The sequence below is a fragment of the Oryza brachyantha genome, chromosome 11 (genome assembly GCF_000231095.2).
Source record: "Oryza brachyantha chromosome 11, ObraRS2, whole genome shotgun sequence".
In the NCBI taxonomy this organism is placed as follows: Eukaryota; Viridiplantae; Streptophyta; class Magnoliopsida; order Poales; family Poaceae; genus Oryza; species Oryza brachyantha.
In genome coordinates, this window is record NC_023173.2 from 387,445 (window position 1) to 526,156 (window position 138,712).

At 44.2% G+C, this 138,712-nt stretch overlaps 14 protein-coding genes and 1 non-coding gene across 20 annotated transcripts; 7 read left to right on the forward strand and 8 right to left on the reverse strand.

Moving 5' to 3' along the window:
- Window positions 1-38,479: 38,479 nt before the first annotated feature.
- LOC102718028 (putative laccase-17) lies at window positions 38,480-43,733 on the forward strand. The gene is made up of 4 exons (XM_040528966.1): window positions 38,480-38,531; window positions 38,614-38,729; window positions 38,817-39,219; window positions 42,345-43,733. Exons 2-4 carry the CDS (start codon window positions 38,637-38,639, stop codon window positions 43,541-43,543), a joined length of 1,695 nt encoding a protein of 564 aa, XP_040384900.1. The 5' UTR covers window positions 38,480-38,531; window positions 38,614-38,636; the 3' UTR covers window positions 43,544-43,733.
- Window positions 43,734-44,054: 321 nt separating this feature from the next.
- On the reverse strand, window positions 44,055-48,629 carry LOC102718307 (probable receptor-like protein kinase At5g18500). Of its 2 annotated transcripts, XM_040528840.1 has the most exons (10): window positions 48,005-48,625; window positions 47,833-47,928; window positions 46,545-47,224; window positions 46,342-46,446; window positions 46,113-46,235; window positions 45,542-45,712; window positions 45,276-45,405; window positions 44,924-45,133; window positions 44,416-44,584; window positions 44,055-44,312 (listed from the first exon to the last, which is right to left on the reverse strand). In XM_040528840.1, exons 3-9 carry the CDS (start codon window positions 47,204-47,206, stop codon window positions 44,435-44,437), a joined length of 1,551 nt encoding a protein of 516 aa, XP_040384774.1. In that variant the 5' UTR covers window positions 47,207-47,224; window positions 47,833-47,928; window positions 48,005-48,625; the 3' UTR covers window positions 44,055-44,312; window positions 44,416-44,434. The 2 variants fall into 2 exon arrangements, with proteins under 2 accessions (XP_040384774.1, XP_006662656.2); XM_006662593.3 differs by having other exon boundaries at window positions 44,055-44,584; window positions 48,005-48,629.
- An 8,383-nt stretch (window positions 48,630-57,012) lies between these two features.
- LOC102701045 (F-box/LRR-repeat protein 3-like) lies at window positions 57,013-60,959 on the forward strand. Its single transcript, XM_015842704.2, has 7 exons — window positions 57,013-57,704; window positions 58,202-58,330; window positions 58,953-59,057; window positions 59,132-59,655; window positions 59,729-60,023; window positions 60,107-60,355; window positions 60,522-60,959. The coding sequence occupies exons 1-7, from the start codon at window positions 57,045-57,047 to the stop codon at window positions 60,579-60,581; spliced, it is 2,022 nt and encodes a 673-aa protein (XP_015698190.2). The 5' UTR covers window positions 57,013-57,044; the 3' UTR covers window positions 60,582-60,959.
- Window positions 60,960-61,751: 792 nt separating this feature from the next.
- Window positions 61,752-64,544, forward strand: LOC102717585 (probable protein phosphatase 2C 73). The gene is made up of 5 exons (XM_006665014.3): window positions 61,752-62,011; window positions 62,468-62,809; window positions 63,007-63,124; window positions 63,212-63,435; window positions 63,703-64,544. Exons 1-5 carry the CDS (start codon window positions 61,850-61,852, stop codon window positions 64,117-64,119), a joined length of 1,263 nt encoding a protein of 420 aa, XP_006665077.2. The 5' UTR covers window positions 61,752-61,849; the 3' UTR covers window positions 64,120-64,544.
- A 587-nt stretch (window positions 64,545-65,131) lies between these two features.
- On the forward strand, window positions 65,132-68,032 carry LOC107305550 (cation/H(+) antiporter 15-like). The gene has a single exon (XM_015843613.2). It carries the CDS (start codon window positions 65,342-65,344, stop codon window positions 67,754-67,756), a length of 2,415 nt encoding a protein of 804 aa, XP_015699099.2. The 5' UTR covers window positions 65,132-65,341; the 3' UTR covers window positions 67,757-68,032.
- A 1,656-nt stretch (window positions 68,033-69,688) lies between these two features.
- LOC102717123 (probable staphylococcal-like nuclease CAN3) lies at window positions 69,689-74,930 on the forward strand. Of its 2 annotated transcripts, XM_006665013.3 has the most exons (9): window positions 69,690-69,993; window positions 71,664-71,719; window positions 72,582-72,696; window positions 72,896-73,006; window positions 73,126-73,313; window positions 73,748-73,804; window positions 73,885-74,044; window positions 74,143-74,211; window positions 74,457-74,930. In XM_006665013.3, the coding sequence occupies exons 1-9, from the start codon at window positions 69,781-69,783 to the stop codon at window positions 74,574-74,576; spliced, it is 1,089 nt and encodes a 362-aa protein (XP_006665076.3). In that variant the 5' UTR covers window positions 69,690-69,780; the 3' UTR covers window positions 74,577-74,930. The 2 variants fall into 2 exon arrangements, with proteins under 2 accessions (XP_015699050.2, XP_006665076.3); XM_015843564.2 differs by lacking the exon at window positions 73,748-73,804 and having other exon boundaries at window positions 69,689-69,993.
- Window positions 74,931-76,899: 1,969 nt separating this feature from the next.
- Window positions 76,900-78,360, reverse strand: LOC107305524. Its single transcript, XM_040528754.1, has one exon. The coding sequence runs from the start codon at window positions 78,358-78,360 to the stop codon at window positions 76,900-76,902; it is 1,461 nt and encodes a 486-aa protein (XP_040384688.1).
- Window positions 78,361-79,451: 1,091 nt separating this feature from the next.
- LOC102705875 lies at window positions 79,452-81,657 on the reverse strand. The gene is made up of 2 exons (XM_015843573.2): window positions 81,645-81,657; window positions 79,452-81,464 (listed from the first exon to the last, which is right to left on the reverse strand). Exon 2 carries the CDS (start codon window positions 81,433-81,435, stop codon window positions 79,834-79,836), a length of 1,602 nt encoding a protein of 533 aa, XP_015699059.2. The 5' UTR covers window positions 81,436-81,464; window positions 81,645-81,657; the 3' UTR covers window positions 79,452-79,833.
- A 5,245-nt stretch (window positions 81,658-86,902) lies between these two features.
- Window positions 86,903-89,343, forward strand: LOC121055707 (pentatricopeptide repeat-containing protein At3g09040, mitochondrial-like). The gene has a single exon (XM_040528617.1). It carries the CDS (start codon window positions 86,993-86,995, stop codon window positions 89,324-89,326), a length of 2,334 nt encoding a protein of 777 aa, XP_040384551.1. The 5' UTR covers window positions 86,903-86,992; the 3' UTR covers window positions 89,327-89,343.
- A 467-nt stretch (window positions 89,344-89,810) lies between these two features.
- LOC102704482 (double-stranded RNA-binding protein 7-like) lies at window positions 89,811-95,597 on the reverse strand. Of its 2 annotated transcripts, XM_040528619.1 has the most exons (4): window positions 94,928-95,572; window positions 93,160-93,419; window positions 90,776-90,989; window positions 89,811-90,657 (listed from the first exon to the last, which is right to left on the reverse strand). In XM_040528619.1, exons 1-4 carry the CDS (start codon window positions 94,932-94,934, stop codon window positions 89,831-89,833), a joined length of 1,308 nt encoding a protein of 435 aa, XP_040384553.1. In that variant the 5' UTR covers window positions 94,935-95,572; the 3' UTR covers window positions 89,811-89,830. The 2 variants fall into 2 exon arrangements, with proteins under 2 accessions (XP_040384553.1, XP_040384552.1); XM_040528618.1 differs by lacking the exons at window positions 89,811-90,657; window positions 90,776-90,989 and adding an exon at window positions 91,449-92,569 and having other exon boundaries at window positions 94,928-95,597.
- Window positions 95,598-101,172: 5,575 nt separating this feature from the next.
- Window positions 101,173-111,102, reverse strand: LOC102700114 (regulatory-associated protein of TOR 1-like). Of its 2 annotated transcripts, none has more exons than XM_040528645.1 (23): window positions 110,453-111,102; window positions 108,678-108,780; window positions 107,986-108,068; window positions 107,754-107,912; window positions 107,548-107,664; window positions 107,221-107,378; window positions 106,960-107,114; window positions 106,719-106,863; window positions 106,564-106,642; window positions 106,098-106,199; window positions 105,702-105,785; window positions 105,492-105,602; window positions 105,050-105,403; window positions 104,793-104,973; window positions 104,063-104,680; window positions 103,625-103,951; window positions 103,401-103,524; window positions 103,179-103,303; window positions 102,954-103,093; window positions 102,764-102,865; window positions 102,598-102,683; window positions 102,338-102,422; window positions 101,173-102,230 (listed from the first exon to the last, which is right to left on the reverse strand). In XM_040528645.1, the coding sequence occupies exons 1-23, from the start codon at window positions 110,741-110,743 to the stop codon at window positions 101,889-101,891; spliced, it is 4,071 nt and encodes a 1,356-aa protein (XP_040384579.1). In that variant the 5' UTR covers window positions 110,744-111,102; the 3' UTR covers window positions 101,173-101,888. The 2 variants fall into 2 exon arrangements, with proteins under 2 accessions (XP_040384579.1, XP_040384580.1); XM_040528646.1 differs by having other exon boundaries at window positions 103,401-103,521; window positions 110,453-111,100.
- A 5,626-nt stretch (window positions 111,103-116,728) lies between these two features.
- On the reverse strand, window positions 116,729-119,232 carry LOC102710448. Its single transcript, XM_006663088.3, has 7 exons — window positions 119,106-119,232; window positions 118,645-118,837; window positions 118,108-118,236; window positions 117,987-118,036; window positions 117,809-117,906; window positions 117,444-117,731; window positions 116,729-117,362 (listed from the first exon to the last, which is right to left on the reverse strand). The coding sequence occupies exons 1-7, from the start codon at window positions 119,230-119,232 to the stop codon at window positions 116,880-116,882; spliced, it is 1,368 nt and encodes a 455-aa protein (XP_006663151.3). The 3' UTR covers window positions 116,729-116,879.
- A 3,324-nt stretch (window positions 119,233-122,556) lies between these two features.
- Window positions 122,557-127,148, reverse strand: LOC102710741 (RNA-directed DNA methylation 4-like). 2 transcript variants are annotated; one of them, XM_015842340.2, is made up of 10 exons: window positions 126,986-127,148; window positions 126,783-126,872; window positions 126,177-126,286; window positions 125,766-125,837; window positions 125,020-125,061; window positions 123,880-124,028; window positions 123,676-123,794; window positions 123,222-123,303; window positions 123,073-123,143; window positions 122,557-122,984 (listed from the first exon to the last, which is right to left on the reverse strand). In XM_015842340.2, the coding sequence occupies exons 1-10, from the start codon at window positions 127,074-127,076 to the stop codon at window positions 122,830-122,832; spliced, it is 981 nt and encodes a 326-aa protein (XP_015697826.2). In that variant the 5' UTR covers window positions 127,077-127,148; the 3' UTR covers window positions 122,557-122,829. The 2 variants fall into 2 exon arrangements, with proteins under 2 accessions (XP_015697826.2, XP_006663152.2); XM_006663089.3 differs by having other exon boundaries at window positions 126,177-126,271; window positions 126,986-127,147.
- A 71-nt stretch (window positions 127,149-127,219) lies between these two features.
- On the forward strand, window positions 127,220-130,257 carry LOC102718590 (PLASTID TRANSCRIPTIONALLY ACTIVE protein 6, chloroplastic-like). Its single transcript, XM_006662594.3, has 6 exons — window positions 127,220-127,815; window positions 128,033-128,101; window positions 128,191-128,295; window positions 129,001-129,120; window positions 129,637-129,726; window positions 129,804-130,257. The coding sequence occupies exons 1-6, from the start codon at window positions 127,255-127,257 to the stop codon at window positions 129,918-129,920; spliced, it is 1,062 nt and encodes a 353-aa protein (XP_006662657.1). The 5' UTR covers window positions 127,220-127,254; the 3' UTR covers window positions 129,921-130,257.
- Window positions 130,258-136,632: 6,375 nt separating this feature from the next.
- TRNAP-CGG lies at window positions 136,633-136,704 on the reverse strand. Its single transcript has one exon. It is a non-coding gene; the product is annotated as a tRNA-Pro (tRNA).
- Window positions 136,705-138,712: the final 2,008 nt, after the last annotated feature.

Below are 138,712 nucleotides of genomic sequence, written 5' to 3' on the forward strand. Positions count from 1 at the left end.
ATTCTTTTGATTCGAGCCAATCATACCTGATCCATTTATTCTCTTTCAATACGCATTTTAATTTTAAATGCATATGAATTCACACGGTTAATCTTTGTCGACGATTGGTGTCGGCAATGAACTTATAGGGTGGCTACCAGCCTCGGAATTCGATGGTTAATGATGAAAAGGGAGACAATTTACCCAGGATCAGGCTCTCGACGTGACGAGATAATACCTTAATCCTGCTTGGCGATCGTAGCGTAGATGAATCACTGTTGCCCTAAAGGGGGCGCCCCATACCCCTTATATAGTGGAGGAAGGGTTTCGGATATGACAGAGTCCTAATCTAATAATACTAAGATCTATTTCAATTCGGTTACGGCTCGGGTCCGAAGTACACGACATACAATCCGGTACGTACCAAACTCCTAACCGATACCATACAGATATATTCTCCTTCCTATTCGGTACCCCATTGACCGTACGTATTCGTGTAGTCTCCGGATACCCCCGGTATAGGTATCTCACAATCTTGTTTCCAATTTAATCATCTATAGTCATTCACCGACTGTAAACCCATTGACCCTACGTATTCGTGTAGTCTTCGGATACCCCCGGTATAGGTATCCCACAGCAGCCCCTGGAGTCGTCCATAGCAGCGCAAGTCATTTGTGCAGATCGTCGGTCATCAGGCGTATCCCAGTGCTATATGCTTGACAATTACTGCTTTTTAGGGGTTCCTCGAGTGCTTCCCGAGTGATCCTGAGTACTCTATGATGATTGTAGAGACTGTGGATGGCTCCGAATGGAAGAAGACATTAGGTGCATCAAAGATGCACCTAATAGGTGTAGCCCCCGACTCTATGCTTAAATGCGTAACAATTAAACATAGAGTCATCTATGTACTGTACCTAGCAGGTTTTTCCAATTCGAGCTGCACTGTTCCAAGTGCTTCCGGACCCGAGTGGTTTATAAATGATTTTGTGTCGTGTTTCCCCAGACATAAAGCCTTCGGCTATGTTCTGCCCATGGGTTAGGTTGCGCCGACTGGCTCAACCGTTACAGCCGAGTAGTTAGTACCGAGTATATTCGGGTATACTCAAAGTTTAGGCACATGCTAACATGCCCGAGTGCCCGAGTGCCATGGGCAATATGGACCGACGCCTGCCCGAGTGCGGCCATGAGCCCATAACATAGGCGTGCGATCGATTTCTGATTTGAAGGAAATTACGAATTTCATTTCTCCGTCTGGTGCGTCCATAAAACTCGCAATGTTCCATAAAAACAACATGGTATACGTTATGCCAGCGCCAAAAGTTTCGGCCCGCTCTGCCCCTATGGGAACATAACGTTACTTAGCCTGGTAACGGAATTTTTCTAGCCGTTAGGCCCATTAACAGCCCGTTTAAGCCTCCCGTTACCCTGTCTATTCATCTTCTTCTCCACTGCGCTAACAACTGTAGCCCTAATTTGCTCTGGCGATCCCGCGCTCACCAAACCCTAGCCTCCATGCCTAGAGCTCTATCCTCTTCTCTGCTCACTGCACCCACACTTCCCTTCAATCCTTTCGAAGAGCGCCCCCGATGGCTTCCCCGGTGGATTAAGGGAAAATGTTGCCACTACACGCATGGAAATCCTCCATCATCTCCGACCAGAACCTCTCCGACCTCTCCAGAGTTGGCTTGATCCAGAGCAAGGAGGTAGTCGGGTATCGCGGTGCTTACGGTGAGGAATTCCCTATCCCCGACTCGCGGGAAGTAGTTGTATTCGAGCCATTCTTTGAGCGGGGTTTTGGGCTTTCGGTGTCTTCTTTCTTCCAGGGTTTATTGGATTTCTATGCAATTGAACTCCATCACTTGAATCCCAATTCCATCCCTCATATCGCAGTGTTTGTTTACACTTGCAAAACCTTCCTCAGAATCCCCCCTCACTTTAACCTTTTACGCCATCTCTTCGCCGTTAAGCCCCAACCCAACCAGAATCATTCGTCGGTGGTGGGTGGCGCCGGCATTCAACTTCATGAGTGGAGCAAGGAAGCTTGGCTTTCTCTTCCCATGAAGACTTCCCTTAAGGGCTGGCATGCGGCGTGGTTCTATTGCTCCAACCTTGCCGACTCCCTTCCTCCCTTTGTCGGCCACGCCCCAGTAGCCTAGGAGGCTTGGTCGTCACTCCCGGCGACCGAGGAAATGCCGCAGGTAAACTCATTGCTCAACTTGATTGAAAATTTGAAGACTGCCGGCCTATCCGGCGTTTGGGTGATGCGACACTTCATCCGGTCCTGAATCCAGTCCCTGAAGAACCGTCGATTCGCCTTCGATTACACCTGGAGCGATGACCCGACTCAGGAGTCGGCAGAAGTGCTTCGGTGAGTCGCCATCCAGGCTAGAGCTCGGTGGTTGTTCGCTCTGAACACTACCATTCCTGCTATCTTTGTCGGCTTCCCGTCGCCATTCCATGCGTGGAATGCTCCCCCATAGGTGAGTCCTTCGTCTCCTCTAGATGTTTTGCTTCCAGCTTGTTAGATATTTTCTTTGACTTGTCATGATTTGACTTATGTTCCCTCTGCAGGACCGCCACCAATTCCTGTCCTACCTCCCGAGCCAAGCCTCACCCATGCTTAAGAGGGGAGCGGAAGCTTCGGCTGATGAGCCGGCTACCAAGAGACTGGCGTTTGATCCAGACGTGGAGTCCGCTGGGACGCCGGAGGATAAGGACGCTCCGGCCCCGTCTCGCTCTCCAAGCCCAACTCCTTTGAGGCGCCTGAGGAGACCCGTCATTAGGACGGGACCGAGGTAACATAACTCAGCTTTCATGTCATGATCCAATTAGGATTTCTATGCTTGCTGAAATCATATCACTCGACTTCTTCAGGAAATCGAGCAACATTGATCCGGCCGCACCGACAGGCTCTGGGACGTTCAGCCCCCGGGTCCGCCAGCTGCCATTGTTCCAGCTACCCCGAGCTCAACCCCTGCTTTAGTGGCTAACCTTGCCACAGGGCCGACCACCAAAGCAACAAAGGCGATCGTCCCGGCCACCGCCGCAACACCGACTGTGGAGTAGGACATAGCCGTAGTACTCCCATCCACAGGCGCCGTGGAGCCGAGTGCTGGGGTGTCCGTTCCGCCGGTTGTGGCGATGACCTTGGTGGTGCTCCCTCCAAGGGCCCAAGAGAGCCGCACCGAGCGGGTCAAGATTGACCTGTCGGACGACTCCAAGGACATAGCCAAGATTGAGCGATACATCGAGAAGTTAGTCAAGCTCATGAAGGTATGTTCTTTAGCCGCCACCCCATGTGTGTGACCCCGTTAATCTCACGTCGTATCGTTCAGGGGATCGAGGCACGATCCAAGGCGAAGTCAGAAGCGCTTCTCTCACTGGACCCGTAGCTCGGGAAGATGGATGCCCTGCGCCGGGATCACGACGAGATCTTGGAGCATGCCAAAGCTATGGAGAGCCGCTTGCAAGGTGAGATAGCGGACCTCCACGTGCAGCAAGTGTCGAGCACCGCCTGGATCAAAGGTGTGACGTTTTGACTTTGATTATCCCTTTCACTTCCTAATTAATCGTTATCTCCCTTTGCCAGATCAAGATGCTGCCTTGGGGGAGTTGAAGAAGGCGAATACTGGGCTGCAAGCCGAGTGTGCCAAGATGCTGGCGGTGAAGACCGAACTTGAAGCCGAGCACTCCCAGCTGTCGGCCTCGAAGGTTGTGCTGGAAGTCGAATGCGCTCGGCTCAAGAAGGCTAAGGATACCGCCGTCGCCGAGCTTGTGGGTAAGTTCTTCTTTACCCCGTCCTTCGTTCCTCCCTTCCGGACGTTTCCTAACTCGTATGCTACTAGCAGAGGCACAGTCTCGGGCGAAGTCCGTGGTGGAGGCCGCCGAGGCCAGGGCTCAGGAAGCTGAGCTGGCTCGGGACCGACTCGTCACGGTTGCCCTCAACGTGCTCGAGGCGACGGCGCTGCTGGCCCAGGGCTCCTCGTCGATCAGCATAGACGGGGTGGTCCAGCAGCTGGGGAAGATGCCTTCGGCCCAAAGTGCCGAGTTACGGGAGATAGGGAAGCTGGCGTCCAGCCATGCTCTCGTCGTGGTGAAGTCGCTGTACCCTCGGGTGGAGGTTGACGCCGTCTGCGACGGGTTCGCCGCTGACTGCGACGAGGAGACAGTGATAAAGTACGTCAACAAGGCACAGAAGGCCACCGAGTCGGTCGCAGATGACCTTGGCCTGTAAAGAAGTAGGAGAACTGGCAGTAGTTTGCCATATTTAGGCTGAACAATTGTAATGCGATTTTATTTAATCTATTTGCTGTGGTATGTTTCATCGTGACGTGAAGAGTTATCCTCTCGGCATGTGCCTGTCCAAGCAGCCCCCAAGCGGACTTGGCCAGCGCGGAGCTTAGCGTAATATTACTCGGTTCGGTGGAGAGCGAGGTGTAGCCAAGCGAATGTACAACCGCATCTAGACTTTGATTTAACCGATAGTTAAAGAGCTCATTGGCGGCAAATTTTATTAAAAGGCACCCGGAGGTAGAGTACATTGTAGCCCCTGACTGATCTTCTAAGTAGGGACCACTCGGCGAGGGCAGTCGAAGGAAAAAAATTACAAAAAATCGACTATGTGTGGAAGGGACGTAGCTGTTCGATGTTCCAAGAGTTCTCTAGCAGCCTTCCGTCTTCCATCCTTAGTCGGTATGAGCCAGGCCGAGTGACCTCAGCTATGATGTAGGGCCCTTCCCAGATTGGAGAGAGCTTGTGTCGATCCTTAGTGGTATGTACTTTTCGTAGGACAAGGTCGTCGACTAGGAATGCCCGTCCTCGAACGTTCCTGTTGTGGTATCGGTGGAGTCCCTGTAGGTAGCGTGCCGACTAGATGGTCGTGATATCCCTGGTTTCTTCCAGCCTGTTGAGGTCGTCTTCTCTGGTCATGTCTGCCGTGGACTTGAAGTTGTGTATGCGAAAGGATTCGTGGTCGATTTCGGTGGGTAAGATTGTTTCTGCTCCTTACACGAGGAAGAAGGGCGATTGCCCCGTGCCACGACTGACGGATGTGCGGAGCGCCCAGAGTACTGGTGGCAGCTCTTGCACCCATCGTCCGCGTAGAGATGTAGTCGGTTGAAGACTCTGGTTTTGATTCCTTGAAGGATCATGCCGTTAGCTCTCTCGACCTGCCCATTGCTCTTCGGATGTGCTACGGACACATAGCAAATCTTGATCCCACGCTCCTCGCAAAAATCTTGAAAGACTCCAGAGATGAACTGCCTATCGTTGTCTGTAATGATACGGTTTAGATTGCCGAAGCGGTAGATAATGTTCTGTATGAAGTCCCTCGCATGCGCCGAGTCGATTGTGGCGACCGGTTTTGCTTCTATCCACTTGGTGAATTTGTCGATGGCGACGAACAGGTGGGTGAACCCTCCTAGTGCCCGCTTGAAGGGCTCGACAATGTCGAGTTCCTAGACAGCGAACGGCCAGGAGATCGAGATGGTTTACAGTTCCTGTGCCGTCACGTGTGTCTGCCTTGCGAAGAATTGACACCCTTCGTACTTTCTGACCAATTCTTGTGCGCCTGTGATGGCGGTTGGCCAGAAGAACCCTTGCCTATATGCCTTTTCGACTAGCGTCTTGGCTGAGGCGTGGTTGCCGCAGAGGCCTGAGTGGATCGACTGGAGAATTTTTTCGCCCTCGTCAGGGAGCACGCAGCGCATAAGAATGCCCGACGCGCTTCGTCGAAGGAGTTCTCTGTCTGACACGATGTAGTAGTAGCTTCGCCGGCTGACGCACTCGGCTTGTGCTTTATCGGTCAGGAGGACTTCCTCCGTGAGGAACTTGATCAACGGGGTCCTCTAGTTGTCGTTGATGACAGCGACTGTGCGGTCATCAGAGTTTGGCGGTTCGCCATTGTTTCCTTCGTCTTCTGCTTCACTTGGGGTTGGCTTGGGTTTGCCCTTCTTCTCGACTGTTGGCTTTGCGAGGTGTTCGACGAATATGTCGATCGGCACTTGCAGTCGCTTTGAGGCGAGGTTGGCTAATTCGTCGGCGGCTTCGTTGTTGTGCCGTAGAACTTGGACCAACTCAAGTCCTTCGAACTTATTTTCGAGCTTGCGTACCTCCTGTCGGTAGGCTTGCATGTTTTCGTCAGCACAGGTCCACTCGTTCATGACCTGGTTGACTACTAGCTGGGAATCCCCATGAACGAGCAGCCACCTAATCCTGAGGGATATAGCCAACCGCCGCTCATGAAGGAGTGCTTCGTACTCGGCTACGTTATGCGAGGCTAGGAAGTGGATTTGGAGTACGTACTTGAACTTTTCGTCGTTGGACGATATAAGCACCACTCTAGCCCTAGCCCCCGACATGCGTAGGGATCCGTCGAAGTACATTGTCCAATGGGGCAGCTCTTCTGGCGTGGTTTCCAGTTGTACGTCGGTCCACTCGGCCACAAAGTCGGCGAGCGCATGTGACTTTATCACGGTGCGGGGCTTGAAGGTGATGTCGTATGGCATCATCTCCGGTGCCCATTTCGCGATACGGCCTTGCACTTCCTTGTTGTGTATTATATCGCCGTGTGGATAGGATGTGACGACTAAAACCTGGTGGGCTTGGAAGTAATGAATGAGCTTCCTTACTGTGATCAGTACGCCGTAGAGGAGTTTCTAGACTTGGGCGTATTTTAGCCTGGCGCGCTTCTTCTCGACTGTTGGCTTTGCGAGGTGTTCGACGAATATGTCGGTTGGCATCTGCAGTCGTTTTGAGGCGAGGTTGGCTAATTCATCGGCGGCTTCGTTGTTGTGCCGTAGAACTTGCACCAACTCAAGTCCTTCAAACTTATTTTTGAGCTTGCGTACCTCCTATCGATAGGCTTGCATGTTTTCGTCAGCACAGGTCCACTCGTTCATGACCTGGTTGACTACTAGCTGGGAATCCCTATGAACGAGCAGCTACCTAATCCCGAGGGACATAGCCAACCGCAGCCCGTGAAGGAGTGCTTCGTACTCGGCTACATTATGCGAGGCTGGGAAGTGGATTTGCAGTACGTACTTGAACTTTTCGCCGTTGGACGATATAAGCACCACTCCAGCCCCAGCCCCCGACATGCGTAGGGAACCGTCGAAGTACATTGTCAAGTGGGGCAGCTCTTCTAGCGTGGTTTCCAGTTGTACGTCGGTCCACTCGTCCACAAAGTCGGCGAGCGCCTGTGACTTTATCGCGGTGCAGGGCTTGAAGGTGATGTCGTATGACATCATCTCCAGTGCCCACTTCGCGATGCGGCCTTGCACTTCCTTGTTGTGTATTATATCGTTGTGTGGATAGGATGTGACGACTAAAACCTGGTGGGCTTGGAAGTAATGAATGAGCTTTCTTACCGTGATCAGGACGCCATAGAGCAGTTTTCTGAACATGGGCATATTTTAGCTTGGACTCTTCAAGTACTTCAGTAACGAAGTAGACTGGTCGCTGCACCAATTGAGCGTATCCGTCTTCTTCCCGCTCAACCACGAGGATCATGCTGACAACTTGTTCTATGGCCGAGACGTAGAGTAGGAGCGGCTCGCTTGGGCTGGGCGAAGCTAGCACGAGGGGAGAGGTCAAGTGTTTCTTGAAGTCCTCGAAGGCTTCTTGCGCTTCTGGGGTCCATGCGAAGTGGTCGGTCTTCTTCAATAGCTTGAAGTAGGGCATCTCTCGTAGGCCGAGTCGTGAGACGAATCGGCTAAGGGCCGCCATACATCCGGCCAGCTTCTAGACGTGTTGGAGTTTTCTTGCAGGCTTCATGTTGAGTATGGCCTGGACTTTCTCCGGGTTAGGCTCAATGCCTCGTCGGGACACGATGAAACCGAGGAGCATGCTAGAGGGGACGCCAAACACACACTTCTCAGGATTGAGTTTCATCCTGTATCATCGGAGGTTATTGAAGGTTTCCTCTAGATCGTCTAGGTCATCCTTCTTCCTCGACTTAACAACCACGTCGTCAACGTATGCTTCTACGTTTCGCCCGATCTGGTTGTGGAGGCAACCTTGGATCGTTCTCAGATAGGTTGCCCTTGCGTTTTTCAGACCGAACAGCATCGTGATGTAGTAGTACGCCCCGAATGGTGTGATGAAAGCGGTCTTCATCTGATTGGCCTGCCTTAGGCTGATCTAATGGTAGCCTGAGTTGCAATCGAGGAAGCTAAGTAATGCACAGCCAGCCATCGAGTTTACGACTTGGTCGATGCGCGGCAGACCAAACAGATCCTTCAGGCATGCCTTGATAAGGTCCATGTAATCCACACACATTCGCCATTTGTTGTTCTTCTTTTTGACCAAGACGGGGTTGGCCAACCAGTCGGGGTATTTGACTTCTTTGATGAAGCCAGCCGCGAGCAGTTTGGTCAACTCCTCCTTAATCGTGTCTATCCTATCTTGGGCGAAGCGGCGAAGGCACTGCTTAACTGGCCTAGCATCGTCTTTTACATTTAAAGAGTACTCAATCACTTCCCTAAGGACTCCCAGCATGTCAGACAGTTTCCAAGCAAAAATATCTTTATTATTTCAGAGGAAAGTGACGAGTGCGAGTTCCTATTTAGAATCTAACTAAGTTTCTATGAATGTAAATTTAGACGAATTGGTGGGGTCGAGGGCGATCTGCTTCTTCTCATTAGAGGTGATCTTGTCCGTCTTTTTGGACGGCAGATCGTCGTCCCCCGTCTTGTGAGTTGAGGCTTCGCGTATCTGCTCCTGGCCAGCCTGCTCTTCAGCCTGTGTTGCGATTTCGCAGCTTTCCGCCTTGCAGCTAAAGGCATGCTCTATGTCGCTACGTAGGGTGATGACACCATGTGGTTCGGGCATCTTGACCATGAGGTAGGTATAGTGTAGGACCGCCATGAACTTCGCCAGTGCTGGCCTGCCAATGATGGCGTGGTACGCTGTTTCGAAGTTCGCGACTTCAAAGCAGATATTCTCCGTTTGGTAATTATCCTTTGCTCCAAAGGTTACCGAAAGAGTGATTTGCCCGAGTGGTGTTGCCGACAGCCCGGGAATGACCCCGCGGAAGGGCGCATTACTCGAGCGTAGCTCTGACCTCGGGATCTTCATGTCATCGAGCGTCTTGGCAAAGAGGATGTTGAGGTCGCTTCCTCCGTCGATGAGCACGTGCTTCAACTTGACGTTCTTGATGACTAGGGCTAGCACCAGTGGTTACCGCCCCGAGAGAGCCAGTCGGTCAGGGTGATCCGAGCGGTCGAACTTGATCGGAACTTCCGACCATTTTAGGTACTGGGGGACGTCTATCGTTGTGGTGTTTATCTGTCACACCCGGAAATTTGTCCCAAGCCTAAGTTCGTAAAAGAAATCCGTAAATAACCATTGGCTTAATTAACTCAGGAAAAATCCCTCTAAAAGAACTTAATTTAATTAAATCGAGGTTCGCAGATCGATTAACTGGATTTAAACTCAAATTGCAGAAGTATAAAATTTGGCCAAGCAAATTAATTTAAAACTCGACAAAAGTGGGGCTTTCCTTTTTCCCTCCTTTTTCCTTTCTTTTCCCTTCCTTCTCAAATTGGGCCGAAGTCCAATTTTCCTCCTCTCTCTTTTTCTTTTTTTTCCCTCTTCCTTCCCGGGCCGGCCTAGCCGAGCCGGCCTCTTCACGCCGCTTGGCCGGCTTCCTCCTCCCCTCTCCCGCACGCCTTCCCCCTCCGCCTGGGCCGCCGGCCCAGCTCGCGCGCCCGCGCCTGCCCGCGAATTCCACCGCCACCTCCCTCCTCCTTTGCGCCGCTGACAGGCCGTCGACCGCCCCTTCCGCCTATCAGCGACTGCGCCTGCGCCCACGCCGGTCGAGTCCGAGCCCGCGCCGCGCCGCCGCCGACTCCAACTCCTCCGCGGCAACCGCCGCCGCCGAATCTGGCTCGTCGCCGACTCGGTCTACTCCGCAACCGCCGCCTCGCCCTAGCCGACGCCGCCACCCTATAAAACCCCCAGCTCTCCGCCCCGTCGCCACTTTTTGCCTCACCCGTACACCGCCGCTTCCTCGCCGCCGTCGACCGAACTCACCGTTGACCCTGGGACGTCGCCGCCCACCCGCGTCACCACCTCCGCCTTGGCTTCGCCGACTTTCCTCCATCTTCACCACCGCCGGAGGACGTCCGAGTACCCTCGCTGCCTCCTCGCTCTTTTCGCCGTCATGCCCGACTTCGCCGTCTGCGTGTCGCCGATCGCGCTCGGATCGACGCCGCCCTCGCTTCGTCCGCAATCACTCGTTCCTCCTCAACGCCGACTTGCTGTCGCCCTCCGTCGCCGTCGGTGAGCCCTCCCCTCCTCTCTTCCTCTCTTTTTCCGACGTCGCTGGGTCTCCTCACCTCCGCGCCGTTGCCAGGTGTCGTGCGCTGCCGGCGCTCACCGCCGCATCTCCGCCCGACGTCGCCGTCGCCACGCGGTCGCCAAGCCGTCGCTGCCGCGCTCGCCATCGCCTCCACCTCCCGGCGCCATTGCCATCGCCCCGGACCGTGCGATGCCGCCCGTTGCCTTGCGTCGCTCGTCGCCATCGCCGCCGCGCGCGTGTGCGCCTTGAGCGTCGCCATCGCCCCTCCGCCTGCCGTCTTCATCGCCTCGCCGTCGCCTTGGTGGCCCCGCCGCCGCCGGAGCGCCCCCGGGCCTGGCGCGTTGTCGTCGCCTCCTCCCCATGCCGGCGCCGTCCTCCGTTGCCCTCCTCTTGGTGCGGCCGCCATCTCCGTCGTCGCCACCGGTCGCGCCATCGCCGCCGCGCTCGTCGCGTCGTGGCCGTCGCCGAGCCGCGCCATCGCCGCCCGCCACCGCCGCTCGCTCATCGCCGGCGCCGTGGTGTAACGTTGGACAGTGTTATTGTATTTTACAACTGTTATTTACTTATCCTTTAATTGATTCAATTATCTTTATTCATTTTAATCTCTGTTATTTGTTTAACTGCCGCTTTATTGCAACTAACCCTAGACTATCCTTGATGATCCCTATGCATCATTTATTGCCTTCTTTTCCGTGTTACTTGTTGAGTACGGTGGTTTGTACTCAGCCTTGCCCAACTTTTTCCCCCCAGAGCTAGAAGTTGAGTCCGATGGAGGTGTCTCTCAGGAGTGAGATGGTCTGCCGTTGAAGCTTTGCCTGTGGACTGGAGCCGTACCCGCTGGAGCTAGTCTACCTTTTTTTTCGCTGTATTTTCGTTAGAATAAGTGTTATTTTCAGTTGTTTCTAAGAACGATGGTTATGTAATTGACATTGTCTTTTTGTGTACCCTGGCTGGTCCTGCATAGGGATTTAATACACAATTAAGTTCAGAAATTCGTGTGAGGAATTTCTGGGCGTGACAAGTTGGTATCAGAGCCTCCTTTGACCGTAGGATCAGCCCAATGGAAACCATAAGAGCCCTCTGCTTTTCATGTTTGTGCATTGTTTGCGAAAGTCAGAGCGCTTTGAAAATGGGTTAGTGCTTTTCAAAAGCGTGAGTCATTTAAAAAGACAAAACCCCTTTGGTTGAAAAGCGTGAGTAAATCGATTCACGGGTAAAACTTTATTTACTTTGTTTCTTTTATGATTTGTTTATCTTGAAACAAAATTTTGCATCCATTGATTCCAAATCCTTGTGTTCTTTAGATGGCCAACCACCCCTTGTATCATCGTGGACTTGGAATGGCTGGATTCGTGGCAGAGTTGGCAAGAGTCTCATTCACGGCACGATACCCCTATAAGCCAGAGTACACCACAATCCACCCTCTCGAAGGCGAGTTTCCCTATCGAGTCAGATTGGAGCTACACGGAATCCCCGGTTACCTCCCAAACTTGGAAGCAGAAGGAGCCGGAGGCTCGCATGAGCATGCCTGCCAGGAGGCTGCTTACAGTCTGATTACAACGCTCAGGGCCAGGCATGACCTAATGTTTCGGCATTCGGCTTACCGTTATCACCCTGGTCATGGACCCAATTCCATGGTCAATAGGTTTCGGTCAGCCCGGAGTGAGCAAAACCCTACCTTCGGTAGGATGTGCACAGTGCTGCAAGGCCTCGACCAGATGCATCACGACCTCCATGAAGCGTCCAAGGCCTTGAATGACGCCAAGCTCACTCAGATCGTCCGTCTGCAGGATGAGATCGACCGTTTGAAGAAGGAGAACGCCAGGCTCAAAGGACTCCCAGAGCCCGGTGGTGCAAGGCTTTGCACCACGCCAAGGAAGCGAACCCTCGGGCCACCAAGAGTTCAGTCTTACCCCGGTGCCCCGGATGAACCAAGATCACTGATGCAGATGGTACAACCCTCTCCGACCCCCGTTCCCGAGGAAGGTGTCTTCCCTTTCGGCGCTGCAAGAAACCGCAACGGGACCGTCACCGTCTCTAGCAGCAGTGAGTCCGCCTCTGGTGAAGATGAAGACGGTCTCCCCAGCAACTCTAGGAGCCAATCCAAAGACGAGGAAGAAGATCCGTCCCCTGCCGTCGATCGTCGCTCTCCTTCCGTGCCCTAGATGTCACCTTTAGCTTCGTTCTTAGTCGTTGTGTGGTAATTTTGGTGTGTTAGGCTTGCTTCGCTTGGGGGCTAGTGGTGGACCATAGCAGTAGTGAGGTTATGGTTGTACCGCAAGGAGTTGTGTGATTTCTAAGTGTGTTTCTTAAGGAAGACAATTACAGTTCATTAATTAAATAAAGCCCCTGTTTGCTTAGCCGTTTCTTTCTCTTCTTTCTCTTTCTGTTCCCTCCCACCCCTGCAGATGGTGAACACTCGCAACGGCAACCGCGACACCGACCAGTCCAGCTCCGGAGGACCGCCCCCACCGCCTCCACCAGAGAACCCGTCACTCGCCCAGATCCTCACTAGCCAGACACAGATGCTCACCCTCATGATGCAGCAAATGCAACAACAGCAACAGCAACACCAGCAAGTGCTACAACAGCTCTTGAACCAGAATCAGAACAACCAACAACAGCATGGACCACCCCCAGTGCAGTCCAAGCTGCCAGAGTTTCTCCGCGTCCGTCCCCCAACCTTCTCAAGCACTACTAACCCCATGGAGGCAAATGATTGGCTCCATGTGATTGAAAAGAAGCTCAGCCTACTACAGTGCACTGACCAGGAGAAAGTCTCCTTCGCCGCACATCAACTAATGGGTCCCGCCTCTGCTTGGTGGGATAACTTCTTGGTTACCCGCACTGCTACCACGGAAATAACTTGGGCGGAGTTCTGCCTTAACTTCCGTAAGGCCCATATCCCTGATGGGGTAGTCACACAGAAGAAGCGTGAGTTCCGCGCTTTACAGCAAGGTACCAAGACAGTGACGGAGTACCTTCATGAATTTAATCGCCTAGCGCGATATGCCCCCGAGGACGTCCGCACTGACGCCGAAAGGCAAGAGAAATTCCTCGGAGGTTTGGATGATGAGTTGAAGAAGTAGTTGCTTTCGGGCGACTATGCTGACTTTGAGAGGCTCGTTGACAAGGTCATCCGTCAGGAGGATCAGCACCTTCAGATGGATAAGAAAAGGAAGGCCTCCTAGTTCAGGTCCAACCAGCCGCACCCGCAGAAGCCCCGGTTCCACACCGACCCCCATCCTCAGAATCAGCAGCACGGGCAATCGACCTTTATTGTCCGCCAACACCGTCCCTACAACCCCAACAACTTCTACAGTGGTGGCTCGTCCCATCATGCTCCACCTCAGCGTGCTCTTCCAGCACCAGCTCCTCGGCAACAGAATGCACCTCCACCAACAGCTCAGCCTCCTCCAGCCGGGAGGGATGCAGGTGCAAAGCCTGGAGTGTGCTACAACTGTGGCGACCCAGGTCACTTTGCCGATAAGTGCCCAAAGCCAAAGCGTAGAGGGCAGAGGTTCGTGCAAGCTCGCGTGAACCATGTCACCGCAGAAGAAGCACATGCTGCGCCAGAAGTAATACTGGGTACATTTCCTATCAATTCCATACCTGCTACAGTACCTTTTTGATTCTGGTGCTATACACTCTTTATTTCAAGAAAGTTTGTGGAAATGCTTGGGTTAAGAAGGGAAAAGTTAAGAGATCCGATGCGGGTTAGTACTCCGGGGCATAGTATGTTTTCGGACCTTTATAGCCCTAATGTGCCCATAGAAATCCAATGGACATCCTTTCTAGCCAATCTCATCCTTCTCGAATCCAACGACCTAGATGTCATTTTGGGAATGGACTGGCTTACCAAGTATCAAGGAGTGATTGATTGTGCCAAGCGTAGCGTCAACCTAACTAGTAAAGGAGGTGAAGTTGTGACATATCAGTCACCGGAGTCAGTAATAACTAGGACTTGTTTGATTCAGATGGAAGCTGAAGAGCAACCCTCGGAAACAGTCAAAGATCCGAAGTAGTTGGAAGATATACCGGTGGTTTGTGAGTATCTGGAGGTGTTTCCAGATGATCTCACAACGATGCCACCAGAAAGAGAGATCGAGTTCTGTATCAACTTGGTACCAGAAACTGCACCAATCTATAAGAGACCCTATAGGATGGCAGCTAATGAGATGGCAGAAGTGAAGAAGCAAGTGGATGAACAGCTTCAGAAAGGTTACATCCGACCGAGTACCTCGTCTTGGGGTGCCCCGGTTATGTTTGTTGAGAAGAAGGACAAAACTAAGAGAATGTGTGTGGACTATCGTGCTTTGAACGATGTCACCATCAAGAATAAGTATCCTCTGCCAAGGATTTATGATCTGTTTGATCAGTTGAAGGGAGCCAAAGTTTTCTCCAAGATCGATTTGAGATCAGGGTATCACCAATTGAGAATTCAGGAAGAAGATATTCCCAAGACGGCATTCACTACTCGCTACGGCTTGTATGAATGTACGGTAATGTCGTTTGGACTTACTAATGCCCCAGCATTCTTCATGAATCTCATGAATAAGGTGTTCATGGAATACCTGGATAAGTTTGTGGTTGTCTTCATTAATGACATTCTTATCTATTCCAAGTCAGAACAAGAGCACGAGTAACATTTGCGGATCGTGCTAGAGAAGCTAAGAGAACACCAGTTGTATGTCAAGTTCAGCAAGTGTGATTTATGGCTGCATGAAGTGAAGTTCCTTGGTCATGTGATCAATACGCAAGGTGTAGCAGTGGACCCCAGCAATGTGGAGTCAGTAACAAAGTGGACCCCGCCTAAGACGGTTTCCCAAATCAGGAGTTTCTTAGGACTTGCGGGCTATTACCGCCGGTTCATTGAGAATTTCTCAAAGATAGCCAAGCCAATGACGCAATTGTTGAAAAAGGAAGAGAAGTTCAGATGGTCAATTGAGTGCGATAAGAGTTTTGAAGAGCTCAAGCAAAGGTTGGTGTCAACACCTGTGTTGATTTTGCCAGATCAGATGAAAGACTTCCAGGTTTACTGTTGATGCATCCAGATCAGGGCTTGGATGTGTGCTGATGCAAGAAGGAAAGGTGGTTGCTTATGCCTCTCATCAGTTGAAACCACATGAGGGTAACTACCCGACCTATGATTTGGAACTAGCAGCTGTATTGCATGCCCTAAAAATCTGGCGACACTACTTAATTGGTAACAAGTGTGAAATGTATACGGATCATAAGAGTTTAAAGTATATCTTTACACGACCGGATTTGAACCTCCGCCAGCGAAGATGGTTGGAATTGATCAAGGATTATGATTTAAGTATCCATTACCATCCAGGCAAAGCAAATGTAGTTGCAGATGCTTTAAGCCGGAAGAATTACTGCAATGCTGCGGTATCAACGGAAGTTTGTGATCAGATACAGCAGGAGTTTGAACGACTAAATTTGGGTTTAGTCGAAGAAGGTTTTGTGGCAGCCCTAGAAGCGCAGCCCACATTGGTGGATCAAGTTCGCCAATCTCAAGCAAATGATCCATAGATAGCCGAGCTAAAGAAAAATATGCGAGTTGGTAAAGCTCGAGATTTTTCAGAAGATGAACATGGAACAATCTGGATGGGAAACAGGTTGTGCGTACCGGATAACAAGAAGTTAAAAGAGTTGATACTTCAAGAAGCTCATCAAACCCAGTACTCTATTCACCCCGGGAGTACCAAGATGTATCAAGACCTCAAAGAAAAGTTTTGGTGAGTTAGTATGAAGAGGGAAATTGCAGAATATGTCGCCTTGTGCGATGTTTGTCAACGAGTCAAAGCGGAACACCAAAGGCCAGCAGGACTGTTACAACCTCTTCAGATTCCAGAATGGAAATGGGAAGAAATCGGGATGGATTTCATCACTGGTTTACCGAGGACCACTGTCGGTCATGACTCGATTTGGGTAATCGTTGATCGATTGACGAAGGTCGCCCATTTCATACCAGTTCACACCACTTACTCAGGGAAAAGACTAACTGAGATTTACTTGGCTAGGATCATGTGTCTACATGGAGTACCTAAAAAGATTGTTTCTGACCGAGGAAGTCAGTTTACTTCGAAATTTTGGCAGAAGCTGCAGGAAGAATTGGGAACCCAACTGAATTTCAGTACAACTTATCATCCGCAGACCGATGGTCAGACGGAAAGGGCAAACCAGATTCTTGAAGACATGCTCAGAGCTTGCGCTCTCGACTTTGGTGGAACTTGGGATAAGAGTTTGCCATATGCAGAGTTCTCATACAACAACAGTTATCATGTCAGTTTGCTGATGGCACCTTTTGAAGCATTGTATGGGCGAAAGTGTCGTACACCCCTCTTCTGGGGTCAAACCAGAGAACGTCAAGTTTTTGGGACTGAAGCTTTAAGTCAGGCGGAAGAAAAAGTCAGAATAATCCGTGAAAGGTTGAAAACAGCCCAAACCAGACAGAAGAGTTATGCGGATAATCGTCGAAGGGACTTAGCCTTCGAAGCAGGTGACTATGTGTACCTCTGCGTCACACCTTTACGAGGAGTACACCGATTTCAGACCAAAGGAAAGTTGGCACCACGTTTCGTGGGACCATACCGAATAGAGGAACGGAGCACATCGACCTACAAGAGGATTTGACCTACATGGAGAAACCAGCATGGATTCTAGAAACTAGTGAAAGGAAGACCCGGAACCGTGTGATCAGATTCTGCAGAGTTCAGTGGAGTTACCACTCAGAAGAAGAAGCGACATGGGAAAGAGAAGATGAGCTCAAGGCCGCCCATCCGCACCTCTTTGCCAGTACCTCCGAATCTCGGGGTCGAGATTCCGTCTAAGGGGGGTAGGTTTGTCACACCCGGAGTTTTATCCCAAGCCTAAGTACGTAAAAGAAATCCGTAAATAACCATTGGCTTAATTAACTCAGAAAAAATCCCTCTAAAAGAACTTAATTTAATTAAATCGAGGCTCGCAAATCAATTAACTGGATTTAAACTCAAATTGCAGAAGTATAAAATTTGGCCAAGCAAATTAATTTAAAACTCGGCAAAAGTGGGGCTTTCCTTTCTCCCTCCTTTTTCCTTTCTTTTCCCTTCCTTCTCAAATTGGGCCAAAGTCCAATTTTCCTCCTCTCTCTATTTCTTTTTTCCCCTATTCCTTCCCGGGCCGGCCCAGCCGAGCCGGCCCATCTCCCCCTCTAGGCCGGCCCAGCCGAGCCGGCCTCTTCCCGCCGCCTAGCCCGCTTTCTCCTCCCCTCTCCCGCACGCCTTTCCCCCTCCGCCTGGGCCGCCAGGCGCCGGCCCAGCTCGCGCGCCCGCGCACGCCCGCGAAGTCCGCCGCCACCTCCCTCCTCCTTTGCGCCGCTGACAGGCGGGGCCCGCCTGTCAGCGACCGCGCTTGCGCCCTCGCCGGCCGAGTCCGAGCCCGCGCCGCGCCGCCGCCGACTCCAACTCCTCCGCCGCAACCGCCGCCGCCAAATCCGGCTCGTCGCTGACTTGGTCTCCTCCACAACCGCCGCCCCACCCTAGCCAGCACCGCCACCCTATAAAACCCCCAGCTCTCTGCCCCGCCGCCACTTTTTGCCTCACCCGTACACCGCCGCCTCCTCGCTGCCGTCGACCGATCTCGCCGTTGACCGTCGGACATCGCTGCCCACCCGCATCACCACCTCCGCCTCGGCTTCGCCGACTTTCCGCCATCTTCACCACCGCCGGAGGACGTCCGAGTACCCTCGCCACCTCCTCGCTCTTTTCGCCGTCGTGCCCGACTTCGCCGTCTGCGCATCGCCGATCGCGCTCGGATCGACGCCGCCCTCACTTCATCCGCCATCACCCGTTCCTCCTCAACGCCGACTTGCTGCCGCCCTCCGTCGCCGTCGGTGAGCCCTCTCCTCCTCTCTTCCTCTCTTTTTCCGACGTCGCTGGGTCTCCTCGCCGCCGCGCCGTTGCCAGGTGCCGTGCGCTGCCGGCGCTCGCCGCCGCATCTCCGCCCAACGTCGCCGTCGCCACGCGGTCGCCAAGCCGTCGCTGCCGGCACCCGCCATCGCCCCGGACCGTGCGATGCCGCCCGTCGCCATGCGTCGCTCGTCGCCATCGCCGCCGCGCGCGTGCGCGCCTTGAGCGTCGTCGTCGCCCCTCCGCCTGCCATCTTCGTCGCCTCGCCGTCGCCTTGGTGGCCCCGCCGCCGGGCCCGGCGCGTTGTCGCCGCCTCCTCCCCGTGCCGGCGCCGTCTTCCGTTGCCCTCCTCTTGGTGCGGCCGCCATCTCCGTCGTCGCCGCCGGTCGCGCCATCGCCGCCGCGCTCGTCGCGTCGTGGCCATCGCCGAGCCGCGCCGTCGCCGCCCGCCACCGCTGCTCGCTCATCGCCGGCGTCGCCTTCCCCTCTCAGCCGAGCCCACCTCCCCCTCCTCCTCTGCTCTGGGCCACTGACGAGTGGGTCCCACTCATTAGCGGTCGACCGCCCCTTCCCTCCTCTCTCTCCTCCCCAGGCCCCACCTGTCAGCCCCTCGTCCTCCCCTCTCTCTCTCACCGACAGGTGGACCCCACCCGTCAGCGCCACCTCCTCTCTCCTCGCTGACGTCAGCAGCCGCATTAATTGCGCAATAATTGATTTAGGACTTTTCTGTTTAGTTAAAAAACCCAGAAAACTTCTAAAATTCATAAGTAATTCATCTAGTCTCCGTTCAGGTCCATTCAAATTTCGTTAAATTCATAAAATTGTCAAGATTACATTAAAAATACTTTCTTTTACTGTTTTAGTAGAGTTTGTGCATGTTTTATTTATTTTTGTGCTTTGTCGCTTAGATTCGGACCCCGCCGAAGAGCCGGTTTACTTCGAGATTGTCGCCGAAGTTCCCCAGGGCCAGAGCAAGGCAAGTGGCACTCATCTTTGATCATGTTGAACCTGTTATTGCAAATTCCCCGCTTTGTTTATTCAAACATGCATTGTTTTAATTAAAGTATTTGTTGTATTTTATTTTTCGGGTAAACCTTATTATTATGCCGTTGTTTCTCCAACTTTATTCATGATGGACCAGGGGTAACTTGATTAGAGTTAGTCCTAGGTTAATGCTTAGCCGTGCTTCGAACAAGTAGCTCATGGGATCACATTTAATCATGCTTAGTTCTGAATAGCTGCAATAATGATTCATCACCCGGTTCGGGTTAATGTTAACTAAAATATTGATAATGGTGGGCTGTGGGTGCATGGTTTTGAGAGTCGCACCCATGGCAATTAAGGACCGGTTCACGGGAAACCCTGGAAGTAATTTAGTGCTAACCACATGCCAAAATGGGTAAGGTGGGATTTGAAGCATGGCTTTGAACTATTTGACGTACCAAAGCAAGGGTAGGCGTGATGGAGTATGGACGGGCAATCGTGGTGTAACGAAAGCCTCTGCTGCTTTCGGATCTACTAAGGCACAAGAGGGGACTGCCCGACTTGGTGTAAAGGAGGGGGTGAAATCTGAAGTGCGGTGCGATTAAATAGGGAGGGTTATGTGACGGGTCCTATCACGGTCTCCTTTCCGGTATACCATGGTGGTATGTCGGCGCACGTTCAAGTGTAGTGGAGTCGTGTCTTGTGGGTACAGTAGTATACCTCTGATCAGAGTATAATCTATTCGAATAGTCGTGCCCACGGTTACAGGCGAACTCCCAGGTTCACTGTGATTAGTGAACCTTTAATAACTTGAGTAAACTGGTTTTCACTCGGGACTACTGCAACGTGGTGTAACGTTGTGTAGGGGTTGGGCCTGTCGCAACGTGGTGTAACGTTGGACAGTGTTGTGGTATTTTACAACTGTTATTTACTTATCCTTTAATTGATTCAATTATCTTTATTCATTTTAATACTGTTATTTGTTTAACTGCTGCTTTATTGCAACTAACCCTAGCCTGTCCTTGATGATCCCTATGCATCATTTATTGCCCTCTTTTCCGTGTTACTTGTTGAGTACGGTGGTTTGTACTCAGCCTTGCCCAACTTTCCCCCCCCCCCCAGAGCTAGAAGTTGAGTTCGATGGAGGTGTCTCTCAGGAGTGAGCTGGTCTGCTGTTGAAGCTTTGCCTGTGGACTGGAGCTGTACCCGCTGGAGCTAGCCTAACTTTTTTTTCCACTGCATTTTCGTTAGAATAAGTGTTATTTTCAGTTGTTTCTAAGAACGATGGTTATGTAATCGACATTGTCTTTTTGTGTACCCTGGCTGGTCCTAGACAAGGATTTAATACACAATTAAGTTCAGAAATTCGTGTGAGGAATTTCTGGGCGTGACATTATCTCCCTTGATGCGAGATTTTGCTTCTGCTTGGACTCGTATGCGAGCGGGCCACCAAAGATGTGGTTTAGCTCGGCTTGCGAATCCTGGAAGTCGTCGTCTTTATTGTCGGCGGGCTTCGTCTTGCTTGGCCCGACGGCCCCCGACTGGTCTTTGGCTAACTGCTCTGCGTAGTGACACATGACAAAGCAATCTTTGGCCAAGTGGGAGGACTTCAGGTGGTAGGGGCACTTGCTGTTCATGACTTTGTCATAATCAGAAATCTTGGGGCGCTGGATTGGCTGTCGGTCTGCGACGGCGACCAGCTCTCAGGCAACCAATGCATAGACGTCGGGCTATTACTTCGGTGGTCCCGGTCACGCCAGCGGTCCTCCCGGTGGGTGTGGCATTGGTGTTTGAGCTTGTGACGGAGGTTGGCGGAGTCCTCTTGGTTGAGGCACTGTTTCTCAGCCCTGAGCTCTTGGTGTTGCCGATCTAGTCGGCGAATCTCGTTGTCAATGTAGCGATGTCTTTTGACGAAGTCTCTCTTCCTCGCTGAGTTAGGAGAGTGCCGGCGTGCTCTGCTTTCGCTATGCGGCTGGGACCCAGTCGGTTGCCAGGAGACGTTTATCCGAGACCTAGGAGATCTAGACGACTGAGCCTCTGAACGAGCTACTGGGGTACCTGTCGTGCGCTGGAGGGAGTGTTGGATCGCAGCAGTAGTCACCATGGCCTTGAACTTGTTTATGGTTTCTACCACCGGTAGATCTAGTTGTGGGAGCTGTTGGATGATGTCATCGAGTAGATCGGCGGCCGCACGGACGTTTTGCTGGGGCGTCTTGAATAGGTCATGCCCGTCGACTTGGGTTTGGAGCAGATCGCGCTGCATCTTCCGAGATTGGAGTTGCAAGTCGACGTGAGATTGCGTCGCGCGTCGCTCCTGTTCCTCCCGCTCCTGGCGTTCTTTTTCCTCCTCGATTCGGCGCTCTTCTGCTAGTCGGGCCGCCTCCTCCTCTTGCCGATTGATTGCAGAAGAAGGTGACACCGGCTTGCCGGTGGCAAATACCTCTCGCGGTGGCACAAAGCTTTCGGTGCTGCTACGAGTTTCGAAAGCGTCGGCCAAAGGAGTCGGTGCTGCCTTGAGATTTGTCTCGACCTCCATCAAAGTCACGCCTTGGCTTGCCTGCTCATCTGACCCAGGGGAGAGCATCTCGGTGTCGTGTGACCCAGATTGGATCTGGGTCTGACGTGATGCTTCTTGTCGGGCTCGAACCGGCAAACCTCTTCGTCGGAGTCGGAGGACCTCGGTTCGGAATACGACAGCGCGCCGAACTGGTCGGTCTAAAGCCTAATGCCGCCAAACTTGAAGGTCGAGCCCGGTAGGAACTTCCTCTTCATGATGTCCAAGTTGAAGTCCATCGAACTTTGCTAAAAAGAGCTTTAGATCGGAAAAGAAAATATAGCGCACCCTCTACCTGGCGCGCCAACTGTCGATGATTGGTGTCGACAATGAACTTATAGGGTGGCAACCGGACTCGAAATTCGATGGTTAATGATGAAGAGGGAGACGATTTACCTAGGTTCAGGCTCTCGTCGTGGCAAGATAATACCTTAATCCTGCTTGGCGATCGTATTGCGTAGATGAATCACTGTTGCCCTCAAGGGGGCGCCCCATACCCCTTATATAGTGGAGGAAGGGTTTCGGATATGAGAGAGTCCTAATCTAATAAGACTAAGATCTATCCCAATTTGTTACATCTCGGGTCCGAAGTACACCATACAGATATATTCTCCTAACCGACATCATACAGATATATTCTCCTTCCTATTCGGTACCCCATTGACCATATGTATTCGTGTAGTCTCCGGATACCCCCGGTATAGGTATCCCACAATCTTGTTCACCGACTATAAACCCATTTATATTCCTTTATCTACATCAATTTCCATGTCCATGACAATATCTTGGGTTAAACACCAAGTCTTCTCGGTGTTTAACACATGAGATCACCCACTCATTTTATAAGGCCATATATGATCATGCCACAACCATTTCGCATCTTAGTTCTAATTTTTACCGTTATTGCCTTGCCACCCTATAATTCTAGTTTCAACTAGTATCATGTACTATTATAAGCCCTAACCCATTTCTATCTAGACATTCAACCCAAATCTTATTCTATGAAACAACTAAAGCCTATTCAAATCCATCCATCCATCCCTCCATTTGTTTTGTTAACCTTTATACCACCGCTACAAACTGCTATACAACTATGCCATCACCACTCATACATTAACCTAGCCATCGACATCCTCATGAATCTGAGATTATGTTGTTTATCACCAAAATGACCTTGTGTAACTTATCGTCTTCTCTTTCGACACACTACCACATAGCCTCTCCCATATATAGTTTAAACTCTTATTCCTATCCAATGGCTTAGCAAGCCCTAACCTTCAACCAGCCATTGTCTATTTGTATTTCCCTTTTATTCGAATTAACCTTTGCCCCAAGTTATACTCGATCTTGATTTTTGTGGTACATAAATCAATCTCGCATTATGCGAAGCCACATAAAATCATATCGCAATTTCTTGATATCACTTACTTCCGATCTCTATCATACACCACTCTAATTCTATATCATAACCATCTAGCTATACAATCATGATCTTAATCCTAGATCAGGTTAAAAACCTTCCTAATCTCTCCGATCACCTATTCAGTTGTAATCTCTCTTTAGCTAGCTCCAACTTCTGTTGTTATTTTATCGTTTATAGCTTTTGTTTTATGGTTTTGTTTATTGTTTGTTCTTGTGTGCATGCACTAGATCGTAAGTCTAACTGATGAGGACATCACTCCTTCCGATGCACACAATACACCTTCATTGGATATTCAAGGTCCAATCACTAGAGCTCGAGCGCGACAATTACATTTAGAGGTGAGCTCGTTCCTATGTTCTTCTTTCTATGATTTGGAGAATAGATTGCTACCTAATGATTGTATTGTGATTAGGAATCATGGAGAGGATCATGAAGGGCGTCCAAGTCAAGGTGGAGGCCCAATCCAATTCGACTTCGATCACGGTTCGGAGTCCACGACTAGTCTGCACTAAAACAGACGCCCAGGTCGCACACGTGCTCGGATTGGGGTGTTCTTTATATGGATGGAAAGCTAAGAATATAACATTTCCAATGGATCTGGTCCCACGTCAAAATTCATTCCGAGTCAACGGGAATCGACTGAACAAGTTGGCGTCCAGGATCGGTCCCGGTGCTTCATCACCGTCTTTGGGCTTTTTGGCCCATGCATCGTGTCTGAGTCCAATAGGGATGCGTCCACGGGGGTCTTGCACGACTCTAGCCTATATATATCAGTAGTCGTCGCCTAGGTTAGGCTGGGTTTTGCTTAGATTAATCTGTCAAGAACAGTTTCGCCGCTAGATCGGTTTGTAAGACCTCATCTCGTGAGTTTAATCATTCATCTACAATTTTGGTTGCTTTCTTTCTTGTTCTTGTTTGTGTTTTTCGATTCACAAATAGAGAATAGCCTTCTCGGTGAGGCCATCTGTGTTCTGGCACGGTGGTAACCAGAGGAGACGTGGTGCTGCGATTGCGGGGCTCAAGAAGCCGGATCAACGTGTGTCGCGACTCCGCCCAACTCAATTGTTTATCAGAACATTTCGGAAGATCGGGAACCCTAGTCCACATCACTAACATGCTGTCGCAGGAGCTGACGTGGACCCAGACGACTACGTTGAAGCCCCAGAAAACCACATGTCGCATGGCAAGCCATGAAACCATCCTTTGATCATCTTGATAACCTAAGTAGAGAACCACTTAGTTATTTTATGCATTATTTACTTGCAAAGTTATGTTGGCGTATTATTACTTTCAAATAATTATGTTACATTAGTTATTGCTCTGTACTTAATTTACTATTATTGCTGATACCATAAACTACTATATCATGTTCCCTGATAACCCAGGTATAGGTGTTATACTTCATCATATTAATATTGTAGTGCATAATACCACCAAACTTCTATACACATACATCTGTTATGCCCGTCGTCACATGATGACACTATCGGGCTGCATAAAATATTGTTTTGATGTAAATCACCTGCCTTGAGTGATATGGAAGGTAACTCCGGGTGAAGGTCGTATTCTAGATATTATGACATGTATTATTGTGTTTATTATATGCATGTGTTGTGTTAATTTAGTTGCTTCCCTCGATATAAGGATAAACCCTCTTGTGCCATAGAAAGTGATATAGTTTGTGCCCATCCATAGGACCGAGTAATCAGACATAACCTAGTACGTGGTCCCACTATATGAACGACTGTTAGAGGCTCTAGGAGAATATAGGAGTGGACATGTGTAAGAGGCCGCAGGCCAAGTTGACATGATCTCACAACAATGGCACTCGTGAAAGCAATGATCTACTATGCCTTGCTTGTGGCCGAGCGAGTGCCCGACTGCTAGGACGAAGGATATCCCACTGGGTAGTAACTAGTAGTAAGTGGGACTAACGAACGATTCTGTTATCTCGACTCTAATCCAGTCATGATATCGTATGTGTAAAGTTGGGCAGACGCTGCAGAGTCGCATTGTATTTGAATACGCGGTGCTCCCGGTTAAGGAGATGTGTCATCGGGTGATTCCTATTTCTTATGGTATGAGTAGATTTTATAATTAAAATTTGCATTGGAATAAGATGAGAATGATAGTGATTAATATTGGTACATTTTAAACTGTCAATTTAAAGTGTTTACAAATAAATTGTTTATTAAAGTAGGGAAAAACTACTTATGATAGGCTTGTCATCAACCCATCTTGATGAACCATATATCCTTGTACTACTTGCATGTATTTTACTGGTATTCTTGGATCATGGTTTGTTGGGTACATTTGTACTCACCCTTTGCATAAAATGCGGTTCAGAAGAGCAGGTCTTCGTCAAAGTTGTTCGTGTTAGGGTTGCTCCCTTCGCTCAGGCTCGCCTGTGGTGTTGTTGGTCTTCTCCTTGCTGCCTGGTTGGTCTTTCCAAAAAGCTAGGCTGACGTGCCATATTTCTGCTGCTAAGTAAGTATTGTTCGCTGAGCTTGTGCTTTTATACCTTTTCTGTGCGCAACTGAATCCTAGACAGTTGCGCGTGTGAGTTTCCTATTTATTTCAGGTACATCCCTACACCGCGCCTTCACCGCTTGTTGCCATCGCGCCACTCGCCGGGCGCCGCTGCCGCCTCTCCCGACAGGCCGCTGTCCTCCCTTCTTGCGCCGTTGCCCCTAGCGCTGTTTGCCACCGTTCGCCGTCGCTGACACTCACCCGGTCGGCCGTCGTCGTCCACCGCCACCTGGCTTACCGCCGTCTTCCCCCTCCCCTGTTCGGCCGGAGCCGGCCTCCCCCTCTTCTCTGTTTTGGGGCATTGACCAGCAGGGCCCTCAGGTCAGCTGGCCGCCCAGCCCCTCCATTCCCCTCTCTCTTTTCCCCGGGCCCACCTGTCAATCCCCCCTCTCTCTCTCCCTCTCCCACCGACAGGAGGTCTCCACCTGTCAGCCGCCTCCTCTCTCAACGCTGACTTCAGCAGCCTCCTTTATTGTGTAATAAATGCTATTAGGACTTTCTATTTAGTTTAAAAACCAGAAAACTTCTAAAATCCATAACTAATTTATCCTGTCTCCGTTTAAGTCCATTCCAATTTCATTAAATTTATAAAACTGTCAAGAATCCATTAAAAATGCTTTCTTGTGTTGGTTAAGTAGAGTTTGTGCCTATTTTATTTATTTTTGTGCTTTGTCGCTTAGATTCGGAGCCCGTCAACGCGCCGATTTACTTCCAAATCGTCGCTGAAGTACCCTGAGTCAGAAGTCAGAAGGTTGTTCCCAAGGTTGAAGTAAGGTTCAGTCCGACGTCGAGAATGCCAGTGGTGTGGAGCCGTCATCACCAGCTGAAGCTGAAGATTAGATGGTTTAGTTTGTTTCTTTTTCGCTGCATTTCGATAGATAATTGTTTTTATTTGTTTTTAAGTCGTGGAACTGTGTATTAATTTGTCATAGTGTGTACTCGGGCTGATTCCTGGACCGAGATTAATGCATGCTATTTTCAGAAATTTGGTGTAAATTTCTGGGCGTGACAGTAAACTGGCTTTCACTTGGGACTACTGCAACGTGGTGTAATGTTGGACAGTGATGTTGGTACTTTACAAATGTTATTTATTTACTTATTTACGTATTTATTACCTTGTTTAAATCTCTCTTATTTATTTAAATGATGCTTTATTGCAATTAACCCTATCCTTTTCCTTGTGATCCATTGCATCATTTATTACTCCTATTCCATGCTACTTGTTGAGTACGGTGGTTTGTACTCAGCTTTGCGTAATTTCCCCCTTTAGAGTTAGCTGTTGAATCCGATGGAGGTGACTCTCAGGAGTAAGCTGTCTGTCGTCGAAGTGTTGCCTGTGGACTGGAGCCGTGCTACGCTAGAACTAGTCTGTGTTATCTTTCCACTGCATTTTTGTTAGTTTAAATGTTATTTTCAGTTGTTTCTAAGAACGATGGTTATGTAATTAACATTGTCTTTTTATGTACCTTGGCTGGTCCTGGATAGGGAATTTTAATACACAATTAAGTTTATAAATTCGTGTGAGTAATTTCTGGGCGTGACATAAGACTAAGATCTATCGTGATGAGGTTATAACTTGGATCTGGTATGTGTGGCATGCAATCCGACGATTACGGCTGGTAATTGGCCACATCCAAGCTGCTTGGCTGCTAAGGCTGGATGGTAGAACTTGTAAGATGGTTGGGCCGATCGTCCGGAATGGAAGCTAACGGGCAGCAGGCATGGAGTTAGGGCAAAGGCCAGATTTTCCAGAGAACACTTATCGGCCAGGATTTCCTCCAGTCTCAGTATGTTGGGTACCTCATAATCCTTTGAGTCGGGGTATGCAAACTAGGTACAAGCATTAGGTTCTAGTCTGAGATAACACAATTTGAAGATGTGGGCTAGTCGGATAGCCGACATCCGGTGACCCGGGAAAGGAGACAACCTCTCCGTAAGACAGGCATCTCCGGGTCTTGGCTGGCTCTGATTCCAAGAACGACAATGAGGGGAAGCTGCGTTAGTCAAAGGCCGATAACTCCAGGAGCCACAACTGGAGGAATCACCATGGTCCAGCTATATTGGCCAACTGGCTGGCCGATGGGAAGTTTTGAGGAGACTTGGTGTAGCATGTGGTATAATGCCCCAAGCAGGTAATGGCTGAGAGGTATGGGGTCTCCATCAGCTAGGTGTTCTGCTATGTTTTCAAAGTTGGTTGTGGGACCTAAAGTCTGTCCACAGAATACGAACCGCTCCAGCCAGAGATTGAGGAATGCACTGTGCTCCCTGTGGTCGGCCATCCTAGAATCTTTGCGGTGGGAGGCGATGTATCCTGACCAACCTCCCACATTTTTGGTCTGCAGCCGATGCAGGAAGATACCTCTTAGGTTTAAGGGGTTTATAGGGGCCATGATGTTTAAACCCATTAGCATCACTACGTCCATAAAGGTCGGGGTGAGGATCCCGTGGCCAAATATGAAAGCGTTCATGGCATCAGACCAGAAATAAGAGGCGGCTGCTAGGAGTGGCTCATCCTTCTCCATCTCAGAGAGGCTAAGGCCTATACAGTGGCCGATGTCCAGTTCTTCCCACTGGGTACCATAAGTCTTATGAAGACGATTGTACCAACTCCTCCAACCAGTCAAGGAAGTTGGAAAGGACCTAAAGGATTGGGTCCAGTCGGAGGTGGTCAATCGGGCATTTTTAAAGGGTATCCTATTGGCCTCTGAGCAGATTATTTCTATGGGATCGGGGTTTCCCATGGGTCCGAGAAAAAAAAACCTAGGGTTTGGGCTAGGAATCATGATCTGGTTTTTGAGTTGCTGGAAAAGAAAACAATGCAGAAGAGTAAATCAGATATGGGGTCGATTGGTAACCTAGCATATAGGAGCGATGAAGGAAATTCGCTAACAGTAAACCCTAGATTCAGAAAACAGGGTATTCAATGGTGGAAAGCAAGGATGGGGTCAGAATAGGGACTTACCTCAGGAACCTCGTACAGTGTGTCGGGGGATGAACTCGCTGAGGCCATGGTCGCCGGTGGAGGCTTGCAATGGCGGGATGGCGGTGAGCTCGTCTGGCGGCAGCGAGATGCCTGGCGGTCGCGTACAGGAAATTCGAACTTGGCGAATGAAATGGGTATGACGAGTGCAGGAGTAGGGATCGCCGGAGCACGAGGAGGAAGAAAGCAATGGTGAGGAATGGCTAAGTTCGGAAAGGGCGGAAGCTTATAACGCAATTGAGCGAGAAGAGCCGTTAGCACAGTGCGCCACAATAGGGGATCCGTTGGGATTGTACCATTACTACAGCATGAGCCGATGGCGAAAATCAGTTACAAAAGAGGAAATTTCAGAACAAAGAATTATTCCAAAATTGGGGGGCATGTGTTAACGCCAGATTTTGGCAAATCACCGTTATTGATTGAAACACGGTTAAAAGCCGAATCGGATGAGTAGGCTCGAATCGGCTGGAGACGGGAAACTGGATGCGATGTGAGTGCAGCCGATAGAGTCTAAATTGGACAAGGATAAGAGTTCGATTGGACCCAAAGTTTGGAGGAAGATTCGGTGCTTAACTGTGAGTCCGTGTAAATTAATTAAATTTATCCCGAAGGTTGTTTAGGATTCTGTTATTAAATTAGGGTCCGAATAATGTAAAGTTAGGTAGTAGCAGATTCTTATCCGGTTAGTTATTTCCCGGGGCTATGAATATAGGTTCCCGGGGTCCTTCTAAGGGATCCTCAGATCAATCTAACTTCATGCATCGCCTCAAACCTTTGACTTGCTTGAGCTTTCGGCGCGAGGTTTGTCAGCTTCGCAATGTAAGTTCTTGTTCGTCAAAACCCGTCGATCAACTAAGACATGACTGTCTCGGTTAAATCCGATCTTCTGTTTGGTTGATCGGCGGGCTGAGTGTTATTATTACTTTTGATCTACGTTGATTTGAAGTAGTATTAGCACTCATTCAAGTCTCTACGATTTCCTCCTTTTGATCCGATAGCAATATTCTTGTCAGCATGATTCTGTCTTGGTTCTGTCCGATCAATCTGGTTTATTAGATCTGTGTTGTCGAGTTGAATCGGGATTCGTAGAGGCTTATTGCTAGGGTTTTAGCCAGCATTATCTTGAGTAATCTGTCGATTAATTGGTTAAATTTATCGATCTTCATGTTTCTATAGCTATATTATGCTAAACTACATACTGTCTCGGTTAAGTCTGATCTATGTATGTTCGATGTAATCTATCTATAGAAATCTGTTCGATCGACTGAGTATAGTAGATTGGTTGGCGGTTTACGCTGCTTTGCTGTCTTAGTATTCACATGCTATAATATTCATCTGATGATATGCGTGGTTACGCCTAGATCTGTACTGTCTCGATTAGGTTCGATCTTCTAGGTCTAGGATAAGCACGTCTGCTGTTGGTTGATATTGTTTTATGCGAATAATTGGTATAGCATTCTAGTTTATTGTGTAAATTCCATGCTTAGCCTCACATCGGCTAACAATTTAGTGGATGATAAATATTGGGGCGATCCGATCGGCTGGTTAATCTTGAGACTGGTCTCGGTTGGGTCCGATCTTTTAAGATTAATTTGCCGGTTGGCTCGTCTAGTATTTATCCTGCTTCTGACTTAGCCGACTGGGCATATTTATAATTGTATTACGAAATTCCTGTAAAGCCGATCGTCTAGTCTATCGACTAGGGTCCTGGAACGGTATCGGCTATCTGGCCGATAGCGATTTCAGGGTTAACTGTTTTCCATGTTATATCTTGTCAGTTACAGGATCAAACTGACTGGCATGCCCGGTATTTCTAAGAATTAGGTCCTGGACTGGAATGGTCTAAGATTGATTCCCAGGCATTCGTGTGTGACACGTTGATTGTTATTTTCAGCGTCAACAGTTGCTCAAATTCAGTCGATAGCAACGGCTCCTTACGTTCCGGAACAGCTGCACGTAGTCTTGGACCGACTCATCCATCTTTTGTCTCACGGTGGTGAGATCGGTCAGGGTCATCTCTTGTACTCCTGCAAAGAAATACTTGTGGAACTGTTTCTCAAGGTGAGCCCAATTCCTCACCGAATTTGGAGATAGCGACGAGAACCAGGTGAAAGCTGACCCGGAGAGCGATAGTGGGAACAAACGCACTTTGAGCGCGTCTTCAGCCGATGCTTCGCCACACTAGGTCAAGAATCGGCTCACGTGTTCGATGGTTGACCTACCATCTTGGCCGGAGAACATGGAGGAATCCAGTACCCTGTACCGATGTGGTAATGACACTCTTTCAAACCACTTTGGGTATGGGCGTCGATACATCGCAGTTTGTTCTTTCGGCCTTAGGTCGAAGCGCTCCTACATAACTTTTGCTATGCGGTCTGGCCAGTCCTCATTCCTGAATTGCCCCCGGGCGCTGGGTCTGGCTGACGGAACCAGTTGTCATACATCAGCTCCTGCCGATGTGGCCACGCCGGAGGCGGCTGGTTTTGCTGGTCCTCCCTGTGGTATGGGTCGGTGTACCGAGCATACCTAGGCAGCGTTCTCTCTCCTGGTAAGGTTGTCTGGGCCTCTCTGGAAACTCCTCCAGCTGCACACAAGGATGTGGTGGTATCGACTCCTCATCCCTTGGGTCTATTTCAACTCTGTACGGCCGATACCTAGGCCTTTCCCTGTCCGGGAAGTATCTAGGCCCCTTCTGATGTGACTTTCCATTGGCTACCTGCTGAATTAGCCCTGACAGAGTGTTTACCAGCACCCCCGACTGGTTGATTAGTGCATGATGTATTGCCGAATCCACCATGTCCTGTAGATTCGACTGGTTCTCTGGAGGGGGGTTGTTGCCTTTTCCCGGCTCCGAGCAAGGTGCCGGGAGCCGCGCCTTCTGCATCGGGCCACCACAAGTCATGCTGAATGACTCGAGGCACAGCTTCTGGAAATTGTCCACGTGTCGCTGCACCAGGGCTCGCTGTCCTTCGGTGAGGTTCTCCCAAGTAACGGGGAGGATGTTTTCTTCGCTGACTTCCTTCGCAGCCATCACTCCTGTCTTGACTCGGTGAACGTTTGACTAGCTCACAGTTGGCTCGGGTTCTTCTTAGCATTGTCCCACTGGGCGTGCCAAAAATGTGTTGACGCTGAAAATGACAATCAACAGTCACACACGTAGGCTTCGGAATCAATCTAGACCACTCCAGTGCAGAACCTAATTCTTAGAAATGCTGGGCGTGTCAGTCAGTCTGATCCTATAACTGACATGATATAGCATGGAAAACAGTTAACCCTGAAATCGCTATCGGCCGGATAACCGATACCGTCCTAGGACCCTAGCCGTTGATCTAGACGATAGGCTTTACAGGAATTTCATGATAATAGATATAAATATACTCAATCGGCTGAGTCAGAAGCAGGATAAACACCAAGCAGACTAATCAACCGATTAATCTTAACGGACCCAACCAAGACAATCTAAAGATTAATCAGCCGATCGGACCGATTCAGTGCTTATCTCACGTAAAATCGACAGCCAATAGGAGATTAAATATGGAATTTAACATAAACCAAAACGCTAAACAAATTACTAGCATAAAACAATAACAATTAAGTGCACGCATGCCGATACTAAATCTATCGAACCCAATCGAGACAGTACAGATCTAAGCATAATCATACGTGATATCAACCAATCATTACAGCATACGGATAACAGCATAGCAAACCAGCATAATGCCCCAACCAATCCGCTAAACCCAGCCGATCGGACATATCTCTACAAGCATATCACACCAGATATACATAGATCAGACCTAACCGAGACAGTATGCAATCTACTATGATATAATTATAGAAATATGAAGATCGACGAGCTTAATGAACCAACTAGCATATTACTTAAGATAATGCTGGCTAGAACTCCAGCGATAAGCCCTTGTGAGCCCCTAATCTAATCTGATAACATGAACCCGGCCAGTCAGATTGATCGGACCGAACCGAGACAGAATCCAGCTAACAAGAGTTATGCCAGCAAATCAAACAGAAGAGCTTGCAAGGACTTGATCGAGAACTTCAAGCCAAAGCAGATTAAAGCGATAGTAGAACTCAGCACGCCGATCAACCAGGCAGGAGATCGGACTTAACCGAGACAGTCATGTTCCAGTTGATCAAAGGGTTTCAACAAACAAGAACTATACATTGCGAAGCTGACAAACCCCGTGCCGAAAGCTCAAGCAAGTCGAAGATTTTGAGGTGATGCGCCGAATTAGATTGATCTGGAGATAATTTACAAGGACTCCGGGCACTCATATTTATAACCCCGGGTGTCAACTAATTAACCTATCCGGATAAAAATCCGTTCCTAACTAACTTATAGTGTTCGGACTTTAATTAAATATAAAATCCTACACAAACTCTATTAAACATAGATGAAAAACTAATTGCACAGTTAGGAAGAAAATCGTGAGACGGATTTTTTGAATCTAATTAGTCCATAATTAGCCATAAGTGTTACAGTAACCCGCATGTGCTAATGACGGATTAATTAGGCTCAAAAGATTCGTCTCGCGGTTTCCAGATGACCTATGAAATTCGTTTCATTCGTAATCGAAAACTCCATCCGATATCTGGTCAAACGTCCGACGTGACATACAAAAATTTTCTTCTTGCCAACTAAGTAGGGCCTAGTTGATGAATTTTTTGGTTGGGTGTCACATCGGATGTTTGAACGGTGTCGGAAGACTATTTCAGTGACAAATTAAAAACTAATTACATATGGTGTCAGAAAACCACGAGACGAATTTTTAAGACTAATTAATATGTCATTAACACATGTGAGTACTATAGTAGTTATGGCTAATCATGGGCTAAAACTTTAGCATATTTCACATAAATGTTAAGGATACTTAGGTCGTGTTTGGCATTGGAAAATTTGAGGTTAGTTATCTGGCGCGGAAAACATAGTAATAGATTAGTACATGATTAATTAATTATTAATTATTAAAAATTATAAAATAGATTAATATGATTTTTTAAAAACAACTCTCCTATAGAAAATTTTCTCAAAAAATAAACCGTTTAGCAGTTCGGGAAGCGTGCGCGTGAAAAACAAAGTAATATGGGATAAGGTAAGGTAGAGGCAAACACGGCCTTAGAGCAAGTTCAATAGTACAGCCAACTACTAGCTCCAATTCATCTATAGTTAATCTAATAGCCAATTTATATAACAGTTAGCTACAAAACATTAATACATGGTCCCACATGTCATACACACACTGTATCTTAGAGGGTGATATAGCTAGCTACAAATTAGTAGCACATTGCTCTTATCTCTCCTGTCTTATCTCTTTAAAATATGTTTATAGCTGGTTTATAGTCTACTATTGTACATGCTCATACTGTTGTAACGACCTGGATTTTCCTATAATGCGTGTTTAGGATAGAGCATTACATATTCGCAAAAAAGAAAGAATGGAAATTGAAAAAGAGAGATGAACCGATGACAAAATGATAATACGTAAGTAGAACATAGATAGCCACCAAGAATATCCTGTTGCTAGAATAGTAGCTTTGATCTATCTGCTTCTGTAGCAAGGTTATGCAACTGCATCGTCCCTGAAACAGATAAGGTGTGGTCAAACAACTGGTTACAGCAATCTAAAGAAATCTGCATTTAAGAATCTAGTGAACTTAAAGTTGAAGGCAAAAAAGCAATCACATTTGGCCCACGCCCATTTTGGTAGATGTATATTGCTGAACAAGTTTTGAATGCAATCGTAACATGAAAATTCCCTGACAAAAGAAAAACTGTAAAACAAGCTACACGTTAGAGTATGAGACTAGTGCATATCCGATCAAGTGAACAGACAGACAAACACCTTCACTGAAGCCCAAAGGAAAGGAGGGGAGGCACGTGGAGGCGGAGAGACGATCTTGGGCCGTCGTTGGGTTTTCTCGCATGCCATTGCCGGCATTATCCTTCCAGCGTTTCAAGGTACCCTTGTTCTTTCTTCCACAAGCACTACTTCTTAATTGATAGAATATGATAGTTGGGAGACTGTTTGTAAAGGGGATAAAAAGGGCTTACAAGATGATAAGATATTATTATATTAAGCTCTATCTATTTGTTTGTTTAACTAGTAGCATGCTTATCTCCAGCAACACGCAAACATAGAACAAAAGTTTGTTTCTCGGAAACAAAGGAAGGTGCAAAATGTGCAGCAATCAAGCTTTGTGAATGTACTTGCTGGCCTTATTCAGAGAAAGCTGAAAAACTCTGCGCCGGTACCATTTTATCAAAACGCACAGCTTCGGTCGTTAGAGATGTCACAGTCCACTCAAAACAAGTAGTTAATACATGCATATCAATCAATCCGTTGAATTTGAAGGATCGAAACAGAGTTAACCATATATATTAGAGAGGAGGTGAATGGTAGGTAGAACCAAAACCTAAAAATCTTTTAGCGGAAATAAAAGATACCTCTGGTTACACCGCTCCTGAGATTACATCTAGTTATCGCTCCTATGCCACCGATCTTATTACGTGGCTCCTGAGGTTAACTTGATCGCGCCGCTCCTGTGCCGCCGATCAGATCGTCGAGATTAACTTGATCGTGTCGCTCCTATGCCTCCGATCAGATCGTCGAGATCCAGAGAAATACCAGTAGATGAAAGCAGAATATGTAGATTGAATGATCTGAACTTTATTGCTTCAACTAGTATTTACAAAGCGCACCAACAACGCTCCTCTCAAAATTATCGATCTAGAAGCAACAACTATTCTCTAATTTTCTAATTCTAAATCTCACCAAAAAAGCAGTACCTATTTATATCAACAAAATTTTTCTCTGACTAGGAATCAGACTCCTTATCCTAGTAGGACTCATCTCCAAAATTATCTCCAATTAGAATCCAAAACCAAACCTCGACGCTAGAGTAACGCAGTCTGAACCAGTTGCTACAGTACCCATGCCACTGTAGCAATCCGATTCATGTACCACCTTCCTCCTTTTCTTATCCGATTTACTTCGCGATTTTCCGATGCTTACACATGCAACATGTGAAGCCCGTTACGACTCTATCACACGTGGTGTTCCTTCACCATGTGCCATCTCGTATTTAACATCGTCACTCGGCATTCTTGATCGTTCGGACCTCAGCTCCTCCCTGAGCTTAATCACGATCCTACCGTCGTTGACCGATATTGACCTCCGAGAATCGCGACTCTATCGAACCATGTCACATGGCATCCCGACCATTCAGATCTCGGTTCCTCCCTGAACTTAGTCATGGTCCACATCCCGACCATCCAGCCCTCAGTTCCTCCATGAACCTAGTCATAGTCCTCGCCATTGACCACAGTTAACCTCAAGTCACCTGCACACATAGAGATAAACAAACCGTTTACAGGCACAGATATCGCAACCTGACCCACATTAGTCACACACAGTCACACCAACACATAACCATTTTCAAACCAAATTCTATCAATTTACAAGTCAGTTTTTCATCCCAAAACATTGATCATAACTATGATCTTACAGAATTTTCCCTCTGCCGGTAGTTTTCCTTTCGAGAAAATATTAAGATTAGTCTTCTACTGACCTAGTACTTCACAGTTGTATGCTACTACATGTTAAACCTTCTTTACACTGTGCTGTGGCAGGTAAATCCACACCATGTTAATCACTAGTACCAAACAATTTGACATTCTAACTGAACACCTGTTGCAGGCTTGTAGCTGCATATGTCAAGATTGAAACTGTCGCCTCAAGAAAGAAGCATGACCATGCATGTTCGCGTAAAACAACCCACCTGAACACCCTTTCGTTCAGTTAGCTGCCCTTTTGATAGCTCTTGTCGTGACTTTGAGCCCAACTTCTTTACAAAATCAGACAGTAAATTCCTGGAAGAAAAATTATAGTTCTATAAACGTTTGATCTCTGCCTCCACAGCCAAGTTAACTTTGTTAGTGTACATCACATCTAGCTACTAGGTTCCTTGGACCAGATCCATAAGCAACAAAAGGTAGACCATCTAGAGAGATGCCCATTTGGTCTCTAGGAAATGGAATGGTGTGATCAAACATAAATAAACACCATGCAAATATATACAACACAATCCCAACAACTAATACCAGAGCAAATACTAAGCAGTAAAATTACTAACCACAGATTAGTTATGCATATGCTGGACAAGGATGGAAAGCAATGGAATGATTCATGGATTGATTCTATAGTCAAAAAGAAGAAACGAAAGTTGTTAACCAAGCACTTACCATTGTTGACATGGGGGACATAGAGATTTGGAATAGCCCATCCTGTTAACAAAAAAATTATCTTGGACTCAGGAAAATGCAGTATTTTATTCTAAACTAAATGGAAAAAAGTATTTTTCATTACTTGGTTGGATATCCACTCCTTTTTTGCATGTTTGTGAAGTGATATATCTTGTATTAATCCATCTTGTCAATATTTTTTGAATTTTTGTTATGGCTACTGGATGATGTGCAAGAAATGGGTAGATATTTAATAGAGGGATGAAAATCTATCTCCAGCAAATGCTAAATGCGCTTTCCCTTTTTTTTGGCCTGTGGCGACATACGTGGGACAAATGGATCCACTGGAAATGATTCATTAATTCATTCCTCATGGTTCCCCTGAAATGGGAGAAAAGATCAGCACAATTAGAGGTCAGAGTTTCTTGATACAGAAGGCTCACCAAATAAAAGAAATGGCAGGTCATGCACTTTCAGGATGCAATATCTCTCTTATATTTATGCATGGTATAAAAATACTGAGAGATCATACCTTTAAGCACCCTTTTTAAGAATTGAAATTAAGTGCTTAACAAATGGACGTGCTAAATAGTTTGCAACTTTGCATACACTTTTGTTCTCCCTATTTTTTTTGAAAGTCTTAAGATTGTTGCAGTAGATAGTGCTAGGTGAAGTTGTGCGTCTAGATTCACTAATTCTTCAGTAGTTGTAGGACAAGCTAGAACCAACGACATCACAATACCACATTATGAATTAAATTAATACTTGCAGTGCAAAGGAAGGTATTAGGAATGCACACATACGTTGAATTAACACTGCAATCCATCATGCAACACAGTAGGATATGTCTCGTTCGTTTAATTTTAGCACAAGAAGATCTTGAGTCTTGGAGAGCTCTTATGATTGCGTGTAGTACCCCTAGGGGGAAAACTTGTGTTGGACGCATGATCACACAAGTTACCTGAAGCGCAAATATTCCATCACACGATCAGTTGGTAACCAAAAGGGTAGCAAAATGCACTACGTATTAGTCTTGCAGAAAGCTATGGAATGAAATGGGAGGACATATATATTGAATGAGTGTAATTTTCACTGTCACGTACGTTGACAACTAATCCATGGACCATGGAGTGATCGAGGGAGGAGATTGAAATTAAGAGTGCAAACGCAAGTGTGAAATGATGCCAAGTAGATTAACAAGAAAATCAAGTATTCTGGAGGCCTAATCTTTCCAACCATAAAGCATGCAAACGGCCGATGTCTGATACGGTACCATTTAGGTCCATAAACTTAAAAAATGGACGTTTAGGTCTATGAGCTTATTTTAATGTATCATCTAGGTCCATGAACTTATTTTAAATGTACCATCCAGATCCATGAACTCGTTTTAACGTACCATCCAGGTCCATGATTTTAGACATTAAAACGAGTTTATGGACCTAAACGTACACTTTCTAAGTTTATGAACCTAAGTGATACCACGTCACAAGTTTAAGGACCGACCATATACTTTACTTTTTTCATTATATATACTACTATACTGTCATGGATGCTGGTCGGCCAGCCTTCTTCTATATAAAGGGTGAGGTGTACTGCAACAGATATATGCTGCACACAATCAATTCAGGTACGTCTTGCAAGCTTGCATCTAGCTTGATGTTTGGTTGCTGACAAGAAGCATTGTGGTCGATCAATCGATCGAGTTGCAGATAGCTTCAGACTTTGAGGCAGCATGTCAAGGAGTGGGTGTGCATGCTATTGCTGGCTGATCGCGCTGCTCTGCTCCCAGCTGGCTGCTGCCAAGGAGCAATACCATGAGTTTGTGGTGAGTGATATTTATATGCAGTTAGCTCGATCTGTAACTTGATAACTAAAACAATTTGGTTGATATTAATGAATGATGCATGCGTAGATCAGGGAGGCGACGGTGAAGAGGCTGTGCAAGAGGCAGAGCGTGATGACGGTGAACGGGCAGTTCCCGGGGCCGACGCTGGAGATCAGCGAGGGGGACTCGCTCATCATCAACCTCATAAACCGGGGCAGATACAACATGACGCTGCACTGGCATGGCGTGCGGCAGATGAGGACGGGGTGGTCGGACGGGCCGGAGTACGTGACGCAGTGCCCGGTGAGGCCGGGGCAGAGCTACCGGTATCGCTTCACGGTGGCCGGGCAGGAGGGCACCCTGTGGTGGCACGCACACTCCACCTGGCTCCGCGCCACCGTCTATGGCGCTCTCCTCATCCGCCCTCGCGACGGCACCAACTATCCCTTCGACGCCCAGCCTGCAGGGGAGCTCGCCCCCATCCTGCTTGGTAACACTACTATTACTGCATTCTCTGCCTACAATATCTGCTATTACTTTAGTAATTATCAGCTTCTCACAGCTTTACTCGCTCCGTTTCGTAATATTTAGTATTTTTGATTGACAAATAGAGAGAACGTACCCACCATAAATGTACTCTCTTTCAAATCAAATTGTTTGATTATCATCAACAATGTTTACATGCCTATATTTACTAATAAAATGTTTTATTTTTCTCTAGATATTTATGAATCCTAATGAATTTAGAAGAGATTTGCTCGGTTCAACAAAAAGTATCTCGAGGTACCGGTACCTCGAGATACCAAATCATTTTCCACCATTAGATCTAGCTAGAGCTTTACTCCTAGAGATTTGCTCCGGTCCAACAAAAAGTAACTCGAGGTACTAAATCATTTCTCACCATTAGATCTAACTGAATAGGATATACGCGATTAGATCCAACGATTAGAAACGATTTGGTACCGCGACGTACCGGTACCTCGAGATACTTTTTGTTACTTTTTGTTGGACTGTAAAATTGCTCTTATTCCTATCCTTTTTTTGGTACCGCGAGATACCGATACCTCGAGATACCAAATCGTTTTTGATCGTTGGATCTAACAGTGCACATCCTACTCAGCTAGATCCAATAGTGGGAAACGATTTGGTACCTGGTACCTCGAGGTACCAAAGGAAGGATGAGAGTAAAGCTCATCTAGCTAAGTAGGATGTGAACTGTTAGATCGAATGATTAGAAATGATTTGGTACTACCGGTACCTCGAGGTACTTTTTATTGGACTGTAAAATTGATCAATTTAGAAACATATACAAAACATGCATAATTTTACAGTCATTAAGAAAACCACTTGAGATACCAAAACTTTAGTCTAAAATTTTAGCTGTAAATTGATACATTACCAACCGACAAAATTGTACAACCATCATCACCAAAATTTCTCATGACCAATCACTTGCACTCCTCTTACTGGTCAAAAGTATTTTCTCGCCGAAAAACCAGAAGATCTATAGAGCAAAAGAGGCTGCATATATGCTTCTTTAATTTCTTCATGATCAGGAACAGAATGCAGCTAGCTACTGATAGTTATAGTAGATTAATTTATTGGAATTGATCGATCTGAAAGCCACAATTGGTCGGTACCATTGCCATAATGTGGAGCCAAACTGTTATAATATAGCTGCTTTTCACGCATGTTAACGGCCATGATCATTGTCATCAACCACAGCTTTGTAGCCTTAGGTTGGTTGGTACCAACTTACAAGCTGCTTTGCTCAAAGTCAACCACATGCATGCATGAGTCGGGTCAGGGCAGGGCAGGGTTACCAAGCAACTAAGTAACCATCATATCTTTCCAAAGAGACATATATACATGATCCATCGCAAGGAAAAGCTAGCTAACCATGTTTATAGATCAAAAACTTCATCATTGTGCACGCCTCTGAGATCCTCTCCTTCTTTAATCATAACTCTGACGTGTGGGATACCAACACCTAAACAAGCACATGCTACCTATGCAAGATTGTTGTTGAAAGCATGACCATTTCTCACAGCCAGCTGCTCTTGCAAAACATCTTATACTCCTAAATGTATCTGATACTTAAGAACTAAGGCATCATCTTTCTCTTAGAACATCAGTTGAGGTTTGTCTCTAAAGCTTGCTCCCAATGATTAAGAAAGTTTTTTTTGGAATCAACTTGCAATGCAAGGATGCAGTTTTGCATGCTATAGTAATGCATGATTTATTTTCTTTAACAAAAGAAGGGGTTCCCATTCTTGAAAGGGCATTCACAAAAGAAGGTTGCATAAAAATCCATTTTCTTTGCCTAAAAAATCCATTTTCTTTTATTTGGGAATCCCAAGGTATACAATCATTAGGATTTTCTAGAGAGATATGAACATTAACTTGATCATGTGAAAAATGAAGAAATAGTCTAGGTGGCCCCTAAGAGCTCAAAAAGGAAAACATAAACAATGCCAAAGAGAGCAGACAAGAAGGATAGTGTTTGCAACATGTCCCACACGTTTGACGAGGTTTATCTTCGGTCCTTCGAAGCAATTCTCTTCAAAGTATGACTTTTTAGATAACTGAGAAATAAAAATCGCATAATTCGGCGTTTATTCATGCTGTCGTTGGGAGATTGTGGCCGACAAATATAGGCCCTAGTTTTTTCATTTTGCATCTTTAGGTGTTGATAAATGTGGAGCATTGATCTTTTGAATGAATGTTGAAGACATGACATTGCTATGCTGTTTCACTTTGCACAGATGAGTCACTTGAGCCTAAGTTCAGTTTAAGGTTGCTACAATTTTGTCAAGCAAAAATGTTAATTAGAGCTAAATCATATATAGAGATGGCAACGGGGACCCGTGACCTGAGACCCGATGGGTATTTACTCCATTAGGGTACGGGTATGAACTAAATATATCACCCGTGGGTACGTACTCGGGCAAATTTCTTCACCCGATTGGTACGCGGATATGGAAACGTTCTTATGATCCCCATACCCGTTTACCCATGGGTAATAAATACCCGCAAGTTTAAATGCACGTCATAGCCCAATATCAAATTAGTCTAGACCATTAACCAAAACCATAGATATTTAAACCATCCATACCTTTTTCACCACACTATATAAATATGTGATGTCTTAAGTATCTAGTGTCTAGTGTAATATACTATATGGAAAATATGCAATTTAGATTGGTTTAAACTGTTGCGGGTATATGGGTGACCCGACGGGTAAGGTTTACCCAAGCGGGTATGGGTATGCGAAATTTTTCCACCCGTGACGGGTATGGGTATTTTAATGGTACAAAATTTTGCTGGTAGGTATGGGTATGGGGTACCAATACCCGATGGGTATTTACCCATTGCCATCCCTAGTCATATATGCTGTGTAGCCAAGTACAATTCAATTAACGGAAGAACTGTTACTGTATCAGCACGCTAATTATATGTTTGATTATCTTTTATTAATGAAAATCAGCAAAAAAACATACTCGTATTTTGTTGTGCATGCATATCACCATGATATATCGTTAATTACCAATGAGTAGTTAGTGGTTTAGGCAGAAGGAAATGGGCGGGCAGTGAAATGTTTGGAAATGCATGCAGGGGAGTGGTGGGACATGAACCCCGTCGACGTGGTGAGCGCCGCCACACGCACCGGCGCCGCGCCCAACATCTCCGAGGCCCTCACCGTCAACGGCCAGCCCGGCGACCTCTACAACTGCTCCTCCCAGGACACGGCCCTCTTCCCGGTCAAGTCCGGCGAGACCAATCTTGTGCGCTTCATCAACGCCGCGCTCAACACGGAGCTCTTCGTCTCCCTCGCCGGCCACAACATGACCGTCGTCGGCGCCGACGCCTCTTACACCAAGCCGTACACCACCTCGGTCCTCCTGCTCGCCCCCGGCCAGACCACCGATGTGCTCGTCACCTTCGACCAGCCCCCCGGCCGCTACTACCTCGCCGCCCGCGCCTACGCCAGCGCGCAGGGCGTGCCCTTCGACAACACCACCACCACCGCCATCTTCGACTACGGCGCCGGCAATGGCAGCTCCAGCCCCGCAATGCCCACCCTCCCGGCGTACAACGACACCGCCACGGCGACCGCCTTCACGACGAGCCTGCGCGGCCTCCGCAAGGCGGAGCTCCCGTCGCGCGTGGACGAGAGCCTCTTCTTCACCGTCGGCGTGGGCCTCTTCAACTGCTCCAAGGGGCAGCAGTGCGGCGGGCCGAACGGGATGCGGTTCGCGGCGAGCATCAACAACGTCTCCTTCGTGCTCCCCTCCTCCTCCTCCATCCTTCAGGCGCACTACCATGGCGCGGCCAACTGCGTCTTCACCGCCGACTTCCCGGCCAACCCGCCGGTGCAGTTCGACTACACGGCGCAGAACGTGAGCCGCGCGCTGTGGCAGCCGGTGGCGGGCACCAAGGTGTACAGGCTCAAGTACGGGTCGGCCGTGCAGGTGGTGCTCCAGGGCACCAACATCTTCGCCGGCGAGAACCACCCCATCCACCTCCACGGCTACGACTTCTACATCCTCGCGGAGGGGCTCGGCAACTTCGACGCCGGCAGGGACACGGGCAAGTTCAACCTGGAGGACCCGCCGATGAGGAACACGGTGGGCGTGCCGGTGAACGGGTGGGCGGTGATCAGGTTCGTGGCGGACAACCCGGGGGTGTGGCTGATGCACTGCCATCTGGACGTGCACATCACCTGGGGCCTCGCCATGGCCTTCCTCGTCGACGACGGCGTCGGTGAGCTGCAGTCGCTCGAGGCACCTCCACCTGACCTGCCACTCTGCTGACTGCTCGCTGATTAATTATTTATTTGGAGGCATTACTCAATTGCATTTTTCACATTTGATTCTTCATTAAGAAATGGACAACATTCTAGTCAATGTTCAAATTAATGCATGTATAACAACAGCAGTTCGAGGTGTATCAACAAAAGTTGCTACTCGTAATCGGGACTTCTATGTATCAACTATCGATAAATTTTCTCCCAAAAATTTATCAAATGAAAATATAATAGAATTGTGATCGATGTAATTACGATGTAACTTGAATGGAACTACGGTATAGCCAATGTGTGACTTGTAAAAACCCCGTGCTAGCACGCTGCTTATATGAGGCGGAGGTCGTGAGATCGAATCCTGTCACTTGTGTGCACCCAATTGAATTTGCATGTATTATCATTCACATTCGATTCATTAAGAAATGAGCAACACAGATTTATCAAAGAAAAATCCATACCTGCGAAATTCACCTCAATGAATGGTTTATGACTTGATCTCCTGGCTGAAGAGCTGATAAAGAGAACACTCAAATCCATGACTGATAGATTCACTTCATTCATTTGTCATACACAACACAAACTGGGTCTCTATACTCTTGGAGTATACAGAACTATGAAAAATTAATGGTTTCTTCATGCACTTCTCATAAACTCTCCTTTGCATCCGTTAACTGTCTATCACACACAACTATTACTGTACATGTATCACACACCAGGCTCTGTACATGCTTCAAGAAATACAATTTATGTGTAACAGAAATGGCCACCCCCAGCCCTTCCTGGGAACAAAAAATTGATCAAGTAAAAACAAAACAGAAAAGAGAAACAAAACAATTGATCAATCAATTGTGTATTAAGAGCACTGCAGGAAAAACTCCCTACTGTAGTATGCTTTTCACTTTCACTTGGGCGAAAATGCTCGACTCTTATTCTTATACCGAGGTGGCCTCATCTCATTTTCCGGGGCATCACTCTTGCCGCTGCTGTTTTTGCCTCTTAATGGCTCAGTTTCTGAATTATTAGAGGAGAGGTTCTGTCGTTGTCTCCTTTCCTGCAATCAATTGGCATGCGTTAAACACATGTGGCAATGATAAATAAAAGCTAGCATTTCATTATAATAAATATCAACGTCACGTTAAGTCTATGAAATCATAATGCTGATGGGATGGATACATATGATATAATCAGATAAGATTGCTCTCATTGTTCATCTTAACTAATTGTTACTGTGACATGAACAAATCCAACACAGATTGTTCTTATTATTCATATATATATACTTTTTCTATAGGGCCAAATAATGGAAGAGTTTACGCCTACAGATATGCACAAGCCATCTGATATGTCAGTAATCATATGTATGCATGTTTATTTTTGTCACAAATCAAACCTCTTGAGGAATGGGTTCGTTAGAGTCCAACATCCGGACCACCTGGTCCATCCTTGGTCTCTTCTCAGCATTCAAATCAATGCACCTCAGAGCTGTCAAAAGGGCACGTTTGAGCTCCTTCGTTGATGGTCTTCTCTCCAGGTTTGGATCAACAACTTCCTCAGATCGTCTGTTGGCAACCATCATTTTAAGCCAGTCAACTAAGTTTACCTACAGTTGAGCAGAAGTGTGTTACAGCACGAGTCAAATGATAAGTTCACAGTTTCTCAATTACTCCACAAGTGATTGGTTGCATAATTTATGTAATAACTCGCTAACAACTATACAGGAAAAAGATATCAACAAGTATTACCTCATTTGGAGGGCGATCGTAGTCAATTGGATCTCTTCCTGTAATAGCTTCCAGCAGAACAACCCCAAAACTGTAGACATCACTCTTTTCATTCAAAAGTCCACTGTTAGCATACTCAGGTGCAACATAGCTGCAAAAAATAAAACAATTTTAGAGTACCATTAGTGATTAGCACCAACATTTTTTTCCCTGAAATTACAGTGGCCAAGATTTGAATGTAACACAAAGAGAACATGCCTCAATTATATAAATGCATGAAAACTTACCCAAAAGTACCCATAACTCGAGTAGCAATATGACTTTTACCAGCACCTAGCATCTTTGCCAAACCAAAGTCAGATATCTTGGCATTGAACTCATCGTCAATCAATATATTACTAGCCTTGATATCACGATGCACAACTTTTGGTTCAATTGCCTCATGTAAGTAAGCAAGACTGCAAATTTGGCAATTTGTATCAAATTAGTGTTTATCAAGCAGCAACGTGATATAATTCAAACTTGTTTTTTGTTCATGACAGTGTAGACAACGACTACCTGTGACGTGTAATATGCACAGGTTGTCAAGATTGTAATATGCACAACAATTTTTAAAAAAGCAGCTGTCAATGTTGAACTTGTCAGCTGTCAATGTTGAACGTGTGCTTGTGTGAATCAATCAGAAGGGCACATGTTTAGCTCTGGGGCATTTAATGGAATAGATATGCAACCAATCGGTTCACAGTTTGCACCATATAATATCAAAATTACAATGTTGAAGCAGACAAATGATGTAGAAAAGGACACATTTGTATCCACAAGAAGCAATAATTTAGATTCAGTGATAGATTTACTCACGCCTTTGCAGTACCCAAAAGAATTTTCATGCGCGCTAACCAAGTGAGAGAACTATATTGGGACAATTCTCCATGTAACCAACTTTCAAGATTCCCATTGTTAACATACTCGTATACAAGCATCCTGAACAAATCAAGTAATTCAGTTAAGGCGTTCTTGCCCATTCCATGCTAAAAGTATCAGTATAGAACATGTCATATTTTAAGCAGAGTCCTAATAATATCCATACCTTTGAGTGCCTTCAACACAGTACCCCAAAAGGCGAACCAAATTCTTGTGCCGGACATGACCAATTGCTTCAACTTCCACTCTGAATTCTCTCTCAGCTTGTCCTCTGCACAAGATAAGCGGTCATAGCTTAAGTAAAAGGAATTATGGCAAACTAACCCATGGACTGCATCAGTAAAAAAATGTTATAAGAAAAATGCTCACAGGTTGTTAAGGATTTTCTTGACGGCCACTGGCGTGCCATTTGATAACCTGCCACGGTACACAACGCCATATCCACCCTCACCAATTATGTTATCCTTTGAAAAACAGTTTGTTGCAAGTTCCAGATCCCTGAGAGTAAACCAATGGCCCCAGCCAAGGTAAGAGAACTCAGGTAGGCCTGCCAAGGGCACAGAGTCGGCAGGAGCATGCGACGAAGACTGTTCACATGTGGAAACAGATTGAATTCCATCATAGTTATCCTCATAATGTAAAGGAATAGAGAGATTGTTCTCTTCTGTTTGTCTCATCTTGTCCTCCTGAGCCAACTGATCTACATCTTTATCCACTGATTCAACAGGTTCATTCTGAAGGGTGAGTAGAAGCCCATCATGTACAACAAAATCAGTGGGCAAAAATTGGTCATCCACTGCCCTCACTTCCTTGATATCTTTGGATGCAGAAGGTATTTGGCTAATTGGAATTTCCTTAAAGGTCCTGCGTGACCTCTTGATCCAAGTTTGTATGGTGAGGCAGACAATAAGGATGAGAAGAACACCAAGTAGGGATGCTCCTACAGATATCCCAATTACAACCCAAAGTTTGAGGCCAAAAACAACTGTTTTCTCATGAAGGGATTCTGTTAGAGTGGAGTTTGTCGACATCTTCTGATCATCAAGTGCCTAGATGGAGAGAATAAGAACATGTCACTCACATCCCCAAACACAACAAGAGTGCATTTCTGCAGGGACATACGACACATATGATTTTGACAAACCATGACAGTAAGTGGAAACAAATCATCAAAAAGAGTTATCCATCTATAAGCTTGATAAGCAATCAAATATTGACTGTTTAAAACTGGTCATAGTACTGCTACAAAGGCATATAAATTTAACAGACTAATCAGCAACACTACAACTCCTTGAATCGGGATTCAGAAACACTAGTGGTCTTGAGAAAGCTACATAGTAGCAACCAGATAATGACCATGAGTTTAAGACAACACAATGGGATTTGGACAGTATCAATTATCAATGAAGCAGCTCTGACCTGTCAACTACCGTTCCCAATTATTATTGAGAACCGAATAGCTATAGGTTGCCACAAATGAGTTGCATACACGAGCCCTTAGCACAGATGATTACAGGCATTTCAAGATGTGAATTAAATTCCTACTGAATTTATTTTACTAGCAAGGAAAAAATAAATAATAAACTGCTAAATATGTGCTACCACTGCAACAGTTTATGAATGGAAAGATAAAATATTTAGAGAGGCAGACAGTCACCTGGAGTGGATACAATGGTAAGGAACACGAATTTGGTATTCAAGTAGTGAATACAGTGGTGAAAGTAGCAGAGTATCCTGAATCCATAGCAGGAAACTGCAGAAGAGTAGTCGATCAGGGAGGGTGGAATGGAGGAGGGAGAAAGCAAATCGAAGCAAATGTGGACGCATACCTTGGCGAGATCCAGAAGCAGGAAGAAGAGAAAGCTTGCACCTTTCGAGATTGGTTGCTTGGCACGGGGTGATAAGAGAGGCTGCGGCAAGGAGGTGGAGTGGAGGTGGCGGCGGCAGGAGGGGAGGAGTTATCAGCTTGGTAGGTGATGGGAGTGACGGAGAAGAAACCAACCTTATTACGCCTTGCTACTTTTTTTCTGGGATTAGGCTTCCATTTGAATGTATGAAAAAGAAAAGTAAAAAAATGGAAGATTTGAGTTGCTGTGGCTGTGGATTCAATCACAAGGAATCGCGGTCACAGGGTTGGATCGAAAAAATCAACAGCCGACAGCATTTTTTTCAGAACAAAATGCGCCTCCGGTTGAGGCCGGGCGCGGATCACCTGCTCGAGTGCCGACGCCGCTCCTCGGCTGCCCAGCCCAGCCGCCTTCCTCTCCGTCACGCCAACGCCTTCCCCGCTCGTTCCTCCCCGCCTGTGCCCGCGCCGCACCTCCGCCCTGTCCGGCCACCGTCCTCCACGAGCCGCGCCCGCCGGTGCCACCTACTTGCCCGGCCTCGCCTCCCAATGCCGACGCCGCCGGCTTCTCCCTGAGCCGCGGCCGTTTTCCCCCGGCGCGCGCGCGCCTGCTGCCGAAGTTGTGAAGGTGGCAGAGCAAAGAAGAGAAACAGAGAGTGACCGTGAGAGTTACGGGTAAAGAAAAAAAAAGAAGAAGAAATGGGAAGTGGACCCCACCAGGTGGACCCATGTGCCCCCCACCTTTCATTTACAGTCACCCACCAAGAAAGTCTAATATTTCTCCTCCAGTTCTTTATCCGGGCCGAGGCCCATCTAGCATTTTCTTCCCTCCCAAAAAGTCTGGTTTCTTCCTCCATTCTTTGGGCCGATGCCATTAACCACCCTCTACCTACCCCCCACAGTCCATATGGCTTCCCTCTACCCTTCAGGCGGAACTATAATATTTTTTAACAATTCTTTTCTTCCGAAATTCATATCTCCTCAGCCATAAGTTTTGTTTTCATCTGTTCAACTTTCAAATTCCTTCCAAAAGTATTATCTATCCTAGGGCACTATTAGTTAACTATAGTAGTATTTATTTTAGGTCTTGTTGTGTTGTTTCTTATCTGGGATTAGCGATCGCCGTTAGGTTTGTCATTTCGTACTTCGCCATGACTGTCGGTGTTCGGAAACGCTTATCGTCAACCCCGAGACTCGTAATCCTCATCAACCAAAGACCAGGGCAAGCTACCCTTGATCATATTTATCCTACTTTTTTAAATGCTTTTAAAGACCAAATGGATCGTGATGGCCAGTTGTGTGTCCGTGATGGCTGAGTTTTCGAGTTGGCAAACTAAGATGGTCGGACCCGGAGCCAAAATAACTAGTTAACCATGAGACGTGATTAACATTTTATTTTTGATAAAAACGTTGGTTTATGTTTTTTTAAAAGTAAGAAGAAATTAATGAAGAAAGTGTTGTTTATAATCATCTGAAACATATTTTATCTACTGGAGTTGTTGAAAAGCAATTCGTAGATCAATTAATGATGATTTATTAAGAATACTGGTTTATTTTATTAGCTATAACCTAATATTATTAGTCTCGGTTCGGTCCAGCCTACTGAGGTTATTCTTAATAAAATAGATTGGATACTTAACAGGTAGATTACTTGCTAACCGGTTATATCTAGTTAATTTGTTTATATTTATCATCATTATTATCTAGAGTCGATTGTCTATTACTATGTTTGAATCGGCTAATTACCAAATCAACCATCAGCCCAAAGACCGAATGGCTGATTGGATTTAATCTGGTTTATTCATTGTTGATTGCAGGGTTAATTCGACAAGTACGTCTTGAACCCAAAATTTTGGGACTTGCACCGGAATTAAGCAAATCTTTCAGACCCACAGTGTGTGAAGTGCAAATTTTGCTCAACACCCCCATGTGGGAGTTGCGAGCTCTAGCTCTATCATTGTACTCCCTCCGAATTTTTTGTTTGACGCCGTTGATCTTTTTATCTATATTTGATCTTTCGTCTTATTCCAAAATTTATATAATTATTGATTTTTTATTATGATTTGATTTATTACTAAAGTAACTTTAAGTATGATTTATAATTTAGTATATTTGGACAAAATTTTTAAATAAGGCGAAGGGTCAAACATAAATCAAAAAGTCAACGTCGTCAAATAAAAAAACGAAGGGAGTAGCTGAGAGGGAAAGAAAGGAGAAAGGTAGAGGAAGAAGAGATGCAACATGTAGGGATCAAATATTTTTTATATTTTTCTATCCCACTTAAGCAACTCGCCACGTCAAGTGAAAACAGAGTCAATCACCATATTGATGATACTCAGCCAGAACCACCTTATAAACTGCCAGGGAGGATAAGTAAACACATTTTCGTAGTTGAGGGAGCCTCTTTACCCCGTTTGTAGTTAAGGGCAACCACAATATTGCAAAAAGGTAGCATTAAGATCCTTAAGTGCATCATAAGCCTTGTGGAATTGGCCATAAGCTAGGTAATAATAAAAAAAACAACCATAAGCTTAAGGGGCTGTTTGGATCTAAGGACTTTTTTTATAGTCCTATGTCACATCGGATGTTTGGACGTTAATTAGGAGTACTAAATATAGACTGATAACAAAACTAATTAATTGCATAAATAAATACTATTTCATTAGACAAATTTTTTAAGCCTAATTACTCCACGATTAGCAAATATTTACTGTAGCATCATATTCGCTAATCATGGACTAATTAGGCTCAATAAATTGTCTCGCAAAATAGTCCAGAGTGTGGGGTGGGTTTTATTAATAGTCTATATTTAATATCTCTAATTAGTGTCCAAACATTCGATATGACAGGGACTAGAAAAAAGTTAGGGGATCCAAACATGCCCTAAGGTGCAACACAAGAGAATAAAAAAATCAAAAGAATTATTCTCTCTCTTCTCTATTCTCAAATGGCTGATTTTGCTAGTGTGAATGGGCCCATATTTATTCTCCATACAAACTTAAACATTGTGGCAATAGAAATAGTTATAGCCAACTTGTATAGGCCCCACCTTAAGGTTAGATTGTGCTACACATATTGGTGTTGCTCTAAGGTCCGTCTCAATGCATGTTTCATGGGTTGTCATGCACATTAAACAGGGTCTCACATCTGCAAAATTACTGATTTGGCAGAGTCATTAAATAAGGGAGTTTCATGAGATGAGAGAGGAGTTTCATCCCCATAAAACTCATCTGACTCGGTTACCTAGTTTACTGTCTTAGTAACTATGCTATAAAACTATGCATTGAGACTGGGCTAAGAGATAAGATCCTGTAGGTCTCTCTAAATTACTCCCTCCATATTTTTTTATATGATGTCATTGACTTCTAGATCTATGTTTGACTTTTTATCTTATTCAAAAAATTATATAATTATTAATCATTTTGTTATAATATGATTTATTATTATAGAAATTTTAAGTATGCTTTATAATTTTGCATATTTAGATATAAATTTTAAATAAGATGAACGGTCAAACGCAGATTAAAAAGTCAACGGTGTCATATAAAAAATATGCATATAAAAAATATGCAGGGAGTATTTTGTTGTTGTTCTAATCTTTTGATTTAGAAATCCAACGGTGCAACTGATTACTAAAGATAACGAACCTCAGTTTCATCTCGGATGCAAATTTGAAGTGCTGGTTTGCTACTCTCAATGTAATATAATATGTACGGATGACAGCTAAAGTTGATCGGTACTCCTATCGATGTTCAAGTACCAGAGCTTGTAAAAAAAGTCAACTTAACATGTTCAACGCCGTAGTACGTTCGTACGTACGGCATGACTGGATGATAGACCAACAAATGAAAAGTCAAAATACTTATATGATCATTTGCTCACTGTATTACCATTCATCTCATTCAAAAATTTTGGACAAATTTACAAAAATTGAAGTTAGCACTAAAATACATTTGATAATAAATTTAATTAAAAAAAATAGAGTGGTACCTATTCCAACATTATCTATTCAGACACGGAGTCAATATATAATCTAGCTTCCATACTACTCGTTGAATAAGAGAGGGAGAAAGCAATATGTACTCGCCATATTTTTCTCTTTCGACTGAATGTGCTTGTCTTGCATACATCAGCTAATTATAATACTATATATGTATTATGTTTATTTTTCACACTTTTGACTATTTAATTTATTTATAAAACTTATGTAATTATCATTTATTTTATTACGATTAGATTTATTACTAAGTATATTTTAATTATAACTTAAAATTTTATATATTTGTATTATTTTTAATGAGACGAATAGTTAAACATATAACGCAGAATGAATAATATTATCTATTAAAATAGGATAGATGATATATTACTCCCATCAAGGAGTAGCTGGGTTCCGAAATGCGGCAATCGGTTCAAACTCACGACCCATTCGGTGCAGGATGCATCTAATTGTCGATAAGTATATATAAGATGGACCAAATTGTTTAAACTACCAATTAAGCTAAGGTTGCAACTTGCGATGATGGCGTAATCAACGACGTTAATCACGTACGTACTACTACTACCTAGGTTCGTACGGCCCGGACGAGCCTCACTGTCTACCGCTGATTATTGAATTATTAATTACTAAAAGTAAGTCCAGCTAGCTTGCATAAAAAATGACGTTTAAAGCTATCTGGGGAAGGCATTATGTCTGCTCGGAGCTCCACTATCTGTTGGTGGACTGCTAATTGCTATGCACACCTCACCACTAATCGTCATTTGCGACTCTCTCTCTCTCTCTCTCTATCTGGTGTCAACTGGAGACCTGGAGTAGTATAGATTACAGTTAGGTAATATCTGAAAGCAATGTCCCCGTTGGAGTACCCTCAGTCGCACATGGCCTAGAAAATCCGCTGCTGCATGCATTTATGTAAAAAACTTATTAAAAAAATTAGTTACACATAAATTTTTTAAAGTTTTTTATAATTTTTTTAAATAAGACGAATGGTTAAACTTCGGACATAGAAATCAAAAAATAATTTTATTTCAGGATAGAGGCAGTACATTAATATTTCACAAATATACAAGCAAATAAATAAATACTACAATAATATTTTACATATTACTAAAATAGCAAGCAATAAATAATATACAAATCTAAAAAAGACAGTGATTGTATGTGTCGAATTGCAAAGTTTGACAGAGCCACTGCCCATGTTGCTTCGCTGGCCCTGTCGACCGGGGGATGTCGACAGGGTCTCTATCGATGGGTCTCTATCGATGGTTGTTCGACTAGTCTCTATTTTGACGATTTCCAGTTGACGGATTCCACTTTTACGATTTTTCGTTAGAAAAAAATAATATTTCTTCAAAAAAATTCGATGGGGATGGTATCTCCCCAAGTGGAGCAGAGACCACAGTAGCTAGAAATGAAGTGGTGGTGGTACGTGAGCGAGTGCTTATCAGGACAGGTGTGTACTGAGGAGGAGGAGGAGGATCCAGTACCAAACGGAACGGAATCATGTCCTTTCTATAGGTACGGTATGCCACTAAACCTAACTTTATCAGTTTATTTTTATTACATCCCACATGCCTGACCCGCCGGCCGGTTAGACTGTCTTTAATTTTTTTTAGATAATGTAGATTGTGTTTAAATACTTTTGCGACATCTCCTCTCTCGTTTTTAAGTGCTAAACAGTACGATTTTTACAAGAAAATATATAAAAGTTACTTTACAAAATCACGTTAATTCATTTTCCAATATTATTTTGTAGCTGTTTTCTTCAGTTCTATAATTCTTGTTATTTTAAATAATAGTGTGATTAAACTTTTAAAACTTTAACTAGTAATAACTTAAAATATTTAGTTTCAAAATAGTAGGACGGTATGCATATATATATATATATATATATGAGTAATTTAATGCTTTTTTTAAGAAAATCACAGTTACAAATAGATTTACAAAAAAAAGTGTCGAACGAAAAAAACAACCGAGAGGAGTAATACTTATTTAACATGCGCTAGTTCATGCTGCGCTTTTGGAAGGTATGGTTCACTAATCCCTACCCTACTCTCCCTAATCGAACACAACCAATTTCACTTTCTCTAAGCCATGATCTGTCACCACTCACCACGATATTCATAATTTGGTATGGCACGAGATCCAAAGGTTGATCGGATGGCTCCCACGTGATTTCTGGGATCGCAACCCGCGAGGGTCACTCGGAAAATTTTCCCAACCTAAAATCCTAAGCGTGTGGTAGGGACGCGTACGCGTGTGTTGTGGTGTGAGGGTGGTGTGTTCGTGTACGTTTTGAGTTGTACCCTTTCAAAAAAAAATAATTTGGTATGGCACAAATCTACACATTCCATCTTTAAAGCCTTTTTATTACAGCCCTTCAAGTCTTCAACTATGACCTTAAAAGAACATTTCCACGTTGATCTTTTTATTGCTTTAATAACTAATAGCCACTGGTAGTTCACAATGATACTTTCTTATTACTATTTTGATAATCCTACACTACTAATTTACTAACTTTTCTATAGCCTTAGCAGGAACGGAGCGAGTAAAATGGATGGATGGGTTTAGGTATGAGCATACATATCAAAAGGTACAAGTATGGCTTTTCAAGATGCTCGGGCTAGTGGCTACCTGCATGATCGGCTTATTCCTTGTTGTCACATTCATGCTTTCTATCGAAGTGGAGAGACAAATACCTAATATGCTGAGACTCTTTTCACCTCCATGATTAATTGGATACCTGTCTAAAATTATTTTTGAAACAAACTATCTCAACACCTATGACTAGTGATGAAATTCAGACCAACAATTATCTTGACTTTAAGTTGCGTATCACCAAATTCATAAATCACAACCAATTTTGTATTTTACAGTTAATATTTACAAGTTTTTTTTGTCTTTCAATATTCTTTTTGACTGACGAGAGAAGACCATAAATTCTTAAAATTATTTTTCGCAGCTTGGATAGCTAGCCAAGTTAGTCCAACTGTATTAGTCTAAATATGTCCCAAATCACCTTTTTAAAAATGAATTTTTAGACTCCGTATGGGCATGGACGTCATATGAATGTGCATGCGGGAATGAGTATCTATAATGTAAAAAGTGGCACGGAATTAAAATGGAATCAGTTAAAAATAGTCTGAACAAACATCAAATAACACATATATTTATGAATAATAAAATAAATGTAATGCTCCCTCTATTTTTTTTATTTCACGTCATTAACTTTAGGATATATGTTTGATTGTTTATCCTATTTTGAAATTTATATAATTATTTATTATTTTGTTATGATTTGATTTATTACGAAAAAACTTTAAAAAATTATTATTTTATATATTTGCATAAAAGTTTCGAAGAAGACGAATAATCAAATGTTTATCAAAAACCAACAAAGTTAAATTTAAAAACCAGAGAGAGAGAGTATATAAATTAACTAATTAGGCCTAGTTAAATAAGAGGTGTCTGAAGGAGAAAAAAATATAAATGAGATTATTCTTACTTGTGCACCAGTGAAAAATTTGGAGATCCGGTAGGGTGTAAGGAGTACTCCCTCCGCCCAAGATATAAGAATATCTTAGAGTTTAAATCATGCTCAATAATATAAGGATGTCCCAACTAGCTACTCATCTTAACTAATCGCAACTTTTAATTTTCCTAACTACTATTGCATCTCAACCAATGACAGCTCTCTATTTTCTGATTTTCTCATAATTAATCTCTTAAAAAAACAATTTTACCAGTATTTAAGATGCATACATGTAACTATGTAAGTAGAGCAGCCACAAAATAGAGTGAAATCATGAAATGGTGGAGTACCGGAGTATATATGTTATTTTTTTTAATAAAAGATTGTTGAGAGGAGTCCGAATAATGAATGATGTGTCTCCATCTCCACCGAACGGAACCGTCCCCGGGGTGCACGGGACCAGTCAACAACTCAAGCAAAACACCGAGAACTTTTGTTACCATTATTTGTCAATAGAAGCAGGTTGGGGCCCAGGCGTCGGTGAGTGGGGTGAAAAGATGGATGGGTAAGTTTAGCAAGGAGAGGCGTTTCGTACGAGTCCGCACTGGCAAGCTGTACGATCCGTTCCTTGATCATCTCCTCCCCCGCATCACCCCCTCCCCACTTGACTCGTCTCCTCTGACCTGTACTCCCTCCGTACCGTACCTTCCCCTAATCGAAATGACCATTTCAGCCCCACTTGCCCACCTATATTTTTGTCCTTTTTTGTTAAGGGTAGCAGTATATGAATATGATCCATGGAAGATTATTATTTCACTTTATAGAGATGTTTAGTATTTATAGCTGATTAACATTAATAGGGATCTATACCATCTAATTATTGTAAATCTTTAAGTTGTCTGGTACATATTTCATAAATATATGTCCGGAATAATGTTGTTGGTACAACTTTGTGAATAAATCTATAAGATTATCACATGATTTTATTTGTAATATCTATATTTCTCTATTTTGATGTAAATCGTGTGGGAACAATAATTTAGGAGAGAGATGTTTTGCTATGTTGCTCTTTATATAATATGTATTTATTTGTGAAATCCAAGCAAAATTATCTTCATATATAATTATTGTTTGTTTGTTGATAGTATCAATATACGGGACGGATGACGGTTCGAACTGGAGGAATTAATGAGCCGTCTGCACCACGCGCTTCGTCGCCGCCGGCACTCTCCCAGTGCTCGCGCTGCCGACGACCCTGTGCAGGCCATGTGTACCGTAAGAATCCGATAGCATCCCCCATATCTATATATATGTAATTCTGTTGACGTGAAACTTTTTATAATATAATTATGTCAACACTTTTTACAACACCATTTGCTTGTCCCGTACCTCTGACTCTGAGTGAGGAGGAAGGGAGGGGCAAATGCGGTAACTCATCCAGATTCTCCCCCGGGACACTCTCGTTCCTCCTCCGCCTTCCTCTTCTTCCTACAGGCTACAGCGCCCGCCGTTACTAGACTCGCCTTCCCTTTCCTTCCCTTCCCTTGTTGCATGGCCGCCCGCCACGCCAAGCGCCGCCGCCTCAACCTCGCCCTCTCCCCGCCCCCGCCCCTCCACGACCTCGCCGACGAGCTCCTCTTCCTCGTCCTCGACCGCCTCGCTGCCGCCGACCCACGCGCCCTCAAGTCCTTCGCCCTCGTCTCCCGCGCCTGCCACGCCGCCGAGTCGCGCCGCCGCCGCCTCCTCCGCCCCTTCCGCCCCGACCTCCTCCCCTCCGCGCTCGCTCGCTACCCTCATGTCTCCCGCCTCGATCTCTCCCTCTGCCCGCTCGTCCCCGACGCCGCCCTCGCCGCGCTCTCCGCCGCGCCCTCCCTCTCCGCCGTTGACCTCTCCCGCTCCAGGGGCTTCGGCGCCGCAGGCCTAGCCGCGCTCGTCGCCGCATGCCCGAATCTCACGGACCTCGACCTGTCCAATGGCCTCGACCTCGGCGACGCCGCGGCGGCGGAGGTGGCCAAGGCGCGCCGCCTTCATAGGCTCTCGCTCTCGCGATGCAAGCGCCTCACGGACATGGGGCTCGGCTGCATCGCCGTCGGCTGCCCGGACCTGAGGGACCTCTCTCTCAGGTGGTGCATCGGGGTCACACATCTCGGCCTCGACCTCCTCGCCCTCAAGTGCAAGAAGCTCAACGTCCTGGATCTCTCCTACACCATGGTATTCCTTTACTTCTCCATTTCTCCGCTCCATTTTTTTTTCTAGTTTTATTTCTTCCTGTACCTAGACGACAGAGAAACGTCCTCTACTCCCATCTATATATATGTTCTCTTGACTTGAAAGGTCATTTTTTTGTGAAACATTACAGTTTTTTTGGTCTTGGTTGTTGTTACTTTGTGAATCTACGGAGTAGCTGTTTCGTGATCCCTGGAGCTGACATGAATTTTACCTCAAAAATAAATTTGGCATACGACGGTACAAGCGCTTAGGAAATTGGACTGTTCTTGATCTGCAGATGCTCTTATCTGGAACAAAAACGATATTTGCCTCACCTTTTCAACTGTTAGACTCTGTAGTAGTAGTATTAGCTAGTACTCCTGCTTCTAGCTCCAGTTATTTTTTTTAACAGCATTTTTTTGGTTATAGGGTAATTATTTCCCTTAATTTTGCTGACATGCCAACCACACTCGTCCGACTAATAAAAAATGGCCGTGCAGATCGTAAAAAAGTGCTTCCCAGCCATCATGAAGCTACAGAATCTACAAGTGTTACTACTGGTGGGATGTAACGGAATCGATGATGATGCCCTTTCTAGTCTTGATCAACAGTGCAGCAGATCACTACAGGTAATCATCAAGTCTTATCTTTTTCACCGTGAGCGCTTTGTTATATCACCTAAATTTGATTCTAATTACTATCCTTGTTTAATATCTCCTGCTTGAGTATTTTCAGTTAGCTTCTTCAACTATGTAGTGTTATGTGAATGTTGTAGTTTTCTAAGCATGTATGTGTCTAATATATTGTTTTATACATGCCAATACTATAAGGATATTGCTACTGAAACAAGTTGGACTATAGGTTCAGATCCTTTCTCTCTGGCATGGAAAACGTGGTGGCTCATTACTTCATGATCAATTAAATGTTAGCTATAACAAACTTGAAAAATGGATTAATATAATTCTTCACAGCAAATTTCCTATAGAATTTTTTTTCCAAAAAACACACCGTTTAGTAGCTTGGGAAGCGTGCACTCGGAAAACGAGAGAGTTAGTAGCTTGGGAAGCGTGCACTCGGAAAACGAGAGAGTTAGTAGCTTGGGAAGCGTGCACTCGGAAAACGAGGGAGTAGAGATAGAGATGGGAACCATGGTGCCAAACGTATCTGAAATGTGATATCCTTCAATAATCAACAGTAAGAGTATCGGAGGTTCAAGTCACTGAGATTGAAATTATATATGTACTCTTTCAGGTGCTTGATATGTCAAACTCTTGCAATATTACTCATGTTGGTATTATGTCCGTTGTGAAGGCAATGCCAAATCTGTTGGAACTGAATCTATCATACTGCTCTCCTGTAAGTATCCACTGTTTATTTGCATCACCTGGATATTGCTTGAGTGCAGTTTATTCATACTGTTCTTGCGGCAGGTTACTCCTCCTATGTCGAGCAGCTTCAAACTGATCTGTAAATTGCGGACCTTGAAGCTTGATGGTTGCCAATTCATGGCTGATGGACTAAAATTGATTGGCAAATCCTGTATTTATTTGAGGGAGTTAAGTTTGAGCAAATGTTCTGGAGTGACAGATACAGATCTGTCTTTTGTTGTGTCAAGACTGAAAAATTTGCTGAAGCTGGATGTTACTTGTTGTCGCAAAATCACTGATGTTTCATTAGCTGCCATCACAACCTCATGCCCCTCCCTCATCTCTCTGAGAATGGAGTCCTGTAGCCTTCTTTGTAGCGAAGGATTACAACTGATTGGAAAACGATGTACTCACTTGGAGGAGTTGGACCTTACTGATACCGATTTGGATGATGAAGGTTTGAAAGCTCTCTCTCGATGCAGCAAACTTTCAAGCCTAAAAATTGGCATATGCTTGAGGATAACTGATGAGGGCCTTAGCCATATTAGCAAGTCCTGTCCAGATCTCCGAGATATCGATTTGTACAGGTTATTACTTGCACATCGTGTTGTTGTTTCCCTTCCCTTTTGTGCTAGGACTAACTAATAGCTTTTGTTTCAGGTCTGGGGCCATCAGTGATGAAGGGGTTACTTGTATGGCTCAAGGATGCCCAATGTTAGAGTCTATCAATTTGTCCTACTGCACAAAAATAACAGACTGCTCATTGAGATCACTTTCAAAGTGCATAAAGCTGAATACATTGGAGATTCGTGGCTGCCCCATGGTTTCCTCTGCTGGTCTCGCAGAAATAGCGACAGGATGCAGGCTACTTTCCAAGCTTGATATCAAGAAATGCTTTAAGATCAATGACTTGGGAATGATATTCCTTTCCCAATTCTCTCACAACCTCCGGCAGGTATTAGCCCTTTCTGATGTAAATGAAACAATTGCGATACCATGTTTCACAATTGTGTTAATAACGTCTCCTCGTAACCACAGATAAACTTATCGTATTGTTCGGTCACCGACATTGGACTTATCTCCCTTTCAAGCATATTTGGCCTGCAGAACGTGACCATTGTGCATTTATCGGGTGTTACACCAAATGGACTCATAGCTGCTCTTATGGTCTGTGGTTTGAGAAAAGTGAAGCTTCATGAAGCATTCAAAGCCATGGTTCCTCTGCAAATGCTCAAAGTTGTTGAGGCCCGTGGTTGTATTTTCCAGTGGATTAATAAGCCCTACCAGGTATTATACTATATTTCTTTTCTGGTTATACAAAGTAAGAAGCTAGGTTTACTTGTGTAGAAGAATTAAAATACAAAGCGGTTTACTAGTATATTTTGGCCATCTTCATTAGCTAGGATGCTGTTTATTAGAAAGCAGTGTCTGATAACATGCATGGTCTTGGCAGGTTGCGCTAGAACCGTGTGACGTATGGAAGCAGCAATCACAAGATTTGCTTGTACAATGAAATGTTTCAAAGATATAAGTTGTGGAGAACCAGGGCATGTTTTGTGGTTCAATGCAAGGCTACTATCCTGCAATCCTACAGAATGAGCTTCAGAGTTTCTGTGCCATTAGATGATACAGACTGAGTAGCGTATCGAATTACTGACGGTAGCTTGGACAGAAAACTGATGTACATTGTTATTTTGCATTTTTGCTTGTTTGCCGGTGAACAAGAGAGAGGTTATATTTGTGTTGTTGTATAGCACAAGCATGAATGGAAGTGATCATTTTTGGGTCTTGTAGCATATGTGCTATGCCTTGTAGTGCCTTTTTGATACACAAGTTGATTATTGGAACATTGCATTTTCAATATAATTGGTGATATAGCATTTTTCATCTCCTTGGTGGGTCAAAATCTCAAATACTTCCTTGCCTGACTTTACCACTTTATATTGGTTTGCTCTGAAGGTCTGAATGTTAACTAGTAGTTGAGACATGGTAGCGGCCTGGGATGGGTCTTCAGCCATGGTCAGGCAACACTGGTTGTTACTACTCCAGCAGAAAGATGAAGTGATTTATCTTTTGGGCGATGTCGCCGCTGTGACAAACGGCAAGTGTTCCCAAGGACAGAGGAAATACTCCTAGATGAGAGCTGCTCTCAAAGTCATTGAAGAGGGAGGATGGGAGCTAGGGCTATGGAGGCGACTCATCATCAGCTGTGCCTGTGAGCTGAGCTGACAAAATAATTGCAAGTAACCAACGTCCCAATCGAACAGTTGCCATAATGAGCAGCGTCCGTCCCAACCCGTCGTGGCCTGACTTTGCGTTGGCTTCAGTTCAGGGATCCCTCCATCTCCATGCTCTCTCTCTCTCTCTCTCTCCCTCTCCCTCTCTCTCATTGCCCTCCCTCCATCACTGGATGTGCATCTGTGTGATCAGAGTCTACAAACTCGATCTTCAGAGGGAAACTTGGCATCCTATATGAGTTACCTGTACTGTACGACAGGCATGCATGTTACTCCTATCCTATATGAGTTACCTGTACTGTACGACAGGCATGCATGTTACTCCTATCCTATATGAGCCACCACACCAAGAAGATGCAGCGGCATGTCCATCCGTCCCCATTAATGGCGATGGGGTGCCTGATCCCCAACGCACAACATCACCATCAATGATAAAAACAAAGCTACTTCAACCAGCCGCATTAAACTCCCTCTCAGATGCAGCTACTCACCATACTAATCCTAGTCCTAGTCGAGGAAGGAGGAGCTACCTCTCGCACCAGCAATGGGGATCTGCTGTAGCAAGGCCAAGGACGAGCTTGAGGACGAGGGCTTCCCATGGAAGCACGACGCCTTCTTCCACGACCAGCTTTGGACCGCTGGCGTCTCCATGCACACCAAGCAAGGCTGGAAGGGCGCCAACCAGGATGCCATGACTATCTGCCAGGTAAAGTAGCTCTCCACTGCTTGGATTCATCGGAAGAACAACTCCTACTCTGCTTGCATCTTCACTCTCTCTCTCTCAATGCTTCTTCTGCTTAGCTTCTTGTCTGTACAATGTATTTTTCCATTTCTGTACTATAATGTATACGAGCTGTCCATGGAAGGAATACGACTACAAAAAGTTTTCTCATTTTTGTTTTCCACTACAAACTGATTTTTCAGAACATGATATGGGCATCATACACTAGATCCATCTCTGCTTTGCTGAAACTGAAATTTTCCAATACGAACTGTACCTGCATTTCTGTAATAACCTGTATTTAGTTCAGATGTACCTCAATTTCCCTAGCCTAGCACCTCCAATGCAAGTACATTACCCTTTTCTTCTTGATGTGCATCATTCACTTAGGATATAAGATAATCTTCAATCTTGATGTGCTACCTGTGTCAAGTTGCTTAGGACTTTGCTGGGCGAAAGGGCCAGATCTTTTGTGGAGTTTTTGATGGACATGGACCTCTTGGAAGGGAAGTTGCCCGCCATGTCCGCGACACACTTCCAATGAAACTGTCCTCCTCTTTGGCACTGAAAACTGAACAAGATCCCTCCAGCAACATAGATAAGGATTCCCTGGATAAGTCAAATTGCACCTCATTCAGTGATACAAGCGATGAAAAACAATTGTTACACACCTGGAAGAACATATTTGTCAAGACATTTGAGGATGTGGATGAGGATCTGAGGCAACATTCTAGAATTGACTGCATTTGTAGTGGCACAACTGCTGTCACTGTCGTTAGACAGGTACGGACGCAGTTTTTTAGCATTAGGCTTTTTAATGTTCTATAACTACACTGTTCTTGCTAAGCTTCTGAAACCATCAGATGCAGTAAACTAAACTTGTGAATTTTCTGTGTATGTTACTGTTGTGCATTTCATGGCCGAAGACAGAATTCTTAAATAATTCTGTTTAAATTCACAAATACTCTTCTTATTCATAGGGTGATCACCTGATGATTGCAAATTTGGGCGATTCGCGTGCTGTTCTATGCACCCGGGACAGCAAGGACCGCCCAATTCCAGTCCAACTCACCACTGACTTGAAACCAGATCTTCCAAGTAAGCCTCCCTGAATTTTTCTCATATCCAGAAATGTCTGAATTCACACATTCATTTGTCATTTATATGGGCATGTGAATGTTACAGGTGAAGCTGAGAGGATCCTAAATTGCAAAGGCCGGGTTTTCGCAATGGATGACGAGCCGGACGTACCTAGGCTGTGGCTACCAGACCAAGACGCGCCAGGCCTCGCCATGGCAAGGGCCTTTGGTGACTTCTGCTTGAAGAGCCATGGGCTGATTTGTACACCAGAAGTCTATTACAGGAAGCTATCTGACAAAGATGAATTCTTGGTGCTTGCTACTGATGGGGTAAGAAAGATTTTTATCTGACATCATTTCTACCAAAAGTAGCGACCGCCATCAAAATTGTCTTTGATTTAACCTCCAAGCATTCATTCACTGCCATTATCAAGAGTAACAAAACATTCTTTTTCTTGTATCACTAGTACAGCTACTACAAATGAAATGAGCACAAAATTAATAGCACAAAGCTATATGGTTGCAGCCAGAAAAAGCGACTGTTAACTGAAAAACGAATCCTTTTGCCTCAAATCGATCGAATTGTTGTTGGTGCAGATATGGGACGTTCTATCCAACAAGGAGGTGATCAAGATCGTGTCATCGGCCACTGACCATTCCAAGGCGGCCAAGCAGCTCGTGGAGCGGGCGGTGCGCGCGTGGCGGCGCAAGTTCCCGACGTCGATGGTCGACGACTGCGCCGTCGTCTGCCTCTTCCTGAAGCCATCTTCGTCGGAGGAGAGCACGCCGGGGGACGGCAAGCCTCAGGCCGTGTCGTTCACGGGCAGCTTCCGCAAGGTCCTGGGAGGCGGCGCCGGCGGCGAGGCGGATGATGGGACGAACAACGTGTGGAGAGCTCTGGAGGGGGTGGCCAGGGTGAACTCGGTGGTGAGGCTGCCGCGGATGGGCGCCGTGCTGAGCTGGCGGCGGCGGTCGACGTCGCTGGAGGAAGACGACGAGACGAGGATCGATTGATTGGTGACAGTCGCTTTCGTTGCTGGAAATGAAAACGTCATCCAGTTCCAGTGGATTTGGTTGCATGCTTTAAATGGCTAAATTTAGAATGGCGCTTTAGACGTTGATTGACGTATAAATGTATGTCGCATTCAGGTTATTGAATAGTAGTGGTGATTACTGAATAGGGACCGATGCTGCTGCTGCTGCTGCTGGGTTAGTTTCTTGCTTAACATGATTGCATTTGTTCTTGTGTGATTGTGGCATGCATGCAGACCCAAGAATGATTGGCTAGCTGCTTCTGTTTGATGGATGTGGTGGCTTGTTTGGTTTAATTTATTGTGATTCTCCCTTCCTTCCTTAATGGTGTACTCTACCAAGAATTAAATGGATATAAACTGAACTGTTGGTTCATAACGTCATATGATAGCAGATACCCATGAGTTGATGGCCTGAAAAAAAATCATGGATGTGATCAGATATATATTTTCAATTTTTTTTGAGCGCCATATATTTTGTATATTGGAAACTAATCCTATCTTGACCAATCCAAACAGCCCCATAATTTAAGTTTCATTCCATTTTTTCTAAGATAATAGCTTTTTTAACATCCTTGAAAAAATATCTTGAGATACCATATTTTTCAGTGTAAAATTTAGCAACTTAAGAGCTTAAAGATACAATACTATAATATACCTTGAGGTACTAAAATTTTTGGTAATGCAAAGAAGCTCTTTTTAGAATTAGGTTTGATCCCTTTCGATGGAACTGATAGCGTCCAAGTGACGTGCATGCGGCCGGCCCATAATAGTTGGGCTGGAACACAAAGATAGGAGTAGGTTGCATGCGGCCCATATAGCATACGTGAGACCCACAGTTATTGAGCCTACAATTGGGTTGTATGGAATGTCACAAACATGGCGCGCTGAGCGGTGGGCCCAATTGCTCAAACGCGTCTCTTCCTCTTCCACGCGATGCGATGCGATGGCGGTCTTCGTTTCCCGGACAACCAACGAACGAGTTCATACTTCTCTACTTGCCCTCTCATCCGCACAGCTAAATATAGCCATGTCCTCCTCATCGTCTCCATCTCCATGCACCAACATGCATGCACGCCTGCACTGCAATGGCTTCCCTCATGCTGCACCCTGCAATGCTCCTCTGCTAGATTATGGCGCCAACAATTAATGCCACCACCAACAATTAATTAACAAGAATTGAACAGTAGTACCGAGGTTGATCCATGGAGACGGCTGCAAACATGTCGGCGGGGGCGGCGACGGTGAAGCCGCTGGCGGCGGCGTGCTACGACAACAACCTCGTGAACTCGCAGGGCATGTTCCTCGGAGACCAGCCGCTGCGCTTCTCCCTCCCGCTCCTCCTCGTCCAGGTCTCCCTCATCCTCACCCTCTCCGCCGCCGCCCACCACGTCCTCCGCCGCCTCGGCCAGTGCCGCTTCGTCACCCACATGCTCGTCGGCATCTTCCTCGGCCCCTCCGTCCTCGGCCGCAACCCCCAGCTCCGCGGCGCGCTCTTCTCCGAGCGCGGCACCTACATCCTCGAGAGCGTCTCCCTCGTTGCCCTCATCCTCTTCCTCTTCTCCATGGCCGTCAAGACCGATCTCACGCTGCTCCGCCGCCCCACCGCACGCGCACTCGCCGTCGGCCTCGCAGGCTGCCTCGTCCCGCTCGCCGTCACCCTCCCCGTCTTCCACGCGCTCAGCCCCTCCCTCCCCGCTGACCTGCGCGGCTCCTCGCTCCTCACCGAGCTCGCCGTCCGCCTCTCGCTCTCCTCCTTCCCCGTCGTCGCCGATGCGCTCTCGGAGCTCGACCTCCTCAACTCTGAGCTCGGCCGCGTCGCGCTCACCGCCTCGCTCATCACCGACGTCACCTCGTGGTTCCTCCGCGCCTGCTTCGCCGCCGCATTCCTCATCACGGAGGCCAAGTCGCCGGTTTTCACGGCCAAGGTGCTCGCCTCCTTCGCCACCTTCGTCCTCTTCGTCGCCTTCGTCGCGCGCCCCGCCGGCCGCTACATCGCGCAAAAGCGCACGCCGGCGGGCGACCTCCTCTCGGAGGGCTCCTTCGTGGTGGTGGTCATCGCGGCGCTGCTGTCAGCGCTGGTCACCGACGTGATTGGGTTCAAGTTCATGATCGGGCCCATGATGCTCGGCCTGGCGCTCCCCGGCGGCATGCCCATCGGCGCCACCATGACGGAGCGCCTCGACTCCTTCTTCATTGCGCTCTTCCTGCCTGTCTACATGGCGCTGGCCGGGTACCGCACCGACCTGGCGGAGCTGGGCCTGGCCGGCGGCGAACACGAGGAGAAGTTCTGCGCGCTGGAGCTGTTCGTGGCGCTCTGCGTCGCCGGCAAGATGGTGGGGTGCGTCGCCGCGGGGCTCTTCTTCGCCATGCCATTCCGGGAGGCCACGGTGCTGGCGCTGATGCTCAACATCCGCGGCATCGTGGAGGTGGCCGCCATCAATAATTGGGGGGACACCATGAAGGCGACGGCGGAGCACTACTCGACGCTGACTCTGTCCATGGTGGTCATCACGGCGGTGGTGACGCCGCTGATCAAGCTGTTGTACGATCCGTCGGGGAGGTTCGCGCGTGCGAAGCGGCGGACGCTGGAGGGCGCGCCGCCCAACGCGGAGCTGCGCGTGCTGCCCTGCCTCTTCCTCGAGGACCACGCCGCGCCGCTGCTCGACCTCCTCGAGGCGTCGGGGTCCTCGCGCGACGCCCCCATGTCGCTCATCGTGCTCCACCTCACCGAGCTCATCGGCCACGCCGCGTCCGTGCTCAAGCCCCACAAGAAGTCACGGAGCGGCAGCGGCGGCAACCCAACGCCGTCCGACCGCATCGTGAACGCGTTCCGGTACTTCGAGCAGCAGGCGGCGCCCGGGGCGGTGACGGTGAGCCCGTACGTGGCGGCGTCGCCGTACAGCAGCATGCACCACGACGTGTGCCTCCTGGCGCACAGCCGGAAGGCCAACCTCATCCTGCTTCCGTTCCACAAGACGTCGGACGGCGCGCGGAGCACGGCGAACAACGCGATCCGCGCCGTGAACAGGTCGGTGCTGCAGTACGCGCCGTGCTCGGTGGCCATCCTGGTGGACCACGGGCTGGCGGCCGGGTCGGCGTGCGCGACGGCGTCGAACAGCACGCTGCAGAGGGTGGCCATGTACTTCCTGGGCGGGGCGGACGACCGCGAGGCGCTGGCGTACGTGGCGCGGATGGCGGAGGGCGGCGGCGTGGCGGTGACGGTGGTGCGGCTGAAGCTGAGGAACTGGGTGGGGATGGGAGGGCGCGACGAGGTGAGGGACGAGGAGGCGCTGCAGGCGTTCTGGCAGAGGTACAGCAGCAGGGACGGCGGCGAGCGGGTGGCGTACGTGGAGCAGACGGTGGAGGACGGGGAGGGGACGGCGTCGGTGGTGCGCGCCATGAGCGACAAGTTCGACCTGGTGGTGGTGGGGCGGCGAGGCGGAGGGGAGGGCGACGACCTGGAGGGGTCGGCGCTGACGAGCGGGCTGTCGGAGTGGAGCGAGTGCCCGGAGCTGGGCGTGCTGGGCGACATGCTCGCCTCCGCCGAGTTCGCCTCCAAGGTCTCCATCCTCGTCGTCCAGCAGCAGCAGCACGCCGGCACCGCCGTCGATCCCTGACCCTCTCACTCACATACTCTGCTTCACCTGCACTGCATTACTCATCTTCTTTGCTTAGGCTTTGCATCATCTTGCTTAATTTGATACAGGCCAATAGTCTCCATGTCAATCACTTTGACTCCTAATTAGGTATTTGTACAAGTGTAATCACGTAACCTAAAATCAATGTTCGTGTATAGTGAAGTCATGTATCTCTCAACTTCTCGTTTTGAAGGTCAGATTCTTTATAATTTATCTCAAATAAAAAAAAATCCTATACAAAGGGCTTCCTGCTTGGTTGGCACTTGGCATTGCTCACTGCTGTATTAACGTTACAAAACGAAAAAGCCCTTCAGTTTTATACTAAATAAAATCCTAAGTGAAACTACTCTTAACTTTGAATAAATTATATTTAAAAAGTTAACATCTATAATACCAAACAAATAAACTATCACGGTATGTTTCATATGTATTTTAATGAAACTAATTTAATGAAAATGTTAGTGCATTTTCTTGTAAACCTGGTCAAAATTGAAAGAAAATTGATTAGGGACCAACTGACAGCTTACATTTCTTTTTGGGAAGGGGAAATGAGGGAATACAATGGATAATTGCGCTGGACTGCTGGTGCAAAAGAAGATGTTGGAAATGCACTAAGAGCATATACAATAGCAGGCTATAAGCCAGCTATAAACATATTTTAAAGAGATAAAATGGGAGAGAGAAGAGAGGTGGACTACTAATTTATAGCCAGCTGCACATGGACTCAAAAACAAAATATGTGGATGACATGTGGGACCATGTATTGATGTTTTATAGCTAACCATTATATGCATTGACTATTAGATTAACTATAGATGAATTAGAGTTAGTAGTTGACTATACTATTGAAGTTGCTCTAAGCAACTTGTAAACTGCCTAACCCCCAAGTCCTAATAATGATCAGTCCGTGACGTAGGTGCTAGAGACAGAAGATGAGGATACATGACATTTGGAACCATACAATTTGGACCTTAATCATGGGGAAAGGAGGTCCATTACGTTTCATAATAAGAGGCTATAGAGAGTGGGCCATCTGCATCAACGAGCTAAGAGCATGTACGATAATAGACTATAAATATATTTTAAAAAGATAAAAAAAACAGTGAGCTATAGATTTATAACCAGCTGTAGCACAAACTCTAAGATATAACGTGTGTATGACATGTGAGACACAGAGTAGTATATATTTTGTAGGTTGCTATTGCATGAATTAACTATTAGATTAACTATAGATAAATTGAAGCTAGTAGTTGGCTATACGATTAAACTTGCTCTAACAACCTCATCTTTTCACTTCAGCTAAAATTTAATTTTTTTTAATCTTATATTTGGAGTTAATATTAATATTTTATCTTTCCTTAAAAATTTTTATTTCCCTTAAATTTTTTTAATGTTTTTAATATTTTATTTTTCAACATTTGTCATTCAATCGTTAAAAACATGTTTATAAAAGTTATTTATATTATTTTTATTGCAAATATAGTGTTTCACATTTTTCTAAAAAAAACAAACGATAACTATGTGAAAACTGAAGCCTATTTCAGCTGTGGTGGTAGCAATTGAGTTTCTCTGCTCATGCTCATCAGACTTGTAGGGTGATGGAGAAGGTGTATGCATCATGAACATATCCAATGGTGAGCATTTTCATTGAATGTTTGGAGATACCGACAATTGCTAGTATACTATCTAATTAATACTATTAGTATTTGAAAGCTGGCTAAAATTCATCTTTATTGAATCCATGCACATGCTGATAGTTGGTCGAATCCATGCAGACAGATAGGTGGTCAATGAGTCAATCCTATACTATGGATAAGCTATCTGAATCAAAGCCTAGTTCTCCTCCTTTTCTTCCCACTTGTACCAGGTCGGTGGGACCCTCACTACCTTTCTGTTTGCTTGCTTTTTTTCCCCTGTGCCACAGGCTCACAGCTCCAGAGAGTGAAGTGAAGCAGGTGCTATAGCTGCAACTGAGCAAGAAGAAAGCAGCAGCAGCAGCAGCCATGGGAAACATCCTCCGTTGCTTCAAGGGAGAAGACAGCGGCGGCGATCACTACCCCTACTACAAGCCGACCTCCAGGCCCCACTACCCGCCTCCTCCTCCTGCAGCCCCAGCTCGGCCCCAGCAGCCTCTCGGCCCCCATGGCGTCACCCCGTCCACCGTCGGCGTCGCCGCCCTGGCTCACGACCTCCTCAACTTCGAATCCACATCCATGGTAACATATATTTGCATACATGCAGCTAGCGACGACTCTCGCTTAAATTTCCTTTTGGTGTTTAGGATGCAACTGTACTACTGTAGGTCTGTGCATCATGCATTGCCATCCTAATTAGTGGTTATCCAATTACAGTACAAGGTTCCTTTTGTGTCTTCGATGAAAAAAAAATCTGGGTTTGGAATATGAAAACTCATATTTGTACAATTATAGGTGTTGTGTAACTTTTCTCAGCGTTGAACCTTTCTGCAATTGAAAGCTTAATTCTTTCTCAAATAGAAATTACAAGGAGATGGACAGAAATCCCCCCCTGTTGCCTCCAGCAAATTCCCTTTGATCTTGAGTTAACCTGTTTTTCTAAGTCCCCCTGGACCAACAAGTTGTTACTCAAGCTAGAAAAACACTTGCAACATTCTTTCTTTTATTGGATTTGTTCTGTTATATATGATTGGTTCAGTCATTTTTGTAGAGGGTCTAGTGGATTGTAAATCGACCTGATTATGAGCACATTTTTGTCCTTTTGCTCTCTGTTTGTTTTGGCACAATAATGATATTTGTATTGAAAAAAATATGCTGCCTTGCAGCAGTACCATTCTACTCCCTCCGATTTTTAATAGTTGATGCTGTTAACTTTTAGATATATGTTTAACCATTTGTCTTATTCTAAAAATAATCATGTAATTATCATTTATTTTGTTATGATTTTGGTTTAGGCAAAATTTGCTACAGAACATTGAAAAAACGTGTAATTAGCCAGTGGACACCGTAAGATCGTGAATTTGTTGCAGGGCACCACAAAAAAGTGGTAATTAGCTGGTAGACATTTCGGCCATTATTTTATTAATTTCGAAGTAATTTTTTTAAAAAATGACGAGATTGCCCTCAGTGGCTGGGTCGTCACCGCCCTCAACACAGCTGGGTCGCTGCGGTCGCCGCCTACTCAGTCGCCCTGTAGGCTAGGGTGCGGCACCGAGACCAACTAGGTCTAGTTCGACTGGACCCAGTCAGCATAACAGATTGGCCACCAAGGGTAATCTCGTCATTTTTAAAATTTTTGACTTCAAAATTTAAAATAATAGTCGGAGTGTCTACCAGCTAATTACCATATTTTTGTGGTGCCCTGCAGTAAATTCATGATCTTACGGTGTCCACCAGCTAATTACATATTTTTTCGATGCCCTATAGTAAATTTTGCCTTTGGTTTATCATTAAAGATACTATAAACATGACTTAAATGTTTACAAATTTGCACAAAATGTTCAAATAAGACAAATGATCAACATACACCTAAAAGTCAATGATGCTAGTTACTCCCTCCGGTTTTGTTCTTGACGCCGTTGACTTTTTGATTTACGTTTAACCCTTAATCTTGTTCAAAAATTTTGTCCAAATATACAAAATTATAAATCATACTTAAAGTTACTTTAGTAATAAACCAAATTATAATAAAATAGTCAATAATTATATAAATTTTTGAATAAGACGAAGGGTCAAATGTAGATCAAAAAGTCAACAGCTTCAAACAAAAATATCGGATGGAGTATTAAAAACCGGAGGGAATAATAAGCACCTGCAAATATTCTAGTCACACATCATGCCAAGTTCAATCATTCGTTTTATGTTTTTTACACTAACATGTATAAAGTAAGTTTTCCTTGTCCACACTATAGGTTCCTGATGGCCTCAGCCAGCACGTTGCATCATCCAGGAAAGCACAGGTTAAATGGTAGGGCTCGGCTCTAAAAGTCTTTGTAGAGTTAATGTTTTTTAAAGATTTAGTATATTTGGTATACCTACTGATATCACGATTGCTTTGAGTCCTCTAACAGTAAAATTAACTGAATCAAGGTTCATGACTGTAAAATAAATGATTGGGTACTGTTGTACTAGCTTAAGTTGGGGTTGTTCCCAAAATAAATTTATGAATGTAAGGTTAAATGATCTTGATTTGCTATCGTAGGATAGGGTGTTCCATACTTGTTCGTACACAGACAAATCCTTGTTTAAAAATAAACAAGAAAAATTAACATATGCAACCAATTTGATGCCCTAGTAAGGTCTTTTTTTAGAAAGTTAGTAAGGTATATTTCTCCAGGTTACCTTAGGTGTCCAGGCTTGCTTGTAACACAGACAGTAGGATAAGAGTACTCAATGGTTGGAAATTGTAACTCGGAAAAATCTTTACCAAACGAGATGTACAGTTACATATTTTTACATGGCAGTTAAAATTGATTAAGTTACACTCTATTATTGGCTACATTTCTGTGACATTCTTCAGAAGACTGAGGTTAAATTGAAAACCAGCCGTGTTGGGGTTGTGGAAGAGATACAAGCTTCAACCCCCCCCCCCCCCTAAATTGAATTACTAAAATCTGGTTTCAATTTTTTTTACGTTTTTTAGTAGGAGAGTTTCAAGTAGCATATAATTATTTATAATCTACTGGCAGTAATAACCAGTTTGTCACAAGAAAAAGTATTTGGCAAATCTTTAAATTAGCAGCTGGTAAATGATACTAATGCAACTTGAATTTCCAGTAAAAAACTTCCATGGGAAAGTTTTATATGATATTTTAATTGCACAATAATAGGTACAAGAATATGTTGGAGGCGTATAAGAATACAACGCCACCACCAAAAACACCAGTCGATGCTTCTCACCTAATTGCAAGAGCCCTTCATATGATCCAGAGATCTGATTTGGAGGTAACTCTGTATTTCTATTTGTAGATTTTAAACAGTTCAATCTGAGAGGGAACTCACAGCAGTTCATTGTTCAACGGTCATTTTTTACAAACTGATATTATCAGACGAAGAAATTTCTCTGCAATTTGCAATATATTTCTATTGCTTAAATTGGCTACAGATACTCTAATCACCATCTAGAAACTATGTTTCTCCGCAGGGTATTCTTGAATTTTACAACTTTCCAATCCCATCGCTCCCCACATCATCGTCAAACCACCAGCCATCCTCACTACCAGAGGGTGTGCAATTTGTGCTAAATACTTTGCCGGTACAGTGTGATCAACTATTACAACTATTCTGAATAATAGGGGAAGAATTGGACATCACACATTGAATAAAGACTTATATCATCGTTGGCAAATGCTCACATATCACTGATGCTAACAGGTTTATGACAAGTGCATTGGAGATGGTGATGGATTTACTGCATATGTTTCGACAACAGATCCAAGGGAATCTGCAAATGTGCCGCTAGAAGTGCATGAGATGGTGATAGCAAGAACTCAAGCACGCCAATGTAGGGATTACCAGAGTGCTGATGCTCTTCTAAGCAGCCTGGACGAAGCTGGATACAAGTAAGCAATGCTCAGTAGTTAATATCATAAAATCCACATCAATTCAACACGGAATGTTTGTTTGTGTCATATTTTTCTAATTTTCCATACAAGAGTTATTATCATATTGTGTGAACATTGTCTTATCATTGAATAATTAGCAGGAATAGTTAGTATAACAGGCACAGAAAAAAAACACAACTTAAAAATGAAGTCGTTTTCTGATAATTAAAAAAAGAGAGCAATCCTTGACATGTGAAAACACCCTCATTATCCCCAGGCAGATAATTAAGCATTTACACATTTCCCAAACAAAAGTGTGAAGGATTTTTATAGCAACTATTCATGATTAAACACGACAATAATTATATCAGTTTGAATTGGTTTAATTATATGTAGTAGTTTTGTTTGGAGGTCACAGGAAAACATAGCTTAGTAATAACTTTGATGAGCAGGATAATATCTTGTTCAGATGATGAGGTCCTTGCAAGGAAATACAGAATCAGAATGAGGTATCCACATTGCACCTCTATATTGAATAAAAATTTGTTGCACTACTATGAGTGCGTGATCTTTCATATATTAATTAAAGGGGAATCGATGCACCGGAGCTTAAGATGCCATATGGGAAGGAATCATGGAATGCATTGGTAAAACTAATTGGTGGGAAGAGCGTCAAAATTTATGTATATGACCTGGACCAGTTTGGACGCTATGTTGGTGACATATATTGCAATAATGTGTTCATTCAGGTGAAACATAACCTGCTCAGTGTTCAGTAGCTCCACATGTATAATGATTTTACTGCTTCAACTCTGATGATAGAAATTGTGTGCCTTGAGTATTTCAGGAGCAAATGCTGAAGAATGGTCATGCATGGCACTTCAAGACTTACGATAAACGACCAGAGTTTGCAAGAGTAAGAGTTTCTACTATATTCTGTTGTTACTTGTTTCACTCTTTAATTAAACTAGAATACATTTTTTTTGACATGAACTTTGTCGAATCATGCTTCCATAGTTCCTAAAAAAAACAATAGCCTTATATTTATGAACATAGCCTTTTTGTTGTTGAAAAGGATATAAATTCTACGTTGCAGCTTATGTTGTTATATATTGTGGGTAATAAAGAGCTGTTCACATGGCTCCCTGCTATAATGTGCAGTGGGAGAGAGAGGCAAAAAGTGCAAACCGAGGCCTTTGGGCGTCAGGGAATCCTGAGAAGCCATGGGATTGGAGAAGAGACCAACGCAATGCAAGGCAGGAAGCCATTCAGGTGTACTGAAGGTCTACTGAGACTCCAGCTCTCATTTCCCTAGAAATGGCCCCGTGAAAAAAAATCCCTAGAAATGTGCATATATATATATATAGTCCGATAATGTGGTTAATGTTGAGTAGTTTGTTGGCAATATAATGAATGTGTGTCAAAAAAAAGTGTATGTATGGTTTATGTTGCACTTAAGAGATTATCCAGGAGTCAGTTTGTTGTGTGTTAACCTGAGAATGTAGAGATGAAACGTGGTCAGTGGAAGACATTTGCTCAGATATAAGAACAAGGTGTAATCTCTGCCACGGACAGTGCGCAGTAGCAACGAAACTTGCTCATATCCGAGGGTAAGACAACCCGTACAAAAATTTTACCATATGCATTTTGTCTTACCAAATTTCCTATATTAATATGAATTTCAACTAGATAATTATTAATAATAAATCTTACTAATTACAAAGAGTGTATTTATTTTAAATATTATTAAAAATTTTATATCTAAATACATTTTTTTCTCATTTCTCTTATATTGCAAACAATTATCCTTGAAAGTTAAGCAAAGAATGTTAGGTATAACTCTGATTCAGATGTATCTTGCTTATTTTAAAAGTTGATATTCACTGCAGTGAAAATGTGTGATGTTCGATACAGGAATTCTCTCATATCAGTTGTTTTTGAGTTTGCTGTATTTTTTGATCTGTGCTTCAAGGGTTAGGTTTAGATGAAGCTTACATGTCAGATCTGAATTTGGTATTGTGATGCCACCATGTAATCTCTCTAGAGTAAAAGAGTATTTTTCTGCGGCGAAATAACATGTCCGGAACTACCAAGTCAGCTATTTGTAGCTCGTTTTGTGACAAATCCTTGGAACACACTTGTAGTCTAGCGAATTAACCTTCCAGAAAAATAGTTGCTGACGTTGAGGTTGGTTAGGACAATATTCGACTTGGATTAGGAAGCACCTGCTGAGACAATATATGGGATTTTTTATGCTTATAAAATGTTTGGTTAATTAGCGTTGTTTTCTAGTATTCTAGTTATGCAAATGATTAATACTACATTTTGTTAATCTTGTGCATATAAAAAAGAAATGACTTGTCTTTAAATTATTCCTGAATCAAATAGTAACTATGTTTTTTTTGTTTTTACATGATACCGTCACACGATTCTATTGTATGGGGACGAGGATAGTTCCTTGATATCGAGAAAATGGACATTAGGCCATTTTCAAAATATTCTCAAAACATGGTTTCGCTAGAATGCTATCCCGAAACAACGATTCGCTAAAATGCCAATTTAAACCACGCGCACACGGCTATTTTGCCATTTTCTGTCTTTTAGCCATTTTTCATTCCATTTTTAAAAATATAGAGGATGAGCAGACGATTTTGCCCCTTCGGCCCCAACGGAAGGATCACAGGGCCAGCCATGAGTGCGTCCAAGATCGGGCACACGAACTCAGCCGGAGGTGGTTCCTCCTCTACCGCAGGCATAGCCGACCACGCCGGCGAGTGGGGCTTCGGTACCGGTTGAGGCGGTGGGCAAAAGTGTCTCTCCATCCTCTACATTTTCGAAAATAAAATAAAAAATAGCTAAAATGGAGAAAATGGCAAAGTAGCAGTGTGCGGTTTAAATTGGCATTTTAGCGAATCGCTGTTTCAGAATGGCATTATAGTGAAACCGTATTTTGAGAATGGCTTAATGTCCATTTTTTCCTTGATATCATTGTACGTTGTCAAGCCGACACCGCCAGACCCATGCTCGTCGGACCCCGCTACCGCCCAGATCTTGATTTGGAGGGGAGGGAAAAAATAAGGGGAGGATAAAGGAAAAAATGAAAAGGGAGAGGAGGGGGAAGTGGATATTAGTTTTCTGTAGCGGAGGGGTTGGATATAAAAGTTTGGATTTATATGTAAATATATAAAATATAGAGACTGATTTAAAAAATTGAGACTATTCGGTGATGCTTTATACACCGTGAAACAACTACTTTTTGGATAAGTGGTCCAATCGTATATGGAGCACAAGGCTACTCACTTAGGGTACGCTGCATTGCATTGTTCATGCTCTAAGTCTATATGTCTAGGCCCAAACTAAATCCGTGCACGTTTGCTTTGTATCGTAGGGTCCAAAACAAAAGGGAAAGAAAACGCTAAAAGGAGAAGAACAGTTGGGCTGACAGATTTACCGCTCGCTTGACGCGCCAACTAACTCTGTCGTAAAAAAGCCTTTCCGGTCAACGACATGACATGAGGCCGGATGATTCTAAATGTTGAGTAAAGTATGCACTAAACTTATTGGATTAATTCAGTCAAGAATGAGGATGCATGCGCGATGATCTCTAATTCTCTATATCGACGAGGAGCCCACCGCCACAACAATATTCATCGTTTCCCTCAATTCTGATCGGCAGCGGCGGTGCATCAACGGCGACGACGCAGCCTTCTCTCTCCAGAGGTGCCATTGCCGCCGGTTTGGGAGACACCTCCTCCTCCTCCTTGCCGTTGCCGCCTTTCACATCCCTAACGTACAACACATTCTCCTCCACGTCGTACAGGTTCGCCGTCCTCACCTCCTGCGCCAGCGCGCACGGCGCGCAGCACAGCCACTTGCCGTAGTCCGCCGCCGTGGCCCGTCCGCCGCACATGGTCCAGAGGTCGGCCGGCAGCCCGAAGCGCCTCCGCATCTGCGCGCGCCAGAACCCGCCGTACATGAGTCCCAGCACGGAAAGCAACGCGCCCGTGGCGCCGACGACGAACCGCAGCGTGTCGTCGTGGACGTTCAGCGCCGCGACCGCGAACAACAGCACCGGCGCCGCGCAGAGCAGCGCGAACGTGAAGACGTGCACGTACATGTTGCCGAGACCCAGCCGCTCCATGTTCCACCCGAACACGCAGAACGTGCACGACAGCGACAGCGCCGCCACCGTCGGGTCGTCGCCGAGGTCGAACAGCCCGCCGGCCCACTCCGGCTTCGCGACCGCCACCCTGTTGTTGTCACATTGCGCCGTCATGGTCATGTCGTTTGTCTCCTCACCCTGCAGCTCCGCAGCCTCGTCGTCGGTGGTCGCCGGGATCAGCACAATCTTTCGGCCGAGCGGGCCATACGCCATGTACAAGCCGGCGACGATGGGGGCGCCGAGGCCGAGCGCCATGCAGAGATTGACGGCCAAGTCCGGGCGCGTGTCGGTGCGGAAGAACCAGAAGAGCGCGCAGTAGCCGTACTGGGCGAAGCACGTGGCGTGGAGCAGCAGCACGACGAACGCCACGTGGAGGCGCTCGCTCTGCAAGCCGGCGGCGCCATTCTTGCAGTACAGGGACCGGAGCTCGGCGACGTCGGCGGCGCGCCAGCGGAGGAGGAGAGCGAGATGGTGGCAGAGCCTGGGGTGCTGGTAGACGCACATGACGGTGAAGAGCGCGTTGAGCACCTGGTTGGCCACCTCGGTCCAGCGGCGGCGGCGCGAGGCGTCGGGCACGGCGGAGTTGAGCGCGCCGGTCATGAGAAGGAGGACGAAGGCGACGCCGCCGGCGACGAATGCGAGCCAGACGAGCAGAGCCGCGTTCATAGGGTGTCTGGCCCATGCGACGCACTTGGCGCGAAGGGCGCGCAAGTCCACAGAGCGGGCGAACGCCGGTAAGCGGCGGGAAGCTGCAGGTTTTGTGGCGCGGAGGGAGGCGAGCCGGGTGAGGAACCATGGTGGCGCCGCCTTGAAGGGCGCGGCCCGGAGGAAGTCAAGGAGCCTCTCCTTCTTCTTCTTCTCCTTAAGCTGCTCATCACCCTCTTCACGTTCTTGTGATTCCATGTTGAATTTGCAGTTTCTCTTGTGCACTGAAGAGTTGCAGAAAATATGGTACTCTACTGTAATAGCTAGTTGCAGTTGCAGCAGAGGGAGATTGATCGAGTAGCAGAATAAGAACAGTACGTAGCAAGCTCGAAATCAGAATCTTGCAGCTGATCGACAATATATGTGCATATGCAACATATGCATATTTTTTTGCAACAATATGCATATGTTGAGTACTGTATCCATCAGCTCTTGTCAAAATTGGCAGGTCAGCTTGCTGTTAGCTGCTGACTTTCCTGTTTCTTCTGTAGTATGTGCCTACCCGCTGGATTGGACTGACCGAGGTGGATTAGTGATCAGTCAAAACAGTTTAGATTTGGTGCTTTATGTTGATACAGTGGACAAAAAACGACTACAGGATATCGTTTGAAAAAAATTAGTCCAACAGTATGGGCGTCCAGCCGTCCACAATATGTTTTTTCCTCGACCATTTTTCAGGAAACAACAACTAAGCGTTGGCTCGCCATGACTGAATCGAGGGAACTATGGCTGTGTCATGATCGCTAATTCTCACAAGTCGCAACTGAATATAACAGAACAACTGAACAGGTCACCTGTTGGCGTGCTCCCGTTAAAACTCTCACGATGATACGATCCCATCTCTATTGTTCAAAGGGAAATGTGCTATACTAGTGGAGTTCGTCTGTTCCACGTCATCAGTGCAGATTTTTAGTCCATTTGTTTATGAAAGATTTTTTTTTTTGCTTAATCTGCCAGGTCCAAAGAAACAGATACAAACAGTTCTGAACCGTTAAGTAGCCATACATGACAAGATGCCATAGCTAAAAGCGAATCAGTGTACACATGGTCGATAACGATGTTCTGCTATTCATTGTTGGTGCTATACAACATCAGAGGAACAAGTAGGTCATATCTTAGTTCACCAAATTACAATTACACAAGCTACAATGGAGAAACTGAAACTCTGAAACAGGTATGACTAGATTTTGCAAGTGCAGTTGCGGTCGCAAATTTGCAAAGGTCCTCTGCAGAGGCAATTATTGTCTCAAGAAAGAAGCAATGCAATTTGCATATCATATCTCCCTTGTACTTGCAAACTGAAACTTCAGAAGTCATACTGAACATTACAGATGGATTCTAACTGAAACCACAAGATGCTTGTAGCACCATGGCAAGTTAGTTTTGGCTGTTTTGCTCAAACACAAGCTACAGTGAACAAACTGAAACAAGCAGATATAGGGGCATTAGAACTTCACTTCACTTCACTATTTCCATGTTGCAATTGCATCTGGGAAAGTATTACAAGTACACAAATCCTTTGAATCCTGTATACCAGTATGTATCCCTATGTACACCCAAATAATGAGCTTCCTCTCAATCAGAACCGACAAAAAATGGAGAAAGAAGAAGAGGAATTTAGTGATCTATCTATGGCATCTACATCCTTTTGTATGTATTTGCAGTGCTTCTCTAACGAATGAATCCCCTGGTGTAGAGAAGAATGAGCAGGGAAACCAAAGTGACAACATTTATCAGTCTCTTCACCTTGTCCACTGTCCAGCTTCCTTCAGACAAACTGGGCAGCCTATCCTCCTGCTCCGTCACCGCAAGAAGCGAACCCATCATCTCGTCATGAAAGACACTGAATTCGTCAGATTTATCAGCTTCAACGACTTGCTCCACCACAACCTGCACAGCCGGTGGAACCATCTCCTCACGAACAATCACCACATGATCACCTGTTCCGTCTGATGCCGCCATGATCATTGCTTCTGGTTGTGCATGGAATTGAACATGGTGTGACGCCAACAATGGATGCCTCTTCTCCTGTTCAACATCATCAGCAACAACAGGGAGCTTCTTGTAGAAGGTCTCGCCGTCGATGTGGTAGAGGCTCGCCGTGCGCACCTCCTGCGCCAGCGCGCACGGCCAGCAGAATAGCCACCGAGCGTAGTCCGTCACCGACGGCGAGCCGCAGCACGTCCTGCTGGCCGGAAGCCCAAACCTCTCCCTCATCTGGATCCTCCAGTAGCCACGGTAGAGCAGCCCGCACACGCAGAGCAGCGCCCCGGCGCCGCCGACCATGTCGCCAATGACCACGTCGTGGATGTGGAGCGCCGACACGCCGAGCACCCACAGCGGCGCGAAGCATAGCAGCACGAACGTGGCGGTGTGCACGAACATGCTGCCGAAGCCGAGCCGCTCCATGTTCCACCCGAAGACGCAGAAGGTGCACGAGAGGGAGAGACACCCTGCCGTCGCGTCGCCGCCGCAGTCGAACATGCCGCCGGCCCACTCCGGCTCGACCACCGCGTTCCCTGTAGCGGTGAGGTGTTGGGTCACCGAGCCGGCCTCGGGGCACGCGAGGTCGCATAGGTTGTTTTTCCCGAGCGGGCTGCACACGGTGTACACGACGGCGACGACCGGCGCGACGACGCCGAGCGCAAAAAACCCGTTCTCCAGGAGCTCCGGCCGCGTCTTCTTGGTGTATCCCCAGTACAGGCCGCAGAGCACGTACTGGCAGGCGACGGTGAGGTGAAGCAGCGCGACCACGACGGCCATGTGGGCGCGCTCCCGGGGGTGCGGGCCGGCGCCGTCCTTGCAGTAGGCGGCGCGGAGCTCGGAGGCGTCGGCGGGGCGCCAGCGGCAGATCAGGAAGAGGTGGTGGCAGAGGACGGGGTGCTGGTAGAGGCTCATGAGCGTGAAGAGCGCGTTGAGCACCTGGTTGTTGATCTCGATCCAGTGGTTCCTCGACGCCGGCGTGGAGAACGCCCCGTCGAGCAGGCCGAGGAGGAGGAGCACGAGCATGGTGCCGGAGGCGCCGACGCAGAGAAGCCACAGAAGCAGCGCGATGTTCATTGGGTTGGTTATCCACTCCTTGCACGTCGAACGCACAGAGCTCCAGTCGATGGCGATTCCGTAGTCGGCATTGCGGCGCCACAGTTTGAGCTGGCTGAGCCAGTGCGGGGTGTCGGCGAGCGCTGGTGCCAGGGCGTTGTAGTTGCTGAGCATCGGGGCTCCGCCATTTTCTGCGGTTTGTTCATCATCGTCATCACAGGCAACAAGAAGCATTGCAGATTTGCAATGTCCCTCCCCTCCACCTGAATTTCAAGAGAAAAAGAAAGAGGAAAATTTCAGCAAGATTCAACATATATAATGCAAGAATCTGGATATGGGAGGATCTTTTTTTCATAGGAAACGAAAAGAGACGATTTTCTCCATGGGATTGGGATGGCAGGAAAGAAGGGGAGGAGTAGAGAATTCAGAAAGCGAAGGCTTACCAGAAAGAAAGCAGACGAAGGCTTACCAGAAGGTCTGTTTTTCAGTTGAAAAGAGGGATCTTGTAGTTGTTTCTTGTTTGGTCAGTGATGATAGGAAGCAAGCAAAAAAATCAAATCAAAGCTGTATGTGGATCTCCGAAAGGTTTGGGTCTTTTTTTTCCTTTTAACTGGACTTTTGAGTCCGTCATCCTAGAGAAATTTGCTATTTAGACCACGAAACCGAGTGACTTCGCTCAAATACCCACCAAACCAGAGGCTTTTCTAAAATGGCCTCGTATCCGGCTCCTCATCGCTAAAATGACCATCTGGGATTTTTGAAATCACAAAAAAAGAATGTCAACTGGTCAACTAGTTTTTGGACGAAAATACCCCTGTGAGAAAACGATAGAGCCAATGGGCCTCTCCCGTGCGTGCGTGGTCTCCAGCTCCTCCCGTGGCTGGCCTGTGCGAGAGCAGGAGACATAGAGAGAGAGAGGCGGCGGCGGCATGGCCGGTGGCGACGGCGCGCCGCCGGCGACAAGCTCCCCAGCCGGCGACCCTACCTCGGCGACCCGCCCCCGCGCCGCCCCGTCGCCCAGCCCGCCTCCGCGCCTCCTCGTCGCCCACCCCAGCGCCCTGCCGGCCGCCACCGATTTCGGGGCTGGCGGGCCAAAGGTTCTCGCCGGCGGTGACGGCGCGCCGCCGGCAGCGCTCTCCCTGCCATCGTGCTCCCTCCCCTTGACGCCAATCACCGCCGCCCTCGCGTCCTTCTGCGATCGCGAGTCAGATTTGGCCGGGACCTGCCCGGCGGCGCCTGGGTCGGCTGCGCCAGCTCCGGCGATGCCTAGGCCGGCGACGCCATCTCCAGCGGCGCAAGTTGGCCCTCCTCCCGTGACTTCCGATGAGCCCGGTGCAGAACCCCTAAACCCTAGCACTGTCTCCCATCTCCCTCCCGTGCAATGTGGTATTATTATACATGTCTATTTATTCCGATTGATTGCAGAATATTTGATGGTTTTAGTTTAATTTAGCCTAAAATTTTTAAATTGTTTGCAATCGTAGGTGCATTTGTTGGCATGAATGATTATGATGGGGGTTGACGGTATGGGGAATATAACAAGTTCTTGTGATACAGAGTATGGACCTGTTTTTTGTGATTTGTGTGTGTTATGTTTGTGCTCACAAATTAGAGAAAGCTGAAAAGAGATGATGTATATTTTTTGTTGTAGGGTTAGATTGATAGTTGTCCCTTTTGATGGCCAATCACATGGCATAATCGGTGAGGTGGGTGTGCAGCCATCATTGAACTTTATTGATTGGGATGCATTGCAAACTATTGAATCAATTGATGAGGAGGGTAGATTAGAAGTTGCTAGCGATGAGCAAATGTATGCTTTGTTGGGCTTGCAAGGGGAGGATGATGAGAGAACAAAAAATGGAAGGGGGGCTAGTGGAACTCGTACTGCTCATAGGGTTCCCAATATTGATGTTGGGCTTGATGGTGCTGATATTCTTGTGGATGACCACATTCCAAACGAGAGGGTTATTGTCTATAACCTAGATAAACCCGCAATTCAGCTAGGGGCATTGTTCCCCTCCATGGCAGACTTTAGACTTGCCGTACGAACATATGCCATAAATGAGGAATTTGAGTTGTATGTGACAAGGACTAGACCAGACAGATATGATGGGTACTGTCGTGGGGCTAAAGACTGTACCTGGCATGTCCATGCACGGCCAGAATGACGTGGTGGAGATACTATCATTGTAATGATTTCCTCTAAACATTTTTCTTTATTACTTCTTTGCGTCTTAACTATGTGGGTCTCATTGAATGACTTAATTTTGTAGGTTTCTGCATATACCGGTGGTCACACTTGTACCTCTAGTATGAGAAGGAGGACAACAACTCCCAGTGCTAAGTGGGTTACTTCGAAGGCTGTCTCTATCCTCAAGACGACTCCTCATATGGGTGTGAAGGAACTACAACTCAAGTTGCAGGACGATTTCAAGTGTACTATTGGATATGACACGGTTTGGAGGGGAAAGGAAAAAGCAATGGCAGAGTTGTATGGCAGTTGGGAAGAAAGTTTTGGCCTTCTTTACAACTGGAGGGCTCAAGTACTAAAGACGATGCCAAACAGTGTCATTGAAATTGATGTTGTGGTCCAAGATGGTATGCCTTACTTTCGCAGATTCTTTTGTGCACTTGGTCCTTGCATTGAGGGTTTTCTAGAGGGGTGTAGACCATATCTTAGCATAGACTCAACTGCACTTAATGGTAGATGGAATGGTCATTTGGCTGCAGCATGTAGTGTTGATGGTCATAATTGGATGTATCCTGTGGCATATGGTTTCATTGACTCTGAAACAACTGATAATTGGGTGTGGTTCATGACACAACTACATAAGGCCATAGGAGATCTTTCTCTACTTGCTATTTGCACTGATGCTTGCAAAGGTCTAGAATATGCTGTTAAATATGCATTTCCCATGGCTGAACAAAGAGAATGCTTTAGACACCTCATGGAGAACTATGTTAAAAAATATAGTGGTGCAGAACATATGTTTCCTGCTAGAAGGGCCTATAGGAAAGAAGTGTATGAGAAACACATCTCAAAGGTCATATCTGATCCTGATGTGAAGCATTATTTGGACACATATCATAGTCTCAAGTGGATGAGAAGTGGGTTCAATCCAGCCATCAAATATGATTATGTCACTAATAATATAGCTGAGGTGTTTAACAACTGGATTAAGGACATTAAGGACTTGCCTGTTTGTGAGCTTGCTGATCGGTTGAGGGAAATGATAATGGTCTTATGGTACTGGAGGAGAAGGATTGGTGAAAGGCTGCAAGGCAAGATACTACCAGCTGTCCTACATGTCCTAAATGCACAAACTAGGGGACTTGGTCACTTGAGTGTTGTGCATGGCGATCATTACGCCGCACAAGTTGTTGACATTAGTAGCACTAATGCAAGACATGTAGTTAAAGCATATCTTCATGACTGCTCATGTGAAGAGTGGTAACACACAGGTAAACCATGTCAGCATGGTTTGGCTTTGATAACGGCATAACCATTAAGAGATGTGAAGATGGAAGACTTCGTTAATGAGTACTACTCTGTGGAAAGGTTCAAAAATGCTTACAAGAGACTAATACAACCACTTCCTGACAAGTCTCAATGGCCAGAGGTAGATCTATCTCATGAGCTAGGTGCTCCACTTGGCAAAAGAAGTGTTGGCCGCCAAAGGAAAAATAGAATTAAAGGTGGTGGTTCTAAGGGAAAGGGAAAGGGAAAGGAGACTGAGAAAGAAAAGAAAAGAATTAAGGGCCCTACCAAGTGCCCAAAATGTGAACGATTGGGACATAGGCAAAGCAGCTACAAATGTCCATATAATGGAACAAAGAAAAGGTATGTGCTCGAAAATCAGTGTCCACATTGTTTCAATTGCTTTTCGAATTTATTACTTACTTGAATGTTGTATTGCAGGAAGAGGAGACCTAGGAAGAATAGCACTAAAGCTTGGTTCCCTGCAGAAGCTTCAACACCAACAAGTGAAGCTCCATGCGATGATTTTACACAAGAGGGGCCTTCTATGATAACAAGGCAAAAAACTCTAACTTTGTGCTTGCATGGTGATCATTACTAAACATTTAAATTTAAGTCATATGACATATTATCATTGCAGGTCGCTTGCTACACAAGATGAAGGCGGCAGCTCATCACAGCTCAACCATGTCTCTTCGACGGGTACTAAGCAACCAAAAAAAAAGGCCGCCAAAAAAATTACTCCAAAAAGGAAGACAAGCTGAAATGGAATGACTGTCCCTCACGACTTGTTCAATATGTATTTTATTCTGCTTGAACTGTTTGGATCAACTATGTGTATGGATTATGTGTATGGTTGCTACCTGTATTATGCCAATGTGATGTTGAGATTATGTCCTTCGCTGTTGGTATGAACTATTTGGATGAACTAATTAGATGCACCATGCTAGGATTGTTACTTCTATTATGCCTATGTGATATTGGGTTTGTGTCCTTCAATGTTGGGATGAACTATTTGGATGCACCATGCTGAATTTTTATCAATGGATCTATGGTTGTTGGAATGGATAAAAGTATATGGATCCATGTTGCTAAATTTTGAATGAAAACATTCAATATATTAAATTTTGCATATAAGGTGTAACCTTGTTCAATTGTTTTATCAAATTGTTTCTATACCTGTACTGTGCTTTTGGGTGGCTTAAAATGACCATCCGTGTGGGTTACTGGGAACAACACAGTTAAGTCATTCAAAAATTCAGGCTAAATTAAACTAAAATCATTCAATGAGACCCAAAAAATTTACATAGTTACAGGCTGATCACAGTTGATGCTCTTGAGTACATTTTCAAGTTGTGTGGGCAAGCTGTTATTTCTAATTTACAACACAAAGGGTTTCTTGAAGTTGCCCTCCACTTTGTGAAAGATGAGAACACCAGATTCAAGCATGCAACAAATTTCAACAAGCATGTAGCAAATTTCATCAAGCACGCAGCAAGCAGGCGCGTCGGCTTCGGCCGCCGGGGGATGCGCTCCCCGGCCGGCAACCAGGCGTGTCGGCGGGACCAGGCGGCGCCGGAGCTGGCCGACCGTCGGAGGATGCGACTCCGGCCGCCGGGGGATGCGCTGTCGTCGTGGTCGCGGAAGGACGCGAGGGCGGCGGCGATTGGCGGCGAGGGGAGGGAGCACGACGGCGGGGAGGGCGCTGCCGGCGGCGCGCCGTCGCCGCCAGCGAGAACCTTCGGCCCGCCAGCCCCGAAATCGGCGGCGGCCGGTAGGGCGCTGGGGTGGGCGACGAGGGGCCGCGGAGGCGGGCTGGGCGACGGGGGGGGGGGGGGGGGGCGAGGGCAGGTCGCCGATGCAGGGTCGCCGGCCGGGGAGCTTGTCGCCGGCGGCGCGCCGTCGCCGCCGGCCATGCCGCCGCCGCCTCTCTCTCTTTGCGTCTCCTGCTCTCGCACAAGCCAGCCACGGGAGGAGCTGGAGACCACGCACGCACGGGAGAGGCCCACAGGCTCTATCGTTTTTTCACAGGGGTATTTTCGTCCAAAAACTAATTGACCAGTTAATATTCTTTTTTGTGATTTCAAAAACCCAGATGGCCGTTTTAACGATGAGGAGCCGGATACGAGGCCATTTTAGGGAAGCCTCTGGTTTGATGGCCATTTGAGCGAAACCTTTCGTGGCCTAAATAGTAAATTTCTCGTCGTCCTGGGTTTGGCTTGACTTGAGACAGTCAGACCTGGGCGATTGATGTCTTCCAGTTAATTAGGAAGGCAAGCAACACTGGTCCTGTGTTAGTGTTAGCAAGCATGCATGTTTCCTCCGGTCCTCCTCCGCCGCCACCTCCTCCTCCATTCTCCTCGCCACCTCCACCTGTCCATTGCCCGCGCGCTCTCCACAGCCACCAACACTAGGGCGGGATCACATCTCCACGCGCAAGCCATCAAACTACTACCCATGTCCATGTCCGCTACTCACATCTTCACCATGAACCACCTCCTCATCTTCTACTCCCGCCGCGGCCTTCTTCACCCTGCGCTCCAGCTGTTCGACGAAATGCCGCACAGGAACCTCGTTTCCTGGACAGTCATCATCTCTGCCTCCGTGCGCAATGGCGCGCCTCACCTGGGGCTCCGTCTCTTCGTCTCCATGATCAGGAGCGGCCTCTGTCCCAACGAGTTCGCGCTCGCTACCACGCTCACTGCCTATTGTCACTCCATGCCCCATGCCTCCAATAAGCTCCTTTTTGGCCTTTCTCTCCATGGCATTGCCGTCAAAGCTGGCGTGGATGGGAATCCTTTCGTAGGGAGTTCGTTGCTGCTCATGTATGCAAAGCATGGCCATATTGCTGCTGCGGAGCGTGCATTCTTACATATCCAGAACAGAGATTTGACGTGTTGGAATGCCATGCTGGAGGGCTATGTTCTGAATGATTTTGCGCATCATGCCATGAGGACAATGCTTCTGATGCATCATTCTGGGCTCAAAGCTGATCGGTTCACCTATATCTCTGTCATAAAGTCTTGTTCGATCAGCGGAGAGAGGGATTTTGGGCGACAACTTCACGGTCTTGTCATCCACAGCATGTTGAACTCAGATACCTCAGTTATGAATTCGCTTGTTGATATGTATTTCACAGCCGGACAGAAGGAAGTTGCTGTTGCCGTCTTTCATAAGATTCAACAAAAGGACACTGTTTCTTGGAATACAATGATTTCAGGTTTTGCGCATGATGAAGACGAGAAGGCAGCCATTCGTTACTTGATCGATATATCACGATCTGGATGTAAACCAAATCAGGTTACTTACTCTGTCCTGTTGAGGCTGACTGGTGCTAAAGAGAATGTCTCATTGGGCCTTCAGTTATTTGCCCTTGCCTACCGCCATGGCTATACTGACAATGTTCTTGTAGCAAATGCAGCAATCAACATGCTGTCCAGATGTGGATTGCTCAATTGTGCGTATGGCTTCTTTTGTGGTCTCACTTTCAGGAACATTGTGACATGGAACGAGATGATTGCAGGTTATGGTCTTTTCGGTTGCTCTGAAGATGCAATAAGTCTCTTCCGCAGTTTGGTTTGTTTTGGACCAAGACCTGATGAGTTCACCTATTCAGCTGTTTTGTCTTCTTTCCAAGAAGCTCAAGGTGCAAGGGACCATGAGTTAATCCACACACTTATTCTGAAACAAGGTTTTACTTCCTGTCAGTTCGTGTCTACTTCGCTGATCAAGGCATATGCAGCAGCACTTGGGTCAGTTCAGAGTTCACAGAAAATCATCGAAGACGCCGGCAAGATGGATCTAGTGTCATGGGGGGTCATCATCTCTGCATTCCTGAAGCATGGCCTGAACGATGAGGTCCTTTTCTTTTTCAACTTGTTTAGAGGTGACTCCACGAACAAGCCTGATGAGTTCATCCTGGCAACCGTCCTAAATGCCTGTGCAAATGCTGCATTGATCAGGCACTGCAGTTGCATCCATTCTCTTGTTCTCAGAACAGGTCATGCCAAGCACTTTTGTGTCGCCAGTGCTGTTGTTGATGCCTACGCAAAGTGCGGTGAGATTACCTCTGCAGAAAAAGCTTTCAACGCTGTTTCATCAACAAGTGACGATGCCATCCTGTACAACACCATGCTGACAGCTTATGCCAACCATGGTTTGATCCAAGAAGCCCTTAGCCTCTACGAAGGGATGACTAAAGCTCAACTGAATCCAACACCAGCCACATCCGTCGCCATTCTTTCAGCTTGCAGGCATTTGGGGCTAGTCGAGCAGGGGAAGCTTGTGTTCAGCTCAATGTTGTCTGCGCATCCAGCAAGAGCCAACTACGTTTGCCTGGTTGATCTCCTGGCACGAAAGGGTCTCCTCGACGAAGCGAAGAATGTGATCGAGGCAATGCCTTTCCAGCCTTGGCCTGCAGTTTGGAGGTCGCTGGTGAACGGCTGCCGGATACATGGGAACAAACAGCTCGGCGTGGTTGCGGCGGAGAAGATCCTGAGAATGGCGCCGAGCAGCGATGGCGCGTATGTTTCGCTGTCAAACGTGTACGCTGATGATGGAGAATGGCAGTCTGCAGAGGAGACGAGAAGGAAGATGGTCCAGAATCAGGTTCAGAAGGTGCAAGGTTACAGCAGGATTGAGATATAGGAATATCCTACTTGTAAATAGATCTACTACTGTCTTTTGAAAATTAACAGCCACGTTAGACTGGTAGAGGTAACACAAACTTGTGGACTATGGTGTTGTATGAATATGAATTTCTTCCAGAATGTTTGGGGGAAGGCAAGTAATCCTGGAAAGAGGTTTAGACATGCCGTAGTTCAGAATGCTAGTGTTGTCCACACAGGAAACTGATGTATTTTTAGACAACTGGAGACTTTCTTGACATGAGATACTGACATCAATTAGTAACTATAGTGATCAGGAAATACGGATCAGAAACCTCAAATCATTACTTTCCAAAGCAGGCTCTCTAAAGTGATAGGCAAGAAGTTTCATCCATTTATATAATCGAGCATACAATTGCCTACTGTAGCTACCAATGGCAAATATGAATGAACTAACTATTCTCAGCCACATACATCTTCCTATTCTTCAGATGTCTCTATACTGGCAGGCCATTGCATTTTGATTCAGCAACTTATTCTTCGCTCATATTAATTGAGGATCCGAATCCATTCCTGTCATATCTCCAAATACCTTGTTTGTCTCCGGAGAAGCAACATCTGAACTTTGGCTCTTGTGTTCATACAAACATTCACTATCCTCAAATTTAAGCTCCTTTATGCTTGCAGCTTCCCCATTAGGTTGTGCCCTCAGTGTCTCCTTAACGATCCTAGCATCCTCGTCAGGATTTATCATTGCAGTGTCACTATCTGGCTCATGCTTTACACTTCTATCTTGGTTATTATGTTGAGCAATTGCAGCATCTCTGGCTGGCTCCAATTCTACTCTTCCAGCTTTTTTATAAGGTTGCAACATTGTCGAGTCGATGGATGGCTCCAGCTTTACACTTATGGCTTCCTCATTAGGTTGCACCATTGAAGTATCTCTGGAAGAATCCTGTTCTACTCTTCTAGCTTTCTCTTCAGGTTGCAGCATTGCAGCGTCACTGGGTTCCTTACTAGGTTGCACAATTTCAATATCTCTAGGTGGCTCCAGTTCTACTCTTTTAGCGTCCTCATAAGGTTGCAGGAACAGAGTGTCGCTGGATGGCTCCTGTGTTATTACTGTTGCCTGCATTAGGACATCAGGATCATGAGCATCTCCAGCCAATATAGTTTCATCCTTTTCCACATCAACAGCTTGGCCATTCTTCTTCATGAACTTCCTCTTGTTCCATTTCTTCTTGAAACCACCTTTCTTGGCTTTAAGTGGTTTTGGGGTTTCACTTGAGCTTTTCTCTGCCTCCTTACCTTGCCTTTTACCAGGAACTACAACATGTTTTGTATCACCATTTGCACAACTCTCTGATTGACCTGCACCAAGCAATGACCAAGCAATGCTCATTCATAACACCCAAAAGGAACATTTTAAAAAGTGAATAGCCTGGATTGGTTGAGAAAAATGGGTCCTTAGTAAAGAATAGAATGATACCTTGGATTGCAAGAAGAGCAGTTCGGGCAGCTTTTATCTCTGCCTCTTTCTTTGTTCTGGCTGCAGCACCAATATATTGTATTCCACCAATCTCTACAGTGCATATGAAAGGAGCTAAGCCTGAGGCTTGTTTGGTGCAAATATAAGATGGAATAGCATAATTCATCTTCTGGGCATACTCCTGAAGAAGATTCTTGCAGAGCCCAGTTTCTTGCTGGAAACATAGTAAGATGTGTCAAAAACGCACAGAGATCTGGGTAAGAGATTATAAAACTATTCTAAATTTTAGTCAGCTTAATCCTAAGAACTAAAGAACATCCAAATTTTCTAACTTACCAAGTGCACTTTGAGGTTTGGATTGTTTCATGGGCCACAAAACTGGGGCAGTATGAGTTCAAAATCTCTTAAAGGACTAATTTTCGTTATATCCATAAAAACACCTCTGTGGAATCACAAACTTGAGAAGAATACAAAAAAATTGTAACAGGAGACAACAATAAAACCGTCTGCAATCTCTTCTGGCTCACTAGGTCTTAACTATAGCCAACAATCTACAAACCTGAAAGCTCTGAGTATTTCTGGAGTTATCAGGTAACTCATCCCATTTATCCCCAGTTTATAGTCCATAGCTTTGCCACTGTTTTTATAATTCTTATGCTGTTTTTCATATTCCTGAGAACTCAAAACTAATCACAGTATTGAAACGAAAAAAAAGGAACATTCCAACACTTTCTACTAAACATCTATTGCAGCAGCAGGTCCCAATAGCCCTTGCTTGCACAATGCTCCAATCAGCTGCCTCAACACCGGTGCGTCACGCATGAATAGTGGCTCGAACAGCAACTCTTGTGCCTGTGTGGCACCAACACCAGCCCACAGCAAGTCTACAAGCTCTGACAATGCTGCTGGATCCCACCGCAGGCCACGCCTTACCGCCTCCTGCAATACCTCCCTCACCGTGACCATGTCCCTAACAGACATGCATCCGGCGACTACCACACTAAATGTTTTTACATCCGGTGGGCACCCGGCGTGCTCCATGCAGGCCATCATCCTCCGTGCTCCGGCAAGGTCACCTTTCCTGCATAGTGCACTGATGTACACATTGTACGCACCAACATCCGGCACCAGCCCTCTCAGGAGCATCTCATCAAACACCTCCTCCACGGAATGGAACTCTGCGCTCTCGCTGAAAGCTTGCATTATCAACTTGAAGTACGCAAGTGAAGGCGCCACCCCGTCAGAACCCATCTTATTCTTCACGACCTCATATGCCTCCACTATCATTCCCTCTCGCAGAAGAGCGCCAAAGATGCCATGGTAGTCAGATCTGCTTGGGTAAATGCCCCAATGGCACATCTTCTCCAAGAATGCTTCCGCATCCTGAGCAGGAGCGTACTGGCACAGGGAGGAAAGGACAGCACGGCAACTGGCTGGGTCAGGGTCAAGGAGGAGGGAGGGCATGCAGCAAAGGAGGTCGGCAGCGGCAGCGGGACAACGGGCTCTGCAGAGTGTGGAGGTGAGGATGCGGAAGGTAGTGACATCAGGGGAGACTGACGGGGCAGCGAGCAGGACGACTTTGGAAGCAATGCGGAGGAACACCGGGGAAGAACAGATAGCAGCAAGGAGGGAGTTGAGGGCACGGGCAGTGCGGAGGGTGGAGAAGAGGGTGGTCGCGGCAGCAAGACGGCGGTGGCGTGCAAGCATTGCCAGGAGGCGGTGGTGGTCATCTTCTCGGCGCATTTCCCTCAGATTTAGTTGCTGACTTCCTGTGTTGCACAGGCCAGTCTCTTGCTGGAAAACATATTAAGATGTGTCAAGAAAGCACAGAATTCCAGGTAAGAGATTATAACACTATGCTAATTTAGTCAGCCTAATTCCAAGAGACTCGACTAAAAGAGCATCCAAATTATCTAAATCTTGGGCTTGGAAATGATTACGGAACTTATTATGTGTACTTTGATGTATGCATTATTCATGGTTCACAAACCAGAGAAGCGTGAGTTCAGAAGTTCTTTAATGCCTAATTTCCTGCTATAAGATTTATGAGCTTGAAAAGATACCAACAGATCATGATGGTAGATAATAATAATAAGACTCTGGTGACTGACAGCAAAGCTTTCACAATCTCTCTTCTTGCTCTCTAGGACCTAACTGGCTAAGTCGATCCAACCAAACAGAAACTTGAAAGCCCCAAATAGTTCTGGAGTTATCCGGTGACTATCTCATTCTTGAAATTCGCAAGAATTGAGCACTGTATTGAAATAAGAAGACTATTCTAATGTTTTTACTAATCTTGTACTACACTGGCAGGCCCCCCAGGCCCCAGCTAGTCCATTATGTTGAGTTAAACAAAAACACCGATAGATCATAGAGTGACTTACAACTGCTGGAATGTTTGCATTGGTTGGTATGGACTTGACGATTTCCATGAGGGCAACTTCAGCAGCAGACTGTTCGGCAGCCTTTCTGTTGAAGAATCCGGGCAGGGAGTCATACTTGGTGTTGTTAATCACCACTGTGGACTTGAAGATGGGCTCATGGGAAGGTCCCTCCTTGAGAGTATGATACTCTGGAGTCTGGAGACCGGCCTTCTGCGCATATTCTTGCAGACGGCTCTTGAAGACGTAGCAGTTCTCAACCCCTGGGCCAAATCAAGCATACCACAACTCAAAAGCAGCATCATTACAGTGCCAGGAAGAGCTCCCTATCACACAAGTAAGTTTTGGTAACAAATGTATAAATAATAATTTTATCCCAGGTGCATCGTCTATGAGCTATGACCCATGAAAAAAAAAGGGGGGGAGGGGGGGGGGGAATAGTTGAGGAATCAAATCAAACCTGTGGTTAGCACTCCAACAAGAATGAACACTGAAGAGAGGGTGGGGAGGAAAGTAACTTAGGGTCTGTTTGGTTGCATGTATATCCCTAGCCTGGTCCGTAGGTTACATCCAGGTTGCTCTCAGCCTGGCTGGAGTGATCCAAGTTGCTCTGTTTGGTTGTCTGTATGGGTTTATCCTGGATGACCTGGGATAGTGTTTGGTTGGTTATATCTATGAATGTTGTAGCTAAGAGATGGTGTTTGGTTACATGTCTGGATCAGTGCACTTACCTCTTCTTAGAAATGATGAGGTTGCCACGTGATTCACTCCATATTTAAAAAAAAGCGTGATTGTTTGTCAAATATATTATTTTTTAAAACTTTAACATGCATTTCCCATATAATCTTGGGCATATCATATCTAAGTTTTTATGACAGCTAGGCTAAGTCTTTGACATGGGTAGGTCTACCCAGTAATTTTTTCTCTATATATCTTTTCTTTTTTTAGATGAATAGTACATGGTGTTTAGACAATTTGAATATGCACCAGGAGATGAGGGAGCTTCAGAAAGATGCCGTAAACATTAAAAGTATCACATCTGACAATTAGGTGAAATTAGCTAATTGGCAAAGTTCGTGAGGTAATTGCTTAGTTTTAGAGCATTCTAAATATATGGTTTTCTATTGTTAATGCCCAGAATTGTCAATGAGTTTGTACCATGTTTTACTATAGGCTGTGCAGCTGCCTCTTATATGGATGCTGCATGGCTAAATTTGTGAAGTATCTGAAAATTCTTATGGCATCTTCACCTTTTAAGGGAACATACTGCAAATTACAGTTACCCATTACAGCTACAGTTACCCATTACAGCTGATGAAATTGTTGACTTCTCATAAGAAAGCACTTTCTGCTAGCGATGTTGACTTCTGTTTGCCTACTGTACCAATGAACTCCACTGCCACTTTGAGTGCATTAATAGATGCCAGCTACATCAGGCTTGTCGACGACCATGTTGGCTCCCCTCCAGCCAAATCAGAAACTCCCCGGAATAAAAATCTCACCATAACCACTGCTGCACTCTCCTCATCTACTGTTGACACACCAAATTTATTAATTGACTAGCTGAATGTTCATTCATTTGCTAAATATTTAAATGAATTATGCATGTCCCAATGTTATCAGTGAATGTATATATAAAATTTTTGATGCAACATAACTAGTTTTGTGTTCTTACTAGAATACTGGATTTACTGACAATCAGATTCCAACTGCTTTGAATTGCTACTTCTTGAGGTGAGAAACAGGAGCAGATAATATAGTTGGATGATACCTTCCATGTCCAAGCCCCCGTATAAGCAACAAATTAGGTGGGAAACAGTCGCAGCTATGATTGCAATGAAGATCCAGTTGCTGATGCAGCTATGGCGGCGACGGCTGGCCGAGTCACGGGCTGCAGCAGGAGCAGGTCCAAGGAGACGCCGATGGCAACAACTTCGTGAGGAGGTTGGAGGCGAAGGCGGCGGCCGGCCGACTCAGGCGGCAGCAGGGGCAGGATGGATCTAGCGCCGGCGGGAGGAGATTCGAGGCGGAGCTGGCCCAGCCGAGCCACAGGCGAGGGCGGCGGGACGAGCTTGGACGAGGCGGCGGTGGGAGGAGGTTGGTGGCGATGGCGGCTGCCGGCCGACTCACAGGCGGCAGCGGGGGCAGGCTGGATCCGGCGCCGGCGGAAGGATATTCGAGGCGGCGCTGGCCCGGGCGACCCGCAGGCGATGGCGATGGCGACGGCGACGGGACGAGCTTGGCCGAGGCGGCGTGTCCGGAGGAGGTTCGAGGCGACGGCGTCCGGCCGAGCCGTGGTGGAGGATGGCTGAGTCGGCGGCGTCCCGGGCTCCCGGCTGGAAGAGGAAACTGCCGTGGCAGGAGGCGGCGGCGCCCCGGCTAGAGGGTTCGGGTGCTGGGGAAAATGGCGAAATTTAACTATTTACCACCGTTAAAAATACAACCCCTCTAAATGCTATTCTTGTCTTACGTACTAATTGTCATTGGAGGAAACTTCCTTAATAATTTGGCACTATCGCGCACGTGGCATGTCAACTCACATAGCCAGCATGGATGAGGGCAAAAAAAAGTCCGCTTTACCCCCTATGGGCCCCATAAGTCAGAGAGTGCTAGATTAGCATTTGTTTTATCTGATTAATTGCTTAGGATGTGTTTGGTTTTATGAACGAATGGTTTGGGATAGAGTCAACTCATCTATAACCATGTTTGGTTGATGGATGGGTGGGATGGGTTGGACCCAGGAGAGAAATATTCTTCTCAGATCCAGGTCCAACCTATCCCACCAAAACGGTGCGATGGATCCGTCCCAGGATGACCACGACGCACAGAGGGGTGTCTATTTTATTTATTAAATTTATTTAAAATGTATTACTTGTATAAATATACATCTAATTACTTTAGATTATTCATATATTAATCATGGTATTTAATACTTTATTTTGGATATGATTGGTAACCTTTATCCCATCTTATCCCTTCAACCAAACAAAAAATAGGTCCAACTCATCAATCTTATCCCTACGACCAAACAAGAAACATGGTCCAACTCATCCATCCAACCAATCAGGAAAATGAAACCAACCCATCCTATAATCCAGGGATGGATCCAACCCAACCCATCTCGTCCACGAACCAAACGCATCCTTAATTTAGATGCATATCTGTTATGTGATCATTCATGTATCTATTGGCCTGATTGGAGGCTACAATTTCTTTCCTGGTAATCACATATTTAAGTAATGCAATAGTATGGAAAAGCTGCCAAGTTTGCAGCACCAAACAAGATAGTGATTAGATTAGTGTTCATCCTCTGTTCGCGTGAGTTTTTGTGTGTATGTATTGGCCGTGATCCCGCCCGACGTAATATGCGTTATCTCTCCGGCGTAATTCTAACAAGGACGAGGGGCGCAAGCTGCTCAGCTCCAAGCACCTCTTCTTCCACGAGATGTGTGCCTACCACAACTCCGGCACCGTTTCGGCCAACGCTGCGCATGCGCCGCACAACGCCGCCCCCGGCGAGACGACCGCCTGCTTCTACCACCCGCTGCCCGCATCGATGGCCGCTACCTCATCCGCAACCCACCAGGCCACAGCGGTAGCGATGACTCCTTCCCCTGGCATGAAGGACTCATTCGCTCAGCGGAGGATGGCAACGAGACGACGACGTCCTAGTAGCAACGAGGTCAATGACGATGATGTTAGGTAGGCCCAGCGACGAAATCCGTCAGATCTACAGTGGCAACCGCGTGCACCACCACCAGTAGCATCATAACGGCCAGCACAAGCGTCACCATGGCGACGACGTCTCATCGGTGGCCGCGGGGGACGACGAGAATGGCGACAGGAAGCGCGTGAGGGAGTCTTCAGCAGCAGCAGCATGTGACGACGAGGGCCCCTCCACGGTGCAGCAACTCTAGAACGAGCTACCGGTGAACTTGTTATTTCAAACTCTAGACCGCGGCGGCGACGAGAAGAGGGGGAAGCGACGGCCTTCTCAGCGGCGAGGAGAAAGAGAGACGGGGAACTTATGGGGCCCACAAGGGGTAAAACGGACTTTCTATGCCCTTATCCACGCTAGCCATGTGAGTTGGCATGCCACGTGTGCGATAATGGCAAATTGTTAAGAAAGTTTCTCTCCAATGGCAATTACATAAGAGCTAAGATAAGAATGGCATTTGGAGAGGTTGTATTTTTAATAGTGGCAAATAGTTAAATTCCTCGGGAAAAGGGATGAGGAGGCAGGGCACCTCTATGCGCGGGTGCAAGGCTTGCATAAGCGGATGCAGTCGCGATGCATCATTCGGGCCAGGGCGAGGCGAGATGCTCGAACCCACCGTTTCCGCTCAGCCTAGCCACGCGAGGTAATATGCATGAGTCCAGCTTAACCAAACAACTGATTTTCTGTATATCTTATGCGAGCCAGGATGGTATAGGCAACCAAACACACCCTTAGAGCATCCCCAACAGCTCATCCATCTCATCCTTCATCCTAGAAATAAAGGATGAAAAGTAAAAATTGAGCTCCAGCAGAAAATCTATCTCATCATCTATTTTTGGATGTCATCCATATTAGGAGAGAGAAACTCTATATTTAGATGTTCTCTCCAATCATCCAAATAGATATAGAGGATGTCATATATAGATGATCTGCCGGAGTACAAAGGGATATAAAGGATGAAAGTGTTTTAGATGATCATCCAAATGAAGATATGGATGGCCAAATTTAGATGAGTTGTTGAGGATGCTCTTAGGGTCTGTTTGGTTGTCTGTACGTCCGTATCTTTCATCCAGATTGCTCTTAGCCTGGCTAGAGTAATACAATTGGCTCTATTTGGTTGTCTGTATGAATAAGTCTTGGCTGATGTAAGATATTGTTTAGTTGGTCGTATCTCTGAATGTTGTATTCAAAAGATGGTGTTTGGTTGGATGTTTTGGATCCGGGTTGACTAACCTCTTGTCATGAATGGTAAGGTTACCACAATGAAAAATTGTTCAAGTCCTCACTGTTGTGCAGTGAACAAATTGCCAAATCACATGAGTAATACCATGCCGTGCTGGGGGGAGTGATTTGTATGTAGAAGAATCACATGAGCATGCAGCAAAAATTACCATACTATACTGCAATAGCATTCATATGCAAAGCACACGTGTAGAATAGAATAATACCACGGCGTGCGGGGGGAGTGGTCTCGGTTTGCTGCCAATGGGACGAGGTGGCACGGGGTTCTTCCGACGACGGGGGCACATGGTCTTCCATATCCAGGGGTGGCGGCAGCGGGGGCACGGCGATAGGAGGAGGGAGGCAGCAGGGGGAGAAATGAGGCGTCGTGGATGGTGGACGGAGGAGGTCTGTGGAGGCGGCTCTGCGGCGCTAGGTGATGCGTGAGGACGGAGGAGGTGCCGACGGCTGCAGGAGGAAGGAGTCAACGCTGGGTGAGGACGGTGGACGAACCCTAGCTCTCTTGGAGAAAGAGAAATTTATGATTATACCATTGTCAACACTAGGCTTCGCCACTATATCATTACCAATATAGAACACGCCAAAATACCATCGTAATCGCATCGAAATTGCTCTTCTACCATTATGATAGTTCTGGCCTATTAACCTCTCTCCAGCCACAAGTAAAGATATAGTTACCCCTCACACCTTAATTTTCATTGAGGAGTGGTGCATTTAGCATTTTTTTTTCTAACCGGCATGTGGCAATCTGCTGCTATTACAATAATTAAAAAATAACTTTACAATACAGCAAGAACATGGATCATCGAGTTTGATTAACTTTAGCAAGATGCATAATAATAATAATAATAACAACAACAACAACAATAATAATAATAAGATGGATAAGTCTGCCGCCTTCCGGCCACGTCAGAGGGAAGGAGCGATGTGAGAGACAAACATGCAAAGAAAAGAAAGAAATAAAGAAACAAATAGATGGATGGATCGGTGATTGATTGATATCTATTGAATAAAATGTGAATGTGGGTAGTTTGGTCTTTTCACATGGCTAGAGGTGCAAAAGTAACTGGATTAAAAGAAAACAACTTTTTGATGGTAAAAAAGAATATATGATTACAATGGTATTTTGGTGTGTTCTATGTTGCCAATGACATAGTCACGAAGCTTAATGTTGGCAATGGTATAATCTCAAATTTCCCTGGGAGAAACGAGGGACATGGGCGAAATGAGGAGTGGTAAGTCTGGAAAATAAACTCAGGAAAAAAACCTTAAATCCTGGTTTAAAATTTAAATTTTAACTTATGAACATAAGCATAAACGAAAAGGATACAGTGGATTGTTTGGCTTTTTTATGAAATCAAACAATATATTTACAAATAAAAAATAATTTATGAATAAAACATTTATATATATATTCTTTGCGGTCTAATAGTCAATGCTGAAAAATAAACGTAAAAAATCTCAAAATCAATTCTAAATTTAAGGTGAAAATTTATATTTTGACTTGTAAGCATAAACATGGACAAAAAATAGGATGAGATTCTATACTACCCATATGCATAACTCATATTAAATGATCACTTCATTTTGTTTGATAGCTTGAAAGAAATAATTAGTCTTTTGTTTACCTTTGGAATTCTGCCACTTGGAATTTCGTGAAAAAGTTTACCTTTGGAATTATACCACTTAAGAGTTTCATGAAAAATCTAAAACGTTTAGAGAGGTTGAGATTACGAAGGGAAACTACCGCCCCATGAGCATCCCTAATCTCCTTTGCCGACTATTATCAAGAACCTAATATATTTGTGGACAGGAAAACATAAAGGCAAAATTTGCTACAGGACATCGAAAAAACACTTAATTAGCCGGTGGACATCGTAAGATCAGTAATTTGCTGCAGGGCACCATAAAAATATGGTAATTAGCTAGTAGACACTTCGGCCATTATTTTATTTTTTTCTAAGTCAAAAAATTTAAAAATATCGAGATTGCCCTCGATGACCAGGTCGTCGCTGTCCTCGCCGCAGCTAGGTCGCCGCTGCTGCCACCGACTCACTCACCCTGTAGGCTAGGGTTCAGGTGTGGTATAGTGCCTAGACCGACCAGATCTAATTCGACCAAACCCAGTCAACATAACGGGTTGGCCACCGAAGGCAATCTCATCATTTTTAAAATTTTTGACTTAGAAATAAATAAAATAATAACCAAAGTGTCTACCAGCTAATTACCATATTTTTGTAATGCCCTACAGCAAATTCGTGATCTTACGGTGCCCACCGACTAATTACGCGTTTTTTCGATACCCTGTAGCAAATTTTGCCAAACATAAAATATTGATGGTTGCGACTATCAACAGAAAACTACTGATGTTTACATTTGCTCCTACAGTTCTGCGCCTAAACGGATCCCTTATTACAAACCAAACAGGCAAACATACACATCTTACTCACTCGACCAATGCCATGCTCCCAAGTCACAGGTTACACCTTATAGCACAACTGCAAAAAGCATACTACAGTAGCTGAAACTCTCCAATCACCACATTGTAAAGCATCGAACTTTCCTCAGCTAAGGAACCCCCGATTGAATCATTTGTATATTTCGTCACTGCCAATTGACAAACGCTTCCAGCTTCTTTGATGCTCCAGACTAGAACATCACCAGCATTTTCCTGGTCCTTCAACAATTGAACCACCGCGTCCAAATTCCAAAGTTCACAAGTTTGTCTGCCCCCACAAACTTCTGCTACATAATTCACTCCATCATAATAGACAAGAAAGATGCCACGCGTTGATACTTATTCACAGCTTCACTGAACTATTTCCATTGACATCCCAATATCATTACAGTAAAATATTTACAGATCACAAAGCTTCAACCTTCCCAAATCTCATCATTCTACCTTAGCATCTTCTATTGTGTGGATCACAAAGCTTCAACCTTCCCAAATCTCATCATTCTACCTTAGCATCTTCTATTGTGTGGATAACTGGATATGTAGAGCTACCTAATTCTTGGACTGTTCTATGGCGCCAGATAGACCCAAGGGCAACCTCAACATCTTTGAACGCATTGCATCTAAGAAACAAGGCTATCAACTGTACAACTGCAATTCATATATATACAAGAGGATAATGAGGCCCTACCTTGACTGCACTGGACGACTGTCCAATTCTTACAATGCAAGTTTTGAAGAGGGCATTGATTCATCAAGCCATCTAATACTGTGTTAGCTGGACAAATGCATCTATCTATTGAACAACATCTACGAGAAAACATGTGCATGCATTCTCCCTAGGCCCATATAAACAACCGCTCGCCCAGGCAGTCCCCACTAACCTGATTTTATCATATGGAAGCACTTCCAAACCTTTTTACACTTGGGAAAGGAAGCTGACTAAGGAGAACAACAATCCAAATAGGATGGCTATTTACACTTTGGTTAACTTGGTTATGATTATTTGGGAAGCCTCCGAGTGGAATGATGGGGCCAGGACAAGATGTCACTCACAACCTTCTGCAAGGGAGGCTAATGAATCTTGTTTTGTATCTTACAAATAGCAGGTCAGACCAGAGATGTGGATGCCCAAGAAGCAATGCGCACCAGAAGCTGCGACACTTCTATAACACCACCACCACCACCACCACCATGTCACTGACCAGGCTTCATATCATCTTGTACCTTTTAGCTGGACCATGGTGTGGATTCATTGCTTGGCCAAACATGAGGCCTATTGAACACATCATCATTGCATGGAACAACATATAAGTCTCATCTCACTTGGTAATTGTCCTCGGCGTAGATAGAGACAAGAGCATTATCGCCAGCACCGGCAGCAAGGAGTGATTTGTATGGGTGGAAAGAAAGGCAGTTGACACTACCTATTCGCTGACCCATAAAAGATGGCTGGTAGCGAATTATTGTCAGTTGTTCTCCTTCAAGACTAAACACTTTTATCATCTGCTTGGCTGAGCCACTTGCAATAACTGGGGCATGCCTATGAACAGCTAGTGCTGTTAGTGAGCCTCTGTGAGCTTCAATGGTGAGGTAGGGTTCAGATGCCCTTCTAACATCAAGGAACTGAATGTCTCCGGCTTGAGACGCACTTACAATCTGTAATAGCATAAATAGCAACAAGGGAGCTTTGTAAAGCTCAAAAAATCCCAATAAAATTCTAAAATATTCGTTGCTGCATAAAGAACATTGTGATACGGATTTACCTTGTATGGATCAAATCCAGGTTGAAATCCTATACCAACAACTTTTTCTGATCTTGGAGCATGTGGTCTTGCTGTATATACTAGCCTACAGCAATGCAAAAAATTGAACTTAGAAAGTAGCATAAATGTGTGTACAAATAAGCATACATGTGTTGGAGGCGGAGGATGCAACATGAATCAGAATCTCTGCCATGGAACATATGGTTGATATCTCATCAAATGGCATGCCAGCTAAAGGATGCAGACAATTATCTACTTACCTATCAGGTGTTCTCACGTCAAATATCCGGACTGATGCATCAAAAAGACCAGCTGCGAATTGACCACATTGAACCTGAGATGCAGACTGAAAAAAGAAGCTAAAACCATTATTTCGATTTCTTGACTACTCAAGAATAGCACATATGCACAGTAACAAGAACTCACAAGAGCTGAAATGCCGCTATCACAGGTTGACTGAATGGTGTTGACAAGTTGTTCCTTGTCAAGATCCCATACAAGGATAGAAGACATGTCACCAGATGCATACTGTTTTCAGCAAAAGGAGTAAGTTTACGTATTCCAATATGATTAATGAGACATTACAAAACATCGGGAAAAGGCTTTAGAGTATCACCAGATAGCCTGACTGCTGCTGCCAATCAAATACAATACTGCGACCAGCACTTCGAGAGCCTTGAACTGACGAAAAAGCAGTTACAAGTTTTTGCCCACCCTTTTGAGTATAGTTTCTCCATATGCGGACATTTCCATCACCTACAATATGAAAAAATTACATATCAAAATGGCACAAAATGAATGGAAACGGAAAAACATAAAAGATAAGGGATAAGGGATATACTTGAACCAACTAACAGCAAGCTATTATCAAGTTCATTGATCAGCAAAAGTTTCGATAGGCCTCTGTCAGATAACTTGTGGTTTTCAAAAGTATTCACTGGCAGTGCATCGTCATAGTTCCATACTCTGAAATGAGAGACCAAACTTTCACACATCTGCAACACTGCATCTGAAGCACAATTTTTAAAAATTTTATCAAGAGACTCCAGTATAATTTGTTTACCTTATTTGCTCATTTTCATCAGCAGCAACAACAATAGGAGAAAATGGCAACAATAATGATGCTTTTGTACCCAACTCAAACCTCGTATCCCAACTAGCAATTTGGCTGGTCATCTTGCAAGCTGCTAATTCCACCGACACAGAAAAAGAGGACACATAAAATTAATCAAATAAATAAGTAGAGAACTCCAATATAATTCGAAGTAATGGTGTCCGACCACTTACAGGATCTTTGGCATTTAGCAATGCAATCCATAGCAATTCGTTCTCGCTCCTCTCTTCTAGCATTTGCTTCCTCGTTATCATCAGAACCAGTTAGAAGTGGCCTCGAAAAGTGACCACAACTCCATTTGTAAATTGTTGATTGTGGTAGTATATCAAGCCCCATATTACTGGGTGCTGGAGTGGAGCTTAAAATCGGATCAGCTAAGCCATCAGGTGAGTTCAAAAGATGTGGTCTGAACTCCATCGAGCACACTCGGCGCAATCCTGTGAAGTACTCGTGCTGTGGGGGACTAACAGGAGGAGTCCTAAAGGCCATCGAGAAATTTCCTACAAAATTTTGAAAGAGCTGAATTCAATAACCATTTACCACCACACTAGTGCACAGAAAAAAAGTATGCATACTCCAAGCGCGTAGCAAGGATAGAATTGTTAACCTACCAGAGTTCATGTCAAACCAGGAAGAGGAGCGTGCCATTCCAAAGTTTGATGGAGCAGGCGCAGCTGCAGATGTCTCGCCTAAGTGTGCACCTCCAGAGCTAAGTCTACTATTTCTCATGACCACTTGCTCAACACCTATGAGGGACAGTGCCCTTCGTCCAATACTTGCAATTCTTGGATAAGGATCTTTAGCAACATTGCACATAGTTGCTATAAATTGGGAATATATCCCATTATCAACAGGCCTTGACCTTGCGTAGCTGAGACCACCATTACTTGCATTTTCTCTCAGTAATATGCCTGAGTCAGAGTGTTGGGAAGAATCATCTGACTGTGGAGAACCATGCATGATGCTATTCGTCGCAATCGGGCTGCTCGTAGAGATTCTTCCATCACGGCCAGTGGCACTGTTATCACTGCCAATCCTTAAAACGGGACCAATATGTGAGGCAAGACCACTGCTACCTTGTATAAAGCTGCTGGGACTGTAAACATTGCTTGAATTAATATTAGCCAATGATGGTAATGACTTCAGGAGTGAATTGGTTTGAGGCTTCCAGTACTCAGCAGCAACAGATTTGATATGTTTGTTGTGCCCCATTGCAAAGCGAGTAAGCGCTGGAAGACATCAGATCAACTAAAAATCATTGCCACAAAATTAAGAGGAATCTATACACTCAACACTTTACTACACGAGTGTAAGTAAAATGTATTTGCCAAATTCACGTACCTACAGCAACCTCGGATCTAACAAGAGGGCTACCATCTGAAGAGATCTGTAGAAGGCTTCGGACAACATTTATTTCAGCTCTCACCTTTTCATCATCATCAGAATCGTCATCAGCTCCATTCAGTGATGGAGATCCAATATCCACAAGATTTCCAAGTGCAAAAACAGCAGAAGCTCTAACCTAGTAAGATCAAATATTTAACACTTATATTGTGAAGCAAGTATAAGGAAGAATTAGCACAACGTAACAGCCATACTTCGGGTTGAGGCTCTGACAATAAGCATATAACAATTTCTGGTGCATTTGATTGCAGACCAAGTAACTGAGCCTCAGGATAATCTTCCCAAAGTTTGCCAAGGCATAGACAAAGCCATTGCAAAAGCAAAGGCTCTGTCTGTGCATCATTCGGATTTTCAGGTTGCAGATGTCTCAGGCAAACATCTATAAGCCCTGCATTAACACAAGCCTCTTGCCCAACCCTATGCCCATCCACAATAACTGCTAAAACAAAAGCAGCCATTGCACGCTGCTCTGGGTAAGCATCCAAACTGTCAAGAAACCTGATAAAGTATCCATGCCCTCCATCTTTCACCAAGTCAACCTGGCACGACTGTCATTTGAAAAACAGGGCAACTAAGTAAATACCTAAATCTTGAGAAATAAAATGAACCGTGAGAGATTTCAATGTCTAGTGTTACCTTATCGAGAGAGAGAATTTTTGTCCATATGAACACAAGAATTTGGCGCAACTCCATTGCACTTGTCTGAAGCAGTTTCAGTACATAAGGGAAGATACCGACGGACAAAGCCTAAAAATGTTCCCAAATTTGAAGTATGAATAAGATAATATATGATTACAATCTACCCGAAAAAAGGACACGTGGAACGTGGAACAGTCAACTCCATACCAAATCAACTGCCCAAGGTCCCATGTCAAGAAATCTTCCAAGCAGAACAAGTGCTCTAAATCTGTGAGACTGACTAAGCAAAACCTACACAAAACACAAGTGTATTAAAGCAAAGAAAAGTGATTGATAATTAAAGCAAACCCATGTAACATTTCCAGCACAAATACTAAAAGGAGCTACGAGATGAGCAACCATGGATTTTGCAATACCATATTGAAATGTAGGATTACAGAATGGTATAAATAGAACCAAGATGGCATAAGTGTGTCACACAATAAAGCCTCTTGGATGTCCACCCAATTCTTTTTGCCATCATTTAGAGAGTCAGTTGCCACTCAAATAACAACAAAAAAAACCAATAGCATCGTGAATAATTGGTTGGAAAAAATGCCTTGCCTGAAGAACAATAGGCAATTGTTCAGGGGGTTTCTTGTCTTCAGAGCCATGATCAAGCCACACTTCAAATGCTGTCAACTGCTCCGTGAAAAATGGACTCGGCTGGTTCCAGTATAGAAATAAATAAAGTGATGATACTGAAATGATAATTCTCAAACAGCATAATAATGCTAACAAGATGTCCATGTTTTCCCAAAGTACTCCCTCCATATTTTTTTATATGATACCGTTGACTTTTACGTTTACGTTTGACTATTCGTCTTATTGAAAAATATATATAATTTTTCACTATATTGTTATAATTTGATTTTATTATTATAGGAAATTTAAGTATGACTTATAATTTTGCATATTTGAATAAAACTTTTGAATAAGACGAACAGTCAAACGTATATTCAAAAGTCAACAGAGTCATATTAAAAAAACATGGAGGGAGTACTAAAAAAGCAAAGGCAGGTAACAGCACCTGAAACTCTTCACTGGGATCAGCAATCAATTGAGGAAGCTTAGAAAGGCAGATCTCTGCAGCCATATCCCATGCATCCCTAAAATTTAGCAAATTTAAGAAAATGCAGAAGAGGTAGCTAAAATAGATAAAGAATGACTACAGCCATCGATTACCACATATGGTGCTGATGAGTTGGTGGCAACAAAGGGTATGAAATTGGGGAACAATTTGCAGACCGCATGATTCTCTCAGCAAGTAAGAAGTTGCGAAAGAGACTAGCAACCAAAAGATCCTGCCTGAAAAGTCTTTGGAATAGATCTGCATAGTGAAAATTGAACCGTTACAGATCAAACAAATAAATGAGAAAAGCAATTCATCACTGGCATTACTTGTAATTAAAATAAATATCAGTACCTTGAGGAAGAACATTCCATGCGATAGTGTCTGTGATAGCAGTGAAAATCCAGTTCAACTCCCCTAGAAGAGTTTTACGGTCATTTTGCCTTCCAGGAATTTGGTCAATAAGATTCTGTTCCATAGAATCACGGAGTAGCGATCGCTTACAAAACCTGAATAATTTATATACATGAATACAGACCACTATTGATGCAGATACAGCATTAGAAGCATGAGAAACTCTATGCTACGAGAACCAAACATGAGAAGGGGACGAACCAGTGCAGCGCCATTTTGATGGGCGTGGTGAGGCAAGCTGTGAACACATCAGCAGGAAATTCCGCACTCTGTGGGAGAGTTTGATGTGCCTCACAGGCAGCAAGGAGAATGCAATCCTTCAATGAAGATGAAGAAGAGCTAGAACTCCAGTCTAGACGCTAAAGTGAACATGAATGATCATAGTAAATATTAAACAGCCCAGCAACAGAAACAGATAGGAATTATCATTATCACTTTCAACTTCAAATATATGAGGCATGTATAAAAATTATAAGGTGTTTTCAGCCATGAATCAAGATGAGTTGGACTGTTTAATATTTACCATACCTCCAGAAAAGCTTTCACGATCATTCCAGCTGCTGAGCAGTCAAAAACATATATAGAAGGTGTTTTCAGCCATGAATCGAGATCGGTAATGGGAAGCGGAATATACTGTGTGTAACTCTGCACCAAGAAGTAAAAAATAGCACTTCATCAAAAGAACACATGGATAAACAATGTAGCAACTTATGCAGCGTCTTTGCAACATTCACCTTGTTAAATACCCAAATCTCCCCATTAGCTGTAGGCTTTGGTACACCATGACCATTGTAATGAAAAAGAACTCTCTCTGTTCTAGCAAATTTGCGGCAAGTATTACAAAGCTTCTTAACTTCCTCAACTGTTGGATCCAGCTGAATCTTGTAACGAGCCTGCAAACATCATTCAGACATGACATAAGTAATGATATCATAATAGTCTATAAACAGGAAAAAAGCGCCTCACCTTTGGCTGCCATCGCTCATATTGTGAGTGTAATGTTTTCCCAATAGTTTCAAGGGCTTTTGGAGGTGCCATAGAAAATGGATCTGAGGATAAATCAATGAAAGAGCTATGAGCTGAACTGAACTGAAAGCAATTGTACAAATGCATTAGGAATACAAAGATGAATCACCATTCTTATTTCAGATAAGCTTCCTCAGTCTAGATTCTAGAATGAATAAACAAATAATAATTTTTATTGATCAAGTTATTATCCTCTACATTAATGGTACTTATAGTGCAGACCAGAAAAGTTTAATCCTCTACAACCAATCATCAAGTTTTCATAGATCAAAGTTTTTGTATATCTATAATCAGCTAAAGAACACAGAGCAAAAATAATACTCTTTGGGGTATAAGCAAAGAGAAAATTAACAGTAGTTCTACAAAATAGGATGTGTCAGACACTTAAGACTGTGTTTGCTGTAATAACCTCTGGTTACAGAAAGGAGAAAAAAAAACTTGCTGGTGTTTAGAACAGTCAAGAAAAGATATAGCTTAAATGAGTTCTAAACAACATGCCAAGTAGAGAGAAGAAACAACAATAATAATGGAATTGCAATCCATAACCATGAAATAAATCTGTCAACTGCTGGCAATTGTAAATTTTCCAGTTGACTGAAATTCAAAGAATATATATCTGGCCAAATGTTTACCTATCCAGCACTCCTTCCTTGCACAAGGGGAAATCTTGATAACATCAGGTGGATCAACGCTAATGTTTAAACACAACACAAGAGCCACACAACCAGTTTTCATCTGCACTACAAAAACATTATTAGTAAATAGCATCAAGGCAATAGCATCCAACAGTACAAAGAAAAATAAAAGACAAGAAATAATTCCTACTGACATGAATCGTTGACATTGGCACTATTTAAGTTTAAACTTGGCTTTTTCTTGGGAATATATAAATACTTGAAAATACAGCATCATATATGTATAACCATACAACTTTCATTATTATGGATTTATATATACCTGAAAATATGATATACTATTGAAGTAATTTGTGGTTAAAGGGAAAAGGCCATAGTCAGCAGTGTCATTTATTCCAGAACATGGGGAGTACAATCAAAAGTATAGAACATCCAAAAGAAGAATTCAAAAGACCACAAAGGTATTGGCACAGTCCATTTGAAAAGTAAGGTTATTTACTGATTAGCTACTTTAGGAGAAAACAAACAGACCACAGCCATGCTTAGACAGGTCATAATAATTTAGCATATTCTTTTCATGAAGCACATGCCACAAGCTGGTTATTAAACTTCAACATTATGCTCTACTCTAGAAGAATAAAAATAAGATACAAAACCTAACAGGGACATCAGTCATCTGGAGGGGACAGAAATAGCTTATTCTACACGAGTGTTCTTTTATCGATAATAAGCAATTTTTTTTACAATTGCCAAAAATATATAGGGGAACCAAATCATCTACATTTTACAAAAGTGAAATTTGTTGTACCCGAAAGCAAACATCTCATAACACTGCCACTCAAGATCTCAAGGTTCTTAATTATCATCTGTTTTCCACTATGCGCTCCTTCCCATCCATCATCATACTTCATTGCAATTTACATTCCTTAATTACTGCATGTTCACACGCTAGCGCAACATGTGGTGGAAATCTCGTAAGCCTCTAATAACACCATTGTGTTGGTTAGCCAACAGCAACATGGTGATTATGCTAACATAATTCAGAATTTGTCCATTGCCCCACTCACCATTTTTCACACATTAACTTAAACACCATCCACCAAAATCAGTTGACACCATTTTTTGTCTTTGCACAACATGGTGCCAAACAGCCAATCACCTGAATAGGGATTCAATCATCTCATTTGAAAGTAATCACAACTACATAATCCATCCCGCTTAAGAAAGACTCAATGGCCATCCCAAAACTGACTACCTGAAGGCAAACAATACGGTGGCACTGATAAGAAAGACAGGATGCTTCCTTGAACTTTCTATGTGAAACATAGATAAGACAAGTTGTGTATTGCCATGCTGCATTTAATCATGCAGAAGAATGGTGCAACATCACAGCAACATTTGTCATATGTCCCAGTTGTGTCAATTAACAATATGATTAATTTGATAAAATGAGCGCATGGTTTGAGCCCTGCACCTCAGCCCCTACAAATTCAGAGATGGCTGTACTGCTTACATACCACTACTAGATATGGTAGTTTCATCCATTGCATGAGTTGAGAATCCCAAATTACAGCTCAAAGTATCGTCATGATCAAATTATAATAATACTATACGAAACAAAATTGATAAAACATACTTAAATTTGTTAGTACGACACCCACTTAACCCAACCAGCAGCTGCCCCTAAACGCGTTGGAAATTACCACCCTATATGAATCCTCCAAAACAGCGGGAGCAGGCAGAACCGCAAGAGAAGGTGCATCATCCATTACCCGGTCTTTGGGCCGCCATTTGGAGACGAGCCCGCTGGTGGACGAGCCGGCCGCAGCGGCGGTGGCGGCGGCGGCCTCGTCGAACCCATCATGTCGCTGCTCGCACAGCACGACGACCTGGGGCAGGAGGGCCACGGGCGCCGGCGGGTCGTCGTTCCTGGGCGGCGGGTCCGGGCCATTGTCGAGGACGGGAAGCTGGCCGTCGAGGTGGTTGGTGTGGTGATTGGGCAGGGGCACGGAGGCGGAGGAGGAGTGGACGAGCCTGGACGCCATGAGATCTCCCAATGCCATCTACGCTTGCTGCCTCACCTGGTGGCGGCCATGAGGAGGGAGGAGGTGGGGCCGGGGTCGAATCGAGTCCGCCAGACAAGGGAGCTCGGCCCCGCGGGCGGCCGCTGAGGCAGGAGGAGGAGGGGTTTAGGGTTAGGGTTTGGGAGGAGGGGAAGAAGCGGCGGTGGAAGAGGTGAGGCGAGGCGAGGAGCGAAGAGGAAGATGGGACGGCCAAAATATAAAAATCGGAAATTGGATTCTCTCTTCTTCCTCTCGCTCCCCTTTTTTCTTTTCTTTCTTTTGCGATGCGAGCAGAGAAGATGAGATGCGCAGGCTCGTGGCCGTGCGCCTCTTCTCTCTGTCTTCTCTCCCTTTTTGTTTTTCCCTCTTCTTCTTTTTCTTGTTCTGTTTCTGTTTTTTTTTCTATCTTGTATCACTATTTACCTATATGTTTTTTCAGTGATGATGATTAAGCAGTTAAGCACAAGGACAAATGGAAGTTTGCAACTAAAAAGGTTGCTCCTTCAGGTCCTAAAGCTAAGTGGCTCCTTTAGCTAGTTTATTTACGAGGATGTTGCATGCACAGCATGACTCAACTGCCTTTTGATATCATCTTTGCTCAACATGTTGCTAGTAAAAGTAAATTATACTGAGTCTATTCTAAAATATAACACCCACATATTTTTGCTTTATTATAAGAATAAGCAAAACGATGTATTAATGATTAATAAATAATTTATGGATAAAATATTTATATACGTGTTTCTAGCGATCTAAAAGCAAATGTTGAAAAAAGCGTCATGGTAAAACTCCAAAATCCACTCTAGTTTTAAGTTTCAAAATTTAAATTTTGACTTGTAAGCATAAGTGTAAGTAAAAAGATGGAGTTTGAGTAATTTTTTTAGTGGGAATTAAGGTTAAGAAAAATAGATTAGGATGGTCGAGAGACATTGAAAATTTTAAAGGGGCAATTGTGTTTTTTACTATATTTTAAAATCTAGCTACCAGTTTGACCTTATTTTCTCAACTTTGTTTATTTGACCCAACTTTTTGAAAATAAAACTAACGTTTAACCATATTTTGTGAAGTTAGTTAACGGTGTTAGAATTGGGGTAAAATGCCTTGCCTATTTAAACTCTACTTACTTAAGATTTTGTCCATTTAGCGAATTTGACAAAATTTTAATTGAACCTTGATAAATTTAGCATATATCTTGGCACAAACAAAACTTTGAGAACTTAGGGTCAAATAAGTAAGGGTATAAATGGTATTTGGTCTTCAGTTTAACATTGTTAAGTTAACTTTACATAATAGGGTTAGACACAACTTTATATTTGAACATTATGGTCAAATGAGAAAAGTTAAGAAAACAAAGTCAAAAATTGGTATTTAAACTACAAAATCGGGACAAAAGCTCAATTATTTCTAGTTTTAAATATGAAGTGGTTGGTGAGACATACAGTAGCGTAGATAGTATTAGATATGCTTATATGGTAGAATAAGATTTAAATCTTAAAAGTGTTTACATTTTGAAACGGAGGGAATAATATTTATGTTGCTTGACTTTCTTCTTGAAAAAAAAAGAAAAGAAGTGATCTATCAATTTTTAAATTCCAAAAATTCAATCTTTGAAGGTCTGTTTAGAACGTCAGAATTTCACTTACAAGAATTATGGAGAACTTTATCTAACGTATGAGGCATAAAAATCAGAGTGCGTTTCGGGAAGATAAGTGAAGAAGGCTATTGTGCGATAAAGCAAGCTTATGAAAGAAAAAGATGGTGATTACACAACTGATATAAATTATGTAGGGAGAGCACCTTATAAAAATATATATTGCATATAATGATGGAAAATTTCGAGTTTAAGTATTTTTTTTAGAATTGTACTTTTCCAATAATAATGATAATGATACCGCAATAAGGCCTCTTTACATTCAAAATCTTTTACCACATTCTTTTGAAAACTGTTGAATGTGTCATAAAATGTTTTAATACAATCTATAAGTGAGATATGCGTTTTAATTATGTCAATTCCTTTTTCATTAATCGGATTGCATGGTGAACTCTAGAAAAAGTGTCGTTCTCTTATTTGATTTAATTAATCGCATCACCAATTATAATTGCAAAATGTACAACGGAAAAAAAATCATCTAGCCTACTAGGCATAAAAATTAGTGTCAGGTGATGGTGATCGGAATCTCTATGCACACAAAAGCTCAGTGAAAGGGAAAACGTTCACACGCAAGACGCAACAGCGGGTCCAAAGGATATGAATACTTTATTAAGAAAATAAAGGGTATGTATAATAATGAAAAAAATGAATGGAAGCATATTCCAAAATTCTATATTTTTTGTAATAATGACACCGCAATAAATCCTCTTTACTTTCAGTTTTTTACTGCATATTCTTGAAAACTTTTGAATGAAATTCTTCAATGCAATTTGGAAATGAGATATGCAATTCGGTCGCGTCAAACCATTTTTTATTCACTGGACTGCTGGGTGAACTAGAAATTAATGCGGTAATTGTAATGGTATATTTGCAACCAAAAAAACATGAAAAATACTTTTATATATGTAGTCTTAGCGATCTAACAGACAAGGCTAGAAAATAAACATTAAGGAAAAAAATCTTAAATCAACTCTAAATTTAATGTTATATATTTAAATTTTGATTTCTAAGTATAAAAAGAAAAAAAAAGGGTGTACGTCATTTGTCATATCCACAATTTCATTAATCAATAATATCGGCAACTAATATATTTTGCATCTAATGCCACTTGCTAAGAGAGGGATTAGATTTCCAGTAAACGTTCACAGTAGTGAAGTCCACTCATCTTTCTACTCATAACAACAAATCAGATAAAAAAAAGAGTGGACAAACAAAAACACGACAAAAAGGAAAGGTTGATTTGAGTTTGGCTGTCATTGCAGTGCATGCACCGAGCTAATGCCTCCTTGATTATCAACTTGGCAGTAGTGCACCCCTCCAATTTTGTTGCTTCCCCATGCAATAGGAATAAAATAATACAACTTGTATCGTGTACCTATTGAACCTGTGAGCGACTCGTTTGTTCTTTGATGCATAAAAATATTTAGGTAGGGCTGCATGATCTAGCAACACAATCCATTAAGCCATTAAATATATTTATTCTTGTTAAGTTATATCAAGAAGATGAGAGCTCCCGGGCTAGGCCACGTCGATCTCTTCAGCATTGGCAGGCCAACGACCGCATGCCTGAAATAGATTTTCAACAAAGTTTGCTTAGGAAATTGCAGAGAAACAACAAATCAACGTAAAAGAGACTTTGCACTCGCATGATCTGGAGAGCTTCAGAAACAAGCATAGTATATAGTATCACAAAACAATCATTAACAACAGATACTCCGTTGTTGTTTGAGGCTGGTAACTCTAAAATATGATGTCAACTGGCATGTAAGGATTTTTTTTGTAGTCCATGCATCCTTTTAATATTTCTTTTCAAAAAAAATACTAAAACTTATTTTCAAATCTATATGGTTTGATCACGTCTTTCCGTCTAACGTGTAAAAATGACTATATTACACCATAATCTATCGTAATACGTTAACATGATAATATTTTTGGTCATATCGGTCATCCTTGGCACGCTAGCCCGGTCAGATTTGTATAGCCGAACGATGCATTTTAGAACTAATGTTAAGGATGGGTTGTTTTTAAAAATAAATATTAAAAATATGCTAGAAATTGAAAAGAAATTGCATTTCAGCCGAGTGAGCTGTCATCTTGGTAGCAAAGGAAAAATGGCAGATGCTAGTTGGCTCCCGACATTGCCTCACAACTTTATAACAGCAGGTGAGGTACCCACCACATTTGCTGTGCTCCAACGTCACCTGGGAATGGGGATCCATATGTAGTAGTATTATCCATACGAGTCCTGATGAAATGATTCCTGGGAGCCATACTATTTGGGTTTTGGCCACTGCCAACCAATGTCAGGTTGACACCCACTCACTTGCCTTTACTCGACTATATATGTGCATCATCATCATCATCATCATCATCATCATCCTGCCGAATCCAAATGGTTTGATTGTCACTCTGTCAGCCAGTGTCAATTGTTGTTCTATGTACAGATTTGTGTCAATCTCACCAGTAAACAAAACTTTGAGCCCGAATTGTTTCCTGCTGATTTTTAGAAAGACTCTTCTAATTGTTTTTTCCTACTTAAGAGAAAATTGGAACATATTGGTGTAGTGTGCAAATTGGGCAAGAGAACAAGCCCTAACGGCGCATCACACTCAGGTACAGTGCTTGAGCCAAGAATTAAATGCCCCAGTTTGTCTTGTTTGTAAATTAACTAATGAATGGGTCATTAGAGGATATTTCATTTCATTTGAGATACCTGTACCATGCACTTTGTATTTCAGCCACTGTGGGTTGGATTTTCAGTCCTTAATGGGCAAATACGCAGCTTCACAGAATCTGGTTATTCTGCAAAACCAAGCTCAGTTAATTAACAAAAAATCCAAACCAGCTGTGCTGAATCATCAGTATGATGGTTGTTGGCTGTGAACTTTTATTTGGAGCAAGCACAATGTCAGAGTAGTCAGGACGAGGGGGGGTGGGGTGCACACAGAGCAACAATTGCAGAAGCAAAGAGGAGCAAAGCTAGCTGTTTACAGGTAGGCTGTTTCAGAACAGGATTATGGGTGGTGTGGTCATAGCCATAGGACTTGTACCTTTTGGCGCATGTGCCCCAGCCCCTCCCTCCCTGCTCTTCTCTCCTTTCTTCTGTGTGTGTGTGTCAAACACTCAAAACTGTCAGTATACTAGGAACTCTGCAGCAAACTGGAGACCTTTGCAAGAGTACAATGATGAGACTTGTCATCAACCAGAAAGAAATGTACTAGTGTTTCTTCTAATAAGAAAAATAGAAGTGCACACATGCTCAATTAAAAATTTACACCTTTTCTTTTCTTTTCTTTTCCTTTCCTTTCATGTGGCTGTATAAACCGGTAAACATACACACTGAAGTCAGTAGCCATGTGATGGAATTGAAAATTATCCCGAAGTCAGAAGCAACATTATAGATGGAGTTCTAAAATAACATTCCCGCTATATGCTTTAATTTCACATGCCACTTCATAGCATAAAGGAAACAACTGCACATGAATATGACCAATTTCTGCCTAGCTTGTAATGCGCAGTTAAATTATGTACCTTGTAGTTTCATGCTTGGCATGCTCTAACCAAGGCAGCATGAACAGTATGTACAGTAGCAACACCTATATATCTTTAATAATATATGTGCATAGTTAGTTTTGAGTGAATTACCCAATAGAGCTTTTTTACTCCTCTGGTGCAATAAGATGGACCATGGTTTTTTCCTTATTTCTCAACCTCCTCTGCTACTGCCCCATTATCATTCATTTGTCAACAGACCATGGATACCCTTCAGAATGGAGACTTCCCATGGGGCCTAGCAGGAGCTTTTCTGAACACTATTGGACCATTCCCTGCAGAAATAATTGCAGTTCAATGCATAGATGAATACTTTGCATTTCATCAGGTGGAAAAAAGTTGCCGAGTAATATAAGAAGGTTTAGAAACTCAATATTACCAGTGGACATGTCAAAGGTTAATCCGGTGAGGAGGAACTGCAACGGCAGTAATCAGGAATCGGGATGAAGGAGAGCCTAACCATTGCGTATAGAACTCTGAAGTTCTACACACCAAAAAAACAGTAGATAATGCCCTTTCACGTGTTTAGAATCTGCAATAGGATGGCATATTAAAAGTTCTATACATCGCAATTCTCAGGTTGCTGTGTACCCATGAATCATGAATCATGGGTAATACACTTTTACAACCCCAATCAAAATCAGACCTAGCAGACAAATCACCTGATTGGGATAGGAATACCACGAGACGTGAGAGATGACCAAACATACAATTTCCTTGAGTTAAATGAAAGAGAGAAAAGCCTCCAACATTGCCCTTTTCAGCTTTCAAATTCCGTTGATATGTAAAAACTGTTCATAAGCTTCTGCAAACCAAACAAAAAGGTGGCCCAGAAGCAGTTTCAAGATGAGTTTGGACACAAGCACACAACTCTGTACATCCAACAACAGAAGTCTATGATTACAAATATCTATCAGGGCAACACTAACATTTTTATTCATCTTTCATTGCCATCTCATGCCTCCGTTTCTGAGCAACCTCAACAAGCAGAGTCAGCAGGGCTTCACATACCTGCGATGTGTCTGCCTGATCCCTAGGTTCCTCTTTCAGTGAGGAATAAACCATCCACGCATGGTCTAACTTCCGCTCTGGGTGGACCACCACTGATCCAGGAACTTCAGCATCCTTCCTTGTCACAAGACCATCACTCTTCTCACCATACCTTGCTACCAGCAGTTGTGAGCATGCTGCCATTGCAGCTGAAAGTGGCATTACAACTGGGATCCTGGTAGGATTCCCATCAGCTGCAGCTGGGAGCTCCAAGTGTGCAACATGAGAGAGGGCTGTGACCACACTGGGGGTGATGCTTGCCTCTGTGTGGAATGAGACAATGAGAATCTCAGGAGGCAATGGATTCTGCTGCAGGAATGCTTTCCTCTTCTCATATGTCAGATCTTCCAGAGCCTGAAGATCGCCCTGAAAAAAAAAGGCAATGAACATCAGTTTCGTCCATTGTGTAGGCTGACAAGGTCACAAACAACTCATCAAGACAAATACCTTAAGGACTTTGGATACCAAAATCTCCATGAGTTTACGTAACCTGACATAGTCACCAAGCTGGCCTTCTCGTAAGATATCTGAAGCAACTGGGCTTCCTCCATATGGGCTTTGAGCTAAAGCCAAGCCTGCAACCTTGTCCTCCAACTGTGGCCAGTAAATGGAGAGTGCTGCTGCTGCATCTACACCACCCTTGCTATGACCAAGAAGTAGAACACGCTTCTTTGATCCCCAGTATATTTCTTCTATGTACTCTTTTATCTCACTTGCATTTTTACTTACTGAAGACTGCATGATGCATTGTGTCTTACTTGATGAGAAGAATATCAAGAGTAGGTCATACAAAGATTAATATATGGAAGTACCTCACTGTGGATCTTGGCAATATGACAAGCAAGACCCATCTTGGAGAAGTATGATTTTGTCTTGACGAAGTAAAGAGGTCCATGTTTACTAAACAAACCTGTAAACAGTACAAGAACAAATGTCATCACAAGAATTTGCCAAAATGCAAATTCACAAACAAGGTGGCAGCAAACTAGCCTGGAACCAACAAATAGACCACTGAATCAGGCAGCTTATGTTCATTTTTTCTGACAAGGAAGGAAACAACCAATGAGATAAAAAAGAAAGAAAGATGGCCTATATAAGAATCTTTGCTGACCTCACAGAGTCAAGAATTTCTAAGAATCTGGTTGTTCCATCCTCAGTTGGAGGTAAGCTTTGATCCCGCTGAAGCCATCCAATATCATCTGCTGAGCCACGAACCGTTTTCCGAGCACTCTCTACAAGACTACAAGAAGGATATCAAATACTAGAAACTTATTTTAAAAAGAGATCACTTCATCCACAGATGTTGAGTTCCGTATTGCAATTTAATCCAAATTGAGCATCAAAATGACTCCTGTTCTCCATGCACACATATTGACTTGATTGTTTGGAAATTGGCATGGTACAAAAAAAAAGGAAGTATGTGTGCTAAAAAAAGAGTTGGTTCTGAATTTTGATGCAATTGTTTGCATGGACAAAATAGACCCACCAAGTGGAAATTACATAACAAGTGAACTTAATTGTTAGTATAGTCAAACATGCATAATGTTATGATATGTGCAGCTCGTATCACGCTATCACCTAAATGTTAGAATTAGAATTCACAGGACAAGATCAAAAGACAAATGCAAAAGCAGTCTGTACTCTGTACCCTTGAAACAGCGAAGCTCCATTCTGGAAGACACGCAAAGGTGCTATCTGTCCTGTGATTTCCTGAGATGAACTCCCACTATAATCTATTTCACCAGATGAGTCAGCTGACTGTTGAGAAGAAGCCTGAAAAGATCCACCAGGGGTCGGTGCAGGTGGCAGCGTCGTTAGCTCTTGTCCTTCCTCAGAAATACCTGTGCAATAAATCAAGGAGGTGAAGCAAAATTACTGCGTGAGTAAATTTTGTAATGAAATTTGTTAACAGTAGAGGTAAATCCTGTCCATGTACAATTGTCCATATTGGCATTACATCTCTCTCCATGTACTGTGTAACATGGTACTAGAGATAAAGAAGAGCTCTAAACAAATCAATCCCATCCTAATATTCGTGCAAGTACCAAATATCTCTAACATAATTGACACAACAGAGTTATTTGGCAAAGTAAGGAGAAGGTAATTAACCTGTGTAACCAGATACTGGGAGACACTGGGTAAGATATGAAGCTCTTTGGGCCAGATAAGACGCAGCATGGTTTAAAGCTGGGACGGAGAGGAAGAGCTGTGAATCTTCAGTCCGAATAGCTGTCATCAACCTAGATATATATCAACGGCCGTTAACAAAATTGACATCGCACATTTATAGTTGGCAACAAAAGGCTATACTGATCAAGGAAACTGTAACATTTTTTATTTTTTTTTGGCAAAACACATAGGGCCTGTTTGGGGGAGCTTTAGATTCTGAGAAGCAGCTGCTTGGTAGCCAGCTTCTGAGAATCTAGAAAAGCTCCTAAACCCAGCTTCTCCAGATTCTGGATTCTTAGTTTATTTTCCAAAATCCGTAACTACAGATTCTCAGAAGCTGTGGACCGTTTGGGGCAGTTTCTGACAGAAGCAGCTTCTAGGAAAAGCTGAAGCTGGGAGAAGCTCCCCCAAATAGGCTCATAGGACAGGTTAGTAAACAGGAAAGTAAAGCAAGGAGGGGGGGGGGGGGGGGGGTAAAACATACTGATGACGCAGAAGCAGATGAGTCCCCCTGCGTGTGTGTTGAGGGTAGGGATTCCTCCATGCTTGACTGTTAAAACTAGAAATCAGTAAGTGAAGTGCAAAATCTATTGAAAGATTAGTTTTAGAAGGCAATGGAATGCAAAAGAATAGAATAAAATATAGGCTATACAAAGATGGATTGGAAACATGTCAGCATTGAGGGCATTCTGCCTCAGATGGAATTACTGATACGTAACTTATCCCCTCTGATCTCTTCGGGAATCAAGAGAAGAAAAAAAAAGAAGTTATCTTTGGATTCGACAGACGCTAGCAGAAGTCCCGATTTCATTCCCCAAGTTACTCATCCACGGGCATATATCTAGTCCTGCTAGTGGATTGAAATCCACCCCTCATCCACTCCAACCCAAAGCACTAAGTCTAGTTTTCCCAGCCCAAGCCAATCCACAAAATTATTTTCTAAACCAAATCCAGCCTCAACCACATGCTCCTTCCACCCATACTAGTCCAACTCATAAGTTAAACCCACATGCCAACCCATGGATCCTACCCACAGTAAACCAGCATCTACCCTTTGCGATACATCAAGCATACCCCAAGCCTTTTAGAAATCATACAGTGCAAGCCACTGAACTAATTCACAGTTCTGTCAATCCATACTATACATTACTAATTGTCACCTTAACCAGCATTTCTGTCAGAAAGCATTGCTTCTGACAAATGACATTAGAACCATCAGTAAACACAAAACCCTTAGAAATTTGCCCATTGACACCCTTACAAAATGATTACTTCAGGCTTTAAAGCCATTCTGTATACAAGCAAGAAGTGATCAAATTAAATCCATTGTATATGCAGATAACAAAGCCTTGAAGTGGTTTGGGACCATCCATTTTATGTAGACTAGAGACAATGTTACAAATCATTTCAGCTACAAGCAATTTTGTTTGTCTTCAATATTCAGATAAAAACTACTCCCAAACATACATTACTCCCAAAGTGCATACAATTTTCTGCTCATGCCTGTCAGGCATTCCATCAACAGATAATTCCTCAGTGTATTTCTTCACTCTGCTGTTCTACAATAACAGAGCATATCTCAGTAGTCCTATTCTACAGAGTACACCCAGATGACCAGATTGCATACGATTTTCTAGTGATGGTCTGGAATGGTTTACTAATACTGGGGTTGTATCTATCTCAGGTCAGGTGTGTGTGTCTACTACTTGACAACTCCTCAATTGGTACAGACAATTGCATTGCATCCATATTTCTCATGGCAATAATATACTGTAGGTCGGCTTTTGGCCGGCCCGAATTACAAAATCAGAAAGCATTCATCTTTTAATCTAACGAAAGTAGAAAGCCAAAAATATACTTGAAAGCTTTCAAAATATGCTAGTTAGGATGTCTGATTTCAACCTGCAACTGACAATTCACAAGAAGATGAGATACACACATAACATTTGTGGAAATAGTAAACACTATACCTTAATTACCTTGTTGTTTTAAACCTTAACTAGCCAACCTTACAGGGAGAGAGCCTATATAATTAATGAAAAAACTAGCTATGTCCATTTATTGGACATGTTCCAGAATGTGAAACTTAGTTATGTCCACTTAGAACATAAAAAAAATTATGATTCTTGGTAACTTAGTAACCAGATGCTTCCGTCTCCGGTGGCGCCAGCCGAGATGGCCTCCTGCCGCCTGCCGCCAAGAGCCTGGCCGCCGCGCGGCGCCCGGCGACCAATTCAGTGCAGGTCTTGTCTCACTTCTTTTTTGTTTTTTTTGTGTGTTTGGTTGGCTGGACTTGTCTGGATAGGAAATGGTCATCCAGTTTTTTTTTTTGTGTTTGGTTCACAGGCGAAGCTGGATAGGGTGGTCCAAAAGAGGAATATTCCATGAAGATGCTGAAGGGTGTATCCGGCCAAATTGGTTGGATGAGCTCATCCACCCTTACTAACGGTGTTCATTAGTGATTGTTTAGTAATAATTAGTGTGTTTTGTTATTAATTAGTAATTAATAAGTTTAAATTAGTGTTAATTAGTGATGATAGATATATTTCATTGTTAATTTATACTAATTAGAATAATATTTATATTGATTAATTAATATATTATTTATTAGTAATTAAATATGCTAATCTCATCCATCCTCATCCATACAACTAAACAAAACATTGGATCGTCATATCCATTCAACCAAACATAAATTCAGATCACCATATCTCTAAAAATATGGATGGTCATATCCCATCCCACCTTGACCACTAACCAAACGCACCCTTAGGCTTTTCTTGTCTCTCGACTTCGGAGAAGTTGGGCTTTTCTCTAGCCTTGCCACCCTTCTTCCCTTCATAAGTACGGCTTCCTTCGTATTTTAAAGATAATAGTTTTTAAAGATAATTTTTTCTTCTTATTATTTTTAAAATCATTCACCGGCTTATACACAGGCTATCCTCTAGAACGATGGATCAAGAAATATGATGTTTATAGTGTCCATTTATAGTGTCTCAGCAATTGAAACCAGTAGTCACCGAGTTTTTTACCCAGTATTATTGGTGACAGTTTAGATTGATTTTTTTTTCTTTTTTACATCCTAACAAAAATATTGAGAATTTTTCTTAGCTAGGTTTTGCTCTATTTTGTAATAAATGATAACGTTTGCGTCTAGTTTTTGGCTATGTGTATCTTAGGAGGTCGAAAGTGGTTTTCGAGTGATTGTTAATCACTTTGATGTAATCATCTGAAATCAATAAAAACTTGCTTTATCAAAAATCATTCGTCTTATTAAAAAATATATATAGATATAAAATATTTAAGGTATAATTAAAATATATTTAGTAACAAATTTAATCATGATAATAAAAATAATAATTACATAAATATTTAAAAATAACGAGGAGTCGACGCCAACTTCTGACCGAACAAGCGAGCTGCCAATTTGCAAACATCAGCTGGCAGCACAGAGTCTTGTAAACTGTAATCAGATGAGCAAAACCAACACCAGTGGAGTGCAATTCAAGGATGGCACTTTGCAAGAGCACTGAGGTTTTCATTCACAAAGCAATATGCATCACATGACAATTTTATCCAGTGAGCTGCCTTCAAGGATGGCACTTTCGAATTCTCTCAGCAATTATACCACCCATATTTATATCATTATATGTGCACCCAACAATTATCTCCCGTCTTCATCATTTTCTTCTTCCACCTCTTCCTTCTCGTACTCGGGGTCAGAACCGTCTATATCTGAAAAAGGATTTTCGCTATTGGAACCATCATCCTCACCCTCTGACAACTCTTCAGGATAATCATACAATGGGTTATCTTCGGCTGTGTATTCAAGATAGACAAGTTAAGAAATCCTGATAAAAAGGAAGCTCATTGGTTAACCATGGAAGCAAAATGGTTGTACGGTTACCATTAGAATCATCTGTATCATAAGGATCGTCATCATCATAACTTACGCCACAATCATCATCCACTTGTAACCTGACGATGTGAAAATAATGTTCAGAAAAGATCCCCACAGAAGAATGCAACATAGTAAACACACATAGATCAGATTACAGTGGGTATGGAGCTGAAGATGTGCCCCCCATTGATGTATCATCCACCTCCTTGACAGTATATATGTCGTAAACATCTGAATCTGCTCATCAGGAAAAACGGGCCCATCAAAACTAGTGCTGAAGCAAAATTTCTTGCGATGTTTGAGCCATATGCACAGAACTAATTCATATGTAACGCATTCACGACTTTGGCATGAACTATAAAATGACAAAAAAATGTTTCCTCCCACTGGAATCTGTAACCCATACAAAAACCGCTATTCTGTTCAATCTGTGTTAGCACAGGAGTGGCATAATTTATTTCACATTAATCACATCCTACTTCCTTCTCAAAACAGAACTGAATTCACCACCTTCAAGAACAGGGACGGATGACTACGTTCTACACTTCCCAAAAATAAGTTCAATTGTAACATTAGATTTTGAACTTCTCAAGGAAAGAAGTTACAGACCTTCTGATGGTGCCAGTGAAATAATATCTGATTCAATTTCTTCAGCAGCCGATGGCAAGTGTTCCCGTATGAGTGGAAGAAAATTGCACAAAATTGCACCCTCTTCAAAAGAGGTAATCCTGAAGAGAAACATTGTAAGCACCATGAAACAGTGCAACATTTCGTTTTTGGAAGAACTAATAAATCTCACAAAGAAAAACTTGCCTTGGTTCTGATGGATGCTTCTCTTCATCAGAATCTACTTGCACGGCATCATAAAGATGGCATATTTCTCGCAGTGATTCATCAACTTCATGCCTGTCTCCTTTCCGACTTCTCCATATTTGTGCAAAGCGAGCATTTCTTCCAAGATCCTGTAAAAAAATTAATGAACAAAAACTTGAATAGAAATGTGTGAAACAGTATAAGAAGGCATAGCACATCTCTTCGCTGGATGTGAAGCAAATGATTCATCCAAAAAAATTCTAGTGACAAGAAAGATACTAATAATACTGTAGTCAGCCAGTCACCAAGTCCTAAATATGCAATATGATTCTCCAAGGCTCGTGCCAATGCTTAACAGAGTTGGCTCAAAGAGAGTAACTTGGAATTGGCTAGATCCTTTAGAATTTAGATACTAGTTGATCACAGATTGAAAGAATCCATATTTGACTATGCCAATCCACTTGCAACTTTCACATATACCACTCAAAGAATGTGACCACCATATTAGCCACTCAGTACCAACCACATACACATCAAGTGTTCATAACCATAAATACTGGTAGCAGAATTGTTCACTTAGCCTGCCTTATGCCATCTAGTCATCTGTGGACCTAGCTTGTCATTTATTTGATTGTTTCTTACAGGAGGACCATTTTCTATTTTTCCTTAGATAGCTATTGATTGTTCCTACATAGTAATGCAGTATTGGACCTCGACCTGCCAATTCTATGTGGATATAAACCCAAGTAACCATACAGGAATGGAGAAGTGAAAAACTGGAAATAGAATATCAAAAAATTTAGCATTCATTTTGGGATGTATCTCCAGTACTAATGTCTAATAAAATATTCATCACTTAGAGTGAATACAACTGATCTTAACAGTTAACACCAGAGCAAACACTTCAACCTCAACACATACCAACAAAACAAAAATGTTTCATGTACTAACAATTATGCATAAAATGTGTAAAGCTTGTTCTCTAAGATAATATCACAAACCCTGTTTCTCCTATGTTGATTCTATTTCAGTCAATCCATAAAATATTTCCTTCATCTACTCTGTCCACCAAATTCATATTAGCTAGTACCACTACAAACTTAAGCGATGAAGTTGATTATAGTAAGAAAATAGCCACACCTCATGCCTCTGTCTGGCTGCTGATCTTAGCTGGTCTTGTTTCTGTTCACAGAAAAGAGAACAATTTCAGCATATGAACAAGCACATAACAGCCTTCCTTATTCAAAAATCTTCAACAACAAGATGCATAAAACTTAAAGTACTTGCCACTACAATGAAGGGTCTTTCAAATACTCTCTCCAGTTACAATATATCTGTTATTTAGACATAATCTCACATAGCTTGGACATAATCTCACATACCAAGGAGTCATTAACTTGGGGGCATATTTTCTATTCTAGCCATATTAAATATCACAAGTGCTATATGTAGACAGTAAAGAAGTGGGATCAATTGGTTTAGACTTTAGTGCATGCCTCTTGAAGTAGATGACCCTGGTTCAATTCCTGGTGGTGCTTTACTTTTTTGCTTTTTGCACTCATGTCTTGAATGGCTACCATGCAGCGCTAGTTGCTGATCGACTGTAATCGAAGCATTCATATAGGAAGCACCACCACCATTAAGGCATTAAGTATACATGAGCAAACTTGACCTAAACTTCTACTAAAAAGCTCAAACAACAGGAATTATTGGCCATTGTACATGATGCTTGACAGCTTGAGCGACAAGTAATATCAAACTGGAAGAAGTATTCAAGGAAAAAACTAAAAGAAATGTTCAGCTAGTAATAATATTTTCATGGGAACATCTGAAGACATGGCAAAAAATATAACAATTAGTAAATACTAGGAAAAAGTTTGACTTACTCTATCTTGCTTAGTTCTGTTGTTCCACTCCTTTGTCTTGCTCTTTATCTCTTTGGCATCCAAATCAGAATGCTACAAAGTAAAATAGAGTAATGATGGTCAACATTGTTCAACTTTATATGGTAGTATGTAAGGTAAAATCACAACTGGCAATATTCAAAAAAAAAAAAAGTTGCATGACGTCGGTCTCCATAATTCAATTAAGAAATTGCGTTCAAGATCAGTACTGAGCTCTATTGTCTACATAACTCCCTGAAAAGTAAAAATAACAGGAGATATACTCGGACGCCAAAGAGTAATGACACATCAACTGAACTCAAAACACACAAAGAAATGATTATGTCATGTGAGGAAACCAAATTGTGAAAGAGTAGACAAATTTAGCGAGTAAAGAAAGAAAAGGATTGTTACCAGAAGAGAGTGCAAAACATCTTGAACAGCCTCAGAATGATGTACGGTCTCAATGTGCTGTACCAGAAGTTTCTTAACTCGTGGTTCCTCTGAAGCTGTAAGCACGGAAACTATGGATATCATATTATCTGTGATGTTAAAGAACAAAAGTGCAACTCTTTCTAGCGGTATGATGGTGTCAAGGAGACTGATTAACTGGTAAGTAGAATCCTACTATTGTGTTATCAGGAAGAGTATCTTCCAGCCTTAATTTGCAAAGACAAGCATCTGGTGGTGTGGTTACTGATTGAGTTAATAGTGTACCACAAGTGAGAACCTGGGTGTAGTTCAGTGGCAAAGATGTTGCCTTGCACCCATGAGGCCTGCGTTCGAGCTATGTTTTTGACGCTGCTGATCACCATGTCACCTTATAATTACGGCTGAAATAGGTTGCCACTTTCTTAATTTGATACATATGTTCTTTTGAAGGAAAAAAAAATGGTGCTTCTTTCTTAATTTGATTATAAATTTTATTTATTAACTTGATTCTAATTTTCTGCTCAGTATCTCACTTATATGTTCTTTTTGAAAGGGGAAAAAATGCGTGTGACAACTAGAAGTACATACCTTTATTAGGACCGGCGGATGGCTCGGAGACTGAAAGGCTAGAGAAATCGAGCATAGCCTTCTTCACCGGCCTTTCATTGATCTCTAGCCCTAACAAATCAACACACAAAAAACACAATTCCTTGCCTCAAAATCATGTGAATTAATGTAGAGAGATGCGGGAGGGAGGGGAGCAATGAGAGGAAAGGAGAAGGTTTGCTCACAGAAAGCGTTGGGGCGGGTCTGGGAGGGCTTGCGCTTGACACGGACGACGATGGGTTTGTCCCTCCCCTCAGCCTCCGAGGTGGACGCCATCGCCGCCGGCAACCAACGTAGGGTTCTCTTCTCGCCGCCCTTTTCTTTCGAGGAAGAAAAGAAGAGGGGGGTTTGCCTTTTGGGAGCTTTAAGATGCGTGCAAATACATCTGGGACACCTACGTGGACGACACATATACTCGCTCTCGACCGCGCCAAAAAGAAAAAAAAGGTCGGAAATGGCGGGCAGCGTGTCCGTCATCCTCTCCGCCTCCGGCTTCCCCTATCCATTCCCCTCTCGACCACTCTCCAAAACCCTACTAAACCCCTCCTCCTCCAGCTCCAGGTCGAGGTGGAGGTGCACGCGCCGGATCCTTCCCGCCTATGTGTCCCTCCGTGGTGAAAGTCAGATGCCCCTCCTGCGGCGGCGGCGCGATGTCTCCGCTGCGTACGGCGACGACGACATGGACGACGACTTCGGGGACTTCGACCTCGACGACGGGGACGGCGTGGGGGACGACGAAGACCTCGACAACGAGCAGGACTACGACGTCGACTACGACCGCCTCCTCGCCCCCGTCAAGGCGCCGCCGCAGACGCTGTCCAGGGAGGGAGAGGAGGAGGGGGACATCGCCATGGTCGCAGCCGAGAGCTTCGTCTCCACCCAGGAGTCCGCCTCCGACACCGTGGTCGACTACTCCGTGGACGAGGACGAGTTCCACAAGATTCGGCTGCTCCATTGCGATTTCCTTATCCGCAAGGTGCCCGACCCCGACGACGACGTCTTCGACTTTCGGGAGGTATCTTCCTTCATTCATCTCTCTAATTAAATTATTTCACTTAATACTAATTTCCTGTGTTAGCAAGCGATGTATGTCAGACATGCTTTCGGCCAGTGTAAATGTAATAGTTCATCAAACATGGGCATGGATTCATGACTCTCCTATCCAAACAGACAAAAACTTAATCTTCCAAGTTGTTTCGGCTAAATTGTGTGTTCCTCACATTGTGCAACAGATGTACGTCACGCCACCAGACACTGACATCTACTCCATCCCAAGGGTTCTTGCCCCAATGCCACAGAAGGTGCTCCTGTCTTATGTTTTCCTTTTATGTTTCATGAAAATGTAAATGGCCCTTGAGGTGTTATAATCGTTTCCCCTTTTTCAAAGTAGTATGTGAGGTGTACGAAGAAAAATTTTGGTCGCTACCATGTCAGTGAGCCACCAGTTGAGTATCTACGTGATCCTCTCTACAAGACAGAGAGGGAGATCATGAAGGTATGTGTGAGAGTGCTGTTTCCTGTGCTAATTTGTTCTACCACCCTGTTATGCAATAATTCTGTGATAAAAGATGGACTGCACAGTGCTTTTTAAAACCTGAAAGTTGCCATCTTTTTAAGATTCTGACTTAAGTTTTTGCCTAGTTATTTGCCATACTTGTCGGACTAGGTATAAGATACCTTATTGTTGTTTGGTGAGAAATTTCCCTTAGTGATGGTTTGTGTGACTCCTGATGAAAAATGGATATCTTGTTAGTCATATAAATTGCACATCATGCAAAAATGTTTACTGATAGGTTTATTCAATGTGGTGGTTATTAGAATTTATAGCTCAAATTATGTGATAGGTGATGCACTGTTTGTTGTCCACAAACCCAGATATTGCTAAATAGGAAATAGGTAAGAACAAAACTACTTGCATGTTTGAACCAGCTAGCGTTGATTACTCAGTCAGTGGGCCCTCAATTCCCATCTAGCAAACAGCAATGTGGCAATTCTCTGTTATTCTTGTTTAACATGTCGTCCTGATTTATGCTTGTTTTGTATGTCATAATCAATAGATGTTCTCATATTAATGCTCACTTTCTACCTTCCATTGTTTTTAGTTTCTACCCAAATGATATTTTGCTCCTACATTAATAACATATCTGCTGGATCTGTGGTTTCAAAAATTTTACATGTTTCATATTTGTTTATGCTGTAGGTTTTTCTAACAAAACATTACAGAAATAGGCGGTGTAATGATCCAGATTTTTTTCTTGACTTTGAAGAGATTTATGTTATTGACTCAAAAACAAGGTCAATCACAAGAGCAAAAGTTGTGGTAAGACGTTCGAATCTAAATTTCCATTCAAAACTGATTCATTATATATTTGGTTGTGGGAAATCTTTCATCACTAATGTTAGACTATTTAGTCTAGTTTATCTACATGTAAATCCCCTCCAATGTCGACAATGGCAAAAACTTGCAGTTCTCCCCGCTAATCCTCCAGGACCCAAGCAGCTCACCACTACAAAATTAGTGTAGTTAGTAGTGATGATAATTTGTTTTGTTAATTCATTAGTAGTATTTAGTGTTAACTCTAGTAGGTACAAAAAAAATATTAGTATCTCCTGCTGATTTGAAGGAACTAGGTTATTAAGTTCTGTCCTTTGAAATATTGTATACCCATTTCGTTCTGTATGTCATGGGTGACTGGGTGAGGTGTGGCTTTCACATTTCATTCTATTCCTTCTCATTTAGAACTAAAAAAAGAACAATTTATCTATCACATGGTTTCTGCAGAGTAAATTAATTTTAATTGTGTTGAGATTATTGATATCCAGCTGCGCATTACAGGTTAGTGTCCCTGAAGGAAAGAAGAGGGACAGGAAAAACGACTTGCTACTTATACGAGATGGAGGGGAATCGTTCAGAATAATTGACAAGGTACTAGGCTTGCTTCACAAATGCCATTATCTTTGTAACAGGAGGCTTTGAGGGCTAATGTGGACTGTTTTTATCAGACGAAAAGGGATGATGCTACCACTGTGATCCAAAGAGAAGAGTGGGCAACGTCAAGGCAAGATGTGGAGAAGCACTTTAGGAAGCTCCGTGATTTTGACTACTCGAATTGGTTTTGAAGAAATAGTAGTTGGAATTATTTAGCAGAGAAATGATTTTTGTTGCTTTTTCAGCTGCTTATATTAGAGCAAGCAACCATGGTGTTCAAGTGAGAGTTGCCATCTTCGACTTCGAGTAGCGTTGTTTTGTGTAATTTAGGTGTTTGCATCAAGTAGAAGTTATGCCACTTAGAGAGCACATCAGTACAAAAAACTGAAAAATATGATCTTGTGAATGCATTACTTGTTGAGTAGCCAACTTACATGTGGTCACTGATCCCCTGTCCATGCAGGAAAAAAATACATTTGTTCTTGATAGTACCGGAATATATATGCTTGGATTCATAATTTCGTTTGTCAAGTATGTATTTTGCATGCAGTGTTATTTTCTAGACTAAACAGATGAATTTATCTACTTGTAAATTGTAATAGATAGTCAGCTAGCTTTGTCCTAGCAGCAATGGACCAACAATACCACTTTATGTGGTCTCCTTGCTGTCTGTTTCCTTCATGTTGAAACTTAGTCATGATCACTGCTTGCAAGCTTAGAGTGGTCAGACAGACGTCTTTGAACACCAACCTCTAAGCTGGTCTGAAAGAAGAAGAAACAATTGAATCCCATACCAGGTATATTATGTGATGAACTTAGAATGGCTTCACGAGCTTCTCATGGATCTACTGGATGGAAAACCTATACTGGTTGTCCTGTTGAACAGTAATAATTAGATTGTGAGTATTAAGGTGAACCGTTCAAAAGACAACATGAAGTCATCGAGATATGTCAAGAAGAGTGAAATATGTTAGGAAATTAGAAAACCTTTAGAGTGTAGTATTGAACTTTGTTCAAACGGCTAAAAATTTGGCAAATGAGTTCAATTTGGCAAATGAGTTTATTAGGGATTATCACGAAATGTGATAGACAGTGCATCGTGTGAGATGGTCTTGAGATCCAAGTGAATCACACCATAGTAAAAACATGTCCTATTTGATTGGAGATATTATGAATTAGAATGGTGAAACAAGCTACTCAAGAGAAGAGTTTCTTGAAAGGGCTTATCTTTTTGGAGATGCTCTTCCCTCATTTTCTATATGGCATGTTGGTTTGTACATTAATATAACCATATGGCATGTTGATTTATACATTAATATAACCCATGTGGCTTTTTAAATAGAGATGATATCCAACGAAGCATCTTAGAAGGAACACATATATATGAGTTTGAATGTTAGTCATAGTCTATAACATATGAGTGGTCTCTAGATACTCACAAAAAGTTTTGGAGTATAACTTATATGCTCTACCCGAGGAGATGCTAACGGTAGTAAAGGATTTAGTAAAGCTTCCCCACACGAAACTGACAATTTAAGGCTTGTGACTTCTAGGTGGAAGTTCAACTTAAGCTCTCCACTGAAACATTGATATATCAAACAACAACAAAACTAGTAGCACTTGTTATGAGACATGAAATTTGGTGGGGAATGTTAGATTTAATTGGGCTAGGACTATTTAATATATTAAACTCTAAAAGACACATAATAGTGCTAATTAATAATACCACATAAAAAACTAACGAAAAATGAACTTGAGTTAAATGGGATACAGTTTGAGTGCACCCATTGACAAGTCGAGGTGGTGGGCGGGACGCCACACTGTGCTCATGCGCCGAGCCGGGCCAGACCGGCGAGGGCGAGGCGAAGTGTTAGATGCAACTGTTTCTTTTGAACAATGTAACTAATTGTGTTAACTCCTCCGAAATGTTTGAGAGGTTATGACTGAGTTAATCAAACGTAACCGGTGCTACATTAACTCTGTAACGTCTAAGAGATTATGGTTGAGTTAATCAGATTAACTCTCCTCTCCCTCACTCACTCCCTAGTTGTTATTGTACTGATTCTTCTCCATCTCCGGTCCGAGTACCTAGATCGATTGACGTGTGATCAAGTTTTTGGGGAACACATGCTTCGCGTGACTGCTCCTCGCTACTTTGGTTAGTTCCTGGATGGCTTGAGTGGCACCGGCGACGCTAGACTGGAACACCAACAGCAGCACGAGCAGCAATAGGAACAACGACAACACTGGATGGACTATTTTGGGTGTAGGATATGTCATTCTAATTTCTCAAATAATTACGTGTTCTGCGATGCTATGATCTGGCAAATTATATATGTGTTTACGTATTTGTTAGGTAATAGCATGAGAGAATCACTTATATCCATAATGTTAATGATGTAATACTTTCTTGTTAATTTCTGGATTAAATTATATGGAGAATTGACTAGATATTCAACAGTAGCAAGTAGAAGGCATGCCACTTGGAGAGCATTTCTATACAAAAGTTGAAAGATGTGATTCCTGTGAGGCTGTGAATGCACTACCTTGTTGAATAGCCAACAAATATGTGGTCCTTTGAGCCTCTCTGCAGAAACGAATCAAACAATGCATGTGCTTGCGATAGTATCTGAATATATATACACTTGGATTCATATGGTTTACTAGGTCAAAGTATGTTTTTGCACGCAATGTTATTTTGTATTAGCGGTAAAGAGTTAAGACTAAAGTAGCAAAGCAACTTGTAATCATATAATTAACCAACCAACTTGTGTGTTCAGCATTGCGGTGTCTTCCTGCTGGCTATTTTGCTTGAGGTTGGAACTTACTCTGAGTTTGAAGAAGAGACGTTGATCACGTAAAACGAGATATTTCATCAGTGAATAATTAACTAAAATATTAACTAGTGCAAACTTAAAAAATAGATTAATATAATTTTAAAGTAACTTTTACATAATTTATTTTATAAAAAACACGCATTTTAGCTGTTCGTGAAACCTGCTTATTGTGAAAAATATTGGAGAGGAGAGAAATCATATGATCTATTGTGATCTGTTGTATTCTGTCGTATATTGCACTGATCCTCATGGGTATATTTACAGGGTACATAGGAGATAGAAACTTGGAGTACAAGATAAATATTCTATCGTATATCTCTAGGATTTTATCTTTATCTGTAGAGTTTATATTAGACTCTGTTATCTTTAACCATATGTATCCATATCTCTAACATTCCCCTCAGTCGTAACGGGAGCAAAGCGAATGATTGCGACTGGATTTGAAATCTTGTGTTTCACCATCTTCTTTTCTTTGTTTCTCCATCATCAATTGCATCTCTGATGGATAGTCCTCCACATCAGTGACTGCGTCCCCTTCTGTGTCGTCTCGGTCCTCCACCTTGATGACTTCGTCCCCTTGTGTCGTCTTGGTCCTCCACCTTGGTGACTGCGTCCCCTTCTGTGTCATCCCTTGTCTCTCTCATCTATTCCCTCCAGTAGTCATAGCGGGAGTGTCATAGACGATAGCGATGACACGAACGCTTTTGACTGGAGTTGTCGAGGATGACTTGTTGTAATGTCCGTCGAGTAGCTGATTATGTGGTAGCTGTAGTCGTTGTAGACATGGTAGTTGATATAGCCGTATATAGCTAAAGGCGAAAAAAATTGAAGACGGAGTTGTTATCATAGATAAGACACCTTGCAGATGTCAGAGCATGCCGTTGGAAGCATCTTTGCATATGTCAGAGGATGCCCTTGGGTTATCTTGCAGATATCAGAGAACGCTATTGACGTCAGGTCACCAATTTTTTGTTATACTCTGTACGTCGTGTAGGAGGTCACCCTCGTAGTGATGGCATGTTGATACAGTCTTTGCCCGTCGTAGATGACGCGGTCGATGTCATCGTCGATAAAGCGTCTTGCAGAGATTCCTGTCAGAGGACGCGAGATGAATGTTCATCGTTGTGCATGAAACGGCGTCGTGTTGATCCCATCTTGATGTAGACCATCGGTGGTGTTACTTTAATTCATGTTGATGGTGGACGTGAAGACTCGGTGAAGACGTCAACCGCTGGATGTAGTGATTGCTTGTTGATTGATCGATGTTGCCGTTCCTCTACTTTTGCCGCTAGAATTTGAGGATTTTGTAGCCAGAAAAAACTAATCTAAAAATATAATACTAATTATTAAAAAGAATAATCTAATCTAGGGATAATATATAGGGATTACGTAGCTAATTGAAAGAAATAAAAAGCAATAGATGCATGCATTCCACTGTGCGGGCTCTCCACTGTGCGGTGATCAAGAAATTGATGATTGACAGTTGATGATGCATGGCTTCCACCGAAGATAGCTGGCGATGCATGCATGGCTGCCACCACAGCTAAGGTCTGAGCGATCTTCTCGTCGTTGGCTTGCTCCACGGTTGGATGGCTCGCCGGCGGCGGGTCGCCGCGGACGTGCCGACGGAACTTAAAATAGACAATTAGTTTTTGGACCTAGGCTAATACCATATAAAAAAATATTAGAGAAGAGAGAAATTATATGATCTATTATGATCTGTTGTATATTGTACTGATCTTCATAGGTATATTTATAGGATACATATGAGTTAGAAACTTGTAGTACAAGATAAATATTCTATCGTATATCTTTAAAATTTTATCTTTATCTGTAAAGTTTAGACTCTGTTATCTCTAACCGTGTATGTCCATATCTCTAACACTTATGGGACTTGAGAGTTTTCACCCTACCATGCCAAATCGAAGTTTGCCTATTCATGATCACCACTCGTAGGCATAGAGTGGTCAGACTCTGTCCTGGTAGATCACATCGCATGTTCAGTAAGCTGCTGCCTTCATCTCGAAATAAGATCATTTTTTAGGTTTTTTGATACAATGTTTTGACTCTTTGTCTTATTTAAATTTTTTTGCGATTAATATTTTTATTCTTACTAGATAATAAAACATGAACAATACTTTATGTGTGACTAATTTTTTAAAATTTTTTATTAATTTTTTAAATAAGATGAACGGTCAAACGTTGGACACGGAAAAACGAAAAATAAAATTATTATGGGATGGAGACAGTAGCTTTGAGCTGCTCCAGGGAAGAGGAAACAACTTAAGGCCAGGGCAGACATAATTGCTGCTAAACCCAGGCCAGGCCAGGCCGAGAAATTTGCTATTCAGGCCACGAAACCAAGTGAGTTCGCTCAAATGGTCACCAAACCGGAGGCTTCTCTAAAATGGCCTCATATCCGGCTCCTCATCGCTAAAATGGCCATCTAGGATTTTTGAAATCACAAAAAAAGAATGTCAACTGGTCAACTAGTTTTTGGACGAAAATACCCCTGTGAGAAAACGATAGAGCCTGTGGGCCTCTCCCGTGCGTGCGTGGTCTCCAGCTCCTCCCGTGGCTGGCCTATGCGAGAGCAGGAGACGCAGAGAGAGAGGCGGCGGCGGCATGGCCGGCGGCGACGGCGCGCCGCCGGCGACCCTGCCTCGGCGACCCGCCCTCGCGCACCCCCCCGTCGCCCAGCCCGCCTCCGCGCCCCCTCGTCGCCCACCCCAGCGCCCTGCCGGCCGCCGCGCGCCGCCGGCAGCGCCCTCCCCGCCGTCGTGCTCCCTCCCCTCGCCGCCAATCGCCGCCGCCCTCGCGTCCTTCCGCGACCACGACGACAGCGCATCCCCCGGTGGCCAAATTTCATCAGATTCAAGCATGCAACAAATTTCAACAAGCATGTAGCAAATTTCATCAAGCACGTAGCAAGCAGGCGCGTCGGCTTCGGCCGCCGGGGGATGCGCTCCCCGGCCGGCAACCAGGCGCGTCAGCGGGACCAGGCGGCGCCGGAGCTGGCCGACTGCCGGAGGATGCAACTTTGGCCACCGGGGGATGCGCTGTCGTCGTGGTCGCGGAAGGACGCGAGGGCGGCGGCGATTGGCGGCGAGGGGAGGGAGCACGACGGCGGGGAGGGCGCTGCCGGCGGCGCGCCGTCACCGCCGGCGAGAACCTTCGGCCCGCCAGCCCCGAAATCGGCGGCGTCCGGCAGGGCGCTGGGGTGGACGACGAGGGGGCGCGGAGGCGGGCTGGGCGACCGGGGGGTGCGCGAGGGCGGGTCGCCGAGGCAGGGTCGCCGGCCGGGGAGCTTGTCACCGGCGGCGCGCCGTCACCGCGGGCCATGCCGCCGCCGCCTCTCTCTCTCTGCGTCTCCTGCTCTCGGACAGGCCAGCCACGGGAGGAGCTGGAGACCACGCACGCACGGGAGAGGCCCACAGGCTCTATCGTTTTCTCACAGGGGTATTTTCGTCCAAAAACTAGTTGACATTTCTTTTTTGTGTTTTCAAAAATCCCAGATGGCCATTTTAGCGATGAGGAGCCAGATACGAGGCCATTTTAGAGAAGCCTCCGGTTTGATGGCCATTTGAGCGAAACCACTCGGTTTCGTGGCCTAAATAGCAAATTTCTCGGCCAGGATGAGGCGGAATTTGCCACTTGACAAACTGACACATGCATGTCGTTCTGAACTTCTGATGCATGCATGCGTGCTGGGAGATGTATCCAATTATCCATCGTTTGGGACAAACTGGCATTGAGAAGAAGGAATCTTTCATTCCGTCCAGAACTTGATTCCTTCAGAACAAAAACTACCAATAGAAATTTAACTGTTCTGTTCGCTTGCTAAGGTTCTTGTTAATCTATTTACTGTGGACTGCACTGTATGATGTTAGGGGAGAAAACCATCTCCATCTGTTTGTCTGTCTCTCTCGATGGGAAGCAAACTGAAAAATGGAGGTATAAAATAGCATGTTAACACAAGGATGAATTTAGAGCTGTTTCCAGAGCAAGAACAGTTTTTTAGGATGAGAAAAAAAAGAGCAATTTTTTAGGATGACAAAAAAAACATGGGGTGTTGCGAGAATCGAACTCGCGACCTCTCGCACCCGAAGCGAGAATCATACCACTAGACCAAACACCCATTTTGAACAAGGCGTTTGTAAAGACTATTTGTACATTAATTCCAATGTGAATACAGTACTGTCATATGGAGCGTCTTGATCATAGGTAATTAATTTTTCTGACTATTATATTCATGTCATTTCTAATTGCGAACGATGGAAAATGGCAAGACAGAAATATAGTTAAAGCGGAATATATGATATCGATCAAAACTATATACATACACAGGTGAGTGAGGGAGGGACATAGAGTTAGAAACATGCATGTCTCTGTGAGAGAGAACTGAAGATTGGAGATATATGATCCAAGAGGTGATTGATGAGATGAGAATGAGAATGAACCCGTGATGAGATGGAGAGCGAGCTAGGTAACAAACAAGAGTGGTGTTTTGGAGGGACGCACAACTCAGAGCTCACGAGAGGCCAATTACAACAAAACACCATGGATGCATTGTATGGATATATAATTTGAGTTTATTAATTCTTCTTGCCTTGTCATCTACTTGATCAATCGATCATATATATGCTGTGCTGCATGAATATATATGCATCTAAATATGGCAGGATCGATGCGATCGACCACCTCGCCTGCAGACGCGTTTGCGTCGCACACAAGCATCCCAACCAGTAGAGGCCTGCCATCATCATTTGGACGCTTCTCTAATCTCTGAAACTTTTCGATCCTTAATTTGCATGCGCAGCTAGCTAGCTAAGATCGCTATTCTGTAGTATTAGTATAATGCATGTTTGGCAAGAGATGAACTCACATCGTCTATTAAAAAAGATAAGCTGAAAGACGGATTTGGTGTCGAATAATTAAGAAAAGAAATTATAGTGTGAGTATGTTGAGAATTTAATACGTACGGATGTTTGGCCGGGGAGCCAAGCAAGCACGCGTGCAAGCAGTCACCATATGTATGTTTGACCTATCTGTCGTTTTCGTCAGTTAATCATTTTTCTGTGACTGCATTTGACTGAAGAACACTACAGATTGAAACATCAGAGGTGGAATTTTTTTTCTCCTATGGAGACACCACTACACCAGAACACATCAGGTTAGGCATGGTCGATCGATCTCCATGCATAATTAAGATTAATGTACTAGAGTACAAAGTGGTGTGATGGCTAATCTAATTTGTTTCATTCTTTGTTTACATGCTGTGTTGTGTAACAAGGGATGTATTGTTCTGATGGATGTGTGTTAATTAATTAATTAATCATCTGTTTGTTGTTGGTTAATTGGGCGAAAGGTACGTACTTCACGCGGTTTTGGACTGAAACCTCTCTCATCACTATGGGATACAGCCGTGTTGACGTACGTCTAATTTAATTTGTACGTATATATAACAAAGAAATTATAGTGACAGGAGCTGATCACAGGTAGGGGTGGGTATGTGACAAGGCCCATGAGTTTTTTCCCAATCCTATTTAATTTTTAAAACCTTTTTAGTTTAAAACTCTATACAATTTTATTTTTAACCCGTTTTAAACCCGGCCTTAAATTTTATAGGCAAACTAGTTAGATCCATTACCACCCCTAATCACATGAGAATATATTACGTAGAATATACTAAAAGCTGAGTACTCCCTCCAGGCTCCATCCCAAAATTAGTGATGGCTTTATCATTTATAGACTAAATTATAAGAGGAGAAAGACGATATCAATGTAATATTGCTCCTTATTAAATGAGGGGTTGCTATAAGTGTGATGGTGGTCAAGGTTAGGATGAAAAAAAATAAATAGAAGGTTATTAATGGATAAAGAGTACAGTTAATTCTTTTAGAACAAATATATTTTGAGTGAGAAGTGATCATTTATTTTGGGACTGACGGAGTATTATATATAAGAGGATATTGTCGCAAATTGGTAATTAAGTTGCTAATTAGTCCATACATAATTGTATTACTGTCATATTACAGTATGCGCTAGAAAGGAAACTGAGTTTTTTTTTAAGAGTTTTACTCTCATCCTTCCTTTTATACCTCGAGGTACCGGTATCTTGCGGTTCCAAATCGTTTCTGATCATT

What these genes read in the sequence shown, in the direction of transcription:
- LOC102718590 (XM_006662594.3), top strand. Translation starts at nt 127,255, where the DNA reads ATGGCGGGCAGCGTGTCCGTCATCCTCTCCGCCTCCGGCTTCCCCTAT. An exon ending in ACGTCTTCGACTTTCGGGAG is followed by an intron (nt 127,816 to 128,032) that starts GTATCTTCCTTC and finishes ATTGTGCAACAG; the next exon opens with ATGTACGTCACGCCACCAGA. An exon ending in CAGAGAGGGAGATCATGAAG is followed by an intron (nt 128,296 to 129,000) that starts GTATGTGTGAGA and finishes TTTATGCTGTAG; the next exon opens with GTTTTTCTAACAAAACATTA.
- LOC107305524 (XM_040528754.1), bottom strand. Translation starts at nt 78,360, where the DNA reads ATGGAATCACAAGAACGTGAAGAGGGTGATGAGCAGCTTAAGGAGAAG.
- LOC102717123 (XM_006665013.3), top strand. Translation starts at nt 69,781, where the DNA reads ATGGGAAACATCCTCCGTTGCTTCAAGGGAGAAGACAGCGGCGGCGAT. An exon ending in GCAATAATGTGTTCATTCAG is followed by an intron (nt 74,045 to 74,142) that starts GTGAAACATAAC and finishes TGAGTATTTCAG; the next exon opens with GAGCAAATGCTGAAGAATGG. An exon ending in AACGACCAGAGTTTGCAAGA is followed by an intron (nt 74,212 to 74,456) that starts GTAAGAGTTTCT and finishes TATAATGTGCAG; the next exon opens with TGGGAGAGAGAGGCAAAAAG.
- LOC102700114 (XM_040528645.1), bottom strand. Translation starts at nt 110,743, where the DNA reads ATGGCATTGGGAGATCTCATGGCGTCCAGGCTCGTCCACTCCTCCTCC. An exon ending in ATCCCAGTGAAGAGTTTCAG is followed by an intron (nt 106,200 to 106,563) that starts GTGCTGTTACCT and finishes TACTGGAACCAG; the next exon opens with CCGAGTCCATTTTTCACGGA. An exon ending in GATGAAAATGAGCAAATAAG is followed by an intron (nt 103,304 to 103,400) that starts GTAAACAAATTA and finishes CTCTCATTTCAG; the next exon opens with AGTATGGAACTATGACGATG.
- LOC102710741 (XM_015842340.2), bottom strand. Translation starts at nt 127,076, where the DNA reads ATGGCGTCCACCTCGGAGGCTGAGGGGAGGGACAAACCCATCGTCGTC. An exon ending in GACCCGCCCCAACGCTTTCT is followed by an intron (nt 126,873 to 126,985) that starts GTGAGCAAACCT and finishes TTGATTTGTTAG; the next exon opens with GGCTAGAGATCAATGAAAGG. An exon ending in ACAGAACTAAGCAAGATAGA is followed by an intron (nt 125,062 to 125,765) that starts GTAAGTCAAACT and finishes TTCTGTGAACAG; the next exon opens with AAACAAGACCAGCTAAGATC.
- LOC102701045 (XM_015842704.2), top strand. Translation starts at nt 57,045, where the DNA reads ATGGCCGCCCGCCACGCCAAGCGCCGCCGCCTCAACCTCGCCCTCTCC. An exon ending in TGGATCTCTCCTACACCATG is followed by an intron (nt 57,705 to 58,201) that starts GTATTCCTTTAC and finishes ATGGCCGTGCAG; the next exon opens with ATCGTAAAAAAGTGCTTCCC. An exon ending in GGATTAATAAGCCCTACCAG is followed by an intron (nt 60,356 to 60,521) that starts GTATTATACTAT and finishes TGGTCTTGGCAG; the next exon opens with GTTGCGCTAGAACCGTGTGA.
- LOC102717585 (XM_006665014.3), top strand. Translation starts at nt 61,850, where the DNA reads ATGGGGATCTGCTGTAGCAAGGCCAAGGACGAGCTTGAGGACGAGGGC. An exon ending in ATGCCATGACTATCTGCCAG is followed by an intron (nt 62,012 to 62,467) that starts GTAAAGTAGCTC and finishes CAAGTTGCTTAG; the next exon opens with GACTTTGCTGGGCGAAAGGG. An exon ending in CTTGAAACCAGATCTTCCAA is followed by an intron (nt 63,125 to 63,211) that starts GTAAGCCTCCCT and finishes TGAATGTTACAG; the next exon opens with GTGAAGCTGAGAGGATCCTA.
- LOC102710448 (XM_006663088.3), bottom strand. Translation starts at nt 119,232, where the DNA reads ATGACAGCTATTCGGACTGAAGATTCACAGCTCTTCCTCTCCGTCCCA. An exon ending in CCCAGTATCTGGTTACACAG is followed by an intron (nt 118,838 to 119,105) that starts GTTAATTACCTT and finishes TTTATTGCACAG; the next exon opens with GTATTTCTGAGGAAGGACAA. An exon ending in GGTCTATTTGTTGGTTCCAG is followed by an intron (nt 117,907 to 117,986) that starts GCTAGTTTGCTG and finishes TACTGTTTACAG; the next exon opens with GTTTGTTTAGTAAACATGGA.
- LOC107305550 (XM_015843613.2), top strand. Translation starts at nt 65,342, where the DNA reads ATGGAGACGGCTGCAAACATGTCGGCGGGGGCGGCGACGGTGAAGCCG.
- LOC102704482 (XM_040528618.1), bottom strand. An exon ending in ATGCAAACATTCCAGCAGTT is followed by an intron (nt 92,570 to 93,159) that starts GTAAGTCACTCT and finishes TATGTTTTCCAG; the next exon opens with CAAGAGACTGGCCTGTGCAA.
- LOC102718307 (XM_006662593.3), bottom strand. Translation starts at nt 47,206, where the DNA reads ATGTCGACAAACTCCACTCTAACAGAATCCCTTCATGAGAAAACAGTT. An exon ending in TGTGTTGAAGGCACTCAAAG is followed by an intron (nt 46,236 to 46,341) that starts GTATGGATATTA and finishes TGATTTGTTCAG; the next exon opens with GATGCTTGTATACGAGTATG. An exon ending in CGAGTTATGGGTACTTTTGG is followed by an intron (nt 45,406 to 45,541) that starts GTAAGTTTTCAT and finishes TATTTTTTGCAG; the next exon opens with CTATGTTGCACCTGAGTATG.
- LOC121055707 (XM_040528617.1), top strand. Translation starts at nt 86,993, where the DNA reads ATGTTTCCTCCGGTCCTCCTCCGCCGCCACCTCCTCCTCCATTCTCCT.
- LOC102718028 (XM_040528966.1), top strand. Translation starts at nt 38,637, where the DNA reads ATGTCAAGGAGTGGGTGTGCATGCTATTGCTGGCTGATCGCGCTGCTC. An exon ending in AGCAATACCATGAGTTTGTG is followed by an intron (nt 38,730 to 38,816) that starts GTGAGTGATATT and finishes ATGCATGCGTAG; the next exon opens with ATCAGGGAGGCGACGGTGAA. An exon ending in GCTCGCCCCCATCCTGCTTG is followed by an intron (nt 39,220 to 42,344) that starts GTAACACTACTA and finishes AAATGCATGCAG; the next exon opens with GGGAGTGGTGGGACATGAAC.
- LOC102705875 (XM_015843573.2), bottom strand. Translation starts at nt 81,435, where the DNA reads ATGCTTCTTGTTGCCTGTGATGACGATGATGAACAAACCGCAGAAAAT.